Raw genomic sequence first — 144179 nt, forward strand, 5'->3', positions numbered from 1 at the left:
TTTGCCCCACAGCCATAGCAGGCTGAAGGCTGGGCCAGGGCTCCGTTGAAGATAGGGAAGCCTTCCTCCCCGCCTTAGGTGAGTGCCTTCATGGCAGTAACTAGGCAGTTGTATGGCTGCATCACTTACAAGGAACTTAGGCTGGGAATCACTGGTGCACAGACAACGGGATGAAGGCTACACAATAGTTTCTGAACCATTTGGAGCATTTTCTGGGACTAGAGCATGGTTGGCCAAATTTTCAAAATGAGAGGGCAGTCTTCCATTTCTACAGGGTTGCTGTTCAAAATTAGAGGTGTGCAACTGTGTGTCTGCTGTTGTCACTGCTGAATGTGCTAAGTGGGTAATTCCATGAACATATGCAAAAGTGCTTAATTGGCTATTTGGATACTGTACTGATTTTTGCATGCACAGTCACAGTAACTGTGGGAGTAAATTGTATGTGCAATTGTGCGTGCCTAATTTTCAAAAGGACTTCTTCCAGAGTAAGGACATTATCTAACTGTAGGTCTAAAATCATTGGTTCAGTTCAATTCCATTGACACCAATAGATAGAAAAGCCCAATGTGGTATGGGGCCAATTTTCAGAGATGAGCATTGGCTACTCGTGAAGTAAATAGAGCTGTGAACATCTGACAGTTGTGAAGAGTGGAGGGAAATTAATATTTTCCAACCACAGAATGTAAAAGCCAGCCAGTAGGTAACTATATTCTTATATTTTGAAACACGTGTGACATTTAGCATTGCTACATAGTAAACAGGAACCTAACAGAGAACCTTCACACTTCATAAGATATTTTCAGTAAATGAAACGTGCTAGATAGGGTCTAAATTGCTAAATATTTAATGCTTCATTCTTGGTGTATGTAATGCATCAAGCAAGAAAGAGCAGTAAATCTTTACTTATGTCTCACTGAAACTTTTATTCATCTTGCTGAGGACAGCACAAAAAAGAGCAGGTTAGAGGGAAACTGGAGTCTCTTGTTTCACAGGCTAGCACTGGTGAATGAATTCCCTCATAAGTTATCTTCAAAGACAAATACAGGTTGAACCTCTCTAATCCGGAACTCTTTTTTCCACCAAACTCCGTAATCCAGCATGATTTTAGCCGGACGGCCAAGATTCCAGTGGTCCCATAAAGTTTGTTTACAGCCACCAGTCCTGGCTCTTAGTGCTCTGTGATGTTATTTAGCTGTAATTTACCCCTAAATGTCTTCTAAGAGCCCAGGAAGCAGTGGAAGTGTTAGCAATGTGCTAGAAAATACTGACTTTCCATAGTCTGGCAAATTCTCTCATCAACACTGATTAGGTCCCAAGGGTGCCAGACAAGAGGTGTTCAACTTGTAATATTATGTAACAGAATTATTATTCAAAAGGTACATTGCTGGATCCATCTAGGGCAAATTCAAGGTGGCAACTGCTCATAGGTATTTCTGGTGCTTTTTTTTCTGTGGGTACTTGCCAGTACTGAGTACCAGGACCACAGCAGTCCCACCCCATGGGATTGGCTGAGGGGGAGGGTTGCGGAGCTGACTAAGTACCCATGCCTCTTTTTTATTTTTAAAGGTATTTCTCAAGAAAAGCAAAAGGGGGCACAGGACAGAATTTTCCATCTTGAGTCTCACTCCCTTTCAAATAGATGAAAGCAGCCAGCAGGAAAGAGAAAGTCAGAGAGAAGGCAGAAGTGCAAGGTGGGGCAGAGGGATGGAAACCCTGGGATTCTGCCCTGGATTAGGGAGTCTGGTAAAAGGCCAAGGGGAGTGAAGTATCTACAGGGAGCAAAGGAAACTCTGGTAATAAACCCAGAGGTGTAGGAGAGAGGGCAGGGAATGTGCTGAGATGGAACAGGCCTGGATTGCTAATTATTGTAACCCTGAACTGGAACAGGGAGTTGTGGGCAAGCCTGAATTTCCATACTAACTACTGGGAAATGGTACATCACCTTGAGGTGGTTTATTTATGGCAGCCTCTAGACAGCTTGTCCAGTGTGACTTTGATACCCCAGATGCAGGCACTGAATAGTGACCTGGCCAGAGGGCCTAATCACAAACCACAGCGGAGTTTGAGTTATGAAGAGAGAGAGGGAACACACCACAAGCAACCAGTGACAAAGGAGCAAAAGCTAATTCCCTGATCTAGCCACAAGGATGTGCACCTGCAGTGAGTGGAGCCCTTTACATCACCCTAACCACCTGATTGGTGTATTGCATTCCTTCCCCCCCCCACAATTTGTCTGCCATATTTTTAGACTGCAAACATGTTCCTTTATGTCTGTATAGTAGCTAATACAATGGGACCCTGGTCCTAACTGAGATAGGAGTATTATACAGTAAGAACATGACCACTAAGAGTCAGGTTACCTCAGTATACCCAGTACAAAACTGAGTCCGTGTATGATCAAGTTAAAACCTCCCAACTTAACTGAGAGAGTCTTAAACCAGCAATGAACATTTCAGAAGTGAGTTAGCAGACAGAAAATCAACACCTTCTTGCACAATATTTGTATACGAATGTATCTGAGTCATATCTGTCTAGTTTACTGTCAAAGGCCCCTCCACATAATCCCCCAGGTCGCCCTGGCCCCTGCTGGCTAACCTCTATCTGGGGGGATGATCCTGTCCATAGGACAACTGAGGCATCTGCCGTGGGGGCCCTCCAAAGCATGGGTCATGAAGAAGTCACCCCAAACCATCCTATGCATGGGACAGCTCTGGTACTGGGATTTGCACTATTCAGCCTATACAGTAATGAACTAGAAAAGGAGGTGACCTTGAAAGTGGCACAGTTTGCAGGTGGTATAATGATACTCAAGAATGTTAAATCCAAAGGAAAGCAGACAGTGAAGAGCTACAAAGAGATCTCACAGACCTGGTGGTTGGGCAACAAAATGACAGATGAAATTCAACCTTGGTATAAGTGCAAAGTAATGCTCGTTGGAAAAGATAATCCCAGCTCTACATAGACCATTTATTTTATTATTTATTCATTTAAGCCCTTGTACTGCAGGTGAAGCATACATCTTCTATAAGTCTCCTCCCCTTCATTCCATCTTGGGACAAAACTTATAGCTGACCCCAGGAGTACCCCAGTTGTTGTCCTTCATTCTTAGTAGATCTTCTCTATGAAATTAGCTGTTACCACAACAGAAAAAGATCTTGGAGTCACCCTCTGAATGCTTCTAATTCTTGTGCCGCAACAATAACAAAGCAAGGGATTACTAGGAAAGGGATAGAAAATAAAACTGAAAATCCCATCATGCCACTGTATAAATTCACATAACACCTTCATCCAGAATACTCTGTCCAGTTTTGGGTGACACATCTAAAAAGAAGACAGTAGAACTGGAAAGAATTCAGAGAAGGCAGGTACATGGTACTACAGGTCTAAAGAAGCTCTCAAGAATGTTTAAATAATTGTTCTCAATGAACTGAAAAATGTGAAGTCACTGCTGATAACATGTGAGTGGCGAAATACAAGCAGAATGGTAAATAAGGCTGACTAGGAATGTGATACACAGCGATCTAGATCCCTTCAGAAGCTGCACCCATGTGAACAAAACATGTTTGCACAGAATCAAATTCGATGTGCTACCCTATCCTCAAAGCATGCAGGCCACAGCCCTGAAATGGTGAGCCACATCTGAGCAAGCAGTGACTCTGTGAAAGATTTGGGGGTCACCCTGGCCAAGCCACTCAGTAGAGGCTCCCAGGGCAATGCTGTGGTGAATCCAGGGCTGTTTATAGTGGCAGAACAAGATCAGTGGCTGGAAGGCGAAAGATAACTCCATATTAGAAATAAAAATAAATATTTCACAGTGGGGATTATTCACCACTGGAACAAACTACCAAAGCAATTGGTGGATTTTCCATTTCTTGATGTCTTCTAATGGAAACTAGATGACCTTCTGGCACGTGCTTGGATCAAAATTTAGCTACTATGATATACAGGAGGTCTGGGATATGCAGGGGTCAGAGCCAATGCTCTGATTGTCCCTTCTGGCTTTAAACTCTACTATTTAATGAAAAATTGAGTGTGGCACAGGGAGCAGCCTGTGGGACTTTACTGTGCAACCAGCTTGATCCCCAGACTCGGCTGTCATTATGTGGAATGATCCAGGAAACCACTCAAACATCCAAAGATGCTGGCCAGGGTCTGGACACCAGCCTTACAAAGGAAGGTGGGTGCAGCAGTAACATCACAAAGGCCTTTTGCAGGACCTTAGCTTATTGGGAGACAGTGGGGGGGTGATGTCATAGAGAGACTCTGACATCAGCCAGGCAAGACAGAGGGGCAAGGCAGAGGTAATCTCAAAGACTCCCGTGGCTTTGCAGCAGCAAGGCTCCTTCCAAGGTCTCTCACTGGGGACAGAGGGTGATTTAGGATTAGTGTCCATGAGCAAGAAGAACCTTATTGAAATTTTCTCCTTCCCTACTACTGATTTTGTAGTCCCTGTTTAAAAGGTAAGAGCCTCAGGCCATGTCTATACTAGCCAAAAACTTCGAAATGGCCATGCAAATGGCCATTTCGAAGTTTACTAATGAAGCGCTAAAATACATATTCAGTGCCTCATTAGCATGCGGGCGGCCACGACACTTCAAAATTGATGCGGCTTGCCGCCGCGCGGCTTGTCCAGACGGGGCTCCTTTTCGGAAGGACCCCAGCTACTTCGAAGTCCCCTTATTCCTATGAGCAGATGGGAATAAGGGGACTTCAAAGTAGCCAGTGTCCCTTCAAAAAGGAGTCCCGTCTGGAGAAGCCACGTGGCAGCGAGCCGCGTGAATTTCGAAGTGCCGCAGCCGCCCGCATGCTAATGAGGCGCTGAATATGTATTTTAGCGCTTCATTAGTAAACTTCGAAATGGCCATTTGCATGGCCATTTTGAAGTTTTTGGCTAGTGTAGACATAGCCTTAGAGAGGCTTTCTGCACTGCTAATGCTGATGGGGCTATCTTCTGAACTGGGTGTCCAGAGATCAATGGTCTCCACTGATGTGGCCAGCTCAGATGGCAGCACTCTTGCTAGCAGCAGCATAGAAGGAAGGGTGATGCGGCATGACATTGCCACCCTTTCTTTTGAGCCGCTGCTGGTGGCACCTCTATCTTCCAATCTGGGTGGCCAGAGAGAGTGTGAGCCTAGCTTTGAAATCAGTGCCACCACCAAGCAGTACAGAAGGAAGTGAAGCAAGCTATGACATTGTCACCTCCCTTTGAGCTGCTGCTGGTAGTGGCAATGGTTTCCAGACTGGGTGGCTGAGAACAGCTGCCACTCCAGCCACCCAGCTCTAAAAGCAAGAAAAAACCATGAATTTTTTTTTATATTTCCCGAGTTTGTCTGGATGGAGATTAGAGGACTAAAGAAGAGGTCATAGCTGGAAAACCTAAATGTATGGTGAACCTATGAGCAACCATCCTGCACGCGCCTTGCTACCCACTTTTGAGGTAGGACTCCCCGTGTGAGAAACAAGGGGATTCCTCTACAACCTCAAGGTCCAACACAGCCAGTAGCTCTTGGCAGACCCTTTCCCACAATTTCTCAGGGAAGTTTCTCAGAAATGTTTTTCATACTTCAGATATCTGTCTGGATGGAGACTGGAGAACCAAAAAGGAAGTCATGTCCAGGAAAACCCAGAGGGATGGCATGCCTGTCAAACATCAGCATCTATTGCATTAAGCGGTATATACTTCCTTGGGCAAAGAAACCTATTACTTACCCAGAAACAAAAATATGGTATCTACATGCCACTTGTATCAGCCAGAATTTATACAACCGTCTGCTAACTCTGTAGCTCCTTGTTGCCTGCTGTCTCTTCCTTAGTCTTCTGGAATAGCAAAGATGAAACTTAGCTTTCGAGAGATGATATGTCAATGCAATATTTTTTTTCCTGTAAGCATGGCCAACCTCACATGGTACAACATCAAGAGTCAAATAAAAGAAATCATGAGACCGTCTTAAAATAATTAGATTAATAATATTCAAAATGTACAACATAACATGCTGCAATACAAAAGATAACAAGTGTTACAACCATGTGTGACTTGAGAGGCAGAGCTATGTACTTGTGGTACAGTAGACTAGGTCCAGAGGCCCCTTCATCAGATAGCAGGTGTCAAAGCTATGTGTGAATTCAGAGAAAATGCTATTTGGCTGTGTGAGAGGGGTGGCCTAAATATACACAGAAACAACTTGCTAGGTGCCTTGTGGTCCTGCTATACCTTTTCCAGGAAAAGAGAGCAGTAGAGGCGTTCTCAAAGCAATCTAGAGAGGCTGCAGGCAGCAGCTAGTCAGGGCTGAGGATAGCCATATAAAAGCAGCTGAAAAGCCAGAGATAGCTAGTTCCTTGCTGAAGCCAGAGGAGTTCAGATGGTGCTCCTGGCTGGTCAAAGGGAACTGCAGAATCTTAGACAGCTCAGTGCTAGCAGGGACTGAGATGGTGTGACAGAGATTCTGGTTGGCTGCTTGACTTGAACCTAAGGATAAAACTTTGGCAAAGGCTGGGGCCACAGGGAACTGAACTACTTAGTGGCCTAGATGTAAACAAAAGGGACCAAGAAAACAATGTGAAAACATTGCCACTGGGGAGAGAGCCCTCAAGGCACAACCTGAAACCAGGAGTGGGAGTATTTAAAGATTGCAGCCACACCCGATCCGAAGAGGTGTGCATGAGAGGTGAGTGCCATGCTGTTACTACCATATAATTACAAAAATTAAAATGGAAGAAACCTTTTAGGTCATTGAGTCCTTCGGCTGTCTCCAACCCAGAAACACCCAAAGTCCTTTACAATAAGTCTTTTCTAAAACCCAAGCAATGGGGCTTCCATTATTTCCCTTGAGAGACTATCCAATGGTAAACAATATCTAATAGGACTGGCTCATCTGCTCCACTGGAAAATGCTCCCTAAGGGAAATCTGAAGGAGGAAAACTCTACAACAGGATTCTCCAGGAGTTATTCCTCTGTCACTTCACTGGGGGCTGATTTTTCACAACCCATGCAATAGGCTTTGAAGTTCAGGGATGTGAGAAAAAGCTAGGGACATCTTCATGTGTGTCTTGTGCCTCCAATTCGCTCTGATCTCCGACAGCTCCAGCCCTTGCTCTGTTTCTTGACCATTTCTGGAGCAGAGTGTGGATGGACAAATGTGCAGCTCATTGTATTTGATGCTGTTCTTAAAATCCCATCACTTATATTACTTTAATAAGAATCTTAGATTTTTATCTTGGTTGTGCAGATGACCTTTAAAATGTGAGCCAAGTACTCCCTAAAGGCTCAGAAACCAGAAGACAAATAAAATGAGCCCATCATCTATTATTTAAATAAACTTCATGAGCTACGTCTACACCAGAAGCATACGTCTACAGAAGTTACCGTCGGAAGAGATGTTCCAACAAAACTTCTGTTGACAGATCGCGTCTACACAGAAAAGTGGATCACTCTTTTGATCTGCTCTGTTGACAAAAGGGACTTTTGGAGCGCTACACAGCTTTTTTGGCAACAGTTTCTTTTGACAAAATGCATTTTGTATGTAGATGCTCCATGAGTTTTGACAACAAAATCCCAGTTTTGTCTACAAAACTCTCCAGTGTAGATGTAGCCAAGTTTTTTTGTTTTGTTGTGCTTAATATTTAGGGTTGGCAGCCCTCCTACCACACAGTGATTTCTGGGCAGAGTGGGAAAGACAATACCATCCATTCTTAGGAAATTTTCCCCAAGAGTCAGCTTAATCTAAACATTTATTTTTTTACTCCCTCCAGAACCTCCTTGTCCCTATTCATCACATATATGTGAGAGTTTTTATTGGCTTATATAGTCAATGAATGTGAGAATACTCAATGTTGGAGTTATTAATTATTATTAAGGGAGACCAGACACCAATTTAATCATAAATGTCCTTTATTAAGTTCAAAGGTCAATGCTACTTTATACAATTGCTCTAAATCTAACAGCATAAACATAAGCAATCAGTGGTTTGAGCACTGGCCTGCTAAACCCAGGTTTGTGAGTTCAATCCTTGAGGAGGCCATTTAGGGATTGGGCAAATAGATGTCAGGGATGGTGCTTGGTCCTGCCAAGAGGGCAGGGGACTGGACTAGATGACCTCCCAAGGTCCCTTCCAGTTCGAGGAGATGTGTGTATCTCCAGTCATTAGTCCCAATGCAGTAACAAAGAATTCATAACCATGTATATGATCAGTATAATTACAAATATGCCAGACCTAAGGAAAACTGCCTCATTCCCACATTCTCTAGCCTGTCGGATCTGACAAATTACTCTCAAAATTCCCAACTCTCTTTTTAGACCCTTCAATTAATACATGACGTCACAGCTAATTACCTCTTTAGCTAACAAATCATTTGACAGCTCACCCTAATTTTGAACTTTAAACCAGGTAAGATTTACAACTTCCTTTCTTCCAAGGTCTTTTCTCCCTAGCTCTTCCTCATCTTGCTGCTGACCAACAGCTTTTTCATTGCACCGGAGTTTGCATAGGCTTTATTTTTAAGATCACACTGATATGTGGCAGTGAGAATAGTCCATATTTGCATGTTTTAAGACAGATTATTTTTGTCCTAGTTAAACTATCCACAATCACCCCAATCAGTCAGGGGCCTTCTTTATAGAAATTTTCCTTATCATACTATTTGTTAAACCAGACCTCCTCCCTATTCCGTTCCTGTTGGCCTTATACCTTATTTTCAAAGCTTTCTATCTACTTGCTAGACAAGGCTTTTCTTTACAACATAGATATTTTCTTAACCAAATATAAGTTAACTCTAATTTTCTTAAATTCACATTTATTCTACATGAGGCATCGGCAATGCCTCGCACCGGTGCCAAGAGTGGCACATGATCCGATTTTTACCAGCACACAGGGTGGGAGCTCAGCCCGACCCCTACTCCCCCATGCATCCAGAAGCTTGCTCAAAGCCATGCCACCTGTGGATTAACAAAAGACCAGCTAATGCTGCCAACCACCACCTAAACAGTAAAACTCTGCATCTTAATTTATTTATTTATGAAGCTGTTGTAAGTGGGACTGTTAAGCTATAGCCACATGACAGCCTAAACTCAAAATGAGCTATGTAATTTGCACTACACCAATTGCGTAGCTTATTTCAGGTGTAATTTAAAATGGGCATGTGGCGCTACCTAAACAGCATCAAATGGTGAAATAATGTGCTATTTTAAGGCATCCCTCACTCCTCCTGCAGTGAGGAGGAGTCCAGGGATGCCAAATTAGCACACGCATTATTTCAAAACCTTTCAAAATAACAGATGCATGTCAAAGACATAGAGTAGCCATTTTGGGATACCTCCTGTGTCCCAAAACAGGTCTGCTCTGTAGAGTAGTCTTTGTGACTTAAAAAAGTATCACTGGCACTTGAACCGTACGCAGATGTCAAAAGGTCAAATTTGGGCTCTCAGCCACAGAAAGGTTGCTGACCCCTATTCTACACTAAGGTATTGCATATGGCATAATACCTATTAAAATGCACATTACAAGAACATTAATGATGGAAATGGTAAGGAAGATGTCCATCTCTGAGCCCTTTCTTTTGACCTAAATCTGAGAATTCTTAAATTGTTGACAGGTTATAACTCCTAAGTGAGCACATCAAATTTTATTGAGACTATAGCAAACCATATAGAAGGAAATTGGCAATAATTCAGGAAAGTATCTCTATTCCAGAAAGATGCTTTACAGGATGCTTAAGTACTTTCCTAAATTGGTTCTCTCTAGATTTTGCAATTGTATGAGGATGGACAACTGCTTTACGTGTTACAGAAAAAAATTGTCTGTATATTTTAAAAGCCCAGAGTCCAGAAAAGTTATATTCCAGTTTGAGACTGTGCTCCTTGGTGTTAGCTGATGAAATGCTACTGAATTACACCATTTATGCTGACAGAGAATTTGGCTCCAAAACTATAAACATACATGCAAGTTTACTTTTTGCTAATAAGATTCAAAGTGGAGCAATTATTACTAAGCAGGGTCCTGGTACACATGCAACAGATGCATCAAGGACTGTCACTCTCGTGTGGGCCTTCACAATCACAGTCGACGCTGCAAATGATGATCCCAAATGGAACTATGAAGGGCGCGATCCATAGTCTACATAGACTGAAGGATGCCTACTACTACCCGGTACAGTGCAGGAGCATACAGTACTAACATTAGCAACGTCCAGTCATATTGAAAAAAAAGTTTCAGATGAATAAAAACAAAACTAACACTGTAAGATGCATCATTATTGCACAAAAGTTATTTAATTTAACATTGAAAGAATTAATCTCTGTCACATTTTTTGGATTGATGTTAATCGCTTGAGACACGTTTCTCTAACCGCATCTTATTTCTTTTACTTTCATTTGCAACAAGGATTTCATTATATGGTTTCTCCTGAGTCTTCAGGTCCACACAAGATCCACATAAGATCACACATTACTGTCTTGATATTCATGTGGCTGGATTGTACCCCTGCCCTGATCAGTGCATGGTAGAGACATGCACAAATATCCCACCATGCACAAATAACCCTCTTTCCTCCTGGAAACAGGATTTGGCCATTTCCACACCACCGCTGCCCAGGCAGAACCCACATGTACTTTTCCACACACCTAAAGCCTGCACAATGGTGCAGGAGGAGGTTGTGTGAACTGGGAGGAACACACAACATCCTTGTTCTGTCCCCAAGGAAAATCTTTAGAACAGGTAATATAGCCAAAGGTCACGAGAACTACCACAGACAGTAAGCAATGAGCAGTGATAGGGCAGCTCCATTACAACCACATCAATGAGAACTCATGGGAAGACAGTCTTAATCATGAAGAAATTGCTTTGTTCTCCTGAGTAGCCATGGTGGGGTGATTGCTCCTACACTGTTAAAGCAGGTTTTAAAACAGCCCTGGGAGAAGACAGGAGATGACAGCCAATCAGGGCCTGGTTGGCCAGTAAAATCAGGGGAGCTCTGGCCTGAGTAACTTCCAGGCTAAGGCCCAGCAACAGCAGACCAGGGAGATACTAAGGCTGCAGAAGGGCAGCCAAGTTAGAAATGGAATCCGGTCCAACCACTCTTTCCCATGATGAGTGGCCACTTCAGATTGCAGTTTACCCCGAAGGATGGAAATATATGATGAGTGGCAGCACGTCATGGAGTCAAGTGGTGGCTTAGGGATAACGGGGTTCCCTGGGAGGATGAGCCCCAAGAGTGGGTGATGCCATGCAGCAGTACACAGGAGAAGAAGCACTACAGTGTGGAATAGACGAGGGGCCTGACGTGACATAGTCGTGAACAGGGGAAAAGACAAACAGCTGGTGAGACACTAACTGGAAGAAGGTGCTCTGCAGCTGGAAGAGCTAATTCCTGGATTGACCAGCTGGAGATGTTATGGCAGTGATTGGAACATTACAGTAACTAATTCAAGTACATGGTGCAATGAGACGTTCACCCCCAGACTTGCCCTGAAGGGTTTAATGTAAAGATAAGAAAGGACGCAATTAACCATATCAACACTGTGTGAAATCAAGTGTTTTAAATAATCCCCAGACTGAATAGACTTAATGAAGGAGCCCATCTGAGGAAGAGATAGGCTGGATTTATAAAGACAGGAATTCAGGGAACAGCAGGGAACTAGTCTGCAATCAGTCCCTGGAAAAAGAGGGAGGAGGCTCTGATGCAGATTAAAGAGCCAACGTGGCCTACAGTTCCTCTTTGGGAGACAGGAGTTTTGGGGCTGGCAAACTCAGACTAGTGGGGGCCAGAAGATTAGCAAAGGCTCAGGGAGGATGATTAAGGTCCACAATGAAACAGCTTTTCTCTGCCAGACACACAGAACTGGAACCCAGACTAGAAGGTGGACCTCAGTTCCCCTACCAGCCACTGGGGAAGTGGTACTACCTGGGCAGCGAATGAGAAGATTGCATGAGCCTGTTTGTAAAAAGGGACTTTGTTGCCCCAGAAGGGGAAGCTGCATGTACCTTGGCTGTCAGGCTGAGCCACGAACACAGAGCATCTTGTCTTACTAAGAGCCAGAAAGTGAAGGCAGGGAGTGCAGCAGAGAGACAGAAAAAAGGTGTCAACCGTGCAATCACCTAATTAGCACAGCAACCAGGAGGTGCATACTTAAAGTGAGCAAACCCAGTGACACATGGAAATAATGTACTGTAGAGTCCTTGAACAAGAGTTGTACTTCACAGCAAATTGCCAGGGGAGTCAGAAAACATCCATGCAACATGTGAGTGCAGTTTAATGTCACGTTAGGCTGGAGGAGGGGAAATTTTGTTCCACCTAACTGTGGAAACACATCTGAAATTGCTTCACAGATTCCAAACCCACAAGGGACTATTATGATCACCTACTCTGCCCTCCTGTTTGACACAAGCCAGTTTCCCCAAAATAATTTCTAAAGAATGAATGTTTTTTCTGAAAAAAGACTGATTTAAAAATTGCATAAGATGAAGAATCCACAGCCGCAGGTAGCATCTGTCAGGTTACTGAAGGAAAGTCAGTACAAAAGGCTTTCTGTTGGCTGTAAGTAGAAAGAGAGTTGAGTATCTGCTATTTAGGATATCTTCAGTAGTACCTCCCTATAGTTCTTAGTTACAGGGATGCAGGAGACACGCTAAAGTGGGAAAGAAAAAATGTTCATTGTTTTTGTTATCCTGCTGAGAACATAGCTGCTGAGGTTGAATTACTTTTATGCTACTGTAAGAGACACACAAGTACAGTTCCTATAGTGAGCCCAAGAAATGTAAGATGCTATTGCACAGAAGGACGAGGGGAAGGAGAGGTGGAAGGGAAACTGTTTAGAGTAAGGGGATGTGATGGGTGCACTCCCAGAAGACCCCTTGGGATGTTGCCCGGTGTGCTGATCATGTCACTGACACCCACCATCTTGCTTTCTGGGGATCGCCAGCACCCTCTCCTGCTGAGCCAGATCCTCTGGTCTCTCCCAGCCAAGGCACAGAGTTGGAGTTACCACCCCCACCCCTTGCTGAGCAATGCAGACACTGATTAACCAGAGCTCTGGGTGGATGAAGTTCTAGGGCACAAAACCCAGGAAATCAACCCCCAGAAGGGATCAAAACCCCAAATAAACCCATCTCCATGTAAAAGATTTGCATAGGGAAGGCTCACTAGGTAATCCCCCTTTTTCAATGAAAGGGAGTTACGCATAGAGGTAGCCCTCCCCAGGTAATAACAATTTACACTGGTCTTGATTATAAATGTAAGAGATTTTCTTAGGCAAAACAATAGGATTTAAGTGGTTCTAAGTAAAACAGGCAAATCAAAATGAGTTACCAAATCAAGTAGAAGAGAAAATGCATAGCTAATACCATTCTTTTGAGTCCTTACCCTAAAAGCTGCCTTTGTATCGGGCAAAATTTTCAGGTTATAGATGTTCTTATCTTGACCTGGTTCTCCAGTGAAGTTCTCTATCTTTCTTAGGGTCTGTCAGTCAATCTCCAAGGAAAACTGACCCCCAGGACCCATTTTATACTTTTCCCATGTGGAGGGACGTCCGTCATTCTCCTTTGTGTAAAACTATTCTCCAAGATGGAGACTGTCACATGAGTGACATCACATGTCCCTGTCCTTCTTAGGCAATCAGCCATTGCCTACTCACTGGTTTGAATGTAGACAGCAAAGTTCTTCAGATGTGGATTGGCTAAGTACAGCGATTCCCTCACAAGCCATACTCTCACAAAAGGGTAATAGTTGTGGGTGAGGACAAAGTCACAAAGCTCCACCACCATTTGTGCCTTGGTCTCATCAGGGATGTCGCCATGGATGTAGAGGCCCTTTACACCAACATCCCACAGGAAGATGGACTTTAAGCTGTTAGGAAGGGTATCATTATTGGCCTAGACACTAATGGGTTTAACCTGGCAACCTTTACTAATATGAAGCATAGACTTCAGTGATTTATTGATAGAATGATTTAAACGGGAATGCATATTTGAATAAGAATTTGAGTATTTTGCGCAGCTGTAGAATATATTGATGTAAGTGTGAAGAGGACTATAATCCTACTGTAACATTTTGGGAAAACATTTAACTGCTCTTGGTGGCAGAAAATAGTTCCATCTATATGCTGTTGCTGTTGAAAGATGCTCTGGCTTACTGAGACGAACTAATGTACACACTCCTAAAAAATGCTTTTTGGTTGTGCACCCAGCTGAATTCTCCTGAGTACCAGTAAACTAAGTGATGGAACTTTACATGTAGGTCCATTTCCAAGAATATTATAATAATAGGGAGCAAAAGAAATTTAGATATCAATCTCAAGCATTCAAAAAGTATTAATGGGGTTTCAAGTTAGGAGATTTAAAAAACAAGACCATGAGGGGGCAATTTATTTGCCATTAGCCTTCACAATATCAACTTTATTCTGCAACCAAGCAGGCTGCAAGCTTTTTAGAAAAAATGGATTCTGCGATTTTAATGTAATCGCATGACTCTTGGAACTGGGGCATTGTGAAAAACATCAAATACCTTGAGAGAAGGTATTAATATTTATGTACCAAAGTTATAATGCACTAGAGAGAATGGTCTCAGTGGTAAGTGAGGAAAGCCTGGTCTACAGAATTAGGTCCACATAAGGAAGTTTAGGTGATTAGCCTGTGCTAGCTAGCTTCCTTGACCTTCTGACCTGTACCACAGAACCTGTTTATTATTAGTTGCCCTTGGTATTCACCCAGTCTAGCAATCCCTCCTGCAGTGCTGCGGGGGTCGGTGGGGGGGAGCTTTAGAAGTGGGCAGTCTCACACTCACTCACCTCCCATACTTTCCAATAAGGCCTCACTACACTCACTTTTTAACATTCATTCTCACAACACTACATGAGGTTGGAAAGTACTGGTTTCCTCATTTTACAGATTGGAAACTGAGGCTGAGAAATGGAGGCTCACATTTTGAAGAATCTTGATGCTTAAAAATTCAGCATGGTATGTAGTGAGACTTTCCTAAGTTCCTTTTTCAGGAATCTAGTTATCTTTACTAAAATTCCACCATTACTGTCTTGCCCAGTGTCACACAGGAAGCCTGTTGCAGACAACATCTAGTTCCATGTAGTTCCAGTGTGTCTGGGCCCTGGGATTTGGATCAGATCCATCTCTGTTCCCAACAGCTGTATCCTCATCCATCCACAAGATCACCTTTCACTCTTTTATTAGAGCGGAACCTATGCCAGCTCCAGTCCCAGCAAGTGATTGCATTGTAGACCCTCTTGAGGCAGGACACCCCTGGTTCCAGAAGAATGTCCCACAGACCCTCACACCCCCATGGGGTTGAAGGTGGTTTAGCAAAGTATGAAACCCCCTCCCTAGCTACAGGAGGGGTTAGCACAGCCCAATAGCCGCCCCCCACCCCACCACACACACCCCTCACGCAGAGGTCTCTCTGGCAGGCTCCAAATCATCCAACCCCCATCCCCCTTAGGACCGCGACAAACGCCTCTGAGCCTGCAATGGCTACGAGGCCTGTTGAATGGTCTGGCCCGCACTGAGGAGGAAAAGAACCATTCCATATGATTCCCCGAGGTCAGAACGTTCTAATCCCCGCCACCTCCCCCAGGCGCAAGAGGGAATCGATCCTTCCGCTGCCCCTTCCCGCCGGGGGGCAAACCCTACTACCCCCACCCCGACAGACCATTCCAACCACCGGCAGACGCGGGGGGGAGCGCCCTAATCCCCCCCCCCCCGCCCCCAGCCATCGCCGGGCCCCGCGCAAGCCTAGTATTCTGCCATCCAGGAAAAGCTCCTTACGGGAAGCACCGCCTCCTTCTAGCGTCATCCGTGGGCCGGGCTAATGGGTGTCCGAGTTGGGTCCGGGAGGAGGACGGTGACCCTGGTCGTGCTCTCTCTGTGAGACGCGTGCGGGATGGTCCAGATCGGGGCTGAGGCCGCTACGTAGCGGGGCCGCCATGGGTGAGTGGGATGCGGGATGTGGCCTGGCCGTGGGGCGGCGGTGGAGCGGGGACTCCCCGGCAGCTTCAGGGAACCGGGCGGCCGGGTGGTCAGGGCCGAACTTGGGCAGCATCCCGGGGCCCTTCTCGTACCTTGTCCCCTCGCCGGGCTCGGGCTGCAGGCCCGGGTGTTGGTGGGGGCGGCGGACCCGCTCGGGCAGGGCGAGCGTGCTGATGCGGGACCGCGGGATCGCCCGTTAACTGCCCCCCGGGCGCTGCCGGAGACGGCCCCGGGGCGGAGTGTGTGGCCAGAGCCAGCTCGGCGGCCGCAGGGGCCCCCAGCGGACAGTGCCCCGGAGCTCGCTGCCGGGCGCGGGGAGGTCTGGCGGACTGAGCTAACGGTGTTTATCTTGGCGCTTCCGCCTGCTCTGCCCATCTCCTGATTTCCCGATCGTCCGCGCAGGGATCTGCCTGGAGACTCCAGCCCTGCGGCCTGGCTTCGGCAGCAACATGGCTGCACGCTTGGAGGCGGTGTTTTGCCAGCCCTTAGCCCTGTCAGCTACTTGTTGATTCTAGTCCATCCATCCCATTCAAAAGCCAACCGCGTGAAGCTGGAAAGACGGGACTGTAGCCTTTTCTGCTCCCGTTTATAATTCATTCCCTAGGGGACGTGACACGGACCCCTAGCTGGCACCAAAGTAGTCTTCTGAGGCACATCTATGAAAACCAAAAATAAAGTGCCGCAGACCACACAGACACATCGTATGCAATGTGCAGTGACATTAGAGGATTTGTATGGGTGATCCAATAGACTGGCAAGCTGGACTGGGGAATGCAATACATGAGTTTTGCTCCCCCTTCAGCTGCTTGCATTCTGTGTGGTCTTGGACAAACCAGTTTGCTTGTGACTTCCTGTATGGGAAATGTGATGAGTTGTGCTTTGACTTCCTTTATAAAGTTCTCTAACCTCTTCAAAGGAAAAGTGCAAGGATGAGAACAAGTATGATACTTGTTAGTATACATAACTTCTGACTTGAAATACACAATGATGAGGTTGGGGAAAAGAATGAAAATTTAAATATTTTTTTAAATCTATAACCAAATCAAAAAAGTACAGGATCAAAAATGGAGACAGATGCCTAGAAATAATGTATTTAAAAAATTCAGTGTTTAGCTACAAGTCTGAAAATAAGTCACGTGTTCAATGTATTTTATATAGTTTTTCCTTCTATTTAGGCTATATCTACTTAAAATAACAGATTTGTACAATTATACTCTGAGTAAAATTGGTGTGTTTGTAATTACCACTCTTCTGCCTACATCTGTTAAGTCAGATGCATACTTTACGTATAGGCTGTGTCTACACTAGCCCCTTTCTTTGAAGGGGGCAAACTTTGAAGTTCCGGCATGCCCTGTACCCATGAGCACTTGGAAGTACCCACACAACTTCAAAGTGCCCTTACTCCCCAAAATTTGTGCAGGGATTTTGAAGTGCCCTCAGCTACACAGCATGCCAGCGCTTCAAAGTTTGAAACTTCAAAGTTGCTGCGGGGAGAATTAGCCTAAGGAGGTATTCATCGCAGCACTTCATTAGTATTCTCTGCTCAGGCTGATTACCATGCCCCCTTCGAAGAAGGGGGCTAGTGTAGACACAGCCTTATTATCTCATAGAAGTGCTGACATCTGCAGTATAGGAGTATAACAGTAGTTTGAATTATGTTCCTTAATGTATTGCAAACTAAGATTTAGTAATATTAATTTGACCAATTTTGGAAGTATTGGTAGTAACTGACTTTTTGCATTCTGTTACTCGGGATACTGAAAACATTACAACTACTATCGGAAAACATTTGATGAATGCAACTAGTGCCATTTAAAGGAACTGGAGGAGACAAAAATAGTCTCACGTGGTAGAAAGTTTAAAAAACATACAGCTGGATACAATGTAGATTTGATACTGGAAAGTAAAATGAATTTAAGATTCTACCATGAGCTGTAAGGCAAGTGTATGGGTGCCAGAATTTGTCAGTGAGTATGAGCTATTTGAATATTGTATTCTTTATAATACCAAGAAAATTTATGGAAATTAATTTCTCAATAGTATGCAGGAAATTGCCCAGAAAACTTAAAATGACAGTTACATTTTTATTTGTTAAGTTGTTGTAAATGCTTTAACAATTTTTCATTCTTATTTAGACAAACAAGTTAAAGAGACCTCTTCATTAATAATGGTGACATAAAAGTCTTGATCCCTTGTATGTTAGTATTGAAAGCAATTTGAGAGGCCCTTGGAATCATCACTTTTTGATATCTTTTCCCTTTTTCTTCATTGCCATTTTGTGTTTGATTGAAATAGGTTAGTCAAACTCTTTGGATGTGTCTACACGGGCACAAATCTTCGAAATAGCCATGCTGATGGCCATTTTGAAGATTACTAATGAGGCGCTCAATTGGATATTCAGCAACTCATTAGCATTAGGACACTTCCGGCCGCGGCGCTTCGAAAGCGCACGGCTCAGCTCGGCGTGGCTACACGGGGGTCCTTTTCGAAAGGACCCCGCATCTTTCGAAATCCCCTTATCCCGATCACTGATATAATTAATTGTTCAGTGCAGAACAGTTGAAACCTGATGCTCCACTGCCTTTTGCCCTCAGTAGTTACATCAGTGGAGCTGTATAACCAAATTAAAATTCCCACTCAGTCACAATAGAAGTAGCACTTTATATTCCCTCTGCTGATATGTAAATTATTACCCAAGGTGTAATAAAATAGAGAATTGGGACCTTAGTGTCTATAGGATACATAAGAACCATGGTGGAAAGAACTCATTTTTATATTTTAAATAAAGAAAATGGAAGGTTACTTTACCCTTTTAAAATAACTTGCAGTTTAACTTCTTTAGCTCTGATATAAAATTACCTTGTTTCCTTTGGCAAAAGAAATATTGATTTTAAAAGCTTTTAATAGCTTATGGCACATCTGGGATTTATTTTAATCATAAAATGTTTAATTGCCAAAATGCAAGTCATATATCATCCAACAATTACAATCAATATTCAGAATTTTGGTTATACCTACTAGATAAAACAATCATATTATAGTGATGGTCATTTGTGCATGTGCGTGTGTGTGCCAAAGAAAGACAGAGAAGAGAGCACGCAATAAAACTCACGTTTTGGAGATTACAGACATCTAGCATTTGTATTTTTACCTGCTTTACATATAAATTATTTGCATATAAACTGGGCTATTATATTCAAAAATCTTTATATGCAGTAGGTGAAACTGACACTAAAGTATGTGCTTTATTATGGAAAAGCCTAATCTGCAAAATATGACTTCATGTAACTTCCAGCTTCAATTATAAAATCCTGTTTATAACTTCTAAATCAATATCTAACCCAAAGTAAAGCAGTTTTGTCCAAGACTGTTATCAGAGTAAATATTGCAAAGGTAAATATCTCAGAGAACACTGGCAAAACTGTTTTTGAATTTCAGTTCCATGCTCCTCAAAAATAGTTTGCCACTATTTTTCTGGCTTTACTTAAGTTTACATGTACCTGAAAATACATGTGCCAGATATACTTTGAAAAAATCAGGTTGTGGTTGAAGCATGTTCCGTGACAATCTTTGTTGTAGGTAGCTGTGGGCCTCATCCTACCCCTTTTGAAATCCATGAGGAATTTATTGCTCATTTTAGCAGGAGCAGCACTGATCATGATAGACCTGGTTCTTTGTTGCCTTTTACTATATATGATAATTTATATTTACACTTACGCAAAACAAGTGTGGGAAGGAGAGAGGCAAGGCTGTTCTGTTTTGGTAAAGCTGTGTAGCTGCTTAACACTTTGCATGGATGTGTGCTGCCTTTTGTGTAAATGTGGGCCCAGTTCTCCACTATATGCTTGTTGGATAGCTATTTGTTCTTTACAGTGTGTCTGTTGCATATGTTCTCATCTGTAAGACAAGAGTTCTAGTCCCAGACAACCTGTTGTCTGTTCTGGTGAAGTAATAGGCTCATGATACTTAAAGGCTGTTTTTGAACCCCTTTGTATTTGAAAAAAGAAGAGAGAAATTCACATGCTTTCAAATCTTTAGAATTAGGTCTCACTTTCAATTAGAATACCTTCTAAAACTTGAGAATATTTTTTTGAAATTAAGACTTTAAAAGCAGCTTTATAAAATCATGTTTTCAGTCTAATATTTGTGTCCCTCTCTCTGTTCAGCAAAATCAAGTGATTTCTTTTAAGGCTCTGTACCTCTCACCATGGTAGCAAGTGCCACTTCTCAAATGTAGAAATATGCATATTTCATAACACCACAAAACTAAAGTTGCTCCAGAATAAATATAGTTCTTTCATTATTAATTTCAAACTATAAACATGGCCCAAAATCCCTCTACAAATAAATACAGAAACTGTGGGAATCCCTAAATCTGTGCAGATCAAATTGCAGGATTGGGACTTACTCAAGTTAACATGCTAGTCAATGTCAAGGATAACATTCTGTATTTTCCCACCAACTTACATATATGCAGTAAACTCTTTCATATCAGACAACCTTGGGACTGGGAGATTCCTGGATATTCAAATATTCTGGATAAAAAGAGGTCTACCTAGCAATGTGTAACCCTAAAGAAAAACAAGATTAGATATTAAGAAACAAACAAAAATGTATGCAGAGTACTTTATTTACCAATGACAGTAATATTGTACGCTATAAACATATACTGTATTTGCTGGGTTTATTTGTATTTACTTTAAATATAATGTAGCTATGGAAAACGTAACTAAAATTTACTTACAGTTAAAATGCTGGTTATTTGAGAGGTCCAGATGATATAGAATGTCAGATATGAAAGAGTTTACTTTACAACACTAATCTCAAGAAACAGCAATTAGAAGTATTTTCTTTGACCATGAGTACCTTTATACAAAAACACAAATAATACGAAGAAGTGAAAACCACCTATTTTTAACTAAAATATCAACAACAACAAAAAATAAGTTTTGCCTTTGAACGCAAGCTCCAACCCATCTATGTGAAGGGGAAAGTGCTTCTATGTTTCCAAATCAAGAACTGGAGTTGCAGATTGGAAGCACAGAAGAGCATGAGAAGTTAGTACTTCCAGACTTGGAGGAATGTAAAACTACACAAAGGTTAAGAACATGTAAGAACATAAGAACGGCCATACAGGGTCAGACCAAAGGTCCATCCAGCCCAGTAGCCTGTCTGCCGACAGTGGCCAGTGCCAGGTGCCCCAGAGTGAGTGAACCGAAGACAATGATCAAGCAATTTGTCTCCTGCCATCCATCTCCAGCCTCTGACAATCAGAGGCCAGGGACTCTATTCTTACCCTTGTCTAGTAGCCTTTTATGGACCTAACCTCCATGAATTTATCTATCCCTTTCTTAAATTCTGTTATAGTCCTAGCCTTCACAGTCTCCTCTGGCAAAGAGTTCCACAGGTTAACTGTGCGCTGAGTGAAGAAGAACTTTCTTTTATTAGTTTTAAACCTGCTACCCATTAGTTTCATTTGGTGTCCTCTAGTTCTTGTATTATGGGCACAAGTAAATAACTTCTCCTTATTCACCCGCTCCACACCTGTCATAATTTTATATACCTCTATCATGTCCCCCTTCAGTCTCCTCTTTTCTAAACTGAAAAGTCCCAATCTTTTTAGTCTCTCCTCATACGGGACCTGTTCCAAGCCCCGAATCATTTTAGTTGCCCTTTTCTGAACCTTTTCCAGTGCCAATATATCTTCTTTTAGGTGAGGAGACCACATTTATACACAGTATTCAAGATGTGGGCATACCATAGATTTATATAGGGGCAGGAAGTTGCTCCTTGTCTTATTTTCTCTCGCTTTTTTAATAATACCTAACATCCTATTTGCCTTTTTGTCTGCCTCTGCACATTGCATGGATGTTTTCAAGGAACTATCCACGATAACTGCAAGATCTCTCTCCTGATTAGTTATAGCTAAATTAGCCAAATATTGTATGTCTTGTTGGGGTTGTTTTTTCCAATGTGCGTTACCTTACACTTATCCATGTTAAATTTCATGTGCCATTTTGTTGCCCAATCACTCAGTTGATGAGATCTTTTTGAAGTGCTTCACAGTCTGCCTTTGTCTTGACTATCCCAAACAGTTAAGAGTCATCTGCAAACTTTGCCACCTCACTGCTCACCCCTTCTCCAAATCATTTATGAATAAATTGAACAGGATTGGTCCTAGGACTGAACCTTGGGGGACACCACTAGTTACCCCTCTCCATTCGGAAAATTTACCAGTTGTGCCTACCCTTTGTTTCCTGTCTCCTAACCAGTTCTCAATCCATGAAAAGACCTTCCCTCTAATCCTATGACAACTTAATTTACATAAGAGCCTTTGATGAGATACTTTGTCACAGGCTTTCTGAAAATCTAAGTATACTGTATCCACTGGCTCACCCCTGTCTGCATGTTTGTTAACCCCTTCAAAGAACTCTAACAGATTAGTAAAACATGATTTCTCTCTGCAAGAAACCATGTTGACTTTTGCCCATCAAATTATGTTCATCTGTGTGTGTGACAGTTTTATTCTTTACTATTGTTTTGACTAATTTGCCTGGAACTGACATTAGACTTACCGGTCTGTAATTGCCAGGGTCACCTCTAGAGCCCTTTTTAAATATTGGTTCACATTAGCTATCTTCCAGTCATTAGGTACGGAAGCTGATCCAAAGGACAGGTTACAAACTAGTGTTAATAGTTCTGCAATTTCCCATTTCAGTTCTTTCAGAACCCTTGGATGGATGCCGTCCAGTCCTGGTGACTAGTTAACATTAAGTTTATCTTTTTGTTCCAAAACCTCCTCTAATGACACTTCAGTCTGGGACAGTTTCCTCAGTTTCATTTCCCACAAAAAATGGTACAGGTTTGGGAATCTCCCCAACATCCTCAGCTGTGAAGACTGAAGCAAAGAAATCATTTAGTCTCTCCACAATGTCTGTATTTGCCTTGATTGCTCCTTTTGTATTTGTATCGTCTAGGGGACCCACTGGTTTTTTAGCAGGCTTCCTGCTTCTAATGTATTTAAAAAACATTTTTTTACTACTTTTTGAGCTTTTGGCTAGCTGTTCCTCAGAATCTTTTTTGGCTTTCCTTATTACAGCTTTACACTTAATTTGGTAGTGTTTATGGTCCTTCCCATTTACCTCACTAGGATTTGCCCTCCACTTTTTGAAAAATGCCTTTTTATCTGTCACTGCTTGTCCTACATGGGTGTTAACCCATGGTGGCTCTTTTTGCAGTCTCTTAGTATGTTTTTTTTAATTTGGGGTATACATTTAAGTTGGGCCTGTATTATAGTGTCTTTGAGAAGCTTCCATGCAGCTTGCAGGGTTTTTGTTCTAGTCACTCTGGCTTTTAATTTCTGTTTAACTAACCTCCTTATTTTTGCATAATTCCCCTTTTTGAAATTAAATGCTGGAGTGTTGGACTGCTGAGGTGTTCTTCCCAACACAGGAATATTAAATGTTATTACATTACGATCAGTATTCCCAAGGAGTCCTGTAATAGTGACCTTGTGGACCAGATCCTGTAAAATGGTTGTTAGATGATAGTATTATTAAGCAATTTGTAGCAACGTGGAGTGATTTCAAGGCAATTGAGTAAATCAAGGCAATTTAAAGAGGATGAGGTTCCTCTGCAAAAGCTGAGTTATGCTGAAGTAAAATAGGGAATAGACTTACGGCATCACTGTTACAGTCTGTGGCTATGATGTTGCAAAATAGGAGGTGTATATTATGTAATAAGAAAATTACAGTGGCAACTGGCAACTCTTGGTTTCTCTTACTGCAGCTTTCTGTGCTGTACCCTTAGGTGATAGATTCTAATCCTAGATAACCAATTAAACAAGTCATTAGGTCAGAGTTGTCCAAACTTTTTAATTGTGGGCCACATGGGAATTTTTTACATGTGTGAACCAAACACAAAATAGCCCTAAACCACCATGACCCCCGTCCTCAGGTTTAAGCCCCTCTGCAGCCCCAAATTGCCCCCTGTCCCACCCAAGCTTAACTCCCCTTGCAGCCCCAAACCACCCCCAAACCCAGGATTAACTTACCCAGGAGCTCCACATGCTGCCCGCCCACACTGCTCCTTTGCCAGACCATCTCTTTATCATGGCTGCGTGGTTCCCCCCACCCCTCCTACTCCCCCCATGAACAAGACTCAATTTAATTGGTTTAACAGCTGGATCCCTCCTGCCAGCCGTTAAACCAAATACATTGAGTCCCTCTTCCAGTGTGGTTTCTCAACCTTTTTTGTAAAGTACCCTTTTTTCTCGGGAAAAAAAAAGTACCCCCAGCACTCACAATTTTCAGACACGCAAAATCCCAAATCCCCCCTCCCCCCATCCACAGCCAGGAAGCCCCAGCCCTCTGCTTTAACCCAATCCCCTGCTCCTCTGCCCGAGAACCAGCCACCCCCAGTTCCCCACTTTAACCCATTCCCCCCTCTTCTCCTTCAGAGCCAGGCACTCCCAGCTTCCTCCACGCATTTTAACCCAATCCCCCTCCTCCTCCAGAGCCTGGGACCCCAGGTCCCCACTTTAATTCAATTCCCTCTCTCCCAGACCCAGACTCCCTGCTATAACCCAATGACAGCAACTCACTGGAGCTGTGACTGCTACCACCATCATCACTGTCATGAGCTTCTTCTTCCAAGTGCTGCGGGGGGGATGTGTGTGCAGAGTGTCACACAGCGTTCCCACGGCTGTGAGCATTTTGTTGCTCAAGGAGACATATGCAGCCCCAGCACACGTACCCCCGCTACTTCTCTCTGCCCCTGCCATGCTGTACACAAGCCAGAGGATGAGTCAAGCAGCAGAGGTGGGAGCTGCAAATGGCTCTGGAGCTACATGCGGCTCGGAGCTGCCCAGCCACCTTTTAAAAATGGCACCATTGCCGCCTCTGTGGGCTGGATAAAAAGGCTCGCGGGCCAGATTCTGGCCTGCAGGCCACATGCTAGATGCTCCTAGCCTAAGTCCATCACCACATAAGGACACGTCAAAAACAGTCCTGTCCAGCTTGTGTCTGTCATTGCTAGTTAGTCTGCTGAGAAACAGAGACTGAAATCCCAAAACTTTAAAGAAGCAAGAACTGGTTATTAAGATGGACAGATTAGAGTCAATTCATTTTTATGAGACTAAGGCTGTGTCTACATGACAAAAATAACTTCAAGATTGCTTACTTCAAAGTTGAGCATCTACACACACCCATCTTCGAAGTAGGGCACTACTCATTCCCAGGAATGGAGTCAGGACTTTGAAGTTGGGCTCCCTACTTCAAAGTTAACTTCAAAGTAAGGGAAAATGTGTGTAGACTCTCTGCTGGCTACTTCGATGTAATGCCTAACTTCGAAGTTAACTTTGAAGTTAGTTCCTTGTGTAGATGTACCCTAAGTGTCTGCGTAGCGTGTTTGTGCTGAAATTTAATTGGAATGGTTATTTTTAAATTAGAAGTTTAGTATTTCAATTATTTTAAAATAAAAGCAATTTAAAAAATGTATCCACCCTAACTTATGGTGTATTTCTCTTTTGTGACTGTAAAGCCACGTCTACATGTGCACGCTACTTCAAAGTAGCGGCACTAACTTCGAAATAGCGCCCGTCACGGCTACACGTGTTGGGCGTTATTTCGATGTTAACATCAACGTTAGGCGGCGAGACGTCGAAGCCGCTAACCCCATGAGGGGATGGGAATAGCGCCCTACTTCGAAGTTGGACGTCGAAGTAGGGCACATGTAGACGATCCGCGTCCCGCAACATCGAAATAGCGGGGTCCGCCATGGTGGCCATCAGCTGAGGGGTTGAGAGACGCTCTCTCTCCAGCTCCTGCGGGGCTCTATGGTCACCGTGTGCAGCAGCCCTTAGCCCAGGGCTTCTGGCTGCTGCTGCGGCAGCTGGGAATCCATGCTGCATGCACAGGGTCTGCAACCAGTTGTCGGCTCTGTGGATGTTGTGTTGTTTAGTGCAGCTGTGTCTGGGAGGGGCCCTTTAAGGGAGCGGCTTGCTGTTGAGTCCGCCCTGTGACCCTGTCTGCAGCTGTGCCTGGCGCCCTTATTTCGATGTGTGCTACTTTGGCGTGTAGACGTTCCCTCGCAGCGCCTATTTCAATGTGGTGCTGCGCAACGTCGATGTTGAACGTCGACGTTGCCAGCCCTGGAGGACGTGTAGATGTTATTCATCGAAATAAGCTACTTCGATGTTGCTACATCGAAATAAGCTACTTCGATGTAGGCTTCACGTGTAAACGTAGCTTAAGAGTCATTAAATATTAGTTTTTCCCCTGCACATACAAAGTTAAATTTTAATTTTTTCCCATGAATGGGAGATGTTTCGTTTGTGATAGAGTCTTCACTGCTGAAAAATAGGTTTTAAATGTCAATTACTTTAAAAATGAAGTACTGTGGTAACCTTAGTCTAATCCTCAGGGTTTTGACTTAACGATCCCAAAATTCCAAGATCACAAAAGAAATATCTGGAGATGGCTAGAAGTCTGAAAACCAGACATCCTTTTTAAAGAAGGAAATATTTTTCTTGTATACTTTGACACATATGGAATAGAAATTTGAGTGTGCACACTTGAATTCCATACATAGACACAAAGTTTTAATTCTGTGCTTGTCTAGTTATATCATATAGGCTTGCTGGTTTTTCTGCACTGATAGGGAAAAAAAGGTGTGTTTTTCTTCTCCCATCCTGACTTTCTGCGGGATATCAAGGCTAATCCTGCTTGAGAGTTGCAGCAATGAAAGGAAGTTTGTGATAACACAACTGCAGAAATGGAAACTACATAAAATCTTTGTTTTCTTATAGAAACTGTATACAAAATGTCTGCTGGATGGAGCTGGGTGCTGAATGCTTTATATATTCCCCTGAGCATTTGCTCTATTGGAGGTAAGGTTAACTGAAAATTTTGGATGGGTCATGGATTTATGAGAAGATCTAGCTGTTCCTGATGATGTTTGTGTTGCGGTAGTGCTTAATGATCACAATAAGGAATTAGGGCACCTCTGTGTTAGCTATTTTGAGAAACAAATACTCCAAAAACACAGAGTTCTCCTTTAGGTATGGCAGTGATACTGTTTAGCCAGCTGATCTCAAAAAAAAAACAATTAGTTCCAGGTACTGCGCCTGAATCTCCATCACCACATTTTCCTGTGGTCTGTCCTTTGCTGCTGTAGGAAGAGGAAAACAAAAGGAAGAAATTGATTATACAGGGCACACTGAAACAGACTACACACAATGTTGTTGAATCCATTGAGTTAATAAACCAAAGACATATATTTTTCAAAATTTCTGGAGCAATCTTTTTCAATGTATAAACTCTTTCATATCTGGCACTCTGTCATCCAGAACTCTCAAATAACCAGCATTTTAATCATAAGTATATATGTTTTCTGTAAGTACAATATAGTGAAAGTAACTACAAATAAAAACAGCAAATTCAGTATAAGTTGACAGTGTACAATACGACTGTTGGTAAAAAAAAAGTACTCTATACATTTTTGTTTGTTTTTTAATGTCTAATCTTGTTTTTCTTTAGTGTTATGCATTTCTAGGTACACCTCTCTATTATCTAGAATATTTGAATATCCAGCAACTTCCTGGTCCTGGGACTGCTGGATATGAAAGAGTTTACTGTAATATTCTAAGTAAAATATTCACACATATAGAATTCCTTATTGTAAATTGCACATGTAAGAATGAAAAAGAAGAGACCAAAAATTACTTTTTGCAGGCATTTCCTTCTCTGAAATATACCTCTCAAAAGGTGCTGTCTGAAATACTTCAGTGCCAAAAGATATAGCATTCCCCCATTTATCTTTTTTGCATTTTTATCAGGCATCTTTTATCTGATGGAAAAGAGAGGCTCTTATTGATTAATTTTTTTTTATATTTGGTGTTGTGCTATAACTTTTTGTTTCTACGCCTGCTTGGTTTATCACCTGTTCATTTTTCTTCCTACTGCTTCACTCTGTCCCTGTTCTCCTGCCTCCCTACCTTGCGGACACAAATTTGGTGTTTTCTTAATTTCCCTAGTAAACAGGCTGTAATGCAGGAATGCTGTTCTGTTAGTTAGAGGTGCTGCAGTAGTGTATCCAAGGGCTTTGCTCTTCACTTTGCCCATGTTCTTCAGGGAATAAAAAAAGGTAAAGCTGCAGACAGAGTCACTAGATATAACATAATGGTTCTCATTCAGACTGGCTCACTTATAACCACTGCTAACTCTTCAGGAAAAGTAACAGAGAGAAAGCCATGGTAGTGTATATACTATCAAAACAAAAAAGCAGTCAAGTAGCACTTTAAAGACTAACAAAATAATTTATTAGGTGAGCTTGCGTGGGACAGATCTACTTCTTCAGGCCATGGCTATGGCTATGGTCTGAAGAAGTGGGTCTGTCCCACGAAAGCTCACCTAATAAATTATTTTGTTAGTCTTTAAAGTGCTACTTGACTGTTTTTTTTCTCTTCAGGAGAAGCATGTGATACATACCCCGGTACATCTCTTAACTAGTATAGTTTATCTGGTGTCATTCATGGACACTGAGGGCTAAGTAGCAACTTTAGACCTGTAATTTGTAAACTAATTATCTATGTGTAATTTGAATACTGAATAACTGGAACAGTTTAAAAAGTGGATTTGCCTCTAGTACCTGAGGTCTACAATGGTATATGTAATCAATAATTCCTGTACTTTTTGTGGTAATTATTACATTGTTTCTGCATTTCGCTACCTAGATGATTTGTACTTTTCTATCTTTACAGTAGAGATTTTAATTATTTTAAACTCCCATTTATGAGCATTGTGGAGAGTTCCCTTCAAAAGAAGCGAATTATGTGAGTCAGCAGAAAATGCCCCATTGAGGGATTGTACATGTCAATTCCATGGTTGGTGTGTGCATTCCAGTGCACGGTTGTTAGTTTTTCCCCTTAGCAGTATCCAGTGGGGCAGCGTTACCTTCCATGCTGTGTGTAGGCACTAAGGTCCATTAACACCTCCTGAATTCCTTCCTCTGTCCCATCACAGTTATTGGAGCTCCCTTTTCTTGACTCTGCAAGGCTTCAGTTGAACTTGTGAATAGTACACATTTGTAGTTTTAGTAGTTAATTGGTTATTGTATTTTTAATTCTTGTTTTGGCTACCAGCCCTGTTACCAGAGAGATGTTGCAATGTGTTGTCAAACTCTTGTCAGTCTTGTGGTGAGGCAATGCCTAATAGTGACCTTCACCCCAGCTGCTTTAAGTGAGTGACCAATGTGATTTTGGAAGAGTTTTGAGGCCTGCTACAAAAAAGACAAGGACCTGGATTGAAGTTTGCTGCTAGAATTGTTATAATTGCTACAATCTACCTAGGTCTGAATACCAAGCACCTTGGTCCGTCTGCAGCATTCCTCTGGTGCTTCTGGTATTGTGAGGCAGATTATTATTGTTGGTACCAAAGAAGACGCATAAACTGACTATGTACTGAGATCGTTGAAAGAGGTAAACAGATCAGATGGCTTTAAGGAATCATGAGGGCATTCCAAACAGATACTCTCCAGAGCACACTTTTAAGAACAGGAGTTTGATTCTAGATCCCAGTATGGTTCTGTTGAGGATGGGTCTTGAAACAATCTCATCAAGACCAGACTGTATTCCCTGTGTCATCTATTCCTGAAGCATCTGAGACTGCAAGAGAGTTGTTAAAACTCTTGGTGCTGCTGTCACCAGCAATTCAAAAGACTTGCCTGGCGCCCAAGGTACTGATGTCAGTGGCTTCAAATTTGCACTGCACAGTTCCAGCTAATTCAGCCACCAGGATATTGATTAAGGTGACATCATCTCAAAAAGCCACAGATGGTCTCCCTAGTTCCCCTTCAGAGTCTGAACTTCCTTTATTAGCATTGAATGGTATAGTACCACATGGTTGCAGGAAGTTATCTTCCTCAGATTCTAAGGAAGTCTGTGTCCCAACCTAGCTGACCCATCTTTCAGGGTACACCACCTGCCCTGATTTCAGCCTTCGTATTTTTGAAAGGATCCTGAGACCGTGCACATTTGCAGACCAACGTCATACCAATGGCCCTTTTGGAAGTGGTGAGAGTTACCCTTCAATTAAGAGAATCCATGCCTCTGGTTCTGGCTACTGGCTGTCAAGCATTGATGCTCCAAGCACCCTAGTGTCAGTGCAGAGCCTGGCACTGAACAAATTTGGGATCCTTCTCATGAGAAGTCACAAGATGAGCAGGAACCGGAGCAACCCTTGGTATCATAGGCATCATTTTCATTATCCTCTGGTGAGGCAATTGTGGTGGAACCTATTTCTTTGCCCCCTGATTTATTTTGAGACTCATCAGGAGTTGTAGAAGAGGATGGTTATGGCCTCAGATATCCACCCAAAGGAGGTCGGGGGAAAATTCCACAGGCTGGTGGCCTTGTTTGCCTCTGCAGTCCCAGCTAAAGTAGTACGCCCTGTAAATGATACTGTTTTACAACCTATGAAGGTCCTTTAGCAGACCTCAGCTTCCCTGCCCCAATTTCAGAAAGAGTGGAGAGAAGGTTTTGTGTCCCCTCATGGAAGTTTGATCATCTATATAATCATTCTCTTTGGGGCTCCAGTGTGTTGGCAGAAGCCAGTGACAAAAGAGGACAGAGGCATCAGCCACTGAAAAACAGGGCAAGCTAGGACTTCCTCATGAGAGGCAGTCTTGTTTCATAGGCAGATTACAGTTTTGGATTGCAAAACAGCAAGCTTTGATGGGACACTACATCTTCATGCTGTGGGTTATGCTTTAGCATTTCAAAGGCAAGCTACCCAATAAGGTGAAATAGGTGTTCCTGTCTATACTAGAGAAGGGAAAGTTTCTTTACCAAATGGCTCTACAAGTGGGTCATTATGCAGCAAATTCTGCAATGCACAGAATAAGCTTTGCTATTTTTGTTATACTCTTTTTCTGAACTTTCTCGTGAGGTATAACAGACAGTTCAGCATGTGCCTTTTGAAGGAATGTCACTCTTCTCAGAAAAGATGGACAAGATGTTGAATGGTTTCAAAAGTCTCCAAAGAAGTCCTGAAATCTATATATTTACTCTCTGGCACTGTATGTAAGAGAGCAGTATGATTGCTCAGAGCTCCAGTATGAAATGAGAACATGTTGAGTCTTTGGGTTAAGGTTAGAGGCAGGAAACATTGTATAAAACCTCCATTCAGTCCAGTTAAATGCAGACACTAGTTCTGTAACTTTCTCTAGGCTGTGTTTTGTAGCAACCGCTAGGTCTATATTAAAGTATTACGAGTTAGTGAGAAATTGTGTATAGATACCATAAATCTGTAAGAATTCCTTGTAAAAGAAATTGCTTTTTCTGAAGTGAGCTTTCCTTTGTGTGAGTGAGAAAAGCGTGAATGTGGGTGTGTGTGCAATTGAATCAGTCCCTGAAACCAGCCTATCTGACAACCAGTTGCCAGCAGCAGCTGGATGGCCAGAAAATAATAGGAGCTGCGCCCTGCAAAAGAATCCACCCGAGAAAGAGGCTGCATCACAAGAAGATCAAAATCCCATCTTCTGGTAGCTGAGGACTCATGGTCATACATATCTTGGGGCAGTGAGACAAGATTTAATGGACTAAAACATATAAAAAGATGGGTGCAAAGCTATAAGCAGGTTCTTCTTGCCACCACTCTGCAGAAGTTAGTCTTGAATGGCTGGGAAGGCCCTGGCCGCCTCCTCCTCTCCCTCAAATGGATGGTACTAACTGCTCCTGAGTACTACACTGACAGGAAAGCAAGCTGACAAGGGGTCATACAATCAGCTCGCCTCCTCAGATTCATGACTGCAGCCAGATACACTGGGCCCACTATGCCTTGGCTTCCTCCACTGTCTGTCTCCAACTCTTCACAAGCATGAGTTTGCCTGCATAAGAATACTAGTTCAGGAGGGTGTCAGTGTATGTTTGAAAGCTAGTTCTTCCTTTCCTTTAATCCAATGGTGGCATTTAATAAAATACACGAGTGTAACCCTGGGGTGGCCTCCAGTGAAAATAAGGTAAGGACTCGCTCCTCACCAGTCAATCATCCAGGCAGAAAAACACATTGTATTCTTGTTCCCTTGAGATATGCAGCTATTGCTGCCATGCATCTGGTAAATGCCCTGTGAGCAGATGAGAAGCCAAAGGGGAGTATTATATACTAATAATACTGCCTTGCAACCACAAAACCACATTAACTTCCTGTGGCTCAGGAAAATCACCACATGGAAACAGGCATTATGAACACTGAAGGAAGCAAGCCAGCTTTGATTCAAAGTGGGAGGACAGTACCTAGTAACCATGTAGAAGTTCATATTACAAATGTGACTGTTGAGACCCCTAAGCCTGAAGATAGGTTTCACTCCTACCTTGTATATGGCAATCAAGAAATGCTGTGAGTAGAATACTTTTCCCGAATGACACAGAGGTGTTCTTTTATAGCTCCCATAGGAGGCCAAATCTGCTGATGGAACAGTGATTCGTGAGGAGGGGTCCCTCAAAAGGAATGGGGTAGGGTGATCACAGCTGCATGGGCAACTCTTACTACAGTCCAGAGTGACCATACAGCCTGTTCTGGCCAGGACAATCCACCTTTTAAGCCATGCCCCAGGTAGCCTGACCTTTTTCCAGCAAAACTGGGCCTTGTGTCCCATTTACTTGCTCAGGCCAGCTCTGTGTGTGGCGCACAATGGGGACTCAGGCCAGCAACTTGGCCAGCTCCACACAGGGGAGGAATGTGCTCACCAGACTCCACATTCCAGACTAGACAGGGCCTCAGGGAGAAAAGGACTAGAAAAGAGAAGTGGTGGTGAGGAGGAGTGGGGAGATGGGTAGGACCACAGGTGGCATTTATGGAGGCTGAGCGCAAGTGACACAAGCTCCCTAGACGTGGGGAGGGGAATGGTGCCAGCAGCACCCAGGCCATTGTCTGCCCCTCCCCTCAGCCTCTTCCCCCCAACCCAAGGCTATGCTATATCCTCACCGCACTACGGGCCCTGCTCCCACTTGGCCTTCCCCACCTGCTGCTAGAGCCTCTCCACTCCTTTCTCCAATGCCCCCACAACCACTACTTGAGACGTGAGTGGCAGTTGGGGGGTGTTAATGGTAGAGGGGCATAAATGGCAGGCAGGGGAGTATTGTAAGGGAGAAGGAGGCATACGTATTGGGTTGCAGGCCTCGGTAGAGAAGAGGGCAGGGAGTAATGGTAGGAACAGATTTCTGGTGCTTTTGCAGGGGTCCCTGGACACAGTTCCTGTGGGCTTGCATGGTAATCCACCACTGTTCTGTGGTGACGTGGACTCAAGCATTGTAGAGGTGGGACAGTGATATACAAAATTGTGGGGGGAAAAAATCAGTCTTAGAACTGGTAGTCTGCTCTTCACCTGTCCATCAAAATGAGCTCTTGAAGGATGCTGCTTTCCTTGATGAATCAGCAGCTGCCACAGAAGAAAGTGCTAGTGGTCATCTTTTATAAACTCTTTTCCTACTCCATGGCAGATTCTGAGCCCGAGGGACAGACCTCTGAAATGCTGCTAAGATCTACAGCCCTACCAGAACAGACTCAACATATAAAGCACAGCAGTCCAAAAACTGTTACCAAGGTTGACAAATCAGAAGAATTGTCATCATTGTTGGCAAAGACCTGAGAGTTTGTGTTCTAGAGAAAAGAGACTTTAACAACCGCCTACAGAGAGAATGTTCAGAAATAAGATATTCAAATTCAACACATTAACACATGGTTTGAACAGGGACGGCAATTACCTGACCCATTGCAAGGACTCTTTTACATATTTTGATTTTTGATCTAACACTTACTTCCCCACCCCTCAACCCCCTCTCTTGTTCTTCTATCTGATTTGCCAACAATGATGACAATTTTTCTGATTTGTCAACCTTGATGATAATTTTTGGACCTCTGTGCTTTATATACTGAGTCTGTTCTGGTAGGGCTGTAGATCTGCACAAGTGGGTCTGTCTCATGAAATCTCATCACCTAATAAATTATATTGTTAGTCTTTAAAGTGCTACATGACTGCTTTTTTGTTTTGATAGAATACAGACTAACACGGCTATCTGTCTGGCTGCTGCTACACTACCATTCTCCCGTCGGAGGTGCCATGGTAATGAGGCAATTCGAAGCAGGCTAATGAAGCACTAATATGTATATTCAGCACCTCATTAGTATAATGGCGGCTGCACAAATAGACTTTGAATGGCAGATTGACAGTGAAGGTGAAGGCAGCTTCAAAATAAGTGCCCCATTTTGACATTCTCTTACTCCGACAGAACTATATCGGAGTAAGGGAATGTCGAAGCATGGCACTTATTTCGAAGCTGCCCCCATCTTCACTGTCATTCTGCAATTTGAAGTCAGTTCGCATGGGTGCCATTATGCTAATGAGCCGCTATGCACATTAGCACCTCATTAGCCTGCTTCAAAGTGTGTCATTACCATGGCATCTCCGAAGGGAGAATGGTAGTGAGCAGCAGCCTACCTTACTATACAACTTGCTCTGTCGGCAGAGAACTGCCAGGCTGCACTGCCCTCTGGTGACAGAAAGCGGGATGGCAGCTCTGCAAACAGGGATGTCCGGCAACCGGAAGCCCTCTCTGTCAACAGAAGCATCTAGTGGAACAAGAAATCCTGTGGCACCTTATAGACTAACAGGTATATTAGAGCATAAGCTTCCGTGGGCAAAGACCTGCTTCATCAGATGCCTGCAGGCCCATCTGATGAAGCAGGTCTTTGCCCGTGAAAGCCTATGCTCCAAAATATCTGTTAGTCTATAAGGTGCCGCAGGACTTCTTGTTGTTCTCAAAGATACAGACTAACACAGCTACCTCTCTGATAGAAGTGTCTAGTGTTAGTCGTCAAATTTTTGAGGGATAACACTGTCGAGGCAAATGCAGAGTTCTGTCGAGACTCTGTCAGCAAAACACTTTGTGTGTAGAGGCCCCTTCTGTCAACAAAAGTCTCTAGAATAGACACAGCCTGAATGTATTATTCACCAGTATTCAGACACAGCCTGAATGTATTATTCACCATTTCAGTACTGCACATTTGCAAGGCTTATAAATGGTCTTCAATACCAAACTTTGTACTGTTACCGCACCATATCTGTCATCTGAAATCTCAGCAAGGCGGTTAGACTCTGAGGCCCACATTGTACAAATATCAGAGAGGTAGCCATGGTAGTCTGCATCTTCAAAAGCAACAAGAAGTCCTGCGGCCCCTTATAGACTAACAGATCTTTTGGAGCATAAGCTTCGTGGGCAAAGACCTGCTTCATCAGATGAGCCTGCAGGCAACTGATGAAGCGGGTCTTTGCCCACGGAAGCTTATGCTCTAAAATACCTGTTAGTCTATAAGGTGCCACAGGATTTCTTGTTCCACTAGATGCTTCTGTTGACAGAGAGGGCTTCCGGTTGACGAAGCAGGCCTTTGCCCAGGAAGCTTATGCTCCAAAAGATCTGTTAGTCTATAAGGTGCCACAGAACTTCTTGTTGTTATTGTACAAATACTGCTTGTGACTCACTTCAGTGGATTACACATCTGCAGCCACTCAGTGAACAACAGTTACAGAACTATCTTTCCTTTAAGATGTGGATACAGACCTCATCCAACCTATCCTTTCTCCCTTCCACCGCTCTGCGGCCTGAGTCTTTGCCCTTGATGTTTGGTGCAAGGAACTGAATTTTCGTGAAAAGAAAACAAGGGAACTACTGCCTGGGTAGGAGCTGCTTTCACAGAGCTTGAGTGCTGGCCCTATGGATATGGCTAGACCAAGTTCTCTAGTTTCGGTGTAGTAGGCATACACGCTCCAGAGTGGAATATGTGTCTGTGTCTGCATCTGAAAGAACAGGAGTTACAGAATGGGGAAGTAACTTTTTTTTGTTTGTTTCGTGGTTAGTAGCGTGAAGACCACTGCCTTCCTAGTGAGAAATATGGATGACCAGCATATGGTCCATGCTTGGGTTTTTCTAATTGGTTACCAGCTGAGTGACTTGAGAACAACAAAAGTTGTTTTGTCTGATGTACATCCAGGAGAATTTAACAGGGAAAACAGTAGCTTAGTGGGAATCTAAATAGATATAGATTTTTGTGAGGATTCATTATTTTGATAAATACATTTTGTATTCATATCAATACACTAGATAGACCCTCTTTAAAGAAGAAAAATAACTACTAAATTTCCTAAAAATATTATTTTTGTGATAATTGCTGTTCAACAAACTTTGGGAGGGGCAACTCAATAATTTCAAGAGTCGTATTTGTGATGGAGCACCTTTTCAAATAGTATGTATAGAATTTTTATAATGGGTATTTTTGGTTGTTTACAAAGGTGTGTCCAGCAATGGGAAGAGCATAAGTGTAGGAAATAAACCAAAGATACTTAAGCTTCTCATCTTTAACCTAATTTTCTCTGTCTCTGACCTTTCAGTTCCAGTTCTTCTATTGCTACTCGTAAAATTCTCTTACAATACCTGAGGAAAAGTATACACTTGAACTTCCCCTTAATCAGTGCATGAGTGATTGTCTCGTGCTAGTACATTAGGCAAGAAATACACTGTATTGTGCAAGTCAAATGTAACTGTCTATACAGATGTACTGCCAGATGTACAAAATAGTCGTCAAAATAATTTTTGCAATTTTTCAATAGCACAAGTGTTAGATTTTGTAGCAATAGTAATGTAGAGATGTCATATAAAAATGTAATATTTAAATTGAGATTATCTCTTTTAGTTTCAGGAGGACTTGTACAGCCATGTGGCCACATCATCCCAGAGTCACCAGTGTTGACCCTTGGCTCCAATTTTACAGCACTGTGCATTCTCAATGAGAGTTGCCTTGACTTAGGCAATATGCATGCCAATCAGATTATTTGGAAAATCAAAAATTCTGTAGTGCCTAAAGAACAATACCGTGTAATAAACAGAACTGTTTCCAGCGTCACATTTAATGACACCTCTACTTTAGCTACTCCTCTAATGTGCAACATTTTAGCAGATGGACAGATTGAGCAGAATATCTATGGAATTCCAGTTTTACTGGGCTGTAAGTAGTTTTTTATTCCTCTGCTTTCCTTCTTTGGATATTATAAATTTCCTATTAAGTGTTTATGTCCACAGAAATACTGTGTAATGTTGGCAAGTTTCCATTTTATTCTTTGCCTTGTAGAAAATAGTTTTCAGGGACATTTTGGCATATCTTCTTAACCCTTTTTATCCTGGAACAATTGTAGAAGAAATCCCCAAAACTAAACACACAAAACAAATGAAAGTACTTTGAAAAAGATTATCCAGAAAGCACAAATAAGTTTTAAAAGTGTTTCACATACATAAAACTGTGAAAATGGTATTTCTTAGAAATCATTGTTCTGATGAAGATTTTTGATGAAATATGGTTCTTGAGGAGTCTGATTTTTTCTAAATCATATTTTTAATGATTGTGCCTCATTCTCATAGTATCTGTTGTCCTGTCTTTAGTCTATTTTTCCTTTTTAATACTTTGAATAACCTCATCAGATACTGAACATAAAATTTCTTCTGATGACCTGCTGTTCGTCATGTTCATGGCTGTCAAAATTGCATATTACCATTGGTAGTCAATACTTGTAGAAAGGAAATTATATTGCAATTAAATAACAACTCTTTGGAAGTTAGTAGTAGGAGATCAGAATATTTTGAACACATAGAAATGAGAAATCGAATTCCAAGTTGTATTACCTCAGCTATGCCTTGAATGTACCATATTGTCTGTCTTAGTAGTTGCAAAGCGATGAACAAAATATAGTGCAGAAAACCCATGCTAAGGCACCAAACAATAAAAGTATCTGGGGATTAAGTGTGGGCTTTCTCTAACTGGGATGAATTTTACCTATTCTACACATATGGTATCTTGCGTATGTGAGAGAACCTATTTATAGTTAATAAGCCACTATGATCTGTTAACATCTTCATAGGTTAAGCTTCTGAAATATTATTAGTGCTACCACAAAATCTGTGTCTCTTTATTTATTCCTTTTCCTTCACAAACAGATCTTTATGACATCATTGCTCCCATTGCTACCTTCCATTCCAGTTTTCTGTGCAAGACTTCTAGGTCTTAACCCGTTCCATCTCCATATGATTTCTGTTCAGGGGACAGTCTGACCACGATAGACATTTTTCCCCTTGGTACATTAAATTTCACTAAATGTTGCCTATTGCTTATATTTAGCATTTACTAAAGGCAGCAGTAAATCAATTGTTTCCTTTTCTGACTAAATTTACTTCTACAGATTCATTTTTGCTTTCTTTGAGTTCTTTGAGTTCAAATGCATTGTACACTTGAATTACATATAGTAACTTTTTTCCCAACAGTGCCCCCACAGAAGCCTGAAAATTTGAGTTGCATAGTGCATCAAATGTCAAAAAATAAGTTCGTTATGACTTGTACCTGGAATCCTGGAAGAGAGACATTCTTAGACACTTATTTCTATTTAAAATCTCAGTGGTAAGTATCTTGTTTAATCTTCATCAAAGGCAGATGTATTGCATATTAATTTTTAGGGTTTTGCAGGTAGGTTAAATAAAATTGTTCCAATGTTTTAGGGTTGTTAAGATTAGAGAGAGCGAGAGAGAGACTATAAATCTAGACTTCTCAAGTTGCTGTAGCTTATTTGTCAGGAGAAAACATTTGACAACTCAAATTTGTGCCAGAGTTTAAGATTTTAAGATTTTAAACTTAAGCAAATAAAACAATTTTTTTCCCAAGACGGAGAATTACCTCACCCATCTTACCACTTTACAAATATACATAAATTCCATAACTAAGGATAGTTGGGTTTCTTGTTAAGGCATGGATTTGAGTTCTGGTCCTAGTTTGATGCATATCTGCTGTATGACTAGGACTAGATTCATTTCTTCTTTAAGCATTTTTTGAGATCTTTGGATAGATTTTGTTTATAAATGCAAATTATGGCTTTCTTTTAACCTTGTGTTTTTAATTCTCCATTTAGGCCACGGGAAACCTTAGATGACTGCATACCACCACCTGGTGTAAATAACTCTTGTATCATTTTCAATGTTCAGTTTTTTGTCAATCTGGAGGTCTGGGTGGAAGCTAAGAATGCCCTTGGGAAGGCTGAATCTGAGCATATAATCTTTGATCCTGTGGACATTGGTAAATATTTGCTTCAGTTCAGCCTCAGATACTGAACGATTGCAGTAGAACAAATTGTTATCTCTCTCTGAATGTTGCTGAAGTAAGGTGTAGATGTTGTTCTGATATTGTAAAATACTTGAAGCTGTTGGCAACAATAGAGGTCTGTGCTCAGAAAAGTTATGTACTATGAGCTAGATCCTGAGCACCATTGGTCACAGGTGTTGATGTGAAAGGTGATTTCTGTTTTTTTCTCTCTCCACCTCACTCCAGATCTGCTACCCAGTCAATTCTTAACATAAACTGCCAAAACCTACTGGATCTACACCCCTCCCCCGAACTAAGTCTTTCTAGCAGCCAGTTATCCTCAAGTCTGTTCTAAAACTGGATGGGTGCCATAGAAACCATTACCATAAACCTTCGATGTAACAGACCCTGACATAACGGACTTTGGAAATAACGGACAGTGTCTGCCAGCCCCCCTGCTCCTTCCCCATAAATAAATGCCAGAGACTTACAGAGCTGCCACCGAGGCTGAAGGAGCTGCCAGAGTGGCTGGGAATGCCAGGGCTGAAGGGGCCAATGCAGCTGCTGTGGCCACGGGGGCCAGAGGAGCTGTTGGGGAGGGGGCTGCAGGGGGTGCAGGAGCTCTCGTCCCCCAGCCCCGTATGTGTGGAGCATGTCAGTGCCTGGCCACTGTTGCCTGCAATGGGGCTGAGCAGCGGCCATGGTGTCAGAGGCTGCTGCCTGCTGGCAGGCTGGGGGTGGCCACGCTCTACCTTCATGTGGGCAGCTCAGAGCCGGGGACTGGAGGAGCTGCAGCCCTGAGAGCTGTGGGAGGTGGAAGGAGCCAGGCCAACATTCAGGTCCTCTCCTGGTAATTGGCAGAGGGAGATGGAGGTATGAGGGAAAGAATGGGGCAAGAGCAGGGAAGGGAAGAGGAGGGCAGAGAACAGTGAGTGATGGGCTGGGAAGATCAGTTCATCATCATACAGTGTAACCATTCGCATATAACAGACTTGCAGCATTAATAGACACCCCTTTGCCCCATTAGTCCATTAAATCCAGGGTTTACTGTATAGAAAAGTCCCATAGGAAGGGACAGTACTACTACAGCCAGGTTTATGCAGTTGTAAGAAGGATTAGAATCTGACTGTCCATTTCTGAAAGGTGGAAAATCACAGACCTCATTGTTCATCTTTTCTGCAATACAGAAAGTATGCTCTCCAGGCATCTGGTACTGTCAATGAATATTTTAAAGACTAGAAAGGCGAAAACCAATAAATATGCCAGGTGCATTACATGCCATACATCATGCTTGTATTTATGAATTAAACAGTATAATATTTGGATAATTCAATACCTTCTCATTCTCTGCTAGTGAAACCTCTACCTCCACACAATATCATGGTCAGTTCAGGAGAACTGCCCACTGGCTTGAAACTATCATGGGAGAACCAAGTTACAGCCGTTGAAATGGAGTTGAAATTTAATATTCGATACAGGATCAGTGACAGCCCAGAGTGGATGGAGGTAACCTTATTTTTAATGCTCTTTCAGGATGCAGGTCACATACTTCACCCCAGACTGAACATTCTGCACCCACATGCATGATTCCTTTGTGGGTTTTGGGTCTAAAGGGTTTCCTGTTCATTGGAGGTACAATAATCTTTTGTATAACCAGCACCATGTTTTTCGTATCCAGATTTCTCTTTCTACAACTTTAGGCTGTGTATACACGTGCTGCTTCTTCCTAATAGCTTGCTAATGAGCTATCCAGAATATGCTAATGAGGCACAGATGCAAATTTTCATGCCTTATTAGCATATTGGCACGTGGTTCGGAGTCCAGAAGAAGTTCTTCCAGATGCCAAAGTACATGTGCAGACACACAGCCCGCAGGGGTCTTCAGGAAGGAAACCCTCCTTCTGGAAGCCCCTTCTTCCCCAAAATTTTACTGTGTTCTCTAAGGAGAGGGTATCAGTGTAATCCCATCCAAAGATTTTACTTCGAAGTGCCTGCGGCTACACAGCATGCCAGCACTTTGAAGTTTGACACTTCAAAGTTGCCGTGGGGAAGAATTAGCCTAATGAAGTGCTGCATTTGCATTGCAGCACTTCATTACTAATGTCCCATCAGCCTGATTACCATGCCTTCTGGCAAGTGTAGACATAGCCATAGTGTAGCAAATTGTCTGGGTCGACACTGGTCAGGTCCTAAGGGTGCCTCACTAGAGAAGTTTGACCTGCATACACATTTTGATGTTCATAATGTAGAGGTTGAAAGCAAAATTAAACAAATTTGTATTTCATGCTGAAAATATAATCTTCAGGATGAGATAACAGGCCCAAAACCTCAAGATAGATAAAAGTCAAATCCACCCTATGCTTACAATCTCGTATTGTAACTAAGTCACATTTGTAGCACATCTCTCACATGGCAACAAAAGTGGTAGACAGTTTATCAAGTACATACTCTAAACATTCAGAGAATTAATTCTACAGACATCAGAGCACCTGACAAAATACTTTGCAAAATCCTCATCAGTGACTTAGTCTTCTGGCTGAAAATACCCAGAAGAAAGTAACCTCTCCATCGGAGGACAATGAAATAAATGCTCCTGTGTCCCTGTGAATTCTTAAGGACGTGTGTCCCTATGGGTTCTTCACTTTAGAAGTACATGAGCCCTTGCACCTTTGCTTGGACATATTTGGTGGCAGTGCCCATTCAACCTCTGCATTTATGCCAGCTGGAGCTAGATAGGACTGTGGAGATGAACAGCTCTTCATTCTCTCTAATGCAAAGCCCCGCAGAGGCAGCTCTGAAGAAAAATAGGTCATGGAGCACCTACATGGACATACATCCCGCAGTATTCCAATTGAACCTCTCCTCTTTCAAGTAAAGTGTCCCTGTTGATGCTTCAATATAGATAACTCCTAAAAGCATTTTCTTAAGGAAGGGCAAGTTTTGGATTAAAGTCCATCAGTGAAGAAAGAACTGTGCTGCCTACTGCAGCATCTGATCTTGCTGTGTGAACTAAGGCATAATGGCTGGAAAACGTGCACTGACGGCTATGTTGCTGCCCAGTAGATTTCAGCAACTGAAACAGGGCAATTCCTAGATGTTCCACTAGATAAATGGGGGGTAGCGTAGATGGCTTGCAGTATATTGGACATGGTGTGACGGGGCCAGAGCAAATATTCCAGCCTTTGAATCTGGCACCAAAATAATCCTGACCGGTGGGAGCGGGAATACCATGTATGAGAATTACTGTATTTGGTGTTTTTTAGAATATTATAATGGAAAATGAATTATTTCAAAACTTCTCTGAAATTTGGAATAATATAAATAATCCTGCATGATATGAATATTAATACAAGTGAGGTGCAAATACAGACTGCTTTTCTTGTGGATATCATTGTCCTGTATGTGTATATTCTGTATGGAAAAATTATATTAATTCCACCATGAGAAATGAAGCTTCTGAAAGTCGAAAACTGGAGAATTATGGACGATGAATCATGCCCTGAAATAGTACTGCACTAATCAGTAATCCAAAGTACAGTGCTCCTATTGTTAGAAAGTCTACTCACGAGGCGATTGTAGTGGTATGAGGGTTTAAGTGATCTTGCTTAGTAGCTGGTAATATTTCCAAAGACTTTTTTTTTTTTTTTACCTTTTGCAGATTCCCCATGAAGATACAGCAACACACAGAAATTCATTCACTGTTCAGTCCCTTAGGCCTTATACAGAGTATGTGTTTTCACTTCGGTGCATGAAGAAAGATGGAATGGGTTACTGGAGTGACTGGAGTGAAGAGAAGAGTGGGGTCACAGCTGAAGCTAGTAAGCACTATTTTATATTAATGTTCACTTTTCTACATAGTTGGCTGGTGTGATACCTCAAAACAGGTGCAGATGTATGCCAGTCTGGCTGGAGTTTCCTGAAATGATCTTGCTAGGAACGATTTAAGAGGGTTTTGCTGAACTGGTCACAAGATTGATTAACCCTTGTGGCCAGTTACTCTCAGCTATGGTGGGAATAGCTTTCTGGAAGGGATCTAGGGTGCGTGCTGAGTGGTATGTCTAAGGTGGTAATCTTAGAGCCAAGCTTGAGGAAAAGGCTTGAGCTGATCTCCGTGTCCATTTCTTGTTAAAAAAGCCAAATCCTAACAATGTCAGGTGGAGGTTTTTTTAACAGTACAGTGTAAATACTTGGTTTCAGGTGAAGTTAAAGCAGCACTTCATGTTTTTTTTATATTATTAGTCTGAAAATACATTCATTTTGATAGATGTTGTGGCTTGACTTGCTTTGGAATTTTTAGCAGAAGGTAATCATCCATGACTAATCTCTTTGAGAAGGGATTTAGTGGATGCAAGTTTATGATGCTTAAAGAGCATTCCACCTTCAAGCCCGTTACACTTACCTTATTTGGGCTATGTCTACACGTGCACACTACATCGAAATAGCTTATTTCGATGTAGCGACATCAAAATAGTCTATTTCGATGAATAACCTCTACACGTCCTCCAGGGCTGGCAACGTCGACGTTCAACATTGACGTTGGGCAGCACCACATCGAAATAGGCGCTGCGAGGGAACGTCTACACGCCAAAGTAGCACACATCGAAATAAGGGTGCCAGGAACAGCTGCAGACAGGGTCACAGGGCGGACTCAACAGCAAGCCGCTCCCTTAAAGGGCCCCTCCCAGACACAGTTGCACTAAACAACACAAGATCCACAGAGCCGACAACTGGTTGCAGACCCTGTGCATGCAGCATGGATCCCCAGCTGCCGCAGCAGCAGCCAGAAGCCCTGGGCTACGGGCTGCTGCACATGATGACCATAGAGCCCCGCACGGGCTGGAGAGAGAGCGTCTCTCAACCCCTCAGCTGATGGCCACCATGGCAGACCCCGCTCTTTCGATGTTGCGGGACGCAGATCGTCTACACGTGCCCTACTTCGATGTTCAACTTCGAAGTAGGGTGCTATTCCCATCCCCTCATGGGGTTAGCGACTTTAACGTCTCGCCACCTAACGTCGATTTCAACTTAGAAATAGCGCCCAACACGTGTAGCCGTGACAGGCGCTATTTCGAAGTTGGCGCCGCTACTTCGAAGTAGCGTGCACGTGTAGACGCGGCCTTGAACGGTTAAAAAGAAACGAACAACAAACAATGTATTGTTTGTCTGTTAGTTTGTTTGTGGTATCTGCATGGAAGGGTTCTTAAGAAAATGCTGAAACAAAGAGTAATTTAGACTGGATGCACTTTTTTAAAGAGATGCTGGAGACTAATAATATGTTAAGTATAATAAGTTAAAACCAATGAAGAAAATCTCTGCATCTCTCTTAGATTTTTCTTTTTTTATCAGAACCATCTAAAGGTCCACCTTTATGGAGGAAGTTTGGCACATCTTACTCTCCAAACTCCTGGACTGTGCATCTTATGTGGAAGGTAAGTACTAGTGTTAACAAACAATTACCTGACTGCGCAGTAGAAAAAGTTTATAAGCACTCATTTTACAATCAGTGTTTGTTTGTTTGTTCATTTGTTTGTTTGTTGAAATGAAACAATTTCTTTATCTCCAACAAATTTTGAAAATCTAATTAGAATAATCATAGTTTTATTATGATCTATCACATTCTTGAAGCTTATTTTGTAACAAAAGAAGTTTTTTTCATTAACATTTACATGTGCTTTGGACTGTGAATAATAATAAATAGCTATCTCCTGTCTTACCGTATTGGAACTAAATTAGATAATAACCAGTATTCAGAGAATCCTATTCAGGGATATTCTGACTCCCAGCCCACAGACCATAATTTGCCTGCTTGATGCAGTCATTCATTAAAAAGAAAAATACAACCTTTCCCAGTAGATCCAATCATATTCTGAAACAACTGTGAGAGGCGTGATTTGACTTTCTGAATGTAACCAGTACATAAACTGAAGACTGTTACCTACAATAATTGCATCATGTAAAGATTATCTTCCTTGTTTGGATTAATTAATCCACATTTGAGAAACACAGGCCTGGTCTACACTAGGAGATAGTTGAATTTAAGGCACTATGGTCAATTTTAAAAACTCTCCGTTTATACCTCAGTGCTCAATAAGTCAATTCTAATTGGCTGTAACGCTGACTTCCGTACTGGTGTCTTCCCAACAAAATTACTCAAAAAATTAAATTTGCAATTTCAAGCTAAAACAATGTAGATTAAACAGGATTACAATCAATTGTATTAGCCCCAGAAACTGTCCCACAATGCCCCTTAAGGGCCGTGTCTACACGAGCCCCAAACTTCAAAATGGCCACACAAATGGCCATTTCAAAGTTTACTAATGAAGCGCTGAAATGCATATTCAGCGCTTCATTAGCATGGGGGCAGCCGCGACAATTCGAAATTGACGCACCTCGCCGCCGCACGTCTCGTCCCGACGGGGCTCCTTTTCGAAAGGACCCTGCCTACCCATAAGGGGACTTCGAAGTAGGCAGGGTCCTTTCGAAAAGGAGCCCCGTCAGGACGAGATGCGCAGCGGCGAGGCGTGTCAATTTCGAAGTGTCGCAGCCACCCGTATGCTAATGAAGCGCTGAATATGCATTTCAGCGCTTCATTAGTAAATTCGAAATGGCCATTTGCGTGGCCATTTCGAAGTTTGGGGCTCATATAGACGTAGCCAAGGTGTCTTTTCATGTTATTGCTCCAGATGAGTAGGAAACAGGAAGCCCAGCACTTTGAATTCATTTTTTTGTGATCCACATGGTGAGTGCATCTAGCTACTTTACAGAGCACCAGCATGGAGCCATCAGGAGAGCCAGGGTCTCAGTTCATCTTGCAGGCCAGTCCCCACCCCAGCACAGCATGTGGCAACTTGGCTGTGAGGACCAGACAGCCACTCATGAGACCACAGGTGAAGGCTTCTTCCCTGCACAGGATATAGCAGGAGATGCTGAAATACATTTTTCAGCACTTCACATTTGTATGTGGAGGTCCCACTCCTCCACAGACACCTTACAGTCGGGGCTCCCAGCTCATTATGTGGCTACCCCTCCGTCCCGGCGCCATGCAGCACGTCAACCCCCACCCCACCACACCATGTGGTGTTCAGGCTGTTGGGGTCATGCTTCCATGAGAGACCAAGAAACTTCTTCTCTGAGTGTCACATTTGTACAGGGGCAGCTGCCCCTCCTTCACAGGTGACATACAGTCGGGGTCTATCCCCTACCCAACCACATCCACATGGCTAGCCCCAGACCCAATAAAAACACTTGCCTGCGATGCAGTTCGGACCATGCTTCCAGACAGCAGCATGTCCTGGCTTGCACACGGTGAAGGCTGCAAAGGTGGAAGAGATTTTCGGGGGCTGGCTGTTGCCTAGGGGAAGGCTGGTGCCTGCACCATGCTAACATGAGCCTCTCTGCAGCCCCTGGTTCCAGAGGTTTCGGGAGTCGACCCTGGCCAAAGCTGCATTGTAGGCTGTCCTGCTCTCCCTCTCCCGCTGAGAGGGAGCTGCACAGCCTCTGTGGTGCCATGTTTGCTGCATTCCACAGGGGTAAGACAGAGACCTGGAGGACAACAGACACCATAATATATAGGATTGACAGCTCTCCAGCTTGCTCCCCTTCACTGCGAAAGGTGTTCTTTTCCCAGCTGACCACTGAGTTTCCTAGTAGCATGGCACAGTCAGAACAGGGAAAGGCATCCTTCTGTTCTCAGGCAGAATAATTCTTGAGTGGGGAACACAAGTGCTCAGCCCCACTGAATGCAAGAAAATGTACAGGTTTCAGGAACTACTAATAGATAATTGTAGCCTGAGCACCTTTACCAAACTTTTTGGTTCCTGTACAGATTTCTCAAGGTGTTGTTTCACCAGAGGGGACCACTGAGGTTCCTGTTAGCATGGCACAGACAACTGGAGAACAGACACTCTACTATGTAGGACTGACAGCTCCCTGACCTGCTACCCTGCCCAGTGAAAGGTGTCCTTTCCCCAGGGAACCACTGATTTTCAACAGGAGAAGAGACACTAACCACTAGAAAGCAAAGCACTCTGTCTTTCCTTCTCGTCTTCTTCTGAGTGATGCTAACCACTAGAAACCAATGCCCTCTGGGATTCCCCACTTTCCCTAATTTCCTTCCTGAAATTGGCCATTTGGCTTCAAAAAGAGGGGAATGAGGGCAGTGCAGTTTCGGAAGACGATGGTGGGTGCTATCAGGGCACATTTGGTTAAAAGATTCATGATGCAGACAACTCAAACAATATCTCACTGGGAAAAGAGACTTCTGAAAAACGGCCGTTTTGTTTTGAGGGCAGGGCAGTGTGGGAAGATGACATCACACTTGCAGGGAATTTTTCTCCCATAGTGCAGTAATGAAAAAACCCAGAATGCAACAGGGCTCAGAGAACTGTGGAATAGATTACCACAATGCACTGCTGCAACAGTCAAACTTTGGCAATTAGTGGGGATATACTAAGGTAACTTTGTGGGCAGATGTGGATAATCAACTTCGACTTTATAAAATCCAGTGTTACAAATTCCACTTCGATAAATTCAACATCATTTGTAGCATAGACATACCCTTCGGTAGAAGGTAGACCCAGAGTTTTCCTTTCTAATACTACCTTGTGACTAGCTGTCTGTAAAAGTGTTTAGGGTTCTCAGGTAGCTGAAAAAAGGAAATATAAATAATTTATAAACAGAAGTATCTTTTTCCTTTTTCTGGCTAATATTAATACCTACCTTATATGGCATATGTAATGAAAACTTTTATTTGATGTCATTTTGAATTATGGGTAAAGCCTGAAGCCCAGTTATGCAAGGCTTTTTCACATAACTAAGGATACGACTGGACTCTTGGTTTCTGTTGTCACACTTTTTCATAACTGTGTAGAACTATGACATGTGGAGAGCAGAGTAAATCACACTTTTATATAGTGAAGAAATTAATCTTTATATTTGGAAGGTACTGATGATAGAGCTCATCATCAGTAAGACTTTAAATGAAGCCAAATTGTTTTTTTAACAGGAATTGGATCGTTCTGAAGCCAATGGCATTATCTTGAGATATGAAGTGACTGTCAGAACAAGGCCACCTCTGTCACGTCAGCCTGAAAAATACAGTGTTAATAGCACAAGCCTGACTTTAAATTTAACAAACGGAACGCACGATGTGACATTAACTGCTTATAACAGAATTGGTGGGTCTCCTCCATCATTTCTGCTTATTCCAGCAACTAACTCAAAAGGTTAGTTCTCTTTCTTGATTTTTTTTTTTAAGAAATCAAATGTATTTGTAATTGTAAAAACAGGAAAGTCTGTCAAATAAAAATTCTCAAAAAATTCTTTGCTGTCTGTAGATATTACACTTTGGCTGTGTCTAGGCTAGACACAAACTTTGAAGGCGGCATGCTAACTAGGGTGTCAGGAGATTACTAATGAAGTGCTGCGGTGCATATGCAGCACCTCATTAGGCTAAATCTCCCCCGTGGCAACTTTGAAGTGTTGGCTTGCGTGTACTTCAAAGTGCCCCCGCTCTTTGTAAAGGGACCTCAAAGGATCGGGGGGCACTTCAAAGTACCTGTGGCTACATGCAAGGTGGCACTTTGAAGTTTCACACTTTGCAGTTGCTGTGGGGGAGATTTAACCTAATGAGGTGTTGCATACGCATCGCAGCACTTCATTAGTAATCTCCCAACACCCTAATTGCCATGCCCCCTTCGAAGCTGGGGGCTAGTCTAGACACAGGTGTAATGAATTTACATAAGTCTCATATTTACATTGTAATACTGGAAGGGCCTCATGGTTTTTTCTTTTTATTTAAACCACTACCATATGTATTAACTGAAAGAATGAAAGTGCTTGCTCCTTGTTTATAGGTGTTTTTCACAGTGTGACCACACCTTGATTGTCTATGCATCTCAATCTCCTGTCCCAACAATGATTGTGCAAATTATTTCCTCTCCAGTTTACTGCAACACATACTTTATGCTAACTGCCATAATATTAAATTATGTATGTATTTTAGCCATATTTAATCTGATAATAGTTTTTGTTTTTAGTGACGAGTTTAGTCCTTCCATTTCATTCTCTACTCCTGTTCCTTTTCTTCCTCTTTTTTTCTGTGTGCCTTTCCACATCATTCTGTGCTACCTGGCCACTGTGAGAGAATGGGAATGGGGATGGGAGAAGAAGAGCTTGAGCAGTTAGGCCCCAGATGTTCACAGCCCTTTTGCACAAGCCCCAGCCACTCAGGACTGATGGCCAGAGCTCTTTTTAGAAAATACCACACAAAGAGCTCATGCCTCCCTGGACGTATTCCCCTTTGGAGGCCTGTCCCCTGGTTTGAGACTCTGATCAAGATCATTCCCCACAGCTATTTATCTAAGCTAGTCTTAAAAAACCTCAATGATGGAGCTTCCATAACCTCCATAGGTAATTTTTCCTGGTGATTAGCTACACTTGTTGATAGGAGGTTTTTCTTAATGTTTAATCTAAATTTCTCTTGCTACTGTTTTATCCCATGACCTCTTATTCTGGACTCAGTGGATACAAAGAAGAATTTATCACCTTCCTCTTTTCAGATATGAAAAGGATATTATAGACTGTTATTGTGTCCCCCTCACTCTTCTCTTTCTGACGAACAAACCCATTGTTTAATCTTTTCTCAAAGTTCATGTTTTCTAGCCCTTTAATTGTTTTTATTACTCTCCTGTGGACTTTCTCCAGCTAGCCGACATTTTTCCCAAAGCATGGTGTCCAAAACTGGACACAGTTCATCTTATATAGACAGTTTCTCCGCTTTGTCAAGATCAAACCCAGGGCAAGTGGTTGGGGGGTCGGGGTGGAGCTTGTGGCTGAGGTCTGAGGAATGAGGCAGTGGAGACAGCGTGTTTGGATTGGGGAGAGCTCAAAGCAGGAGCTTGAGCTGTGTGCAACAGAGACTGTGTTCGTAAGTTTTGCCTAGCTCTGCCTCGTGTGCTGACTGGGCAAAGTGTGGGTGGTGCTTTGCTTTAATGTCACATGGTTCCCAAGGAGTTAAACTATAATCCAGTGTGCCTTTGGGGCTAGACTGTGAGAGAGTGCATAAGCATCTCATACACCACCATCACCTTCATTTCTTCTGGGTAGTGATGGCCAGGATCCTTCCAGCCTTCTTCGGTACATAGCTTCTCCACCTTTGGGGGCTATTCCACTGTTACCAGGGCAGTATGCCAGTTTTGAACTCTATGGATGTTAGGCTAGGAACAGAGTGCAGTGTTGCCTGCTGCTAGAAGTTGCTGTTAGCCAGATTCCTCCTTCCCTGTGCTGTGTTTAGATTACAGCAAGTTGTCGACAGAAGGTTTTGTCGGCGGATATCTTGGCCAGCGTGGCCAGACTGCCCAGCTGCTCTCAACAAAACAGCCAACTGAGAGCACAGCAGACAGAGCTGTCCAGTGTCCCGGAAGCCCTGACTGTCGACAAGGGCCCCCAGAATGTCCAGACTGGCTTTCTATCTATGGAGTTCTGTCGTCAAAGGCATTACGCCTCATTAGGGAGTGGGATAAGACTGTCAACAAAAGTGCTGCAATTCTGTCGATTTACTGTTGGCAGAACACTTTGGGAATCTGGATGCTCCCTGGGTTTTGTCAACAAAACCCTCTAATGTAGACATAGCATTGGTGGTGCTAGTTCTGTACAGGAGGATTGATTTATCAGCCTTGGATGTGTCCCTGTGCATGTTTTCAATTAATTCTTCCAGTGCCAAAATGCTCCTCAGCCTAGCCAGCACCTCCTGTAAGTCTCCTATCTGCCCCCTAAGAAAGTCTACCAGTAGGCACAACCCAAGTGGATGGTCTCCTCAGCCTTTGAAGAGAACAGGAAATGTGGCTCAGCCTCTGCAAATCCACACCAGCATCTGAGGAGAGCAGGGGTGGGTAACTTTTTTCGAGTTGGTGGCCACTGCCCCATAGACAAATCAGTCAGGAGCCACAGAAGTCAGAATGAAAAAACACCTCACTGATGTGGTCCCCGACTGTATGAGGGCCAGGACTATGGGGTCTGGGCAGGAGGAAGGGTGCAGGAGCAGGCTGTGGGAGGGAGTACAGGAGCAGACAAGGGGTGTAGGTCTAGGTGAGAGGAAGGGTGCAGGAGGATTTGGGGTGTGAAGTCTGGGAGGGAAGAGTCAGGATGTGGGTGAGTGGTTGGGGGGGCAGAAACAGAGTGTGGGTGGGGAATCTGAGCAGGAGGGGTTCAGGAGAGAGTTGTTGGGTCTAAGTGGCTGTGTCTACACATGCCCCAAACTTCGAAATGGCCATGCAAATGGCCATTTCGAAGTTTACTAATGAAGCGCTGAAATGCATATTCAGCGCTTCATTAGCATGCGGGCGGCAGCGGCGCTTCGAAATTGACGAGCCTTGCCGCCGCGCGGCATGTCCAGACGAGGCTCCTTTTCGAAAGGGCCCCGCCTACTTCGAAGTCCCCTTATTCCCATGAGCTCATGGGAATAAGGGGACTTCGAAGAAGGTGGCGTCCTTTCGAAAAGGAGCCCCGTCTGGACGCGCCGCGCGGTGGCAAGGCTCGTCAATTTCGAAGCGCCGCTGCCGCCCGCATCCTAATGAAACGCTGAATATGCATTTCAGCGCTTCATTAGTAAACTTCGAAATGGCCATTTGCATGGCCATTTCGAAGTTTGGGGCACGTGTAGACACAGCCAGTGGGAGGGGGTAGGGAGCATTTGGGGTATGAGGTCTGGGAGGCAGGGGTCAGAGTGGGAGCAAGGAATCTGGGAAGGAGGGGGCAGGAGCAGGGTGTGGGTAGGGAGTTGGGATGGGAGGGGTGCAGGAGTTGTCTGGGAGGGTGGGGTCTGGGCAACAGGAGTGCACTTAACCCTTGCAGCACCCCTGGACGTACCTGGATCTGCATCCCCTCCCTCTTGCTCCCTGGCACCAGCCCTCCACTGCTCTGATTGCCCAGAATTCCAGCTAATCAGAGCATCAGTGGGAATCCTCCAGGCAGGCTGCCATTGATCTTCCTGGCTGGGAGAATAGCAGCAACTGGCAGCAGAGCCTGGAAGCGCTTCCTGCCCCCTCTTACCTGATGCAGACCGCGAGGATCGGGGTTCCACACCCCTCCACAGGCTGGATTCTGTGGAGGGGAACGCAGAGTCTCAGGATCCAGATGTGGACCACTCGCCAAGTGTTTTCCACCCTGAAGTAGAGGAATCCATGGTTGGATTCTCCATCTGGCCACGGGTGCAAGTGGAGGAGCCAGGTGCAGGGTTGATACTATCAATCTGGGCCTTTTGGAACCTTCGTACTTTTATTTTTTCTTCCTTTTCTTTTTTGTGCCTCCCCATTCACTAGCTCTCCTTTGGCTCTAGAGAGCTGGCTTTTAAGCACTTCTCTCCTAAGCCAACCCTACCATTCTCATTAACACACAAGAGAAGGGTGATCATGGAGATTCAAGTATCAAAGGACAGGAAGCTAGAGCCTTGCTAGTGAACAGTCAGCTTGAAGCTTAGCAGGTCTCTGGCTCAGACATCACAGCATCCCCAAGTACGCAGTCCCCAACAGATTATACTGCAGGCTTTATCAAGCCAAAATCAAAAACAGACAAACAAGCTTACTCACCCCTCAATAATTAGTGCTCACTCCTCCTTCAGCAGGATTCCCTTGCTCCCTGTCCTTTGTTTTCTACCCCCACCCCCCATTCACATGTTACAGGATTGTGTCAAAATGGTTTTATATGTCTAGTCAATTTTACTAATGTTAAAATTTTGGTGGCTTCATTTACTTCGAATTAAGAGTAACTATGATTCTGCAGAATAGCAAATGCAGATATCTTACTGCTAAGAGAAAGCTATCTAACAAACATGTTCCATATTAATGTGATGTCATACCTTGTATCTCATTTTAGCTGCTGTGAAAGATCTTAAAGCATTTCCTAAGGATGGCAAACTTTGGGTAGAGTGGACGGCACCTAAGAATGTTGTTAAATATATTATTGAATGGTGCATGTTGTCTGATGCCTCAAACTGCACAAAAGAATGGCAGCAGGAACCTGATACTTCTCAAGGCACATTTTTAAAAGGTATGTTTAGAAGACAATATAATTTAAAAATATTGTACCTATTATCAGACTTCAGAATAGTCAAAACTTTCATCCCAATGAGTTTTCTCAGAAACCTTCTTCATTTTGGATTTATTCATTGGTTGTTGTACAACAGACTTACTTTGGCTACATCTACACTGCTGTTCCCTTTCAAACAGGGAATGCAAATGAGGCAAATTGGAAATGCAAATGAAGCGCCTGTAAACATATCTTGTGCTTCATTTGCATAATTGCGTTTTCGAAAGAGAGTCTTTCGAAATTAAAACAGAAGTATAGATGGGGTCTTTTGAAATAAAACCCAGTTTTCGAAAGCACCCTTCTTCCTCATTTTTTTTTTCAGGAAGAAGGGTGCCTTCAAAAATAGAGCTTTATTTTGAAAGGACCCCATCTACGCTGCTGTTTTTCATTCAAAAGACTCTTTCAAAAAGGTAATTATGCAAATGAAGTGTGAGATATGTAAATTGGCATTTCATTTGCATTTACAATTTGCCTCATTTGTATTCCGCTTTTGAAAGGGGACTGTAGTGTAGCCTTTATGAATAAAGTGAATCTGGAAGAAAAGCTGTTATAAAACGTAAAGGTAAAAATCAGAAACAGGAAGTGTGCTGAATTGTGAACAGCATGCTGTGGCTGATGTTTGATGCTTAGTGGGGTCTCTGCTGCTGAGCAGAAGTGCTAGGTGGACCTTTTGTAGGCAGTTAAAATTGCTGGAATTTTTTTTTTTTAAACAAGATGCTGGCAACTCAGAATAAACTGTGTATAGATGCTAGGTTTTGAAACAAAATGTAAACTGTAGCTTTGAAAGGCAGGCTGTCAGATTGACTTTACACAAAAAAACTGTTATTAAATCAAGAAAGAACTTTAAAATGTAATTTAACTGTATACTGTCTATTCTTGATTTACTATGGGAATTCATTTGGTATCGACAATTAAATGACTTGTTTTCCAGTTTCTACTCTAGATTCTCAGCAGCAGCACACTGCTGTACTGTTCGGGTTCCCAACAGTTTCAAGGAAGTAGCTTGTGCTTCATTTTAAAAATTCATTGAAATACTTTTGTTAATAGGCTTTGCAGAACTTTTTATTTCATTAACTTTAAAATTTTGAGCTAGAGCTGTTCCTCTAACTAGTCTCTTTTTGAATGATTTATTAGCAGTAATTTAGAAAAAGAAATTGAGGTGAGTTTCTAGGTATAAGATTGATAAACTGTTGAAAAACCTCAAGTTAAATAACTAAATCTGTCATTTTAACTAAAATCTTCCTTTACTAAAATACTTCTTTTCTCAAAATTCTTGTATTAGGAGATATAAAGCCATTAAAGTGTTACATGGTAACTGTTCATCCTTTGTACACTAATGGTCAGGGAAATGGACAATCTACAAAGGCATATCTTCAGCAAAGCGGTAAGTACAAAGTGCACATTTTACAAGTATTTGACCTTTTGGGCTAACATCACAGAAGTGGGAGAGAGACCAACTGGGTCATGTCACTCAGGTCCTCCAGCAGGAGGGGGCAATTGCCCTGGGCCCCACTGATTTAAAGAGACCCAGGGTTCATGGTGGCACCCATGGCACTCCTTCCAAGAGTGTGGAGCCAGATCCTTTTGATACTTCACTAAAAACACACATCCAGGCAACAAATGAACTTAGATTTGTCTGAAGTGTGATTAAGCAGAAGACACTGTATTTTACATATGCTAATTTGAATTGAGTCAAAGACTTCATTAAACCTTGTCAACAAATATATTATTGCTGAAATAGAAATATCAACCCTTTGCTTTCACCCATTCCATAATAAAAAAAGGCACTATGTTTCTTTGGCAAGATCTACTTGTGTTTCAGTTGTCTCAAGAGTTGTGACCAATTTCTCTGCTCCCTACTCACCCTATATTTTTAGTGTTGTTTTGCAAAGGCTAAACATCAAAACTACAGCTACACAAGAGGCTTTTCACAGCAAAACTGAGATTTTTTCAGGATAAACTGTGGAGCATCTACACGCAAAATGCGCGTTGTCGACAGTTTGTTGACAAAACCCAGCACATCCATTGGCAGCATTATACTTCTCCCCACTGAGGTATAACGCCTCTCTCAACAGTGTTCTGTTGACAAAACAGCCATGTAGACACGCCAGGGCCCTTTTGTCAACAGACAGGGCATCCGGTTCCCTGGGTAGCCCTGTTTGCAGAGCTTCCAGTCAGCCGTTCTGTCGAGAGAGGGCCAGGCAGTCTGGCTGCTCTCTGTCGACAGAGCAGATTGCTCTTTCAATCTGCTTTCATTTGTAGACGCAATCTGTCGACAGAAGTTTTGCCAGGAAATCCTTCCCAACAGTGACTTCTGTCGACAGCGGCTTCTCATGTAGATGTAGTCTAAATGTATTATACTATTAATGCCAAGATTTTTCCTCTTTAATTGTCCTTTAAGATTAGTACTCTACTTGCTTCTTTAAAGCATCTACTACTTGCCCCACCTTCTGGAGTTCTTCTGGAGTTTCTGTACAATTAACTTCAGATCCATTGCTTTTTTGTTTGTGTTTTAAATTTTCTAACTAATCCCTTAATTTTAATATGAATTATGCTAATGTATTACTCATATGCTAATTGTCCACAATTTATTGCTTTATTTTTTATGAAGAAATCAGATTTTTAGAGGAATTTGCTGTTCAAATATGTTTGTCTGTGCAAGTAGTAAAATAACTGACTTTGCAGATAATGTCTTCAAGATATTATTCCAGGCATGGGGGGATTTTTGTAACATTACAATATGTTGTCTGTTAACATACTGCTTTTCCTAACAGGACTGTACTGTTCTCTTCATCTTATTTTATAGTGCCTGCAAAAGGACCCACTGTTCAGACACAAAAAGTAGGAAAAACTGAAGCTGTTTTAGTATGGAAGCCTCTTACAGTGGATGAGCAAAATGGATTTATCAGATATTACACTATATTGTACAGAACTATCAGTGGAAATGAAACGGGTAATAAAGGTTGGATAATACTATTTTAATAATAAAATATATGTCTGACTATTAACTTTATGAAGTATTGGGTTACGTATTACTGAAAAAAATAGCACGAAGAATTATGTGTACACCTAGGAGCTGTCTCACCAGATCCAGCCATAAGTGCTTATTTGGTAACAGATTTTTTTTGGGAAAAATTTTGAAAGGTTTGTTTTTTTGTTTTGTTTTTTTTTTTGTTTTTTTTGAGAGTGAGAGAAGTATACTTGGTAACCCCTGTAGCTTAGTAATATTAGAGATCAGAAATGTCCCTTATAAGAATAGTAAATGTCTGATTTAGAACATGCCATACAATGAGACGCAAGGAGCAAAATTTGTCTAGCTTACCAGTGAGAAGATTGAGAGATGGCTTGGTTCTAGCCTTTGTCTACATCTGGCAAAAAATCTGGTACTAGGGAGGTATGTTATCCACTAGACAAAGATATCATAAGAGGAAATTAGACAAATTCAAAGTAAAAATAAGGTGCACACTTATCAATAAGGATAATTAACCTTGGAACAATAGTGCTTTCTCCATTGCCTTGAAGTATTTACATTGTACCTGTATGTATTTCTTTTAAAAGAAACACTCTTATTCAATCACAAATCATTGGGCTTCATTAAGGAATTGCTAAGTAAAATTCTGAGACCTGTTTTAAGGAGGAGGTCCAATTCAGGTAGCTTTAAAATCTATTTAATGGGAACGGTCAGTCACTATAGAACCACACTTGCCTGAATTTTTTATTGACCCTTATGGAAGATAGGTAGTTACAGAATTCTTATCCACAGCTTCAGTACTGACATCTAAAGCTCTGTCTCATGATGTTTTAATCACTACTTATTAAAGCTACAGTTTAGTCGTAGAGGTCATGGCAGTCACGGGTTCCATGACTGTACCAAACCTCTGTATCATCTTCTGCTGTCTGTTGCGGAAGGTGGGACTGGAGGCAGGATTGTATGCCCCAGCCGTGCAACTGAAGCTGGATGGCTGGAACCAGGATCCTGCAGCTTGATGGGGGGGCCAGAGGGACTGCAGCTGTGCTCTTCACCCTTGTCCAGCTGCTGCAGCCAGCTCCAGAGCCAAACCTGTGCATTCCCTATGGCTGTGCACCCTGCTGCATCCCAGCCCTGCAATTTGTGCCAGGGGACTGCAGTGGAGACCATGCAGCACGTGAGGCCATGTGCCCCAGCCCCATGGCATCCCAGGGCTGCATGTCCCCGTGTCTCTGGCCAAGGCTTCGCAAGGGCTACATCCAGAGCCATTTACCGGTGAGCTCTGGAGTAAGGGCTTCAGGACTCCAATCAGGAGTGGCAGGTTTGTGTAATTTTTGGTGGTCCCCAGAACAATTCTAAATCCTGCCCCCCCACCTACCTTGTAATTTGATATATATTTAAAATAACATAAACATGGACTGGAAATAGTCTCCCTCCCCTTTCCCCTAATAAACAACACCAGGGCTCCCTACACTCCAGTCACTTCCCCACGTGGGCTGTGCTGCAGCATCAGCAGCTGTGTTCTCCTCCCTTTCCTTACACTGCTTGAGGTGAAGCCGCAGTCCAGCGTAGGAGTGAGCTGCTATGCCAGTTGCTTTGTACATCCAGGAAGGGCAGTTTTCCCCACATGGTCGCAGGAGGGGGTGCAGGAGTGAGATGTGCAGGAGGTGCAAGGAGTGTGAGGACAAAGTTCAAGGGTTAGGGGTACAGGAGGGAGGTGCAGGCATTAGGGGCAAAGGAATCATAGTGCAGGGAGGAAGGGGAGTGTAGGGAGCCTATGGGGAACCAGGGACTAAGTTGGCACCACAGTCATGGGGGCCAGGGACACCAAAAATGCCCATTTGCCTAGGGTGATATTTTCCCTAAGTCCAGCCCTGTGCAAGCCACCCAAGAAGCCCCAGCTGGCAGATGGTCAGGAGAAAGGTCTGTCGTCTCCTCTTGCTGTCTTCACTGAGTGGGGGTGGGGAAGAGGGGCTGCCAATCATACCACATCCTCATACCCTCCTCTGTGCTGCAGCTCAGGTAGAGAAACCAGGGATCACCTGCTGTGAGTCTGCTGCCTCAGGAACTGGTCGTTTACAGGTCCTTTGCAGCTTTCAAACTCTGAGAGACCTGGGTCTCCGAACACAGCTGGTGCTGAGCAGTGAGCTGTGAATATCCATGGGGCTGGGGCATCAGCAGCCCATATAACTAACAGTCTGTCTTCCTTGTCAGGCAGCTTCTGCCAGGTAGCCACAGAACGGGCCATGTGTCCACACAGCTTCCCAGGGCTACTTACAAAAATCTAGTCTTTGAGTTTATTTTCAGTATTACAACTATGGAAATTGTAATTTTTCATTAAGTTGTGTCTTGGATGCTTTGATCCCATGTATATTTTATCAACCTTTCTCTTCTAGTTGTGCGTGTGGACCCTTCCAAAACAGAATACACCCTCTCCTCCTTATCCAGTGACACTTTATACTCAGTGAAGATGGAGGCATACACAGATGAAGGAGGCACAAGTGGTCCTGTATTCACATTTACTACACAAAAGTTTGGTGAGAAATACTAGCATAAAATGTGTAAAGACTGTTTGTTTTTAAAAGGGATTAGTCATGCAGTTGCTCTCTTAATTTGTGCCCACAGTATATTTTTTTTATTCTGTTAAAGCCTAAGGCCCCGAACCATTGCGGCTCCTTTGTGCAATGAGTTCTACAGACATCTAGCAGAATGCCTTTTTCCCCAAATGGTCTGTGTTCTTAACTTAAAATAATACATAACATGGGTTGCTGAGAAAGGGAAAAGATCACATAAGAGTAATACAAGTATTTTTTCTATAGACTAGCTGTGTGCAGAATTTTGTAGGTGTGCATGCTTTTATATGGCAGATAGAAGGTTGGATATATGATTTAAAAGTTAAGTATTGCTTTTTAGGTAGTGTATTCTTCCAAATTCAATTGAAGATTCTCCCCAAACATCACAGACTCCCTTTACTGCAATATTGTTCTATATCCCTGTAATGAGAAGGTTCTAAAAGTTGGATTTCTTTGTTGCCCCATGCATATAAGTTTAGTTTTTATAATGTCTGCAATGATGATACAGTAAGTAAAATTAGCTAAGAATGTTTGCTGTAAAAAGACTGATTGAGACAAAGATCATGTTTCAGTTCAGTTCTAGTAAGGCAGAAGCTGTGTCTACACGTGCACGCTACTTCGAAGTAGCGGCACTAACTTCGACATAGTGCCCGTCACGGCTACACGCGTCGGGCGCTATTTCGAAGTTAACTTCGACGTTAGGCGGCGAGACGTCGAAGTCGCTAACCTCATGAGGGGATCGGAATAGCGCCCTACTTCGACGTTCAACGTCGAAGTAGGGACCGTGTAGACGATCCGCGTCCCGCAACGTCGAAATTGCCGGGTCCTCCATGGCGGCCATCAGCTGGGGGGTTGAGAGATGCTCTCTCTCCAGCCCCTGTGGGGCTCTATGGTCACCGTGGGCAGCAGCCCTTAGCCCAGGGTTTCTGGCTGCTGCTGTGGCAGCTGGGGATCCATGCTGCATGCACAGGGTCTGCAACCAGTTGTCGGCTCTGTATATCTTGTGTTGTTTAGTGCAACTGTGTCTGGGAGGGGCCCTTTAAGGGAGTGGCTTGCTGTTGAGTCCGCCCTGTGACCCTGTCTGCAGCTTTGCCTGGCACCCTTATTTCGATGTGTGCTACTTTGGCGTGTAGACGTACCCTCGCAGCGCCTATTTCGATGTGGTGCCGCGCAACGTCGAAGTTGAACATCGACGTTGCCAGCCCTGGAGGATGTGTAGACGTTATTCATCGAAATAGCCTATTTCGATGTTGCTACATCGAAATAAGTTATTTCGATGTTGGCTTCACGTGTAGACATAGCCAGGGAGTCCCAATTTTTTTTATTGCATACCGCCTTCCAAATCTGCCAGCTGCCTGTATATCTGTCCATCTCATCGCTGATACATTGCATGTTCTTAACACTACAGTATCTCAACATCTGCGAACGTAAGGTTCACGAATTCAGGTATTCGTGTGCGGCTGCGAGGAGCCACTCCCCAGGGCCCCCAGCAGGGAGCCCCAGCAGCTGCAGCTTCCCCAGGCTGGGAGTGCCAGCAGACACAGCTTCCCCAGGCGGAGAGCACCGGCAGCCACTGCTTCCCCCAGGGCCCTGGGCAGGAGCCCCAGCAGCTACAGCTTCCCTGGGGCTCTGAGCCCCCCGTATTTGCAAAATTCAGCATTCGCAAGTGTTCTCAGCATGGAAACCTCGCGAATCTTGAGACCCTACTGTACTTATCTTTAGCCAGCTGTTCACTGTTGCATGCAGATGTAGTGTGACATGCAACCAAAAACAGCCCCCTCCCCCAAGTTCTGAGCTCAGTTAGACTGCAGAGTTGCTGAGCAACTGAATCTGCACTGTGTAGTGATTGGAGGAGAAGGCTCTGCTCATCAGCATCTCTGTCTATTTGTGTTCTTACCGGTACATCTGGAAGTAAATTAGCTGCCATACTTTACATAATCAAGTCCCAGAGTTTTAAAGTTTTGTCTGATAGGATATGATGAAAATGTAATAAATAAAAAAAATGGGGCTATCAATTAATCTTACTTTGTGCAATTAATGCACTGCCCAATTTGCGTGTTGAAATAATTATTGCATATTAATTACAGACCCTCTGGGCAAGAGGGCAGACATGCTTTGTGAAAATTGGCTTATGAATATAGATATGCATAACTTGGAGATGCTCTGAAAAAAGTGCCACATGTAACCTGTCAATTTTAATGTTCCAGTAGGCTGGATCTATATGTTCATTTTGGTGTTTGTATTATTATACTACATGAAATTAATAAATATAAAATGTAAGTCTGTTTATAGTTTTAGTGTGCTAATTTAAGCCATTACTTCTGACCCAGTCCTAATGACTGTGTGATCAGTTTGACTACTTGTAAATAGCCCTGTTTGTCCCGTAAGTCTAGGGGCTTGTCTACATTGGGGTTCGGGGGTTTTTTTTGTTTGTTTGTTTGTTTGTTTGTTTTGATCACTGCCTTCTCTTTGGGGCTCTTAACAAGGCAAGATGCTCTGTTTTCATGGCTTAGCCCTACAGCCAAGGTATATGCAGCCTCCCCTTGGGCGGCACCATATTTCCTTCTTACAAACAGGCTCATGAAATCTTTCCATTCACTGCCCAGATGGTGTAACTTCCCCTGTGACTGGTAGGGGAACTGAGGTCCATCTTCTACTTTGGGTTCCAGTTCAGGGCCCCTGTGATTAGCAGAGAAATGCTGTTCCATTGTGGACTTTAATTATCCTCCCTGAGCCTTTGCAAATCTTCTGCGCCCCTCACTACTCTGTGTTCAACAGCCCAAAAACTCCTTCCTTCCAAAGAGGAACTGTAGGTCCCCTTGGCTCTTTAACCCATGAACAGACTCCCCTGCCCTTTCTCCGAGGGGCTGATCGCAGACTACTTCCCTGCTGCGCCCTGACTTCCTGCCTATAAATCCAGCCCATCTCCTCAGCTGGGCTCCCTCATTCAGTTGATTCATTAACTTCTTCAGGGCAAGTCTTGGGATGAACATCCCAACATCATGTACTTGAATTAGTTACTGGAATGTTTGGCTCACTGCCATAGAATCTCCTGCTGGTTTTAACCCCCGCTTTAACAGTGCAGGGTGATGACCCTATCACATTTATTCAAAGGAACAATGCAATTTCTTCATGTTTAAGACTGTCTTCATGTGACTTCTCATTAATGAAGTAGTAATGGAGCTGCCCTGTGAAGGTGCACTGCCTTCTGTCTGTGGTTGCTTTACAGAATAAAGCCTGTTCCTGATAGTTTGTCTGAGGTGGGTCTCAAGTCTCGTCTCCCAAAGTTGTTTGAAAAGTCAAAAGACTTCCCTACTGGAGGAGCTACATATTATTGTATAAGAGCATGATTAATTGCTTAACAACTCTGCAGCTAGTGAATTAATAAAATCCACCATTACAGACTTTCTCCCATGTGCCTCCACCATTAAAAAGAAAAGGTCTTACGTGTGCCTGAGGGTATGCATTCCACAGGTTGGGATTCCCTGTAATGGGGTGAATCTTGTAAGCTTTATGCCAGCACTCAATCTGCTAATCTGTCTTTTTCCTTTGTGAATAATTGCCAAGGAAAGTTCTGCAGATCATTTTTTTCAGAAAATTAGCATTCTTCCCCCCGCCTTTTATTTTTTTAGGAAAAGGAGAAATTGAAGCCATAGTTGTGCCTGTGTGTCTGGCATTCCTGTTGACCGTCCTTCTGGGGGTATTGTTCTGCTTCAACAAACGGGACTTGTAAGTACCTATAACATGCATTTGTGTCACATTTCATGATATCTGAAAATGACTAACATTTCACTACAGTTTACTTGTCGTAGTCCTGATTCTCAGTTCTCACTGACGTATATGTCTGAGAAACTCCTCTTAAGGCAGTGAACCTATTTAAACAGGTTTGGGTTGGGGAGGAAAATTGGTTCCATAGTCCTCTTAGTAATCAGGAGACTTTTCCTATTACAATGCTGTAACAATTCAGAGACTCTATTTTTTTAAAAGATTTTTCAAGCATATTGACTGAACGCTATAGAAGATTCCTGCTTTTCCTCTCTGGTTCTTGATTTTCATTATAAACTGAAATTTTTGTTAGCTGAGTTTCATATATAACAAGCAGTCATTGGGCACCTTAGAGACTAACAAATGCACTAGGTCGTCAGATAAAACCCACTTATTCAGCTGAAAATGAAGAAGAAAAACAGAATCCAGGGTTGATATAGTTGGGGGGAGAGAAAAAATGGTTATCCCTCATTAGCAGGCCCGGTTGATAAAGCAAATTAAGTAGGAAGTACTCACCAGCAGCCACACACCACACCATAGAAACACTAACCCAGGAACCTATCCCTACAACAAACCCCACTGTCAACTCTGTCCACATATCTGTACAAGCGACAGCAACACAAGACCTACTTCATCAGCCACACTGATGGTTCAGCTGCATATCAACCAATGTTATATATGCCATCAAGTGCCAGCAATGCCTCTCTGCCGTGTATATTGGACAGACCGTACAGTCTGTGTGCCAAAGGATGATTGGACATAAATCGGTCATCAAGAATGGGAACACATATAAACCTGTAGGGAGGGGAACACTTTCACTTCCCTGGACATTAAATTTGTTAGTCTCTAAGGTGTCACACGATTGCTTGTTATTTGCGAAGCCACAGACTGATAATACTAATACAACCCTGAGTTTCATATAATTAATGTACCATTAAGAAATTGTCTACATCCCACCACAAATCCATGTTTTCCTGCCTGTGTAATAAAAATAGGGTTAAGTAATGTAAACCAGATTTTTGAAAGGGGAAAGCAAAGTCTCCACACACTGGAAGATGTGTCCCATCTCTCTTCCATGCAGCTTGTTCTGTCCTGCCTGATATCCCTTTCAAAACCTGTCATCTAGTCAGTAGCTGCTTGCAGAGATGCTGACTTGGAGTTCCTGTGGGGTGCTCAACCTCTACTTTACCCTGCCCTGACCTCATCCCTTTCCCCATCTCTTCCTGCTCTGATCCCCAAATGTACCTCACCTTTGCTCCACCTCTTCCTGCCCTCGCTCCTTCCCTTGGCTTCCCACATTCCCTGTGTGCCCCAAATAGCTGTGGGCAGGAGGCACTGGGAGTGGGAGGAGAAGCTGATTGACAAGGCCCACTGGTGAGTAAGGAGCATCCACTGGTTTTTTTCCATGGGTGTCCAGCCCCATAGCACCCATAGAATCAGCACGTCTAGCTGCTGGCCTTTGGCTGGGGAAAAATAAAAACACCCTATACTTGGTCACTTAACTGAAGAGTACTCATCTGATGTAGTCAACAAATTCCCATTTTCCATGATGGGACCTACCAGTCTACCTTTACTTGTCCCCCTTAGGACTACCTCATTATGGACTTAGCTGAAGGGCTGTCTGGCAATGCTTATAAACTAAAACTTTTTACTCGTCAGGGCATATTCTCTTCCCTTTCTTAGCAAAGATATTTAAACAGCTGGAAATTAGGTGGGTACATCCACCCCATTGTATTATGTAACTGTTTCAGTCTTTGATGATCTTTACAAATTACTGAGTTTTGATAGCTGGTTATGTTTAAGGAGCTTGCTACTATTTCCACAGGAAAAATGTCATGAGTCAGTTTCATTTGGGTCGCTTTAAAAAGTGTGCACTTTTTGTTTCTTTTCTATTTATTTATATTTTAATTGCAAAGCCTGTCTAGAGTTTATGTGTAAGACCCTACCAAATTCATAGTCCGTTTTGGTCAGTTTCACAGTTGGATTTGCAGTATGGTAAGCTTTATTTTTTTAGATACTTAAATCTGAAATGTCACGTTGTTGTAATTGTTGGGTCCTGACCCAAAAAAGAGTTGTGTGGAGGTTGCAAGGTTAGTGTAGTGGCGAGGTTGCAGCACTGCTACTCTTATTTCTGTGCTGCTGTTGGCAGCAGCACTGCCTTTAGAGCTGGACAGCTGGAGAGCTGTGGCTGCTGTCTGAGAGACCTGCTTTGAAGGCTCAGTTACTGCCAGCAGCAGCAGCACAGAAATAAGGGTGGTCTGGTACGGTATTGACATCCTAATTTCTTCACTGGTGAAGAGCTGCCACTCTCTGGGTGTGCAGTGCTGAAAGCAGCAGTACAGAAGTAAGGGTGATGTGGGTCTGCTGTTGCCGTCCTTACTTCTGCATGGCTGCCGTCAGAGCCGCATAGCCAACATTAGAACCACTGCTCTCTAGTTGCACAGTTCTGAAGGAAGTGCAGAAGTAAGGGTGGCAATACCATGAACCTCCTAAGCTAATCTTGTGGTCTCCTGCAACTCCCTTTTGTATCAGGACCCCCAATTTGAGAAATGCTGGTCATCCCCCCATCCATGAGATCTGTGTAGCATAGGGTAAAAACACACAAAAAGCAGCATTTCACGATCCATGATGCATTCTGTATGGCTATGAATTTGGTAAGACCCTATTTATGGAAGTAATGCTTATGAACAGACAGTTTTGCTGGATTGGTCACATTATGAGGTTGGATGATACACGGATGCCACAGATGGTCTTCTTTGGCCAGCTTGCTTGTGGAAAGCGCCTTATCAGCAGTCCATATAAGAACTAGAAAGACACCTTCAAGGTCAATGTGACATCATGTGGCACATCTCCCAATGATCTGGAAAATCTAGTTCAGGACAGATTGTCCTGGTGGCAGATTACTGTACAGGTTCTTAATTGCTTTGAGAGTCAGCGTATCCAGGCACTACAGGAAAAGCGTAGGATCTGAAAAAAAGGTACAACATTTGCAGTTGGCAGCTTTTTATGAGACATCAGTAATCAGTTCTGCCGATCAAGGATTGCTTTAGTTGCTCACCAGCGGTGTCATAGAAGATGAGATCTGTCGATCCACAGCTCAGTCCAAGATTTATGTAGGACTGCTTTCCATGGCACCTGATGAGCTCTGTTAGCATGGGCTATACCCCAAAAAAGAGCCGAAAACGGATACTTTTCCAGCATTTGGGGTAATGCTCATCCAATAAGGCTTAACTGTCACTTTGTGCCTTCAGAAGTGCTATAGGTTTCTTTGATGGCCTCTTCCAATCCCTTGATTGTTCTGTTTTCCTTTCATTAATCTTATTTTATGTGAGTGAGGGAACCCCAAATAAAAATGTCACATTACTAGGCTATGGTGTCTGTCTTACCAAGCTGTAGTGAAATGAAGTGGCAGTGAGCATGAAATGTTCTAGATATGACTTTGCAAACAACAACACCAGACTTGAAATGTGACAGGACAAAACCAGCTTCTGTAACACTTCTGTCAAATATTACAAATACTAGCATTTGCATATTAATAATGTAAAGCACAGCTGTAACCATGTTTGCAAGTTTTGGAGGTTCAAAAAGTGTATTTTCTTTTTTTTTTATCCTGTAGAATTAAAAAGCATATTTGGCCTAATGTACCTGATCCTTCCAAAAGTAACATTGCCCAGTGGTCCCCTCAGACTCCAGCAAAGGTAAGATTGAATTTTATACATAAAATATCAAGAATTTAATGACCAGTAGGAGCCCTCTAAATTGATAGTCTAAGTGAACTTGTTGTGGGGAGCCAGAAGTGGTGAGGAGCCAGAGTGGTGGGGAGCCAGGAACCAGGGGGAAGCCTGGTTCCTTTCTCCCCACTGCTTGCGGGACCCAGGAAACTGACCAGCTCATGGCTGGTTGGATTCCCCCCCCACCCACACCCCCGCCTCCCAGGCATGGAGGAGCTGGGAATCAAGCAGCAGCCTGGCTCCCCTGCACTTGCAGAGCTGGGAAACTGACCAGGGCAGCAGCCAGTGAAGTGGAGGGAGCTGGGAAACAGGGGCAATAGCCCTGGTCAGTTTTCCAGCTCTGCAAGCAGTGGGGAGCTGGGAGCCAGGCTACTGCTTGGTTCCCAGCTTCCCGCAGCTTGCAGGACCTGGCTGCTTCTCCCCTCCTTCCCCTAACCACGCAGCTGTCAGGCTGACAGCCACGTGACGGGGGGATGGCAGGGAGAAGGGACTCTTAGGCAGGCAGGCTAACAGCCACAGAGCAGCTTCAAGTTATGCTTAACTTGCATTAAAGCGAGTTATAGGCAGCTTGAAGCCGCATATTTGGAGGGTTTACTGTAAGTATTAGGATGGATCCTCTATGAAACACTAGCTCCAGATATTTGTAAATTTAAATCACATTTTCCATCTGACTGCAAATGCTCAAGAGGAACTGCCAGATTCTGCAGTTAGCAGAGCCTCTGGGAATATCAATGTGTGTAAAGAAAAGAAAGTGAGACACCAGAACTCTCTTTCCCTCCTGAGCAAAGCCTAACTTTCTTTTTTTTCCTCTCAGCATAATTTTAGTTCCAAAGATCAGATGTATCCAGAAGGCAACTTCACAGATGTAAGCGTGGTTGAAATTGAAGCAGATGACAAGAAGTCTTTTTCAGAGCAGGACTTGAAACACTTCAATTTCCCTAAAAAGGAAAAAAATATTTCAGAGGGGCACAGCAGTGGTATTGGAGGATCCTCAGGCATGTCTTCTCTTAGGCAAAGTGTTTCTGACAGTGATGAGAATGAAACAACACAAAACACTTCAAGTACTGTACAGTATTCAACAGTCATTCTTAATGGCTACAGAGACCAGCTTCCTTCTGTTCAAGTCTTTTCAAGGTCTGAATCCACCCAGCCATTGCTAGATTCAGAAGAAAAATCAGAAGATAACGCAGAAGGGTGTGACAGTGGAACTCCAAGGCAGCAGTATTTCAAACAAAATTGTAGCCAGGATGAGACCAATACAGATGGATCACGTTTTGAAAGAGCAAAGCAAGTTACTCCCCCAGTAAACGAAGAGGATTTTGTTGGGCTGGCACAAGTACAGATGTCAGCTCAGAGTTCACAGCAGCATGGCTGTGGGCCAGAGAAAAATAAACATGAATCTGCTTTGGTGAATGTGCTAAGCCCCAGTACTGAAGGGCAGATTCTGAGACTGGAAACAGCGGGAGTAAACACAGCAACAGTTGATGATATTCCAAAAAGTTATATGCCTCAAACTGTCAGGCCAGGGGGCTATATGCCTCAGTGAGAGGAGAAAGACTGGCTCTATTAGGCCTTCACTAGTGCCTGATCTGTTTCTTTTCTCCTTGTTTCTTATGAGTTAAGCTAAGTAGTTTTATCTGATTTCAGATAAAAACAGTCAGACTGATTTAGTGAAGAGAAGTTGATGGAGGTTGTACAAGTACTATGTTTTGCTGGGATATTTCCATTCCAGAATTAGCGGAGATCCTACTATATAAGCACTACATGGACTCTTTTATTTGTCTGAATAATTGAACAGGCCTTTTTGCGGGTTTTTTTTTTGTCTTTATAATGTTGCATTTGCTACTTTCTATTAAGTTTGTTTTACTTTGTTACATAGGCCAAAGGGCATCTTAGAGAAAAATACTAGAAGCATTCTGTCAGTGCATGATATTAAGACGCATACTTTGAATAAGCTTGATTAGAACTTCCAAAAGTTTAAAAAAAAATGACAAGACAAGAAACAGTATTATTGTCAGGAATGACTTTTTAAAGGTTATCCACTGATTAAAAATGTTAGCCCATACTCATTCCTGGCTTACTTTATGGATGTCAGTGGAGTTAGAGAAGGATGAATTTGGCCCCATGTTTCTAATGTGAGAGCATCAGACTAATATCTCAAAGTGTTTTATGTGTCGTAACAAATTATAAAACAAAAGACTGAAGAACTTACAAGCCATTGTCACAAATTGAAATTCCGAGTGCTTACCACTGCTTAACTTCCTTATGAATGTTAGTGTAGGCTGTATTCTGACAGTATTCTGCTTCTACAGATATCTATATACACACACACACACTCGCACGCGCGCTCTTATATACTCTCATCTATGTATGGAAACTAGGCATAAAACCTACCTACCTTGTAATCTGAGCCAAATGCATGGCAATTAAAATTTCATATTTAGCATTACAAAACTTGGAAGGCAAATGTAGATAAGAGAAACTCCCCTGTAGGCAAAATTAAGTATTAGTTATTCATCTTTAAACAGTTTCTGTCCAGTCACTGACTAAACATGTATCTCTGATTTAGAAATTGCCCTTTTATACACAAGGTTTGAGGCAAGAAGTAATACCATGTAATATGCTAAAATGAATTATGTTTAGGTTTAGCTTTTACAAATTTTCAGGGGAAAAATCACTTCACCCTGTTTACTACCAAGAGTGGGTGTCTGTTATTTCCTTGAAAAAACAACGAGAAGTCCTGTGGCACCTTATAGACTAACAGACTTCTTGGAGCATATTCTTTCTTAGGCAAAGACCCACTTCGTCAGATGCATTGGAGTGGAGATTCCAGAGGCAGGTCTAAATATACAGGCTCATGAAAGGAAGGCCGAGTATGAATCAAGAGGAAAGCCAGAAATGACAAGGTCAATTCAGTCAGGGAGGATGTGGCCCACTTCCAGCAGCTGATGTGGAGGTGTGAACACCAAGACAGGAGAAACTGCTTTTATAGTTGGCCAGCCATTCGTTCAATCCTTTACTGATGGTGTTAAATTCACAAATGAATTGTAGCTTTGTAGTTTCTCTTTGGAGTCAGTTTTTGGAGTTCTTTTGTTGCAGGATGGCTACTTTTAAAGCTGCTACTGAGTGTCTAGGAAGATTGTAATGTTCTCCTGCAGGTTTTTGTATGTTACCGTTTCAATAGCTGATTTGTGTCCATTTATTCTTTTACTCTCTTGTAGTAGGTGCCTTCTTGGTACACCTCTGGCTCTGTCAATCTATTTCCTCACTTCCTCAGGTGGGTATTGTTGTTTTAGGAAAGCTTGGTAAAAGTCTTGTAAGTGTCTGTCTCTGTCTGAGGGATTAGAGCAAATGCAGTTGTACCTTAGTGCTTAGCTGTAAACAATGGATCGTGTGGTGTGCCCTGCATGGAAGCTGGATGCATGTAGGTAAGAATAGCGGTCCATGGCTTCCCATATAGGGTGGTTAGGTGGCTATCACTTGTTTGTACTGTTGTGTCTGGGAAGTGGATCTCTTGTGTGGACTGGTTGATAGTGGGGTGGAAGCTGTTGAAATCATGATGGAACTCTTCAAGAGCCTCCTTCCCATGGGTCCAGATGATGAAGATGTCATCAGTGTATTGCAAATAGAGGAGGGGTGCTAGGGGATGAGAGCTGAGGAAGCGTTGTTCCAGGTCAGCCATAAAAACGTTGGCATACTGTGGGGCCATGTGAGTGCCCATAGTGCTGCCACTGATTTGCGATTTGAAAGTATAAATTGTCTTCAAATCTGAAATAGTTGTGGGTGAGGACAAAGTCACAAAGTTCTGCCACCATTTGTGCCATGGCATCATCAAGGATACTGTTAGCAGCTTGAAGTCCATCTTCATATGGAATATTGGTGTAAAGGGCCTCTGCATGCATGATGGCCAGGGTGGTGTTTTCAGGAAGGTCACCAATGTATTACTGTTTCCTCATGGAGTTGCTGGTGTCTCAAAGATAGCTGAGAGTGCAGGGTTTGAGTGGAGTCCACATGTCCAGACTATCCTGTAGTGAGAGTGCTGATGGGGTGTCCAGGATTTCCAGGTTTATGGATCTTGGGTAGTAGATAGAATCAACCTGGCTGGGGCTCTAGGGGTGTGTCTGAAGATTTGTTCCTGTGCTTTTGTAGGGAGTGTCTTGAGGAGATGGTGCAGTTTCTTTGTGTACTCCTCAGTGTAATCAGAGTACAGTGGCTTGTAGAATGTGGAATTGGAGAGTTGCCTGATGGCCTCCTTTTGGCAATCTATTCTATTCATGATGACAACAGCACCTCCTTTGCCAGCCTCTTTGATGACAATGTCAGAGTTGTCTCTTAGGCTGTTGATGGAGTTGCATTCTGCACAGCAGAAGTTATAGGGAAATTAATGCTGCTTTTCCACAATTTCTGCCTGTGCACATCAGCAGCAGCACTCTGTGTATAGATCCAGTCTGTCATTTCAACTGTCAGGGGGAGTCCATGCAGAATTCTTCTTCTTGTACTGCAGGTGAGAGGGTATCTGTGGATCAGTGCGCTGTTCAGTGTCACATTGAAAGTACTCCTTGAGTCAGAGGTGGTGAAAATAGGCTTCCAGATCCCCGCAGGACTGTATCATGTTTGTGGGGGTGGTGGGGCAAAAAGAGAGTCCCCTGGATAGGGCAGATTATTTCCTTGCTATGCTATGAGATCCCTGAAACTGAAAGTGGCACACAAGAAAAACAGTTCCTTGCTGTAGTAAGGCACTGATAGTGCTGATACTTTGAGAAAAATCTAAAACCCAGAACTTGAAAGGTGACAGGTGGAACATCCTGCCCTTTTTTATCATGAGCCTGTAAGCAAAATACCTAGGTCCTGCTGCTACAATTCTTGTCATCTACCTCTTCTCCATTCTTCTCCTTTCTGTTCCTACCAATTTTTTCACTCTAAAGAGGATGCAATTTCTGAAGGAAATAGTCCTTGAGAGGTTTTCTAATAGATCTTGTTACTCTGAAAACATTTTCTTCAGTGTTTCCTAGACGCCGCCTGATTAGCTTTACAATGTCAGCATCTTGTAGAGGTAGCTGAACCTAGTCCGTTTAGTTTTTCAGTCTGGTAACAAGTGCCTCTAAATCTCTGATTCTCGGGTAATTCAGAAACACTACAAGCTGTATCAGGAAAAATAAAACCTCATTTGATACTTAACAAAATAATTTTTTTTCACTTATTTTAAGATCTCTATATGTAAAGATTCTTCCTCCTGAAGTTCCTCAAATGTGGTGATTCCCAGCTGTGGCCCACAGGTCTGCAGAGTTCGTGCTGGTGGGATGTAGAGAGCTGCTCACGTAGTTCTAATTTTGCTCCTCTTCATCTTCTAACTCACGTTAGAGGGCAAATATATATGTACCTAATTCGCTGTGTAAGCAGTTGCTGGTTTTGCCACTGGGGAGGTCACAATCCACGAGGTAACAGATGCATTTCACACTTTGGAAACTTTAAGAACACCTGGACTAGGGTGTTTGGCAAAGATTTATTTTACACATTTATTTCTACAGTTTTCCTTATCCTACTGATGTGTTTCATTAATCATGTATCATACCTTTTGGTATCCAGAAATTTAGGGGTGTGATTTTGCTTTTTGGAAACTCCTGTGTAATATTTCAGATAGTTGGTCTGCCTATCTTGAATCTTTCTTTTTCCATGGGAAAGAACCCAATGGCATCCAATAAGCCTTTAGAGCTCTCCAGATGATGTCAATCTGCAGTATGAATCATAGGACTCACTCCAAAGGCCAAATTGTACCCCTTTCCTAGAACATACCTTAGTAGCACATAAATTAGAATTTAGGAAATAATTTCTTCTTTTTCTGGTATGTATGGAGGAATTGCCCATTTCCAAAGGGCCTGTGATGCTTGCAACTGAAATTGTATATCGTGTTTTGTGGGTTTCCCTAAGTAAAGTACACTTAAGCCTGAAGATCAGGTGAACTGTGAAAGTATGCGTAAAAAGAGCCCCAGTATCCCCATTCTTATTGCTGCAGCTTTTGTGGTCTTGTCCCATTAACTTCTTCTGAAAATTAACAGATTATGTTGCTTGTTTCTGACTTCCACAAACACTAGTGCTTAGAGATTGGAGAGTCTTCAGATACAGTGTTAGGAGCGTTTTCCCCAAGCCAGCGATATAGGCTCTTTATTTCATAGCATATAAGATATTTTTGGTGGAGAATGGATGACCACTTACTCTTAGCATTGGAATACTGCTCTAGTTTATGTAATCTGCCACTCAAATTAAATGTCAGCAGAGAATCCCGTTTTTGCCCAGCCATGATAGTTCTGACCTGCTTCTTGCAATATCTTATATTCAGCATTGCTACAGATTAATAGTAACTGGCTTGTTAGTGTCTGAAAGACAAATCCCTGTGAACAAAGATCTGCATTTCTCATTTCTATTTATATTTCAGTATTTGGACTGATGCAGAAAAAAGAAAAATGTAGTAAATCCACATTCATGCAAATAAACTCATAAAATTCACGACCAGTGAAATCAATGAGCAGTTACAGCCTGTTCATGAAAGCTTTGTCTGTGCCAAAATGGCAAATTGTGCAGTGTTCAGCTTTTGAACTGAAAGAGTTAATTTTGTAATTTTAAGTCTAGAAAGTATCCTGGCCCTTAATATTGTATTGGACACTGCAACTTGCAGCCAGTATTTTAAAATGTGGATGTGCATTACAGTCTACCTAGTTTTCTGACAATTATTATACATACAAAGGCACATTTTTTTATTACGATGGTGCACTTTTAGAAGAAATAAAGGATTGTTAAAATAAAACTACAATTAACACTGACATTGTTGTGTGCCCTTTTGATTAGATGCCAAGACTGGCATGACTCAGAGGGGAAAGAAGAAAACTGTTACTTGTTCAAAAGCAGGGAAGGCTGGAGAGTTAAGAATAAGCATCTTTGCTCACCAGCACACATTGAATGTCTGCTTGGAGCCAGCTAGTTTCTCGTTTTTTCCTACAGCAACTATAAATGTTTTTTTTTTTTAGTACCATACCATAAATTAACCATGACACGGTGGTAATCTGTCTGGCTGCAGCTGGGATCCCAAAGGTTCTTATCTCAGTAGTCAACCCAGGCAAACCTCTGTCTGGGACGCCAAAGGGTGTGACTGGGGATTCCTTATTTTGGCCTCTCGGCATAGTGGTGGTTATGAGAGTTATATTCAGCAGTAAAGGACCCCACTGCAGTCTATGTGGAAATGAGTCTTCTGTGGCTGAGTATAGAGTCCTTCAGCAGCAGCAGTGCAGCCAAGCGTTGAAACCTGAGTCAGCCTTTGGTGTGGGTATATCATGAGCCTGATGATTGCCTGTCTGTTGACTTCTGCAATCGCAATCATGCAGCTTTCTTGTAGGCATGGAGACCAAATTGTTTTTTGTGTTCTTATGTCATTCATATCCCTGTATTGATTTAATCAAAAATAATTTCCCAAATTGTTTATGGACCGTGGAGACCTGAGTGAACATGTGATGCTTTTCCTTTTTACTAGTTATTTAATTGCATTTAAAAAGTTCATGTAAATTTCCTGATACTATTTTTCTATCCAATTAGTGGCTTGCTATTACTGCCATTGGTACAGTCTGCTATGTGAACGCTGTTTTTTTTCAGTCTCTTTGCTAAGGTGTTCTCCAGCCTAATAGGCAAAAGCTTTTACAACTTTTTCTTAACCATTTATGTTTAACTTCACTACTACCCTAAAAATTAAATTTGACACAAAGAATGCTGCTATTTCTGTTTTCAACGGCTGTAATAAACTTGCAATTCATTTAAAATATAGCAAAATGCATTGCAGAAGTCCTTGTTTTAGTCATCTTTTCATTTCAGTTAAGAATCAAGCAGAAATTGTAGTTATGCCAATTGTATAGCTAAAATCGACTTATCTGTGGTCAACTTCCATGTCTGTCTGCATGGGGGAAGGTCAACGGGAGCATTGCTCCTTTCCACCTTCCTTATTCCTCACCTCTTATGAGTACAGGAGTCGATTTTGACCCCTGCTAGCATCATTTTGCGCATTTGCAAAATCAGCCCCCAGAAGATCGACCCTAAGTGGGTCAATCTTCCATGGGAAAGTAGTTTTGAACATATCTGTTCTTGAGACATTGACACTGTGAAGGCCCAGTTGCAAAAAGGTGCTGAGCCTCATTTCTGATTGACTTTAGCTTCAGCTGTTCCCAACGTATCAGAGGACACCTCAGAATGGAACCCTCAGTAATTCCACATTTGCTTTAAAGATATCTGTGCAAGTAAGAAATGCAACAAAAGCGCCAATGCTTCAGAAAAAAATTGCGTCTTCCGTGGATTGAATATTAACAAATAATTATCGTTATCACAGCTCTAGTGTTGTTAGAGTTGTTTGACTTCTATCTTGTTTAATGGATATCTTGCAGGCCGCGCATGATCTATAGCCATTATATTTCTTCGTTGACAATTACAGATTTTACTGGTTTTTAAAAAGTAAATGAGCCACCTTTGCTCTGTTTCAGATCACACCTTTTTGACGTTTCCTTATCAAAACAGGTTGCTTAAGGGACACTGTCACAGTGCAGGCTCCTTGGGGTTTTTTTGTTTTGGTTTAAGCTGAAAATAGTAAGAGGCACTACACCAACTCCTTAGAACTCTACAATCAGGTTTTCCTAATAGAAAAATATTTTTCAGAATGTGAAAAGTGCAATAAAAGGGGAAACTGTGAACCTAGGCATGCAAAGTATGTTTTTCAGTTTTAGTGCTCTTCATTGTTTAAACTCAAATGATTTTTGTAACGGTTGTTCCTTTTAAGTCTGCTGTCTGTCAGGTAGATGGGAAGGGACTGCATTTCAAATGTAGGTATCAAAGCATGTGCACAATAATTGTACATTTCTGTACTCCATGCAGTAAAAAGTTAGCCTAAAATATTGATATGGCAATGAGTTACTTAGTAACAAGTTGGTTATGATATTTTAATTAAATACAGTTGGGTGAAAAAAACAGCATCTAAACAACTTCCTCTATAGGCCATAGATGCTGTTTTGTTAATGATGATGATAATAATCATACTAGTACAAATAATAATCCAATCCAAGTTCAAGGCCTCTAGTATTTTGACAGGGAATATAAATACCAAATGGAGTTTAATACTGTCTATATATGCAGAGTAGTGAGGGCTAGCAAAACCAATAATGATTTTGTATGCCAGCTCTAAACAATTCACATATAACTGTATATTAAACTTGTAAGTGCTGCTTAAGCCTCCCCTATATAGAAACAAGTTGAAACTTTATTCCAGTATTAATCGCTTTGTAAGCTCCTGCATGTTTATTGTCCTTTAAGTATTGTAAGCTGTTAACAATTTTTGTTAGTCTTTAAAGAGCTACATGACTGCTTTTTTGTTTTGAAACAATTTTTATTGTAATTGTGAATGTCTGCCTTGTCTTTATTGTAGCTGAATGTTGCTTTTCTATCAACTAAATTTTATAAAGTAAACTTTAAAAATATCCCAAATCTGCCTTTACTCTGTGTTTGCATGTTGTCCTAAGGCTAATGTTCAGCAGTTTGAAATTTTTGGCTTTAGATAGTTGCCATGCAGCTTTGCATCTTGACCCCTGTGCCAGTATGCTAAAAATCAGAAAACTTTTCAGCTATTTAAGTAGCCATGGAACAGTCAGAGGAGAGCAGAGATGTGGCTGTCTTTTTAACATAAGACTCAGCAAAACCATGTGAGAGTGTATGAGAGAACTGGCTACACTGATAGATATTGAACGCTTTCTAGTTGCTTATATCATGCCCATTATGACAACAGCATCTGGTCTCTGGGGCAGCGTAACTGAATAGAAAGCGTCGTATGCTGGACGTCAAAAGTCTGTGTTGTATTCGTGGTTTTGCTATTGACTAGAGGTGAAACTTGAGGGCTGGGAGGAGAGGGTGTGCAAGTTAATAATGAGCTAGTCATGGTCAGGAAAGTACATGCTCTCGTCTGGTAATTAGTGGAGAATGTGTTGAAAGTTTGAAGGTAGAGTTCCTGGCAGCCTTGTTTGTGGCAAATTTAATGGGGGGAAGGATGTCAAAATCAAGCCAGTGCTGGAATGCTGCAACCCTAATCTGCTATACATTTGAGAGAGTTTGTGTCTGTCTGTGTCTGTTTAAGAACCCCCTCCTAAGTGGTAAAAGCTAGGAGCTCTAGATTTGGTATACAGCTTCCTCTTATTAGAGCTTAAGTAAAGGTTTTGTTGTGCCAGGAAAATAGGATTGCTTCTTGTGACCAGGCAGGTGAACGGGACTGGCTGGGGATGCCTTCCTCCCCCACTCCCCCCTCAGGACGGCCCCAGCCCTGAGCTGCCTCCCCCACTGACTCATAAAGAACATTTCTGTCTGTTCTCCTTGGTCAGGGAGCAAGAGGAAACGGCACAATTTGCTGCATTCCTCATGCTGGCTGGGGAGTGCAGGGGGCAGACAAACCTGGACCTGCCTCAGCAGGGGGCATGCACCCCATCTCCATCTGTGCCCATTGGCACTATAGAGGCCATGGAGAGGCACTTCTCACCTGGCCCCAAGCTGCTGTGGTGAGAGAGGGATAAGATAGTCCTCTCTCCCTGGAGCAGGCTGCGTGCTGAACCCCTCATCCCCAGCCCCACCCCAGAGCAATGATTGAAATGAAATACGAACATTTTCATTCAGTTTCCAAAAAAAATAAAATTGATTTAAGGTCTCAAACAATGCCAGGTAAATCTTGTAGTTGAGTACTATATTATAGACAGATATGCTCATTTTCCAGGAAGCTGGACTTCTCCCATAGAAGAATTATAATAGTCCACGTACAGTCTAACTGCTGAGCTACATATGCTGCATGCTCAGCAAAATTGTGTGCTGGCCCCTGACTTCATGTATAATTGGTGATTAGGTGAGGGTGCAACCGGTCATCATCTAGGACAGAATGTGGCCCACTGTGAGAGTGCACTAAATTGGAGCATGAAAAAAACTGAGAAGCTGGAATTGTATTTTTAACAACATTGGGGACACAGGTAGAATACCTGGCATGGGTATAAAGTGCTAAAGAGTGTAGCTCTTTATAGAGATCTAGGGAAGAATATATTGACCACACTAACAGTGAGGAAATAATTTAATCATAAAATTCAGTTAAAAAAAGCAAGGCCTATTCTTAAAAAGCGCAACTTCGTGGCCATGTGCTAAACATTCACCCACTTGTTCTACAGGCACTGTTCTCTCCATGCACATGACCGGATGGAGAGACAGCAAGCTAGCTAGCAGCCTAAATATCCGCTTTGTGCAATCGCAGTTACAGCACTTGCAGTTGTAGTATTTATATCAACTAGGGGCCTGGTTGCATCTCTGCTTGCAAGCAGAAGTTGGGCTGGAAGAAAGTTCTAGACAGAAACTTCTTGTAATACACACCAAAGGGGCATGGGCTGGGCCCCACGCTGGCTGAGGGATGAGCTCCGTTTTGGGCTGGGCTGGACCCCACAGTGGGTGGGGAAAGTGCTAGCATGGTGCAGGGTGGGTGTACATGAAGGGGCTGGGCCAGGCCCCACATTGGCCAGGAGAGGGGCTGGCATGATGCTAGAGGCCTCCATCGGGGGTGGCCTGTTTATGATTCAGGAGTAAATATATAATTCTTTGTGGGTGCAATTCCGTTGACTTTTCAAGCGTGCTAGACTTTCAGCAAGCCACGGCTTGCCTGCATTAGCCATCTTTTTCTACTTCCCGAGGCGGGGGACCTGCTTATGTTAAGTTAAAAACCTTAAATAATCCACTACCATGGCAGGTACACACTTTGCTTTGTAGATTAGAAGTTACAAATGGCAATCAGGAGCAGAACAAAAAGCAATAGATCACGTTAGAGGCAAATTAAACCTATTTTAAGCCTCCATTAACATGGGGAACGTAATCTAAAGAGTCTCTGGAAAGAGGTTGTCGCTAACATACATGACTGGAACCCGGGTGTCGTCTAGGTGCCCCTTGCTATGCCACTAGCTTGATGTGTGGCATTGTATAAGTCACAAACTTTCTGTGCCTCAGTTCACAGACTCATAGAACACTAGAACTGGAAGGAACTGCGAGCGGTAAAGTCTAGTTCCCCGCACTCACTGCAGGACCAAGCACTGTCTAGACCATCCCCAACAGATGATAGTTCCTTCATTTGTAAAATGGGATGCCCCTTACTTTATATATTTAGATTACAAGCATTGTAATGTATTTTGCCTAAGTCTACACTAGAGAGTTTTGCCAACAAAACTCATGGAGCATCCACACACAAAATAAATTTTGTCGACCATATGGCGACAAAACTTGGCACTTTCCCCCATGAGGCAGAGCGTCGTTCTCTCTATACTATCAACAAAACAACTGTGTGGACCCTTGGGGTGGTGGGTGGGGGGTGTCCTCTGTCGACTGACAGGGCTTACAGATCACTGGGCAGCCATAGCTGCTCTGCTTCCAATCAGCCAGTCTGTCGCGAGATGGCCCAGTAGTCCAGCCGCACTGTCGACAGAGCAAATTGGTTTTTTTTTTTGCTCCATGTTTTTGCGTGGCCTCACTCTGGCAACAGACGTTGACAGTGCCCTCTGTTGACAGATCGCTGTAGTGTAGACGTAGCCCTTGTGATCCTCAGACCAAAGGTGCTGTCAGTGGGTTCATTTTCAGCCGGGGCAATTGAGGAAAAGTGTGGGGTGGGAGAAACTGGCAGTTTTTCAATCCAGCAGGCAGCTTCTGACTTCAGTGGGGTTGGGTACCAGTTTTACCAAGAGCTGAATTAAGCAGAGTTACATGTAGTCCAGTTGGGAAGAACATCTCTCCTCACCATTTGTATTATTTCTACCAGGGTGAAACTCATAAACATTTCTGAAATGTTTTACACCAAGTAAAATAAACTGGCCCAGTAAACAAAGCACACTGGTTAATTCCTCTGTGTTAATTAGCACACATGTAAACGCGCGTCTTTTTTTTTTTTAACCTTTTATAGCTAACTCCTGAGAAAGGCTTTGAGCTTAGCATGTTGCAGTATTTTTAGTACGTAGGCTTGTAACCACTTTGTGGCATCTGGAGCTCCTTAAACAGCTGCATTGGCTTTTTTTTTTTTTTTTTTTTTAATTTTTGTATATCAGCAGCATCCATGCTCAAGAAACACCACAGCTCCAGGCAAACATGGAACACCAGCCTTCGGGGTTGGCGGGGGGGGGGGGGGGGTGCTGGACTGCTGTCCCATGTCAGAGGTCCTTGGTGGAGGTGCTGCTGCCCCACAGTGAGGCACAAGGGATTGGGGGGGGGGCACTCCACAGCCTCCTGATGAGGGGGGAGTGGAGGAAGCAGAGGATGAGGGCTCTGCAACTTCCTGCTGGGGCGTGTCGAGAATAGGGGCTCCTCAGACTTGGCTGGGGAGGGGCAGGGCGTGAACATGGCAGCTCCTTGAGGCAGGGGTTCCTGGCAGCAAGGGCTGCCATGCCAGGGAATGGGGCAGCCACCCCACAGAGGCGCTTCCCCACAGCAGGAGCTGCCTCCCTTAGGCATGGCGTGCCAGGGACCAAGGCAGCCACCCCATTGCAGAGCTTGCCAGCAGAAGGGCCTGCCGCCTTGGGGATGCCAGGGCAACTGCCCAGCACAGAAGCTCCCTAGAAGGAGGAGCTGGTGACCTGAGATACTGGGGAACAGGAGCCGTAGGAAATACAGGACAATTTGCCCATTTTCTTAAAAAAGTCAAGACACCTGTGAGCCAATTTTACTAAGGGCCTGTCCTTGGCACACTGGCCAGATGGTCACCTACTCTGACAAGCATGTGAAACCAATTAGTCTCCACTTGGCCTTATAACAAACACAGCTGCACTGTGGCTGTGTAGGCACAACTATATAAACAAGCACAGTAGTAACTACTGAGTGCTGGAAACCCAAAACTAGTTATTTAAATGGTTCCTGGCAGCCACAGAACAGAACATGCTGGGGAGTGATGGGAAGGCATTGTGGTCCACAGGAAATACATGCCAATGTAGACTGGGCATCAAGACAGCTTACCAGTGCCAGATTCCAGGGCGTACCAATTTGTCTCTGTTCACATAAGTGTGAAAACTAGTGCCCAGAGTATGAGCAGGCATTGCTTAGCTCCTCCAAGGTACAGCTTTGGTATAGCAGGCCAGGACGGCAGCAGCTCACAAGCAAGGGTTTCCCTTGAACCCATCAGCAACGTTGCTACTTAGTGTTGCTACGTAGCTGCATTGTTTATAAATTTTTTTTAAAGGTAGGACCAAGGCGTGAAATGAGGCCCTGACCCTGCCTGGTCACAAAACAAGAACTAGTCTGGGCCAGCATGTCCAATGGTTATGTCTACACTAGAGCATTTTGTTGACAAAAGCTGGCTTTTTTTTTTTTCTGACAAACCCCACAGAGCATCCACTTCCCAAGGCACTCTGGCACCAGTAAGTAGCCCAAACACAACACTTTTGTGTACAGTAGTCTGCCTTGGCCCCTTGAGGCAAAATGTCTTTGTCGACAGAAAACCAGTCTGGAAGTTTCAGGGGCCCTGTTGTTGCTAGACAGGGCTTTCAGGCCACCAGGCAGCCTTGTCTGCTGTGCTTCCCATGGTCCATTTTGTCAAGAGAGCAGCCAGGCAATCAAGTTGCTCTCTGTCACCAGAGCAGATGGCTCGTTTGAGCCACAGTCTGGCCCCAATTTATTGACTGAAGTTTTGACAGAAGTTACCGTCCGACAGTAACTTCTGTCAACAGATTGCTCTCATGTTGACATAGCCATTGTGTGTAGGAAATTAACTCAAATGTTGTGATCTTTTTTCCCCCAACGGAGATGATGGTATTACAGGCCTAGTGCTGTTTGCAGATCAATGGGAGCCGTGTTCCTCCATGTGGCAAGCACCTTTTGCAAATCCATGGCCACACTGGCTTTTGGTTGTATACCAGGACAGAAAGCTGCCACTGCTGGCCCAGCTGGGAAGGGAGCAGTTGCCTTGGAATACCTACACGGGTCTGAACCATATGTTATCAAAGGTCTGAGCCTCCTCGTGATGGTGAGATTATTCAGCACGCTACATCCTCAAGTTATCAGTGTGCCCTGGTAACACCGGTCAATGAGCTGGTGTGCCTATTTACTCCACGGCCAGTAGGTGGCAGTGTTATACTCACCATAGCAGCTACCCACCCCAGCAGCAACCCTTAACGGTTATTTACTTCACCTCAGTATTTCGTCTCTGCTGGTTTAATTAACTGTGTTTCTTGTCAGTGGATGAACAAGTGCATTCACACTCTCTCTCTGAGCTGTCCTGCCCTGATTGCAGAAGTGCAGCCAGCCACAGACAGGAAAAATAGCTCCTGAAAGTAGCCAAGTGTGGCTGGCAGCTTCCAGAAGCAGAGACTGCAGGTCTTTGCCTGATCCCCTCCTGAAGTGTTTGGCCTGGCTCAAGGGGGCTGGACCAGGCCTTGCCTGGCCCTGGAAGTTGACTGGAAGCTGCAAGGGGGGAGATCGGGTGCTGACGGAGATAAAATCCCAGCCCCGCTAATGACTCAGCTTGAGCTGTCAGCGGCAGTTAGCTGTAAATATTCTCATAAGCATAAGAAGCAAGGTCCCTGCTGGCCAGGCTACATTTTGGCTCCAGCTGCTGGAAGCAGCAGGCCTCTTCCTGCAAGAACGGATGCAGCGTCTTTCCCGTACTCATAAACCTCCCACTAAGCATGACCTGAGGATACACTGTAAGGCAGGCAGGAAAGGAAAAAAACAAACAAACAAACAAAAACCTCCCTTTGCTGACCAGGGCCCTGCCCACCACTCTTGGGTAGGGCAGGGGCCAGGAGCAGGGCGCTGCATGAAGACAGGTTGGGAAGAAAAGCAGGGGGCGTATGCAGCTAGCCACAGGACTGTTTTTGTCCACAGCTCAGCCAGTGGATGGGGTGGGGCTTGGGCTATGATACTCTGCATCCCACCCATGTCCCCCACAGCCCCAAATAGGAGGCATTTGCAGAGGCATGAGGTTTGCAGAAATTTTGGTGGTGCTCAGCATACCCAGAGCCTGCACCTGCCCTCCCACTCAACCCCCACCCCTGCCTAAAATGCTGGGTGGGAGTTCGGGTGGTGGGTGAGGCTCTGGGCTGGGGCAGGAGGGCTGTAGGCTCCGTGGGGGCCTTTGGGTACAAGAAGGGTGATGGGTGGGGCCCTGCATTGGGGAATTCCAGTGCAGGAGCCATTTGGGATTGGGTGCAGGCTCTGAGAGAGCCTTTGGGTGAGGCTGGGTAAAGGGTGGGGCCCTAGGGGTGATTATGGTGCAAAGGGAGGCAGGAGCAGGTTCTGGGTGGAAATTTGGGGACAGAAGGGTGGAGGCACTGGAGGCTGTGGTGTGAACAAGAGAGTGGAGAGGCAGGTGAGGAAGGTGTCACACTTACCTGGGGCACCCTGCAGCAGTGGCTCCTGGAGGTAGTCAGTGGGTGAGTCACTATGCACTGTTCCCTTTCTGCTGCCCTGCATCCTCTCCTCCCCTCACAACTCCACACACACACACACACACACTCTCTCTCTCTCTCTCTCTCTCTCGCTTACTCCCCAGGGAATTTAAGCCAGCCTGAGGCACCCCACTGCCACCCCCAGTAGCGCAGCAGAGCTAGAGAGGCATCCTGCCACTCATGCTACTGGCACGTGCGGCTTCGTGGCCCAAGGGGAATGCCTGTGTGCTGCTCCAGGGGGATGCCCTAGAGGTGTTAGCACTCATGTTGCATAAACCTGCCACACTCACACGCAAGCTAAAGCACTTTGGACTGCATGCAAGAGCTGTAGCATGAAAACTGCGGTAAACTGGAGCAGGAGACCTAAATGGCAAAACCTGGCTGTCAGCAGCACCAAGAGCGAAGGACTTCACTTGGGAAGGAAGAACACACAGCTACAAGCTGGGGCCCTGCGCAGTTGGGGAAGGCAAGCCCCCATCCCCCGTTCTGCCCCTTCTGCAGCTGCCAGCCTTCAGGGTGCCACATCCAGCTCTCACACAGGGGCCTGCCCGCTGGCCTCTGAACTTCCCCAGGAGTAAAGCAACTCCCCAGCCTCATTTGGATCACAGCTGGACCTGGGCCACATTGCCATTAGCCTACAGACTAGCAAAACCTGGCTAATTGCATCATGCGATCCCTGGAAAGACACCAGCCTTAGCCAGGAAGGGCCCGTTCCTAGCGCCAAGTCTGAACAAAACAACTTTAGTATGCGCCCTTGAGCCATCAGGTGACGCGTAAACAAATCTTGTGTACTCCCCTGAATGCCTGCTGCCCTACAAAACCCTACCCACGCTCGCCTCATCTTCCCCTGATGGGCGGTGTGGGTGGTGTGTGTCTGCGCACATGCTGCCTGTCACCAGCACTCCGGGCCCTCAGCTACCATCACCACCGGGGAACCCCCAGTGATCCAAGCATCATGGCTTGGTGAGAACACACACACACACACACACACACACACACACGAGTCTTCTGCCCATAATCGGTGAGTGCAATTATAGTTTACTGAATCTGACGTGTAATAAAATTTAAGCTAGAGTTAAAATATGACCCTCATAGGTTTGTTACCTGGCAATAAATAACGTTTGCGGTTAAGCTGGTTGCTTCCCCTGCTCTCTCCCTGCTGTATGTTTTTGGCTACGCCATTTGCTTTGCAGCACCACTCAGCCTTAAAAACGAAGTATCCCTGTCCCGCCCAAACATCCTCTGGGTTTTGCTCCTGAAGCGAATTACAACAGCACCAACTGGAACACGGAAGCGTCGACAGGGACATGCATATGAGGCTGCCAGCTGGGAAGTGCTGGTCAACCCAGTCAGTGCCAGCCCACTCCATGCCTGTGGCACAGCAGACTGGTCCCTGTGCAGTGCTGGTCAACTCAGCCTGCTGAGTCCTCAGGCGTAGTAAGGTGACAGCTGATTAACCAGGCCTCTTACATGGACAGTTAATATATGCATGTGTTCACCTGCTTCTAGGACAGGAGGACCCAGTCCTGGGGAACCTAGGTCCCGTAGGACGGAACCTACAGAAGGGAGAAGGAAAGGTTCATATGAGAACACAAGTTAGACATTGACAGAACTCTCTCTCTCTCTCTCTCTCTCACACACACACACACACACACACACACACACACCACCTTCCCCCCCCACACACACACCTTTCCCAAGGAGTCACCCTAATAAGTGAGCATACCCCCAAGTAACAGGCAACGCCAGTAACGAGCCTCGATCTCCCTGTCTATGGAAACAACCTGCCAGACCCCAAAAAACAGTTAATTGTACCAGTCCTAAGGGGTGATGGCAGCATCGCCTGGCCACCTGCTCCAGAGAGAGTAAGAAGTCTCCTTTGAAGCAGATCAGCTGCTACAATGTGTTGCTTTATGTGAAGTCAGTGACCAGTCAAAATTCCTTCTGTTTGTAGTGCGATCGTCTAGAACATCAGCTCTATGCTTGGCCTTCCCCAGACCCACCTCAGATAGCCCTGACAGCTGAGTTTTATTTTATCCAGTCTCACTGCTGTGATGACGTGCTTTGATGGGCATGTCTACCCTAGAATGTTTTTCCAGCAAAGCAAATTGGCGAGGGCGGGGGGAGGTTAATTGAGATGCACCTAAAAGATAAGCGCACTCGTCAGAGGTAGGTAGGTAGTGGCTGGAACACATGCAACTGCAAACATTCGAGGCATCTCAAGTCGGAGGTGGGGGGGTGCAGACACTGAGAGCGGAGTTCAAAACTTCAGTGAGAGAGGTCACAGATGAAGGGACAGTTGCATTGTGGGATTGTTGTTGGAGGAATGTTAAGGCAAATGGAGGGAGGCAGGGAGGGTTGACGGAGAAGTGGTGGATGGAATGGGATGGTGTAAACATAAAGGCTGGTGCTTCTTACCCTCGATTCTATTTTTTTAACTAGGGGGGGCCAAATGAGAAGTCGCACTCATCAGAATCCCCTTTCTCCTGGGATGGGGCAGTTGTCAGCCAGCAGCAGGCAGGGAGGAGTCAAGGTTTACTTGGTAAGCCTGTCTCTGTTCTTTTCCCTTTTCCCAGCTGTGCCGCTTGGGTCTCGCATATTCCAAGTCTTTTGTTGTTTTTAAAAGGCCAACATCCATCCAATATGCCAGCAGAAGTGCCAGAGCTGTTGATGCATACAACCCTTCTCCACACAAAGAAAATCCAGACCCTTTTTCCCATTACACACAGGAACACAAGGGTGAGTGGGAGCCACTTGTGAAAAAGGTAGGTAGTAGCTGGAACACATGCAACTGCAAACATTCAAGGCATCTCAAGTCAGAGGTGGGGGGTTGCAGACACTGAGAGCAGAGTTCAAAACTTCAGTGAGAGAGGTCACAGCTGAAGGGACAGTTGCATTGTGGGATTGTTGTTGGAAGAATGTTTATAGCAGCAGGACACAACATAAAGCATGGGCACATGCCAGGCTGCACTAACACCAGTGCTTCTTTTGTGAAAAAGAGATGCCAGTACTCATATGGGGTTGCCGTGGCTGGTGGCAGGGCTCAGCACCCCAGCCAGCTCCCCGCCACAGCACTCCCAGGGTTCCCACGACTGGGGCTGCTACCAGGGCTTGGCACCCCAGAAAACTCCCCACCGCACAGCTGCTGGGGACCCCCGTCACCCAGCCAGGCTTCCTGTGGCTGGGGCTGCCAACAAGGCTCCAGCTCCCTGTTGTAGGGCTGCCAGGGTGTTCTGAAAAAAAGGTGTCAGTACATCATACCACCACATACCGTCACAAAAAAAGCACCAACACAAGACATGTTTTGCCATTCAAACTTTCTAGCAAACTCTCTCTCCACTTTAGTGGCAGGCCAGGACTCCAACTACCTCTTTCTGAACATACTTCTGTTTTTGGTTCACTTGTGGTGCAGATATTGGCTAAGTCAGAGAACACTAGAACTGGAAGGGACCTCGAGACATCATCAAGTCCAGTCCTCCGTCTTCATGCAGGACCAACCGCAATCCCCAGTAGAAGTCTATCTAACCTGCTCTTTACCATCTCCAGTGATGGAGATTCCAGACAATTTATTCCAATGTTTAACCACCCTTACATCCTAGATGGTGAACCATGATTTAAGTCTCATAGCCAATGCCCCATACACTCTCACGTTTTCAGTCTTTTTCCTATGGGACTAGCCATACGCTTTCACAGAGTCGTGCTTCCCTTATTGGTATGTCTCCAGTAAATGCCACCTTCCTAGACTACTCACTGTAGGCACCTACAGCACCAATAATGTGTTCCACAAATAGGAACTCAGGCTAAAGTGTTCCAGCTGGGTGCTTAAAGCCAGGCACCCAATGGCACATCAGCCCCCAAATAGAGTTTGCCCTGGTGTTCGGAGATGTTGAGCAGTTGCAATGCTCCTTGATTTCAGTGTGTCAGGTAAACTACCTTAATGCGGGGGCCTGTCTTAAGCATGGAAATATGTTTTTAGCCGGCAGACTTCAAGCATCCAAGTTTGAAATTGTTGACCTCTTTGTGCCGTTTGATTGGTTAATGTTTGAACACCACTATGAAAATAAGGTTCTGGCTTTTGTAAGGAAACACAGTGCTCACTCAGGTAAGAGGCTCTATGCCAATTTTAAACTCAGTTGACCCTAGTAATCACATTCATAAACTCTCACTTTTCTTTGGGAGTATTTTCCACAAAGACACTTCTCATAAAGAATTACTGAAAAAAAGGAGAGGCAAGAGAAGGACCAAGGGATTTTTAGACATATGGCTCACCAGGAAATAGTTGTACTGTAGTCAGCATGTATTCTTTATACACTTGGTGAGTAAGGCTTTGGGAACACAACACCACCATGTGTTTTACATATCTCTTTTAGCCAACATGTTGAGATAAAACAGTTTCCCAAGCAGACTCTTTACAGAAGAGGCTCAGCCAAGGGGCCAATCCCTCATTCCCACTCCTACTGGAGAGCCTTCAAAGTCCATTTCCAGGCTTGGTGGTGCCAGAGCTCACTTTTTTGTTTGAGTCAAGGGAGACTGACATAGCACAGTGGTTTTAATTAAATAGCAAAATGTCAATGCACTGGCTTTTCAACCCCGGGAATAAACAGCAAACACAATCATCATCAACCAAGCATGGGAAAAGTTCACATAAGACTTAACATTTTAAACACAACCCTGTAAGACACTGGAGTTTCATAGCCTTTGGCTACATGATAGAAATTCTGTAAAGATATTACATCAGGGAATAAAACAGGTAGTATTTAGTTTAATGTCTTGGTTCAGTTTATAAAGTAATCAGCTGGAAGCACAAGGAATTTCTGAGAAAGGTACAGAAATAGAATCCTGATAACAACTTGAGGTTCTGCTGAAGAATAGTCTGCATTAACAGTTTTCTTTCAAGCTGCCTCACCAGTCTGTTTTTCACCAGCACAGTCTGGCTTTTGGCTTCTGTGTCCTGGTGCCAACGAGCGTAGCTGGGGGTGCCCAGGTTTTGGGAATCTGGAAATCCTAAATAGGACCTGAACCAAAAGCCTGGTTACCAGAGGGTGGGGAAAGGTACCAGCCCTAGCTCCATGGGGTCCACTTCCTACCTGCAGGCAGATTTCTTGAGACAATCCAGCCAGCAGTAAGGGGAGGGCAGGAGAGGGGAGTTAAAAACAACAGGGGCAGGGCCTGGGGGAGAAGAAACAGAGAAGACAGTCAGACTCAGCCTGAGGGCAAGGTAAGCAAGGCAGTTCTCTTGGGCCTCATGCCATCAGGGCCCCACAGGCCAATTGACTCAGCAAACACCACCCACTGGCTGGGACCCAGTCTCAGTGTGCTGCCTTGGGCCCCACAAACTCTTTGGCCAGATCTGAAGATGGTGGGCTTGGGGGAAAATGTGGAAAAGAGGATAGCGCCTCTGGGTCTGGTTACCAGAAATGAGAAAGATGGCACTGGCAACCCTAGTGTTTTTGAGAAATGGAAGACTGTACAGGAGTGTTAGAACCTGCAAAGCCCATTGACAGCAGGGAGACTGTACAGGAAGACTGTACAGGAGTGTTATGAAATGGAAGACTGTACAGGAGTGTTAGAACCTGCAAAGCCCATTGACAGCAGGGAGTCTTTACCTGGAAATGTTAACTAAGAGGTGAAGAGAAGGAGAGTCCAAACAACAAACAGAAGCAGCTAAGGAAACCCAGCATCGAAGTTCCATATCATGGCTCTATATTCACTATCTAAAGTCCATGGTGCCACCACAATTTATATACTGTGCTCAGCTCTGATCACTCCCTCTCCAAAGAGGATATAATGGAACTGGAAGAGATTTGGAGAAGGAAAACAAGTGAGATCCCAGGTATGTACAGGCTTCCATCTGAGGAAAGGCTGAAGTAATGATACGACAGAGGTCTGTGCAATAGTGACTGGTAAGGAAAAAGTGACATGGAAATGTTATTTATCCTTTCACACAATACAAAAAAATACAGATGTCACCTAATTAAATGAATAGGCAGCAGGTTTCGCACAAAATACCTTTTCCACATGAGGCACATCTAACATGTGGAATTCATTGCTATAGGATCTTGTGATGGCCAAACATTGGGCTTTTTTAGTGTCACTACAGGCCGGTACTGAGTACTGGCACCTCCGCATCAATGTTCCCCGGAACCAGAGCTCCATGCCCCAGCCAGCTGCCAGCCATGGGGCAGCCAGAGCCCCTGCTGACCCTGCAGCAGTGCCGAGCCAGGAGCCAGCACCCCCCTTTACCCCACAGTGGTGGGGGGCCGAGACGCAGCCATTGGCTGGGAGCCAGAGCTCTCACTTGCCCCACAGCAGCACAGCTCGAACCAGAGTCCCCACTTCCCTGCTGGCTGCGCCAGGAGCAGAAACCCCCGCTCGGAGGGGGGGAGATGGCTGAGTATCATCTCTTTTTTTTAAAAAAAATACAAAAAAAGCACTGACCAAAAGCATAGCTGCACTAAAAAGAATTGGAGACAATTATGGGCAATAGGTTCCCCAATGGCTATTAGCCAAGATGGCCTGGGAATCAACCCCATGTTAAATGTGACCATAAACCTCTGTCTGCCAGAGTTCTACCACTCTACACTTGCTCCCTGAAACTCTGGTACTGGTCACTATCAGGGACAAGATACTGAGCTAGATGGATCATGCTCTGACCTCTCATGGAAGCCCTTATGTTCCTTGCAAGTTTCTTTTAGTACACCACACCAAAGGATTAACGCTCTACCAAGTCCAGAAGAACTGAGCAGAGCCTCAGTTGGTGTAAACTGGTGTCACTCCACTGATAACAGCCTAGTTACAATAACCTACACCAGCTTTGAATCAGCCATTATTTTTATCTAGGCTGCTTGAAATCAGGGTAAGATCCACCAGTGCAAACAGCAACTTTCCCTGTCTACAGAAGAATTTATAAAGGTGCAGTTACAAAATGGTTGTACAGGTTGGACCTCCCAGGTACAGCACCCTCAGGACTGGTTGAAGTTTGATGGACTAGGAGACATCAATTCCAGTCCCCCTGCCATCAGCCCCCTGTCTGTCTCCATCACTGACACTCCTCAGCCAAGAGTCTGGTTCCCCTTCCAGGCTCACAGCTCAACCACCAGCCCTGGCCAGGCTCCCGGCCACTGACCTCCAAATTCACCAGCCCACCTGCTGCTGACCCAGCTATGTTCCTGGCCCCAGGAGGGCTCCCAGCAGTCGTCCCTGCTTCCACCTCATTCTTGGCGGCCAGGGTTCTAGGGCCCAGCCACTGGGTGCTTGGCTACAAGGGCTCTCTGGTCTAGCAACATCCTACATGGATGTTGCTGAACCAGAAAGTCCTGGTTTAGAGAAGTTTAACTTGTAATTGAGGTGAATACCCAATGTAAGTCTCCATTGGGAAGAATTAAGGTTGATTGTGTGGGTTATTTGGACCCAGCATCATTCATTTGCATCTTGCAGGCATCATAAAAATATAACGTCTCAGCTACTTTAAAATATATACTGTGGCAAAATGATAAAAGCTAATTTATTAATCAGCACCAGTGTATACATTTTATTTGGACAATTTTGGGGACAGGAGGACATTGGGAATATTCTATAGGTTTGCAGTTGTGCCTGTCTGTAACAAGTTCATTATACTGAAGAGAGCTGTTTGTGGAATTCCATCTTAAATATTCAGCATGCTGGAGCCCAGATGAGGATTGAGATCTTGACAGTATAATCTAGCTAAATATCTCATCGGTGGGGAGCAGAAGACTCTATTAATATGTGAAGAGCATAAACCACACACAGAGGGAGAGGAATTATACCAAAAATAGGAAGGAACAATTCTCAGGATGATATGAACAGATGTTATGTGAATAATTAAATGAAATTACAAAATAAAAAACTGAGAAACAATTATCAGGAAAAGGTCCTAATAGTTCGAGCCAGGAGAGAGTTCCAAAGGCTAGTCACATGAAACATTTAAATAAGATTGCATCAAAGACACTAGAAATGTTACTGTGGGGAACCATGTAGGTTAGAGAAACATCTGGACTGACTGACTTAGTTTTCCCATTTCTAGCATCTGTGATACTCAAACTGAAAACTCTGATATCCAGGAATAAAGGCATCAAGGGTATTTCTAGAGTACTGTGTGTGAAGTAAGCAAGAATGGGAGCAAAGTATAGTATGTAAACATGCTAGCGCACTGCTGGAAAGTACGACCTGCCATCATTTTATCCTGTGATTGAACTGGAATAATTATACAATTATACATCGACAAGACTTATTTTGATGGACGAAGAAATCTGACTTCCTATGAAAGGCAAACTCCAAAGGTAACTAGTAATTCTAAGAAGTGCCTGATACAGAAAATTTGCTAAACAGTTTTCCTCAGAATTAGAAGGCAAGTGTCTTGTACTTTAGACTCAATTTTCTTTCCTAATTTCATCCACACTAATTTACGATGCAGACAACAGCTGTTTTTCATTTGACTTTATTTCCATTTAATTATTCCAGTTCGTGACATTTATTAGAAAGGCATAACTTTAACATCATTTAAAAAAATACAGAATGGATACTCTGCTGGCAGTAGGTGACCCAAACTTTCCTCAACTCAGTAAAAGAAACCCACTGCCAGAAAAAAGAGCTTGTCATTCCAAAATGTACATGAAAGAAAAAGGGCAGGATGTACTGAGTCATCTCATGGCAGTGGTCCTGGCTCTAGTATATTGTGAGCTTTCAGGGGGTGAGGACCATTTCTCAGTGCACAAAAGGAAAAGATCTGAGAGAGAGATCATCTGGAAAAAGAGAAAACCAAGCCAGGACTACCCTACAGACATCTATTAATATTAATAAGTCAGACTATGAACAGGAGGCAGCCAGACACCTCTCTCCACTGATCCCACTTTGGAATTCCAAAGGAAATTACAACAACTACTGAAGGAACTCCCTGCTGCTACTCGGGACCCCATTCACTCAGACACACCATCCGAGCTGCAGCCTGGATTATTCTATTTACTTCCCAAAATCCACAAACCTGGAAACCCTGGATGCCCTATCATTTTAGGTGTTGGCACCCTTACCACCAGACTATCCAGTTACGTGGACTCCCTCCTCAAACCCTATGCCACCAACCCTCCCAGCTATGTCCGAGATACCACCGACTTCCTGAGGAAATTACAAAACATCGGAAAAGTTCCTGATAACGCCATCCTTGCCACAATGGATGTAGAGGCTCTGTACACTAATATTCCACATAAAGACGGATTACAAGCAATCAGGAATACAATTCCTGATGCCACCACAGCCAATCTGGTGTCTGACCTCTGTAACTTTGTTCTCACACACAATCATTTCCGATTTGGGGACAATTTATGCCTCCAGATTAGTGGAACTGCTATGGGCACCCGCATGGCCCCACAATATGCTAATATATTTATGGCTGACCTGGAACAATAATTCCTCAGCTCTCATCCCCTATTACCCCTCCTCTATTTAAGATACATTGATGGCATCTTTATGATTTGGACCCATGGTACAGAGACTCTAGAAGAATTCCACAGAGACTTTAACAATCTGCACCTCACCATCAACTTATGCCTCAATTACAACATGCAAGAGATACATTTCCTGGACACTACAGTACTAATCAAGGATGGCCTGATCAGTACCACACCATACCAAAAACCTACTGATCGCTATACTTACCTACACCCTTCTAGCTTCCATCCTGCACACATGACTAGAGCCATTGTTTACAGTCAAACTCTTAGATACAATCACATTTGCTCTGATCCAACTGACAGAGACCAAAAACTATAAGATCTTTACCAAATATTCATAAACCTGAATTACCCTCCAGGAGAAGTAAACAAAACAAATCGACACGGCCAGACAAATACCCAGAAACCAGCTACTCCAAGATCAGCCTGAAAAAGCCGAGAACAGAACACCACTGGTCATCACCTACAGCCCCCAAGTCAGACCACTGCAACGAATTATTAAAGACCTACAACCTATCCTTAATCAGGATGCCACACTCCAGAAGGCCCTGGGTGACATGCCTGTTCTCTCCTACAGACAACCTCCCAACCTCATGAGGATCCTCACTAACAGCCACAGTCTATACCCCAGGAATACCAGTCCTGGAACCTTTCCTTGCAACAAAGCCTGCTGCCAGCTTTGTCCACATATCTTCTCTGGAAATACCATCACTGGACCTAACCAGGTTACTCACAGAATCACAGGCACTTTCTCATGCTCCTCCACTAACATCATATATGCCATCATGTGCCAACAATGCCCAGATGCTTTGTATATTGGACAGACTTCTAACTCCCTTAGACAAAGGGTTAATGGGCACAAAACAGACATCAAAACACTCCAGATCCACAAACCAGTTAGTCAACATTTTAATGGAATGGGGCATTCTATTAATGACCTAAAGGTGTGTGTGTTACTGAAAAAGAACTTTCGCACCGTTCTTCAAAGAGAAACAGCCGAGCTGGCTTTTATTTTCAAATTCGGCACATTAACACGTGGTTTAAACCAGGATGGGAACTTTCTGAGTCACTATAAGGGCTCGTCTGCATACTTGGCTTAATCTAATTCTTGACCTCCCCCTCATCCCTGCACTCTCTGATTTGCTCACCTTGATTATCTTTTTCTGATTTGTCCTCCTTGCTTACTGTTTTTGGTTCTCTGTGCCTTAAATATTGAGTCTGTTCTGATCTAGCTATGGTCTGAAGCAGTGGGTCTGTCCCACAAAAGCTCACCTAATAAACTATTTTGCTAGTCTTTAAAGTGCTACTTGACTGCTTTTTGTTTTGATAGTACAACTATTGTGACAGACCCAGAGAAGCAGACATACCAGGCATACCAAGAGCTGAGTGAATTGCTTTCTGTTTCCTGAATAAACTGCCAGAGACTGATGCCATGTAACCAGTGCACACAGGCACCTGATGCTAATTCTTAGAATCATAGAATCATAGAACAATAGAGCTGGAAGAGACCTAAAAAAGCCATTAAGTCCAGCCTCGTGCTCTAAGCAGGACCAAACCCATCAGATCAGATCAGCCAGGGCTTTGTCGAGGTGAGACTTAAACACCTCCAGGGATGGAGACTCCACTACTTCCCTGGGTAGACCATTCCAATGCTTCACCACCCTCCTAGTGAAAAAGTTTTTCCTAATGTTCAACCTGGACCTTCCCAACCGTAACTTGAGACCATTGTTCCGTGTTCTGCCATCCGTGACCACTGTGAACAGCCTCTCTCCAGCCTCTTTGCAACCTCCCTTTAGTAAGTTGAAGGCTATTATCAAGTCCCCCCTCAGTCTTTTCTTCTGCAGACTAAACAGTCCAAATTCCCTCAACCTTTCTTCATAGGTCATATGCTCCAGCCCCCTAATTATGTTGATCACCCTTCGCTGGACCGTCTCCAGTATATCCACATCCTTCCTATAATTGGGGACCCAGAACTGGACACAGTACTCCGGATGCGGCCTCACCAAAGCCAAATAAAGAGGAACAATCACTTCTTTGGATCTACTGGCAACGCTCCTCTTAATGCAACGTAATATGCCATTAGCTTTCTTGGCTACAACGACACGCTGTTGACTCATGTCCAGCTTCTCGTCCATTACAACTCCCAGGTCCTTTTCTGCAGAACTACTACTCAGCCAGTCGGAGCCCAGCCTGCAACTGTGCTTGGGACTCTTCCGGCCCAAGTGCAGGACTCTGCACTTGTCCTTATTGAACCTCATCAGATTTCTTGCAGCCCAGTCTTCCAATTTGTCTAAGTCACTCTGGACTGTGTCCCTACCCTCCAGTGTATCCACCTCTCCCCCTAGCTTAGCGTCATCCACAAATCTTGCTGAGGGTGCAGTCCAACCACTCATCCAGGTCACTGATAAATATGATGAACAGAACAGGACCCAGAACTAACTGAGAGTTTTCCTGAAGCAGCAGGCTAATCAAACACTGGCAGACAATTGTGGTCTGCTGGACTGCTTTAAAAGGTTTCCCCTCAGGAAAGGGTGGGTGAAGGAGAAGTGTGAAGGACCGAGAGGAGGAAGCGTGCTGTTGGAAAGCTGAGGAAGCATGCTTGTGCTAAAACAGAAAATATTCACTGGAGTACCAGGGAGAAGGTGATAGGGGTGCACTTGGGGAAGCGGCCCAGGGAAAAGTCTACTGTACTGGGGCTGGGGAGAAACCCCATCAGTTGCCACTACCTTGGGTCCGTGGGCCAAAAACCTGAAGTAGGTGGGTAGGTCAGGGTTCCACCCCACCCCAACCCTCCTCACACCAACAAAATTCTGCTCCTGGAAAGGAGGGGCCTAGATCATGGAGGGTTTCATCCTAGTCCTTTGATTGTACCAGTGATGAGGATCGCTTAGTAAGCTGTGGCCCTGGCCTGGCCTCTAGCAAAAGGTCAGAGGCTGTATGAAGGGTTAAAGCAAGCCTCTGAAGCATACAATAACTGCCTAGGCCGTAGGACCCCCAGGGCATAACCTGTTGTTTGCCGCACTGTGTTGCTCAAGAGTGTGATAAATCTACACCGCTGTGTGACCTAGCCAAACTAACTTAATCCCCTGCCCAGACAGTGCTATGTCCATGAGAGAGTTTCTCCTGCCAACACAGCTATCGTCTCTCAAGGAGGTGAACTAACTACACCAATAAGAGACACTGACACATCAGCATAGGAGCATCTTCACTAAATCCTTACTGTGGCTCAGCTGTGCTGCACGTGAAGGCAACTCCTCAGAACGTGATCTGGAAACAAATCAGTGTAAAGAACTATAAAGATCTTTCTCAAAAAGGATTTATCCAGGATCACTTCCTTTGGATTCACACCTGCACAAGAGAGAGTGGGCTAGTGGGAACAAGGACGTACATCATCAGACCATGATACTTTACACATTTAAAATCTGCTGAAGGGCCTTAGTAGAGCTATAGAAAAAGAATGGTGTGTAATATTGCCATTCAAATATCTTGAGTCAGGCTTCAAAAATCATCAGATTGGCTTACATTTTTTAAAAATAGTGTTAAATTCTTTTTCTTTGACTTTTGGTTTCTGAACTTTTAGGATTCATTTGGATGATGTTTTCAAGCTTTTCACCACAGCCCTGGAGGCTATGATCGTATTATTTTTAAATGAAAAGAAAATGTTCATATAATCATTTGACTCCAGGAGCCTGGGCTTTAAGGAAAAGCTCAATATTGTGAGAGTTGGCAGCAGAGGTAGAACCTATTCATACTAAATTCCAAAGATAATTAAAAAAGTTAGATATAGATACAAAGAATGGGGTGGATGAATTTGATTTTGTCAAACAAAAACCATTAACTATATACAAACAGATGTATTGGAAAAACCTTTCTGGGAAAAAATACAAATAGACCATCTGTGGAGGATGAACTCACCATTCAGAGCTTGCAGCTACAGTACAACTTCTCAACCATCACTGAAAGAAACTTGCAACTGAGACGAATTAGTGGTGATCAGTCTCTGCAGCAAATGCAGATTTATCAACTCATGCAATTATATTAAAAGTCTTAGGATATTTGGTGGTGGGTGTTGCCATGCTCCTGTACCAGGTATGGAGTTGCTACAGAACTTGCTTATACACACCAGGATGTATTCATCATAAGATCCGACAATGTTGTGCCACAATGTGGCAAAGATTAACTTAAATATTTATACTTTTACACTCTTTGAAGTGCAGAATATATGAGTCTGCCAAGTATCTCAATCAGGCTAAACTTCTAATTACATGACCCAAACAAGTAACAGCTTGGTCATCTGGTTGTCCGTTAGCTGCAGGGACTAGCTGTGATCAGTTTGGAATCCCTGAACCATCATCATCTAAATCTGCCAGTTGCAGAATTTGCTCTGCTGATTGTTCTCTCCTGTTGGTTCCTGCTTAACTATCCACCATCGGTCTGGAACTCTTTTCCTTCATAGCAGTTGGAGTGGTCTATCACTTTTCTCCATGAACACAGTTGTGGTACTGGACCGACCAGTTCCCTAGCTGATGACGTCTATTATAAAAGCTCTTTCAGCCTTTTTATCCAATTTGGCTAATCTCATTATGCCTGACAATTTTGGAAAAGAGCCTGAGTTGTCTTTCCTCCAGGAAATCTGCTGCTCTTATCCCAGAGCTGCTATTGGTGTTGATCTCTAACTGAAAAGAGCAAACAATAGACCCTTTTGCTTTAGGATTTTCTTGGTTATCTGTATGGCTCTCTGAGCCTCTCCTGTTTGCTAGTGGATAATGGGGGCTGCTGATAATATGATCATAACCATATTTCAGTCAGAATGACAAATTTTGCTGCAGCAAATTGTGGTCTATTGTCCATCACTGGTTGTTCTGGAGTAACAAATGAGCAGGAGCATATTTCAGTCTCTTGATAACATGCTAGCTACATCGCTTCTATATATCTGGAACAATAATCCACAATCACCCAATAATGATGCCCTCTGAATGCGCATACAACTGAATTAGTGGCTCCCAAGATTTCTCCCACGTGTCTTTTTATTTTCCAACATTTTCTTCTAAATTGATTTGTGCTGGATCTCCGTTCAAAAGTTCAGTATCATCAAATCTTTTGTTAAATTCTTCCACCTCTTTCATCAGCCATTTCATGACTTCCAAGCTATGCCTGAGAGGGCTGTTGGTCTTTGATCTTTCGATCACACACGCTCTGAATGCCTAGCTTTTGTAAGTCATTTCTTCGGTGAACTGGCACATGCAGTTCAGAAGACCTCTATAGCTAGTCTGAGCTATGTCAAGGAACTTCAGCCCTGGGCAGGGGTGGATGGTGATTGTAAGTCTCTCCAGAGCTTGCTTATCCACACCTGACGTCTTCCTCATAAGATCCTCTAATACTCTCCCGGGTATGGTTGAGGTTTATTTAAATAAGATATTTAGACACCATGTCACCTAGTGGTCAAACAGTATAATACAGTTTAACATTCTATTACAACACGGGAGGAGTGTTTTAAATTTTTCAAGACCTCATAATTGCTGAAGTCAGGCTCAGAACATTTCTTTTAGTTAAGAATGGCCACCTCCCATTGCTTTCAGTGGGACTGAAACTAAGCCAACCACCCACTCCCTGGTCTTTGCACAAGGCAATTTAGTGGTTCTCAACCAGGGATGGCAGAAGTTTTCTAAGGCAGGTGCAGCGCTTTTTTGCTGGAGGAACAGACCAGAACCGAGTTCCAGCACCTTCCCCCAACCCCACACACACAAGCTGGGGATCCCACGGCTGTGGCTGCTGGCAGGACAGAACAGAGTTCGGGCACCATTTTTCCAGCTGGGGATACCGCAATTGGAGCTGCTGGCAGGACCTGAGTGCCAACATAATTTTTCCTAGGAAAGAAAAAAAGCACTGTGCATGAGCAGTAATTTTTGATAGGGGAAGTGGTGGCATTCCACGAATCTGGTAAGCACGGTCAAGGGTGTGCTTTTCTGAGATCTTAATGGAGTGGGTGTGGTTTCTGGGACAGAGGTAGGGTGCACAAAGGAGCTTCAGGTAGCAGATGAACGTGCTGGACATGGTGTAGAGTCTGGAGGGGGGTTGAGTGCACCAATGGATTCTAACCTGGGAGGGGGTATAGGAAGGGGTGCAGTGTTTGTTTGGGTTGTCACTTGGGGCACAGAATTGAGGTGCAGGAGGGAGTGGGGTGCCAGGTGCAGGCTTTGGCCAGAAAGTGTTCATCTTTGGTGGCTCCCAGCTAGCAGCCCACCACGCACCATGGCGGGGAGTGGGACTCCACAAGCTGCCTGTGCCTGCCAGCATGGCCCAGGCAGCTCCCATTGGCTGGCTTGTGCTGGAGATGGAATCAGGATAAGGAGATCTCCCATTTCCCAAGGGATGCACCAGGCAAAGATGCACACACAGGCCCCAGCAGCTGGCTACTTCGAGCAGTGTGTGGGGCAGGAAGCCTGACCGAGTGTACCACGAGGCCACGGGTGTCCAACCATTTTTCATTGAGGGCCACACGGCAATTTTTGATATGTTCCAGGGGCTGAACACAAAATAGCCCCAAACCACCCCGACTGCGGCCTTAGATCCCCCTCCGCAGCCCCAAACTGCGCCCCAAACATAGCAGCAATGGCAGCTCCCTGCAACACTGAAAGAATAGGACTCAATTTAATTGGCTGAATGGCTGGATCCGTTATACCAATTAAACTGAATTCTAGTCCAATGTTTCTCATCTTTTTTTTATTTATTTAAATGAAGTACTCCCTTTTAAATAAATAAATAAAAATTTTAAGTAGCCCCCAGTTTTCAGACATGCAAAACCCCAATCCCCTCTCTGGAGCCAGGCAGCCCCAGCCCCCCTCTTTAAACCAATCCCCCCAAGCAAGGCACCCCCAGCTCCCCACTTTAACCCAATCTCCCCTCCCCCAGAACCAGGCACCTCCAGTTCCCTGCTTTAACCCAATCTGCCCCCCACCCCCACTATAATCCAGTGCCGGCAACTCACGAGAGCCACCGCCACTGCCACCTGTTTCTCCCTCCAAGGGCTAGGGAGGGATGCGTGCGCAGAGCAGTGCACAGCACTCCTGTGGCTGTAAGCATTTTATTGCTCAAAGAGCCACCTGGCAGGAATAGCTCTCAGCACCCCTGCCACACTGAAACAACAGCGTTAATTGGCTCAAAGGACATTAAACTGATTACATCCAGTTCTAGGCTTTCAGTGAGGCAGGCAGCAGCAGTGTGTTCCACAAACAGCATCTTAAAAAGCCAAATGCAGCTTGGAGCCACTCAGCCGCCTTTTAAAAATGGCACCACTGCCGGCATCGTGGGATGGATAAAAAGGCTCCGTGGGCCAGATTCTGTCCTGCAGGCCACAGGTTGGACACCCCTGCACTAGGCCATGTCATATTGGCAGCCCAGAGTACATACCTTGGCTGGATCCCAATGTTTGGAGTGCCAGATCCAGCCCATGGGCTGTATTTTACTTGCCCTGTTCTAATGGTTACATCAGCTCATCTAGATACTTGCCTAGTTTTGCAGCAGGCTACATAAGCCCCAGACAGCGACTATGCACTGAAGCGTAAGTACAATCTTCATATTCTAATTGATTTATTTTAGCATTATATGGTAAAAATGAGAAACTACATTTTCTCAGTAAGGGTGTGCTGTGACACTTTTGTATTTTTATGTCTCATTTTGTAAGCAAGTAGTTTTTAAGTGAGGAGAAACTCAGTGTATGCAGGACTCATCGGATTCCTCAAAGGGGTACTGTAGTCTGGAAAAGCTGAGATTCACTGCTCTAGTCAAAATAAGTGCTGCTCTTACCACTGAACAAGAGTCTGGACCTCAACCTCTGACCCAACAATAAGTTTTTACCACTTATTCATACGAATATTCTCCAGAATACAACATGTTGATATAATGGTTGGCATGTTTGTTTTTTTCCAGTGCTTCCAACCTATTACAGAAATGGCAGCACCTCCCTGTCACACAACCACACGCATACTTCACTACCATCCTACAACTACAAAGTTGGTCATTTAAAAGTTTCTTCTGTTCGAGTGGCCTGTTACTGTGAACCAGGAGAGCAGGGACTAAGTCAGGTCTCCCAGAATAACTGAAGGAACTGAAAATATAGTACTTAATTCAAATATGTATGTCCCACTACTAAAACCTGGATCCTTATAAATCACCAGTACAGCAAAATTATTGGATGGTAATGCTACTTTGTACTTATACGTAACTTGTTATCCAAATATGAAAATGTGCTTTAAAATATACTCTCACTATACTTTAGACAGGTAGGGATTTTACACAGAAAGAAGGACAGAGCCAAGAAAAGAAGAGCATTGGTCTCCTAATTCCCAGTCATAATTCCCAGTCATAATGCCTTTCTCACTGAAATCCATCCTTCCTCACTTCTATCTGCTTATGAGATGTAATGGTGTATATTCACTTGTGCTCACACTAAAAACCAACCGAACACAAAAAAACCCACTACTACCATACAATTCTCACTGATTTATTTTTAAATAACTGATACAGAGAAGATGCATTCAAAACTAAATTAAAATAGTCCGATTAAAACAGTACATTAGATACAATAGTTGTGTTAATGGAATCACTTGGCCTTTTTATAGAGAAGTGCTTAACTGTATGGAAATGATTGCAGATTATTGAGCTTGTTTATGTGGTATATCTATTTGTGCATGCAGTCCAGTAAAAGTTTATAGTGTAGACTGTCCTGTGTTTTAGCCAGTGTCTCTAACTGGTCAATGGAACGATGTTGAGCTGTGAAGCACTTACTGGTAGTTTGCAGAGAGCTGGTCACATGTTTCTGTCTCCTTATTTCCAGCAGCTAAATTGCATTAATACTTCCCTAATAACAATTCCCCGTGTAAATAACTGATAGAGATGCCACAATGCTTTTATTTGATGGTCAATGGGAAGGAGGATGGCCCAGGAGACCATCTCCACATTCACATTCTGAATGAGTTAACGCAATGTTCTGGGATTTACGAGAAGATGTTTTCAAAGTTTCTTTCAATAGTCAATGTCAGCATTCGTTAATGATGTTCAGTAGGCAATACATGCCTTTCCACAGCTTCAATAATGAGGGGGATGAGGGGTGGGAGGTTGTTAACTGTCCTGCCTGAGATAATTATGAGCGTCAAAGGAAGGGGAACAGTCCTTGTAATGCATGAGGTAACTGATGTCTCTGTTCATACCACGTGTCAGTGTGTCAAATTTGAATATGAATTCCAACTCACATATTTCTCACTCTAAAGGAGGAGCACTCTTAGCTGTAATGTAAACATAGAAATTGTCTCTGTGGTGATACTGGAATAAAAATTCTAGAGAATAAAAATTGTTAAAATTATCTTGAAAATAACCAATGGACAAGCCAAGTATGTCATTAAGTCCTGACTGCCCAAACAGCGAATGGAGACTTGATCACTTTTAGTTTAAGTTTTAATATTCTTTACCGAGCTCTGCCTGTGTGCTTGAGTCCTCTACAGAGGGTAATTTGGCCTTTATTGTAACTTGCTTTTTTATTACAATTTTCAAATCTACGAAGAACCAGTCTCCTCAGGAACATTTTTCTTCCTTTTTCGATTATTGTAACTCTACAGTAATTGCAGGTCTCCCTGTCTTTCATGGAAGAATGGGAAACGAGTAATTTTATTTCTTGTAACTTTAAGAAAGAAGGGAGCAAGGGATTTGAAGATCCTGGCTGTGTCTGAGAAAACATGTCCTGACTCAGCAAAAGCCAGCTTCAGGAAAGATTGTCAAGAAGGAAATCAGCATCCTGCTTGCACTTATGGCTGCGTCATGGTAAAGATCTATTTGTTTTAATAAACTGGAAGAAGAGGGATAAGAAGAATTAAGTGAGATTCCTTTGCCTTACCACTAGGGCATATTTCTCTGTGTCTGTCTGCTAAAGAAAACAATAACAGGACATCAAAATTCACACACAATGAAATTCCTTCCAAGTAGTTTAAATGATTTGGGAGTTGTCGATCAAGTGCTGCCAACAGTGCTTGAACGTATGTATGTATGGAAGCCGACAATCCCTCTAAGAGAAAACAGCAAGTGCAGCTGGGGAGCACGATACCTCAACATGACTTTGCATGTATGTACTGATCAACTGTATGTCCAAACATATTCAGTGTCACATATGGTTGCCCTCTTGTGTTTTGCTGCAAAGGGGCTATTTGGTTTTTGGCTTCCTTATTGTATGGTTGCAAATTCTCAGAAATTAGAAATTCCCTCATATTAACCGAATTTTTTAGATATGGATTGACTTTTGTTTCTTCATTAAAATCTGTGTGTTCCAGAACATCCCCCTTTTCATTTTCTTTGGAATTCTCAATTGAAGACTGCAGGGACTCACATAAGCCTTCTTTTGATATTTCTAGATGCTGATTTTGGATTCTCCTGGTAGGCATCAAAGCTGAAAGCAACATTTGACTCTTGAAGTCTGGCTCTTTAACTGTATATGGAATTGACAGTGACAGCGGTTTTACAACATCATGTTCTTCACCATTCAAAATCCTTTTATGTCCTCTGCCCATGTTCTGTACACAAATGTGTGTATGGTTAGAATCATAGCTCTCCTGATTTTTCACTAATAACACAGTCTGGTCTATATCAGAAGGGCCTGGTTCCAAAACGCTGATGTCTTCAAGATCTACAGTCCCATCCTGAGGCAGTACTTTCTTCAGAAATGAATCATTCTGTCAGCACAAAAAAGGAGACCCTTGAGACTTACATCCGTACAAAGGAAGAGACATTACAAAGATCTTTTTAAAAAGAACACCCTGCCACTCCAGCTCCACTCAGGTCTTTAATGTTTATGAAACTACTCAATGAAACCTTGATACGCATTTCTCTCGAAATACAGCTCTCCTCTAAAAAGTCACTATGAGGATGGCAATGTGAAATACCACATTTATTATCTTGATAATGCCATATCCAATTTTCTTAGTTCACTGGTAAAATGACTGTTTTCTTACTGACAAGCCCCACAAACACAAACTGTGCTGGGAACGAGGCTAGCATATTTTCATTTTGCATGTGATGATCAGGAATTAGTAATGAGCTGTGCCCGCAACCCCACTGACTTTAAATTAGGCTTTTAGTGCTATCTGTCCAACTGTATTAGACTTCAATAAAGATTATGCCACCAAATGATAATGGATTCAGTGGCAAAGCTGAAGATACTAGGACAGGCACCAAAATGGAACAGGTCACTTGGAATCACTCTGCTCTTTATGCCATGGTGTGGGGAAGATGGGGCTGAGATAAGCAGGGCACAGACTCAACTTAGCAGACACTCCTGAGTCAAAGATTCTGGTCTCAAGCACATTTGCACCAAAAGTAGAATCCACAGAGACAGGCACTTGGAGGAAAGCCTTTATTTTAGTCCTCCATGGGAAAACTGAGAGGGGCTGGGAAATTAAAAACAGAGAACTAAGGGACACACAGAAGCAGGGCCCTCCCTGCCAGTTCTGGTGCCCTACACAGCCTGAGCACCATGGCGGGGAGGGGGAGCTACATTCAAGGGAAGCTGTGGTGGGCCAGGCCCAGAGCTTCAGGATGCAGCAGCAAGGCAGTGAGAGTGGCTGATCTCACAGCTGAGGAGAGCAGGCAGGAGTTACAGGCAGTGGTGAAGGGCACAAGCTGTTTCCCCTTCCACTAGAAATGGAAACAGCTGGTGAGCAGCAGCTGAGCTGCACACAGCCTGTGGCAAGTCAGGCTGCCAGGGCATGGGCTTGACCACTAGAGCTAGAACTGGTGGTGTCCCAAATTTCATGGTGACCTACACAACTGCCTATGTTACATATCAGTAGGTGCAGCCCTGCACAGAAGCACTCTCAGACACAGGCATTCAGACTTCTGCATACCTGCTCTCTAATGTGACCAGTCAGACTAGGACATATTTCACAGGCGTTTTGTCACTTTTTGTTAAGTTTATCTTTTTTTTTTTTTCCTTTGTCTGTAACAAAACTTCCGGAAAGTATAAACATCTGACAGTTTTAGTCACCTGGTTTGTTTACACCTATTCTGTTCGAATTTTTGTCTTTTAAAAATGCTGCAATTTTAACTTGCTCCTCTGACTCATCTCTTAGGATGTAAACTTTAAGATATGATGTAGTCCGATAAGAATGAGTATGTTACTTTACAGATGACTGGCCTACTTAACTGGGCAAACAGCTGAGGATCTGGAACACAGATATCATCACAGGAAGAAACTCACTGCCTTCAAGACAAGCTGGAGGAAAAAGAACTATATGTGTGCAATATATCATGCTATATTAGCAAACAGTAAATAGAGGGGCAGCAGCCTAGAGAGGTATCTATGAAAGAAGGTTACATTTGGTCAAATTCACCCCAGCAGACGATCATTAAAATCATTATGGATTTAATGATCCCAGTCTATTGTGTTTAAATTGTTTACAAAAAATTTTACTCAAATTTAGCCACATCACAAATCTGTTTATCTTAACAGCAATCTTATGTTACCCTATGCATGTCAGTAGGCCAGTCCACAGCAATGCTTTCTGCGGGGTCTGGTATCTCAGGCCAGCAAACTTTTTTCATCCTATAATTCAGAAAGGAGATTTGGCCATTAGAGGTAGGAATTACATCATGACTGACAGGATGAATACCGTAGGAATGCCGTACCAGTACAAGTACATATTAAATACAGACAATGTTTAACCAGGAACAGAATGGTGAACAATTATCAAACAAAATCCTTTCCTATTGTCATTATCTAATTATTATAATAAGGGGACCTGCTTACCCTCAAGTCAGCTCTTTGGGCTAGAGAAAAATTGTTTAAAAAGCAGTAGCAATGTAATGCCTGGAACCCGAGTTTTTTATTTAAACTGCTGTTTAGCATTAAATACTGAAAATGAAGCTGAAATTGTAACTATTCAAGCTAGAAAACCTCAAATCTTTACTATGACGTGCCTAAGCTAGGCTTGGAATAAGGAGTGTCTGGGTTATTTTTCAGGGTATGTCCCCGTTGTCAAGGGAACTCCTCTTGATTTAACCTAGATCAAGAGAGAACAGCCACAGTGCAAACAACATGGGAACTCTGCCATGTGATTTTAGTGTGGGTGATGAGTAGTACTAATTTGAGCAGGAGCCTATAAATAAAGCTACAATTCTGTCACAGATTCTGTGCTCTTTAAGACATGCCCACAAGTTCTTGATATTTCCAAGCTTTAGATTTGAGAAAAAACAATGAGACATCTCTTATTTCCTTTACAATCTGCAGCAAAAGTATGGAAAATACCATCTTAGGCAAAGCTGTTGCTCAAGCCACTGTCAGGGCACCCTGCAAGGAGTAGTTAAAGGCATCACAGCTCAGTCTTTGGCTTCAACCCTGGGTGCCAGTGCCACCGGCAATTCAGCTTCAAAAGATCCCCAGTGCTGAGGATCTCCAGACAACCGTACTGATGTAGCGAAAAATGAATTGCTGTGTGACTGTTTCTGTGATTTATTGCCCATCTCCTGTTCATGACTTTTAATAAAAATACCCAATGATACCCACGCAAGGCAAGCCAACTTTAGTGAAGGGCTCGTGTGTGCATGACAGTTGAGTTCATTCTGCTGCAAAAATATGCCTTCAGGTTTTTTCTAACTGCAACATAATTATCAGACTATTTCGCATAAAAGACTGACTTCATTCAAGATGCTAACTCCAAATCAATACCCAACAGTCTGTAAAATAAAGTTAGAATTTACATGGGAATATAATTTGAACAGTGGAGTTCCTAGCCAAAATAGGGCAGAGCAATTCTTGTGTGTGTATATGTATACATATACACATACACACATACACACACACACAAAAGTGCATAAAACCACTTAAGTAGCAATTAGTAACTAAAAACAGCTTTGTGAGTGCTTTACAGATAAACAGAATTGCTGTCAGAACCAATTATATCTTTGAACCCATAAATATTTACATGAACCCTTTGAAGCCTATGAATTAATCGAGTGAGTAAAGTAAAGCAAGTATTTAGGTTTTGCAGGCTCAGGGCCTAGTTTCTAAAACACACTACAACACAGTGACAAATATAGAGGGCTAGAGAATACAGTGGCGTTGAGGCTATATATAAATTATTATATTACGGTGGGTAAGTACTATTGCTGCAGCTGGCACTGCCACCTATTAACATTCCTCGACACTTCCTATTATAAAGACCTTGTTTTCAATAACAAACAACTTTTACAAATCTCAATATTTGGGGCTGAAAATTTCCATTGCAGGTATCAGCTTTTTCTGATCAAAATGTTGGGGGAAAAATGATGTTTTGCTGTGTTCAAAAATCTTTGGACCATTTCTCTATGATGTTCTAGGAATCCAGTGATTTGGAGAAGGGACTTGAAATTTGGCAAGGGGTGACTTATATCAAAGGTGGGTTTTTTTGTTTGGTTGGTTGGTTGGGTTTTTTTGCTCTTCATATGACAATGTGCCCAAATTTGGCTAAATTATAAGCCTCTGAAGAAGCAAAATCAGAGTTTGCACATGTTCAGTAGAGATTTTTGAAAGTTCAGTAGCTAGGGTCTCACACCTCACAGTATCTGCATGTGATCACACTGCACAGGCAAAATCCTGACAAAGCAAGTGAGCATGTTCCAGCCCATGGCTTCAGATACAAAGCTACACTTTCCTTGTAATTCTGTAGATTGTACTAAGGTATTCTGATGAGGTAAACCAAAAAAAATAAATATTTGTTTTATCTATTTCACAGTGCAAATATTTGTAAATCAAAAACAAAGTCAGCTACCGTACACTTTGTATTCTGTGTTGTAATTGAAATCAACATATTTAAAAATGTAGAAAGCATTTAAAATATTTAAATGAATTGTATATTATTAATCATGTGATTGAAATTGAGATTAATCATGATTGTGATTTTTTTTAAATGCTGACAACCCCAACCTTAATGCTTGTACATAAGCAGACGAAAGTAAGATTGCACAAGCAATTTCAGTTTTGACTTTACTAGCTTTTAAATGTCTGATTTTGCAACCTACATGGTCTTTAAACATAGGGGAGAAGTGTGTACGTGAGAGAGAGAAACAACAGAAAGCCCTTCAATTTCTCTTAGCTCTTTTATTTTGATCTTTCACATTTTATATAAATAGTATAATTACAAAAACAAATGAGGAAGAGACATCTACTGGCTCCAGGCACAAAAAATTTAACCATATGTCTATTTAATTTTAGCAAATCAAGACATTTTTGTAACTTTATGTAGATTTGAGTCTTTAACAAGCAAGCACTGTTTTAAAATAAAAATACTAGTCTTATATGTTAAAAATGCATTATTTTTCTTTTCACAAGTACACAGAAATGTACTTACGTGTGTTTTGTTAGAGTACAGGTTGTCCCAAGGATTAATAAGAGGAGCATACAGAAACCAAACGGTATGCTTATAAAAATAAGGTCTTCTTTACCTTCAGACAAAGAACAAGCACTGAAACATTTCTTAGCATACTACACTACAGAGCAAAATTTTACTTTTAAACTGTATTATTAGAGCTGTCATATTAGCACAATTTATAAAAGCTTTGCTTGCCACATCCTTGGCCAAGTGACTATACAATACATGCTAAGTGATCTGTATTTTATTGATCAAACTGATCACAACTAGAGTTGGGCAAGAACAACAATTTTTTGTTGATTTGTCAAGTGTAACGAACAAACCAAACCCAGAAAATATTTGATTCATTTCCAACAAATGTTCAAAATTTGTCCTCAAAGTTGAAAAGTCTAGTTAGCTTTAGCAAACTGTCTCTGGGCCCGTTCACCTCTTATGACCTTTAGTCTGGCAGTTAGGGCTGTTTGGGATGTTGGCAATCCAGGGTTGATTCTTCATGCTGGCCCAACAACAACCTTAGCAGTCCCCACTCCTACAGGAGCATCCTAACCAACAGGTTTAATGATGATGTGAAGCAGGCTACTCTCAGTATCTGTATTGAAACTGCTCCACTTTGTATAAATACGTGGACATTCACTGGACCAAAGAAAGAGAGTGAGACTGATTCTCCACCCTGGTGATTAAGGCACTCATCTGGGAGGTAGGAGATGTGGATTTAAAACTCCTCTGAATCAGGCAGAGTGCTCACCCCAGAATAGCCATTAGCTTGTGGTGACACTGCTCACTCGGCTTGGAAAGATCTAAGTTCCAATCCCTCTTCCATAGTGGGGATTCAAACCTGACCTCTCCCATACCCCAGGCAAGCACCCTAGCCACTCAGTCAAAAGTTACAAGAAGATGAAAGTGCTTACCATGAGAGTTTTCTGAAGCTTGTCATATAAAATTTTTCCCCAGCTGAAAATAACTGCGCAAATTTGAGAAGGTCTTGGGTCAACCAAACCAACATATTTTGGCGACTAACCTATTAGTTCAAAGTTTTTTTTTTCTTTTGGCCTAGCTCTAGTCACAACTGCAGGATTACAATCGATGTATAGGATGAGCCTTTCCCAGAATCTCAAAACAGTTGCTTCCATTTTTAGTTACTGTTTTATTACAGCAGCTGACAAAGTGCCATTTTCTTGCACACTGTAAAATGAACAGTAAGTCAAACATGGGGGACATATCTCAGAGTGCTCTGCCAGCAGGAATGAAGCAAAATTGAAGAAATATTGGTCTTCATTGCTTCTTCCATGTAATATCTTGATAGAACAATTTTAACTTCTGATTCCTAGCTATTCTGCAATCTCCCTCGAAGAAAGATACAAACAAACTCAATAAGGAGTCCTGTAGCACCTTAAAGTGGCTTCTACCTATGAAGGCTTATGCCCAAAGAAATCTTTAAGGTGCTACAGGACTCATTATTTTTGCAGATACAGATCAACATGGCTATCTCTGTGAGACCTGTTACAAATATAAGCAGTAAGAAAACACAGAAAACATTATTTTTTAAGGCACTAGCATGTATTGACTACTCTCTTGGCCAAGTTCAATTCAGAGGAAAATGTGGTTTGCTAGCAGGGAGCTGCTCCACCGGAGGAAGGCGGGAAAAAAGACAAGAAATCACGATGCATAAATATTCTAAGCCCAAATTCTAAGGTAGACATTTTCATCCTCTGGTGACACCATTAGGTCCCAGTCTTGTAATTAACAGCCTGGAGGCAGACTACTGCATGTACACAGAGCCACAATCTTCAAGTGGGGGGGTTGTGTGAGCACAGCATTCTGCCTATGCGTTATTGATTGTAGGATGGGGTCCTTTGTTTGTAAAACCTCTAATCTTCTGTAGTTTTGGCTTACAGTGTCTTCCACTGAGCTGAATTAAATTTAAAGTCAGTTTTTGATTATTTTTTCCTTGGTATTTTCGAACAGTCAGAAGCTGAGTAATTGGAATTGGCCCAAAAATGCCTAAATAAAAGAAAACTATATCTCTTATTCACAAATACAGTAAAATCCAATTGCAGTGAGCAGTGAGAATTACTTACGGAATTTCAAAGTGCTGAAGGTTATCCTGTTCCCGTGGGTCCCACCAGCTTTGGTGGCCGCCATAACATGAGCAGTATACTGCGTGTTTGCTTGCAGAGACTTCAGTCTGTATTGCATAATATCAGGTGTCACAGTTTCATCTTCTCAGGCAAATAGATAAATAAAAAAGATATACAGAGTAAAGAAAAGCATTTACTCTTACAGTTTTACATTTGTATAGCACCATTCACATGGAAGGATCCCAAAATGCTTTAGAGACAAACTGATATACAATGTAATCAAGGACTTCGTCAGAGCGGAACACTGAAATTGGTTCACAGAGCACAACAATGCAACATAACAGTTCAGGACACAAGGTCTTTCAGAAAATCAGGCCCTTTTTCGAAAGAAAACGTGGAGCGTTCACACACAAAATGTTCTCTTTTGATCTGAAGTCGAAAGAATGCGGTTCTTCTTCCAGAAGCCCTCTTCTGCTCCCAGATGAGGAAAAGCACCTCCTTTTGTAAGCTTATTTAGAAAAAAAGCATGTGTAGACACTCCATGGGCCCTTTTTTGAAAGAGCAGTCCTCATGGTGCCAGACTTTTCAACCCCTGGCCCTTACTTTTAAAAGAGCGGGGGCTGTATGGACGCTCTCTATCAAAAGAGGGCATCAAGCTTTCGATCTGCTTTTTAGCACGTGGGCACGCTCTTTTGAAAGATTATCATCCAGACGACCATCTTTTGAAAGATTGCTGAACTGTAGACATGGCCAAAATGAATAATTCCATATCCAACTGAATATTCACTTGAGAGTTTAGATTGGTTATTATATTTTCTCTTATGACATCTCTGTTACTGAAAGCTATAAAACCTTGGTTTTGTGTTTGAACTAAAAGACAGTATTATCATCACACAGTCTAGTCCAGATCAGACTCAGAAGGAAGATTACCACTCTACATACATGACAATATCTAGATGTCTCTTTGATGTCTTCCAGCCAAAAACTGACATAGGCACAGTAGTTTACTTTATGAGATCTCAGGGAACTACAGAAAAGGGTAGTGATGAAAACATTTAGGCTGTGTCTACACTTGCATTCCTCTTTTGAAAGAGGCACACAAAGGAGGTAAATTGAAAATGCAAATAAGTTATATATTTACATATCTGACACCTCATTTCCATATTCTGATTTCAAAATAGCTTCTTCGAAGGAAGAAAATCAGTGTAGACAATGTTCTTTCAAAAGTAAACTCCATCTTCGAAAGAATCCTTCTTCCCTTTATTTAATGGGAAGAAGGATTCTTTTGAAGATGGGGTTTACTTTCGAAAGAGCAGCATCTACGCTGGTTTTCTTCTTTCAAAAGAAGCTCTTTTGAAATAATATGCAAATAGATGCCAAATATGCAAATTTATACCTCATTTGCATTTTCAATTTCCCTCATTTGCATGCCTCTTTCAAAAGAGGAATGCAAGTGTAGACACAATCTTAGACCATTAATGCAAGGAAGGTTAGGCTGAACATTGGAGAAGTACTTAAAGAACCATACAAATAACGCTTGTTCACGTTTGTATAATTTCTTTTGTTAGACCACCCACTGTCTAAGCATTGACTAGGAAATGTGGAATGACACTGCTGTTAGGGACAAGTGAATTGGTTAAGAAGCTAAGCTATTTAAACATTTGGTAAGATTTTTGTTGTGTGATTTCCATAATCCTACAAGTTAATTGCTTCTGTAAGTGTTACTGCAGTCTGCCACTGACCCACCCACAAAATGAGAACCTCAGGCTTGAGTAAGGAAGAATCAGATTCAGCTTCAAACTGAGTGGTCTTCAGGGATAGTACTGCAGAGAGCATACTGTATACAAAGTCAGATGGGAGATAAGATAGTAGGAATAAGTGTGAAGGTGTCTACATCTGAAGGAAACAGATGAAACTTCCTTTTGCCATTTACATATTGGCAAGTACAAATGAACATCCAGTGGCAACTGAAGTTCCAAGAGAACCCATTAGTTAGAGGGTGTTTTTTTAAGGCTAGAATGCCTTAAATGCCTGGCAATGGGCCTCGGTATAGCAAGCATTTCTGAAACAGGGAATGACACAAAGCAGTGGGATACAGCAATACCTCGCAACAAGATAAGCAAGAAAGGCAAGGCAGGTCACAGAAGTCTGGGAATAGCTCTGTACCCAAAAGAAGTTTATAATGTGAAAGGTCTGACTGGACAAGATCATAGAGAAGACACGGCAAGGATACAAATCAGAAGGATATGAATATCCTAAAACTGCTGTACTACCAGTCTTCAGAACAGGAAAATATGATCTGTTTAGCAAAAGGGAAAAGGAAAGAAGTCTAATGAAAGAATCACGGTCAGGAGACTACATTGAGAAAAGAAATGTCTTGATATCTTAAATGATTGCTTCTTGTATTGGTTAGTTACAGAGCACACAAGAGGACTTGCTGTTGTTGAATTAGTCTTACACATTGTCAGGAGTTGGTCCAAAAAACACTACAGCTGACCACTACAAATAGTGATCACAATATAGATAATTGCCATATGCTACAGGGAGGTTTGTACCAAAAATGTACACTGTGACAACAAACGCTAGAAAGAGGAATCTTTTAATTTAAATTTGTAATTTTTTTAATTAAAAAAGAATTCCATATTGAAATTTCAACAAATATCTTTTTCATTAAAGGGTCACTATCAATTTTTAATTTGCGTTTCTCACTCTGGTATACATAATACCATTTTAGAAGCTTGAAATTGTTTGTTCCCCATTTAGAAAACACCTTTTTCTATTGTACATTTCTGCAGGAGCCACTAATCCATTTGTCTAGTTCTGTGTTGGACAGATATGTAGAATTCCGAGTGCAGCATTGCTACTTATATGCTATTACAAAACTGTAAGACTTGAGCAATCTGCCCATAAATGACTTGCTTTAACATGTCATGTTACTGATTGATAGCTATCTTGGCAAGAGTCATGTTTGTTTATACAAAAAATGTTTTGTTTATAGAAACGTCTGTTGTAATAAATAGACCATAAATTTACCCTAATTGCGAATTCAGCTGCAAAAATGAGTGCAAGTTCATAAGACATCATGGAAACTAACAACAACAAATGCTGATGGGAAAAGTTACAAAAGGAACGCAGAGAGACTGAATATGGTCCAACAAAAAAGCCTCCTGATATAAATCAAGGACTATGTTAGGATCATGCTTAGTGAAAAAGAAAAGTGCGGAACCAGAAACCAGTGGACCCAAACGGGCATATCAGAAACATGGTTTAATTGTCAGATAAAGAAAAGGGGTGTGTGGGGGGGGGTCTTTTACCCACTATTCCCTGCTATATGGGGCCTTAGCAAATGAGACTTTGGAGAGAAAAATTGGCTACCGGAGCAAGCTTCGCCATCACATCTACCAACCCCAACATCTCCTGCAACCTGGGACCACCATCATCCTGACCCCATGTAGCCCATAAGGTTAAGTTGCTTGCTTAACCAGGTAACACAGTTTTCTTGGATTGATTCACACTAATTTGTTATTATAGTCCGTATATTACACACAGTGCTTTTTTGTGCTGGTATTGAGTACCGACACCTTGGCAGCCCCAGCCATGGGACTGGCTGAGTGGGTGGGGCAGGGAGCTGGCTGAGTAGTGGCACTTTTTTTTTTTTAAGGCATTATTTTATATATTACACGCACACACACAAAGCAGGTATTTATCACAGGCATTCATGGTTATCAATAGGATTAAGCAGTAATGCAAGAAACCTAAAAACCTGTATCCTGTATGAAAAGCTAAAGCAATTAGTAGAGTAAGTTAATATAAGGGACCTTTGTCCTAGATAAAATGCTTATTTGGCTGCCCCTCATTTTTGGGGAACTAAATTGAGGAACCAAACCTAAAGCTGAGCCAGCACCAATTGGTAACCTCAGAACAGACAGCAGGGCAAAAAAGGTACGAGAAAGGCCAAAGGTAATGGTTTCAGGAATGAGATAATCCTCACTAATATGTAGTGATAGCCTACTAAGATATAGAGTGAGTGCACCCTAAGATTTCTTAGAGTGAGGAAATAAAACATGGGTGTGGTAGGTTGGGTCAGACTCAAGCAGTACCAAGATCCTATAAAATATCCATGCTTTTGAGCAAAATGGCATTCGCTGTTTGCTTGCTATTCTTGTATGCACGCTGCGAGAGTCTACCTTTTATCAGCTATTAGCTTAGCTTCATGTTATAGCTTAGCCACTCAACACGCAACCTGCTTGGACCTTCAGCTTCATTTGGCATGCCAGGGGTGAGGCTAGTCCTGCACCTCTTAGCATCAGGTCTTCAGAAAGGGATATGTATGCCAGGCTAAGTAATTCTTTGTCTCAGAAGTCTTACCAGAGGGAGTCCTACAATTGTAGCTTGTTCTGATAACTGTATGCTCTCTAACGTCTCTAATTCTTTCATTTGTTTTAATAAAGGTTTTAAAAAATTGGTATTGTTCTCACTTTGACTGTCCTTCTCACATGTCCTGAAATTCCCTTTCTGAGATAGAACTCTCCAGGGTCTCTCTCACTCTGTAACCTGAATTGGGACAAGAATCTAACTACCTTCTGTTCAGCTGCGGACGGTGGCAAGCCATAACCACTAGGTCAGGGTCCTGCAACATGCAGCTCTTTAAGGACTTCTTTGTAGCTTGCAAAGCTATAATTGCGAAGTAAAAAAAAAAAAAACCCTCCTGATTATTTTCAATAAACGGCGAATGTCTAAAAGCCCCAAAATGAACAACTCATATCTAAACAGCAAATGATACATGATCTCAAAATACTGGATAACTCCCTTTAGAGTCCTCTAGAGAGAGAGAGAGGGAAGGTTCAAGAGAGAAAATCAGGAAGACAATGGTACAAACATACAGGTGATGTGTGAGGAAACAGAATATGTAGAAAGTTTGTATGGCTACGTCTACACGTGAAGCCTACATCGAAATAGACTATTTCGATGAATAACGTCTACACGTCCTCCAGGGCTGGCAACGTCGATGTTCAACATCGACGTTGTGCAGCACCACATCGAAATAGGCGCTGCGAGGGAACGTCTACACGCCACAGTAGCACACATCGAAATAAGGGTGCCAGGCACAGCTGCAGACAAGGTCACAGGGCGGACTCAACAGCAAGCCGCTCCCTTAAAGGGCCCCTCCCAGACACACTTGCACTAAACAGCACAAGATACACAGAGCCGACAACGAGTTGCAGACCCTGTGCATGCAGCATGGATCCCCAGCTGCAGCAGCAGCAGCCAGAAGCCCTGAGCTAAGGGCTGCTGCACACGGTGACCATAGAGCCCCGCACAGGCTGGAGAGACAGCGTCTCTCAACCCCCCAGCTGATAGCTGCCATGGAGGACCCCACAATTTCGACGTTGCGGGACACGGATCGTCTACACGGTCCCTACTTCGACGTTCAACGTTGAACGTCGAAGTAGGGCGCTATTCCGATCCCCTCATGAGGTTAGCAACTTCGACGTCTCACCGCCTAACGTCGAAGTTAACTTCGAAATAGCGCCTGACGCGTGTAGTCGCGACGGGCGCTATTTCGATGTTAGTGCCGCTACTTCGAAGTAGCGTGCACGTGTAGACACAGCTTATATGTCCTGCAGTAAACATTACAAATCTTTGTGTGCGCTCTTCTTAAAACAGGGGTTACAAAAAGCATGGTTTGACATTATTTATTAAGGACCATCTCATATTCACACGCATTGCAGCTCTTGAATTTTTTTTTTTAAACTGAATTGGAAAAAATGGCTCTTCTTGCCATTTTGGTTGCCGACCCTTGCACCAGCCCATAAAGTCAGATCTACACTGACTTATGTCAGGAAAAGGAACAAGGAATATTTAATACTTTAGATTTTAAATACTTAACCTGTGTTTCTTTACCGTATCTTTAATAAAATGTTCAATGGATTTTTAATGGTGTTTGAGCCATCGAAACAAGCATGCTGAGGTCTCCATACACCAAATCCTGATCTTCATTTAAAAACTTTTTAATATTGGAAAGTGACTAGGTTATGGGCAATGTATTCCACCTAAATTAATGCAACAAGTAATAATTCTTCAACAAAGAAAATTCAAATTGTGCTATATAAGTTGAGTAAGTACCTTTAATAAATATGTAGTTTCATTTAGAATAAGCAGCTAAATCACACTGGACTTGATCAGACACTTTACAGGAAAAACACACCACGTAGACAGCCAGTACCACAATTTCTGCTTCTCAAACTGTCCACCCAATTGATCCAGAAGCTGAGAGCAAGGTTAATCGTTCTTCCAAGAACAGGCAAGAAATTTCTAAACCCACTTTTCCCAAGAGTCACATTTGATTCCTCAAAACAAAGAGGATCTACGCCTCTGCAATGCATTCTGGCCCTAACCTTTACCCATTTTACTGCTCTGATGAGCATCTCCACTAACTGGGAGCTGAGTGAAGTAGGTGATAATGTTCCCACACATCACAGAAAATCTGCAAGTAGCTGTGTGATAATGACTGAATTAAAAAAAATATTAAATAATTGATGCTTTAGAGCTGCATGTGTGAAGCTGCTACCAAAACCTCCCTAAACATGAGTTTCCATAGGAGCAAGAAGGGAGGCAAACTGCTTTAGAGCCATCAGACCACAATGCAAACCCATCAGATTTGGGTCCTCTCTCCTTGTGGAAGCAAAAAGTACAGCCAATGCAATTATTGCACTACATGAACTACTGTGACAGAGATTAAGGTTTCATCAGGAGCAAGTGCTGCTATGGAAAATAAGACCAAGTAAGAAAAATTAATGTACAAAATGTAATGCACAGAATGTAATGCACAGAATGTAATGTACAGAAGCCTGTGGATGAACACTTCAATCTCCCTGGACACTCAGTGGCAGATTTAAGGGTGACAGTTCTGAAACAAAGAAATTTCAAAAATCAAATGAAGAGCGAAATCTCTGAGCTGCAATTTATTTGCAAATTTGACTCCTTTAACCAAGGATTAAACAAAGACTGGGAGTGGCTTGCAGCTTACAAAGGCAGCTTCTCTGCCCTGGGTGCTAATATCTCCCCATCAGACTCTGACAAAGGCTCACATCCCCCTGTCTGATCTAACTTGTCTTTTCCTCTTTTGATAAGTACTATTGATACTGGGCCACTTCCACCTTGCTGAATAGACCTCGTCAGCTCTGGCCCTCCCTTTTACTGGGACCGCACTCTATAAATACCCCCTGAAACACCCCCTCCCCGACTCATGCATCTGATGAAGCGGGTCTTTGCTTATGAAAGCTTATGCTCCAAAATATCTGTTAGTCTATAAGGTGCCACAAGACTTCTTGTTGTTCAAGAAAATTTAAGACAGTCCTATAAATATGTACAGCACTGACATAACACAGAGATCTTAAAATATATGCAGATGCTCTGAATCATTTTGCTGGAATACAACCTAGCGAAGTCTAATTCTAAAGGATATCATCTGCCAGAAACAGGTATTTTAGCAACAGAAACTTTCAGATATACAGTTGTCACATTCATCAGCAGAGAGAAAATCAAGATTGTCCTATTCGCTATTAAGGAGGTTAATCCTTATGAAATATTCTTCAGTAAAAATTAAGGATATATTCTATTCAGGTTCTGAATCCATATCCCTTATCCTCCAAGATGAGTGCCTTAATCACCAGGCTAGAAAATCATTTCACTCAGCTCTCTCTTTGGCCCAAGGATTTTTCACTCTCTCTCTCCCTCTCCACACCCCACTCATGCTGAAGCCTGCCCTGAAAAACTTCTCTGCTGAAACTAATTGAGTCAAAGTCACTAATAATTCCCAGTGAACAAATAAACTACATTAGTCCAGTAAATTTGCCCCTGCTTTTGTCATTACGGTAGTAACTTACTTAATGCTTTCCAGTACATTAAGCAAAAGGACTACAGCCACCATATGGTGGGTTTTGTTTTGTGTTTTTTTAGCTCTATAGACACACACAGCTATTCTGGGCCTAGTTTCTACATAATTGAGCACTTAACATTCAGTAATTGGGTTGAGAAGGGTAGGCATGGGGCCAAGAGTGTGGTGGGGCCCAGCTCTGCACCCCTGGAAGGAATAAGGATGAGGGCTACTGTGGCTGCAGCAGCAGCCAGAGCCCCACACCCCTTTGAATTGCTGAGCCCGGGGGCAATTTCCTGCTTTGTATCCCCCTGTCAGTAGGCCTGATGACAGAGAAGAGCACCGCACATTCAGTGACCATGGCAGAGCACACAAGTCAAAAGAAAAACTCTGCTGCTCCACAACCAATAACTATAACAGTACCTGGAAAGGGATCAGTCACAAGTTAAGCCTACAAAGATGTGAAATTTTCAATTGCAAACTTTCTGGTGTTATAAGCAGCAACAAGTATTGGATGCTGAGACATCTTGGGTCAGAATGAAGGTGTAAAACTGATGTATCAGTTCATTTTAACAAACATATACTTACTGATTTCTTTTCCACCTTCAGGTTTATAAAATATTGTATAGCTAACAATAAAGCCATTTCTTTTATATTTTGGAATCTCCTTCCATTTTATCATTGCCTCATTTTTACCCAGATTTTCTGTTTTAGCCACCGGACCAACTGAAGGACCTATAAAAAGTACCAAAAGGTAATAAATGTACAGAAAGTATTTTAAATGGCACTTTCAAGCTGTGCAAAGCAGTGATATAAAGCAGAGCTCCACAACTGGCGTGCTGCAAAGTGGCGCTTTAGTGTGCCTCAGAGCCACGCACCGGGAATGCCGTCCACCACTCTGCACCACCACTTGGTGGGAGAAGTGTGGGGAGGTGGCTGAGCTGGGGCGATGGGGGCAGCAGCTCTGATGAGTCGCTGGCATCAAGTTAGGTGGGGAGGGCCTACGTGTGCGTGGCTCTGGGGGAGGAGTGGGGATTGGGGCACAGCAGGAGAGGAGGTGGATTGGGTTGGAGCAGGCAGCTGGGGGTGCCTGGCTCTGCGGGAGTGGAAGGAGAGTGGGTTATATATATTGGGTGTGCCGCGAAATTATAACAAGTGCTCAAGTGCACCACAAGGTGGTGAAGGTTGCTGAGCACTGACACAAGGGTCAGATTTAAGCAAATTTTAGCATTTAAAGGATGTGAAGGCATCTGCACCATAACAACAAAGCAAAACACAAACTTTTCAAACTAACTTTTTAGTCTGCACCCAGAAATCACCCTTCTGGAGAAAAAAGTAAAACTGAGCAGAAAACAGTCAAACAGTTATAGCCTTGAATTATAGCATAAACTTTGTCTAAATGAGGCTGTACTGTTTAAAACTTGGCCCATACTTACAATAATAAAGAGAATTTTAATATATTTTTCACATTTTTCTTCTGGTTCCCAACATACTTTACAACATTAGTCCAGCCCATGCAAATTAAGCAAGCTCTGTGCCCATGTTATAAAACAAGGAAACTCAAATACAAGATTAAGAATAGTACAGAGGGTTTGACAATGTAGATATTTCCATATACATACGTCCTTCTTGTACATAAGCTTGTATGCAATTTGGAGTTCCTATTTCATTTCCATCAAGAGGATACACCGAGATATTATAGCATATGAAGGGTTTAAAGGAATCTGTAAGAAAAAAAATGTTCCTCAGGTACATGTCCTTCATTTAAGATTTACATTTAATGTGGTATTTTCTTGCTAGTGTTAGGCAAAATTTAGGACTGCTCCATACTCACATATTTTCACTCAGTTTTGATGAGTGCAATCTATCTTTGTTCTCTTGCAAACCAATCGCTGTACTTGAGCATGGAGATAAAACATGGAATGGGCTTTATCTGTCCACTTTTTCTAAAAGCACAGGACTTTAGATTCATTTTTCACTAAAATATTTTAACAAAGCAATTATAATTACACCTTGTTCTTATGTAGCCATTTACAAGTTCACAGTAGCTTACCATCACTTGGATTTGACAAGAATACTGTAAGTTTATTAGCTAGGAGTGAAGGAATCAAGTATCTGATGATCCACCAGTTCTTTTTCTGCAACTATTTCCATCATTTTATGCTTATGTCTAGTCAAAAAGGAATATTCTTAAATGTGTCATATAATTATTCAAAAGTAACAAGGATGTTGCTATTGGCTCCAGCTGTGCAGCCTGACATCAGGACCCCTCGAACTGAAATCTCTGCAGTGGCATCTTACTTCCAGGTATAATTCTTGCTAATTATTGTTCAACCTCTGATGGTCTAGTAAGCAGTTAGATAAGAGGGCACTGCTTTCCCCAATCCCTATTCAACCAGCTGAAATTCAATAGGAGATAATTACCACTGGGTTTAGTGTTTGAACACTCTGGGGCAGATTCTCTAACGGAGCCCCACTGCCAGCCTAATTTGATCTAAATCTACAACCAGTTTATTCAGGATAGGGATGATCACCCCCTGATTTACCATCCAGTTGTGTAAAGCCAGTACAAAGGCGCTTGCTCTTATGCCCCTCCCTGCCCCGTGTTGGAATAGTGGAGAAAAGTGGACTCAGCCTAACACCCTTGAATTATGTCAATTCTCCATTGCTTTTTCAGCTCCTTGTCTTCAGTGGTGTCTCCCATCAATTACAGCAGTCTCATGTTACTGAAATGAGTAGCACCAGACTCAGAGCAGTGCCAAGATGACCTGTAAGCCACCATCACACACACAGTCTGATTTGTGCTCTGTGTATTTCAGCCATATACACAACTCTGCCCCATCACGCCTAGGGCAGGCCTTTTTTAATCGAATGCTCCCCTCCGTGACGTTTACTCTTCACAGCAGCCTGTCTGTCCTAGTGTCGCAATACTCAAAGTGAAAATCAAAACTCCCGAGCGTGTTTAATATTTGATTGGAAATTCTTGTTTTGTGTTAATTTTCTGTAATGGAAGCATCTAAGAGACAGTATAAGTTAGTCAAGTACATCAATCTTGTGGTTAAACTGCCTCTCTAAACAAGTCCATAGTGTCATTTGGAAGTGTTCTCTCACACTTTTGAAATCTGGAGTGCTAGTTTTCTGAATACAAAATGCTATTTTAATTGTGCAATTTTATGTAATGCATATCAGAAAAGGACACACCAATCGATTAGCAGATTTCCAATTTCAGTTAAACACCAATGAAGAAATGTTTTAAAAACTAGAAGTCTAAATACTAAGATGGGTGAACAAGAGCACCTTGTATTGAATGAGGATATTGATACAATAGGCATCACAGAAACTTGATGATATGAGGATAATCAATGGGACACTGTAATAACAGGGTACAAAATTCACTGGAAGGACAGAATAGGTTGTGCTGGTCGCGGGGTGAGAATATATGGGAGAAAAATCATAGAATCAAATGAAGTAGAAATCTTTAATGAATCAAACTGTTCCATAAAATCTTTATGGATAGTAATTCCATGCTCCAATTATGAATGTAGGTGTAAGGATATATTACTGAACACCTCACCTGGATGGTGATCATAACTGTGAAATGCTAAGGGAGATAAGAGAGCTTATAGATATGAAAAAATGAGTAATTACAGGGGATTTCAGTTACCCCGGATTGACTGGGTACATGTAACCTCAGGATGGGATGCAGAAATAAAATTTCTTTACACCATAAATGACTGCTTTGGAACAGCTGGTTCTGGGACCCACAAAAGAGGAAAGTTAGTCCTACATGGAGTGCAGGATCTGGACCAAGAGATGAATAAAGCTGGACTATTTGGAAACAGTGACCATAATACAATTAAATTTAGCATCCCTGTGGTGGGAAAAACGTGACAGCAGCTCAAGAATATGTCATTTAATTTCAGAAAAGGGAATGATAACAACCAAGGAAAAGATGCAGTAAGAAACACAAAGGCATGATAAGTTGAATCCTAGTGAAGAAAATTAAAAGGAGCATAAACTGTGTCAAATGAAGTGTAAAAATATAATTAGAAAAGCCAAAAAGGAATTTGAAGAACAGCTAACCAAAAACTAAAAAAGTAATAGCAATTTATTAATTACAACAACCAACAGGGCCACTGCATGATCAAGATGTTAAGGGAGCACTCAAGTATGATACAGTCATTGCAGCGAAACTAAATGAATTCTTTGCATCAGTCTTCACAGCTAAGGATAAGAGGGAGATTCCCAAACCTGAGCCATTCTTTTTCAGTGACAAATCTGAGGAACTGTCCCAGATTGAGGTGTCATTAGAGGTAGTTTTGGAACAAATTCATAGACAATAATAAGTCACCAGGACCAAATGACATTCAATTGAGTTCTGAAATAACTGAAACATGAAATTGCAGAACTCCTAACTATGGTTTGTGAGCTATCCTTTAAATCATCTTCTGTACCAATTGACTGGCATTGAATGGGAAGAATGTTAACACAGCACATGTGAAAGTAGTCTAAAACAAATGTATCTATTCAACTCAATACAGTATTTTAACATTTCTCATTATCAACAGATATTTTTTTCCAAAAAATGGCTTATGTTCCACTGTTATATTTTTACCTCATTAAAGCACAACATAATGTCAGAGCATAGCAAAGGAAAGCTGCAGATAGGTCTTATGGTCATAAAAACTATCCTGTTCTTCCTCTGACATTCCCAAGTGTTACAGCAATGCCTTAGGAAGGGCAGGAAAAGTATTGTAGGGAAACCCCAGAGTAGAATTCTTAATTTCCTTACTACCCAGCATGATGAGGTGGGAAAGACAAATAGGGTAGACCAACTGGAACTGCCTCAAGACACTTTGACTATGTCTATACTAGAAGCATCTGTCTACAGAAGTCACCCTCGGAAGAGATGTTCCAACAAAACTTCTGTCAACAGATCACATCTACACACAAAAGTAGATTGATCTTTTGATCTGCTCTGGTGGCAAAACCCCCAGAGCATCTACATGGCTTTTTTGTCAACAGTTTCTGTCGACAATGCATTTTACGTGCAGACGCTCCACAAGTATTGTCAACAAAACAACCCCAGTTTTGTTTACAAAGCTCTCTAGTGTAGACCTAGTCTTATAGTAGTATCTCTAACACAGGGACCATCTGTTCTGCTACTTTCCCATTCTCCTCCCAAGTCCAAATCTATTTCTGTGGGGAGGAAGGGCAGGCAGAATGTTTGATGGTAACACATTGGCTGACAGTTGGACACATGGATAGAGGCATGGTGAGTGAGACTTAGAGGAAGTAAAAAATTAAGAGAGAAAATATTTGATATTTTGCCTGCTTTTTGTCTGCCTATTACTGCTTATCTTGTATTATTTTCAGATTTAAGGTATATGAGGCAAGGATCCTATATTCCTACCTAGTCTCAAAGGGGTAGCCGTATTAGCCAGTAACTTCACAAATAATAAGCAGTCTTGTGGCACCTTAGGGATTAACAAATTTATTAGATCACAAACTTTTTGGCCATGAACCCCATGATCTAATAAATTTGTTAGTCTCTAAGGTGCCACAAGACTCTTATTACATTCCTGCAAATTTATACTAAGTCTAGCACATGATGCTTTTAGATCTGCTTTTATATATATATATATATATATATATATAAAAATGTTTCTTCCATATATATTTTTTAATTCAATATATAAAAAATATTTTTAATTCAAACATCCTGAATAATCCTGAATATTTAGCAAAAAAGACAGATTAGTAAGTGCCATACCTTAGTTCTTGACTTGTAAAATTGTTTTTTTTAAACATTAAACAATTTCCTACTGCAACATATTGCCAAAGAGTGACAGAGAGAGAGCCATGTTACTCTGTACTCTACCATGCATTCTATATGACTCCTTTTTTGTTTTGGTAGCACATTGCCAAAGAGCTTCAAAGAAATATGTTCATTTCTCATTAACTAGAATATAAATGTCCACTTAAAACTGTGTCTTCTTCTCCCAAGAATTGGAAGATGCCCACTTTCATATTTTCTTCATCTGATCACACTTAAAAACCTGAATATGCAGTAATTGACCCTAATAGTACAGATGTTATTTTAACTAAATATTTTAATAGTAATATTAAACAGCTTAATATTAATATTAAAATTTAATTTTGTTACCAATTTAAACAACTTGCTAGTAATTTCAATGTTTTATTTATTTTTTAAAAGATTGTTTAAAATTAAACTTATTTTAAGTCTTTTTTGTATTAGTCAATTTAAATGCAACACTGGTGCTACTACAAATATTGAACAGAAAGTTTCAAAGGTTATTATTCATTTCCACATCATGATTAAAATTTTGAACATTGTTTTTTGCCATGCACGGGTGACTCTCACACTTGTTATCTTACTAGGCATTGAAAAATAACTGTCTGTGTTTTACCATACTTCTGCTAGAAAGAAGAGTATGCTGTGCACATAGCAGGGAAAGCTACCGCAGTATAATATACAGTCTATGTTAAACAGAGAAACAAAATATTTTTTCTTGATCAGAAAAAAATCTGTGATATATTTCTACATCTCTGAGGTCATACAGGTATAGTAAACTTACCCTTCTGAGCAGTCCAACTTGTAGTATTTGATACATATTGCCAGGATCTATGCCAGAGCTCAGTCTCCAACTCCTCTGACCATTCAATGACAAAGCTGCTTACTTTTGAGAGTGATGCTTCCCATTCCACAACCATTTGGTCATTTAGAGTAAATGTTCTCATGGTATCAATCAGTTTGAAAGCTACAAAACAATGGCAACACTTGTTAAAAATTAAGAGCAATAGTTTTTAACTTTAACAGAGCAAAAAAACCCACAGAAATTCAATAATGACAAATTCAGATTTCAATCTCTGGAACAGTACTTGACTTAGCAAAAGTCAAACAAGAAGTTCAGCTTAATTGTGTAAAGTACTGTTGTATTTAGTTGCACATGTATACACACACAGACAGACACACAGCATCTGGTAACACACCAAACAGTAATGGAACCATTAGATAAGATGTGAAAGTAGATGAGGGGTGTATGCAAACAGAGACATGAAAAAGTGGAATACAAATCCATACAAAGACCTACTTTTCATTTTGTTGGTTGTAGTAGCCCAGAGGAGTAGGTTTTGAATTGTGCTTTGACAGTAAATAAGACTGACAGGGAAGCAATAGAGAATAATCAACCAGAGAAGAACAGAGAAAAAAACAGAGCTGGCAAATTAGAGGGCACTAGATGGAGTAAAGGGACAAAAGATCAGCACACAACATGGGATCTGATAGGAGCACAACCATAAGAGTAATATAGTGGATATAGCAGAGGACACGGAGACATTCGAGATCAGAGGAGATGTGATCACATCTGCAGGCACAAGTTAGGAAGCACTTTGACCACTTTGAAAACTGAATATGAGCAACACTGAGAGATCAAAGAGGAGGGAGTTATCTTGGTATGTCTCAATCATTTCAAGTATCAGAGGGGTAGCCGTGTTAGTCTGGATCTGTAGAGCAACGAAGGGTCCTGTGGCACCTTATAGACTAACAGAAAAGTTTAGAGCATGCGCTTTCGTGAGTCCAGCATCTGAAGAAGTGAGTTAACTCACGAAAGCTCATGCTCTAAACTTTTCTGTTAGTCTATAAGGTGCCACAGGACCCTTCAATCATTTCAGTGACATGGCAGGGTCCTGGGGCTTTGGGGCACCTCAGACTCGCCAGTCTCCTGTTGGCTGTTAAACTTTGGTCTCATTTTGGCTCATGGGTTTTGTGAGTGGGTGCTGGTGGCCTGTGACCTATAGGCTACGTCTACACGTGCACCCAACTTCGAAATCGCTTATTTCGATGTTGCGACATCGAAATAGGCTATTTCGATGAATAACGTCTACACGTCCTCCAGGGCTGGCAACGTCGATGTTCAACTTCGACGTTGCTCAGCCCAACATCGAAATAGGCGCAGCGAGGGAACGTCTACACGGCAAAGTAGCACACATCGAAATAAGGGAGCCAGGCACAGCTGCAGACAGGGTCACGGGGCGGACTCAACAGCAAGTCGCTCCCTTAAAGGGCCCCTCCCAGACACACTTTCATTAAACAGTGCAAGATACACAGAGCCAACAACTAGTTGCAGACCCTGTATATGCAGCACGGACCCCCAGCTGCAGCAGCAGCAGCCAGAAGCCCTGGGCTAAGGGCTGCTGCCCACGGTGACCACAGAGCCCCGCAAGGGCTGGAGAGAGAGTATCTCTCAACCCCCCAGCTGATGGCCGCCATGGAGGACCTCGCTATTTCGATGTTGCGGGACGCGGATCGTCTACACGTCCCTACTTCGATGTTGAACGTCGAAGTAGGGCGCTATTCCCATCCGCTCATGGGGTTAGCGACTTCGACGTCTCGCCGCCTAACGTCGATTTCAACTTCGAAATAGCGCCCAACACGTGTAGACGTGACGGGCGCTATTTCGAAGTTACTGCCGCTACTTCGAAGTAGCGTGCACGTGTAGACGCAGCCATAATGTGTCAGAATACATAATCTGGTGTTCTTTAGGACTTAAATTCTATGACATTAAGAAAATGATAGAAGAGACTGATGGTTTGTGGGTGTTAACAGGTAGAGAAACTGTAACAACACAAAGCTAAATGAAAATCAAAGAATACTCCAAAATAACAGACCTGGGAGATAGAGGAGAACTCTTCAACTACCACTGAAAACAAAGTGCAGTGAAAAACAGAACTGTCTGTTTCAACATTAAAAACACACACACACACACACACACAGAGTGACTCCTACTAATTCCCTTATAAACAGGAAGCACTAATCCTAACAGAAAAATATATAACAAGCTGAAGGACCCGTGCTTAAATACTTTCTCTTCCACACTAGAGTATGCTGTTCACTTTGTCTACTGCACTTGTGTCATATAAAATAGTCATATTAGACAATCCTGTACTCACATAGTGATGACCCTCTCCACCTGTAGAATTAAAGACTAATCTCCCCATCGCCCTCAAAACATCAAAAGAAAACAGAAAACCCTCTACCATAGTTTCTGTTTCACTGTAACAGTTCTTAAGATTGGCAAAATGAGTTATCATGGAAAAGACTATTTCAGTGACCCAAGGGCATTTTATAAAAACATACTTTTTTCAGCAATGGATGGAATTCTCAGCGTAGCCTCAGGAGACTCCCCAGCTGAGTTATATGCAACAACAGATATCACATAGGCTTCCCCAGTTAAAAGGAGTGTGATTGTCTTGTCAGTAGTGGTGTATTTCATTTTAAAAGAAGCATTTTTTTCTGGACAGTACTGTATTTTATAGCCAAGTGGATACTCAGAAGATGGATATTCTTTTAACACCTGTTTTAAAAAATTAACACAAACTATTGTGTGTTTTGAAACATTTCTTCTATAATCAAAAACACCTTTAATAAATACATAAAGGAAATACTGGACACATTGTCAGAACTTCTGAATTTTTCCCTTCTGTACCTCTGGACTGTTTTGATGAAAACATATTTCAATTTCTCAATAATCTGTTCTGCAGTTGCCTTTTTTGGTTACTTTGAGAAGGTTCCGGATTAATATTTGGTGAGCCCCTCTAAGAGTCAATATCCAGAATGTTCCTCTCTCAATTCCTTCATAACAGGAATTCTGGAAACAATTTGAAATGTTGGAGCTTGACAATGGGTGTATTGAATTATTTTCTGGCTAATTAACAATGTTGCATCCTAAAAGCATATAATGAAAGTTGTATCTTGAAAAGTCTGTTCAAATTTCAGTTAGTCAAATAATAGCATCTGAAAACATATATACAGTGCATATTGCAGTTTTTCTGCCAAATATCTTCAAATAATTCACTTTGTGAAATAAGTTATTCAACAGATAACTGCAATTCACAATTTATTTTCCTTGCATTTTAACAGCTCAAATTAAAGTGTATGTTACGAGTGCTTCAATCAAGATTCTAAAAGCACAACATTACCTTTCAGTTCTTACCGCCAGCTTAGTCAAGTAGCTATAATTTAATGAAGGAGATTTCAAAGGATTATTATAGTGAGCTTTGCCAGTAGACACTACAAATTAGAATACAACTATGAGAAGCTATATTCACATACATTGTTGATCATGGTTTATTAGTCAGTTTTTGCAGATCATGGGCTACGGTTACACTACAGCACTCTGTCAACAGAAATCGCTGTTGTAAGAGATTTCTCAAAAAATCATCTGTTCACAGAGTGGCTGTGTCCGCACAGGGCCATGCTGCTGGCAGCGTGATGCAAAGGAGCAGTCTTGAAAATGCAAATAGTGCTTATTTGCATATCCACATGGCCAATTTGCATAGTCACATGAGATGCTGCTGCTGGCAGAAAACAAGTGGTGCAGACGTGGTTCTGCCAGTGAAAACCCCCTTTGTTGGCAGCTCTTTATGCTTGATTTTTTCCAGACGCATCCAGTGCAGCCACAAACAAAAATCCAAAGAGCACTCCGCTCTGTCGACAAAACAGGCATCCGGAAGCACAGCGGACAGAGCTGCCTATTGTTGTGGATGCCTTGTTTGTCAAGAGAAGGCCCCCCCAGAGTGGCCACACAGCTTTTTTGTCAACAGAATCTGCTGACAGCAGCGTTATGCCTCAAAGCCGCCAGCAAAAGTGCAGTGTTTTATCCAGATGCTGTTGACAAATCCCATTGTGTGTGTGCACGCTCCATGAGTTTTGGCAACAAAACGTGTTTTGACGGCAAAATTCACTAATGTAATCATAGCCATATTGAATGTGACGTCAGCTGGTTGTCAGATAAACCCTATTGCTCTACACACTGACTGGAAAATTGCAGTCAACATCATGCTAGTTAACAGAAAACTTCTGTAGGTTCTGTTTTAGTTTTGTATAGGGTTCAAAGGGCTCAGGTGAGCCAAACTTAGCAGACCTTCATGTCCTACGCCATACAGGTGATAAGATACAGTTTCTACTAGAAGAGCCAGTTGTAATGTTAAAATCATGGGTGTACATACTTTCCACATAAGATGCACACTTCTATTCATGGCTGATGGTGAAGATTCAATTACCCTCCACACATCTACTTTTCTTGAAGGAGCTATAGAAACAAACAAAAAGTAGGACATTTGCTGTTACTTTTTAAAGATTAGTGGCAGTGTTGAAAATTGTTTTGAAAAGTTTTGAATTGTAATCATAAAACAACGAATCTGCAGTGAAAGCAGCGGTTTTCATTAGAAAATAGCCTCTTTCTCCATATTCCCTGCTTCTCTCTCATTTGCAACTTTATGCCTTTTTGCACATTGCCCTTCCAACTGGAACAGCCTTCCCGCTCCCTATGCGCCCAGGAATTGCCCTGTCCTCCTTCAAACTCCTCTCCAAAATTCACTGCCTTTGTTTAGCTTTCCAGCATGAGTTTGCACTCGGGGAGTATCTGGTCCTTCTCTAAAGCCTTTTTCTTGAAGGCTGTGTATTACAGTACCAGTTCCATTTAGATTATGAGATCCTCAAGGCAGGGCCCAAATCTTCCCACTGCTATGAAACTGCTATGTCCATCTATAGCACTGTAAAGACAATAAATCAGCTTTATCTGATTTATGCTAGACTTGCGTTGCTTTAGAAACAGAACTGGGAAAACAGTTCCAGAACCTCAATCCATTATTCAGACTTATAAACTTATACGGTCAGAAGGGACCATCATCATCTTCTAGTCTGAACTCCTGCACCTTGCAGGCCATGGATCCTTACCCACCTGCTCCAGCAATGGACACATAACCCCTGCCTCAGTTAACAAAGTCCTCAAATAACGATTTTAAAACTTCAAGTTAGGCCTGGTCTACACTACGAGATTAAGTTGAATTTAAAAGTCTAAGTTCAATTTTATAAACCATCAGTCTACACCACAGCACGCAATAGGTTGATTTTAAGGGGCTCTAAGGTCAACTTTTGTAATGCCAAATTCCCTGGGAGTAACTCAAGAAAGTCAATTTTACAGTGTTGACCTAAGCAAGTGCAAAACTATCCCACAATGCCCCTCGATGTACAGTCACCCCTTCATCTCCACCGCCCTCCAGGTGAGCAGGCAGTAGGTGACAGGAAGCAGTGGTCATCGGTCCAGGAATTTTGATTCAATTTCCTTTCCTCTCTGGCCAGCATGGTGAGCAGATGTGCGGATCACATCTCTGCAGCACACCTAGCAGCCATGAGTTCTCAGGATCACAAAAGAGCCCCAGCATGGAGTCATCAGAAGATCTTGGACTTCATTGCAGCGTGCAGGGAAGAAACGACCTTCCTCCAGCTCAAAGCCAGCAAAAGAAATGCTGATATTTACACAACAATATCGCAAGGTATGATTCTGAAAGGCTATACCAGGCACACTCAGAAGTGCCGCATAAAAATCAAGGAGCTGAGACAAAACTACCAGAAGTGAAAAGAAGCTAATGGTCGGTCTGGAGCATCTCCCCAGAATTGCTGATACTATGATTAACTTCATGCTATGCTTTCACAGTTGGACTTAGTCAACCTTATGGGGACACAGCAAATAGACTTTGTAAGCAATTTAGGACACTCTTATTCAACTTAATAAAATCTAGTGTTAAAAAGTTGACTTCAATAAATTCATCTTTATTCCCTAGTGTAGATTCACCCTCAGAGACAATTTACCATTACAACTAAGTTACATCCAAAAGTGACCATGCCTATGTTGCAGAAGAAGGTGAAAAAAACCATAAGGCTTATGTCAATCTGACTCAGGAGATAATTCCTTCACAAACCCAAATATGGAGAACAGTTAGACTCTGAGCATGTAGGTAACACCCACCAGACACACACCTGGGAAAGAACTCTCTATAGTAACTCAGAGCCCTCCCCATCATTGGCCTTTGGAGATACTGCTACTAGCATTCCCAGATCAGCTATGTGCCATTCTGCGTGATCTCATCACACCACCCCCTCAAACTTACCAGTTACATTATTGGCTCCCATGGCTCCCCTTGGAAGGCTGTTCCAGAACTTCACGCTAATGATACGAAACCCTCATCTAATTTAGAGCTATATTTGTAGATGGCAACTAAATATTCATGGTTCTTGTGTCTACATTGGCCCTTAAATGACAGAACACTTATTTATCCCTCTGGTGTATTTATAGAAAGCAGTATCTTCCCTCAGTCTTCTTTTGGCTAAGATAAACATGCCAAGTTCTTTGAGTCTCCTCTCATAGGTTTTCTATTACTCTGATTCTCCCAGTAGCTCTTCTCTGCACCTCTTGCAGTTTAACTGAATCTTGCTTAAAAATGGCAAACCAAAAGTGCACACAGTATTCAAGATGAGGTCTCAGCAGTGCACTGCATAACTTTACTACAACTGCTGTCTCTATTGGCAATACCTCATCTGAGGCATCCTAGGACTGTAATAACCTTTGCTCCTGGCCTCATCACATTAGCAGCTCATAGTCATCCTGGGGTCAACCAATACACTTAATTCTTTCTCCTCCCCTCTCAGCTCCAAATAATCCATCCCAAGCTTATAGAAAATTTCTTGTTGTTAGTCCCCAAATGCTTTACACTAGTAAATTCACTTTCCACTATTAAATTCAATCTCACATCTATTACTCCCGTTTACAAGGCTATCCAGATCTTCTGGTCACCCTCCATATTTTTCTCCAGGTGGCCATCAATCTTTTCCCCCCCTCTCCATTTTTTATGGTCATCTCTCCTTTCCTGGCTCTAAATTTCTTTTAAACAATCCTTTTTTCCCCTCTTCCATTCTACATTCCTCACTGGTCAGATCTTTCTTTCCCTTTCAGTTTATTTCCTGTTCTACTCTTCCCCCTTTTAGTCATCTTTAACTGAATGTACATATTCAATGTATATGTTCCATGATATCAAAGCCAAATTATAACATCTATCAACTAACAATATGCTGAAAATAGTCTGCTAATATTAAATCTTAACACCTTTGACAAAAGATTCAAAATTAATCCTGGGGGAAAAAATATGTTGCAAAGCATTAGCCTGCCTTGTTGTTCTGTTCTGCCGATTTTCTCTTCACTCCATTCACTCCAGAATTCTGATTCAACACCAACACACTGAATGGCAATAGCATACTCTGGAAAATCCCGAAGATCTGGAAGATGAAACGATGATGTTCTTCTATTTTCATTCATAGTGAAAATAACTTTTTCCTATAAGTTAAAACATGAACACAGAATACTTTATTTTAATAAAATAAACCTCACAGATACTTTATCATAGACAACCTCCCAACCTCATGAGGATCCTCACTAACAGCCACAGTCTATACCCCAGGAATACCAGTCCTGGAACCTTTCCTTGCAACAAAGCCCGCTGCCAGCTTTGTCCACATATCTTCTCTGGAAATACCATCACTGGACCTATCCAGGTTACTCACAGAATCATGGGCACTTTCTCATGCTCCTCTACTAACATCATATACCATCATGTGCCAACAATGCCCATATGTTTTGTATATTGGACAGACTTCTAACTCCCTTAGACAAAGGGTTAATGGGCACAAAACAGACATCAAAACACTCCAGATCCACACACCAGTTAGTCAACATTTTAATGGAATGGGGCATTCTATTAATGACCTAAAGGTATGTGTGTTACTGAAAAAGAATTTTCGCACCCTTCTTCAAAGAGAAACGGCGGAGCTGGCTTTCATATTCAAATTCGGCACATTAACATGTGGTTTAAACTGGGATGGGAACTTTCTGAGTCACTATAGGGGCTCGTCTGCATACTTGGCTTAATCTAATTCTTGATCTTCCCCCCGCCACCCCTCCACTCTCTGATTTGCTCACCTTGATCATCTTTTTCTGATTTGTCCTCCTTGCTTACTGTTTTTGGTTCTCTGTGCCGTAAATATTGAGTCTGTTCTGGTCTGGCTATGGTCTGAAGAAGTGGGTCTGTCCCACAAAAGCTCACCTAATAAACTATTTTGCTAGTCTTTAAAGTGCTACTTGACTGCTTTTTGTTTTTATCACTTGAAAACCTCAAAGACCACATCTATCATGCCTCCCAGATCATCCCTCCACTGTAAATAAAAGAAAAGCCACTTATCTTGTAAATTCTACACCTGTGTGTTGTATTTTCATTTCTGAGTATTCACAATTAATCCACAAGGTTAGTACTACCTTTTAAGGTCACATTTTCTCTTTAACGGCAGTAATAATGGAGAAGAGAGCATGAGCTATGCTCTATCCTGGCCATTACTCCATGCCCTCTCTGAAGCATCAATGTTTCAGTTATCTCCAACTGCATGGGAACCAAAGGTCCCATCAATAAGACAATCTAAAGATGATCAACATACGATTAAAATACCTATCAATGAAAAGACAGAAAAAAAACATATGCCAAGAGAAACCCCACCCAAAAGTTACCCTTCAAACTGTGAGGGGAAACGGATGAGTTGCAGTACAAACACTTCAAAGGAGAATTATACAGATTTTAATTTTCTCCTGCTCCAAACAGGTCATCAGCACAAGAATCCCAGTCCAGAAAAGAAGTTCCAATGATTGCCCCAAAACAAAAATAAGAGCAAAGCTAAAATATGCAGCAAACACAAGGCCATCACCAACAGTTGGAACAGGATAGTTTTTTTTTAAATGTATACTGAAAAGAGGGTAAGATAATCACTTAGATCAATATTGAAAAAGATACTGAAGTGTGACAATAACGATGGGGGAACATTCAAATCTCAGCCAACTGAAAAGAGAAATACCATTTAAAAAAGCTTTTGGGGGTGGAGTTTGGCCACTCCTATGTTGAAGACAAGTTCTAGAGTGTAGGGAGTCTGAAATCAAATTCCTACCTGAAGGTCGAATCCAAGAAAGAATTATTTGTAAACCGGTGGAGAGAGGACCAGAAAACTACAAATGGCCCCTCGGTGGCTGCCTTGTATCTTATTAAGCAAGTCTTCAAAAGTTTTGTCTGAGCTGAAACTATAGCGATGCAAAATACAGACATCCCTGCACTGGTCTCCAGAACAAAAAGTACTGAAGATCTTCTAAAAATTTAATTCACTCTAGTTAGAACCCCAGAATCTTAATACTGAGCATATGAAAAGGTGCTTCCTTTGGGAAGGACATGTGATGGCAGGCTCAGTAACAAGTGGGACTTCAACACTATCTTGGACAAAAATATTTGTTAAATCTGCAGTTCCACCTTATTCTCATAAAATCTATTTAAGGTAGATCCATCATTAGGGCATAATGCATACCCATGGCTGAAGCCATTGCAGCCAGGAACTGACCAATTCAAAAGGCTTCCTTTCACCAGCTCTGCCAGTATCACATTCATATTTCTGTGACAAAAGGGTTGTTCGTTTTAATGGAAGGCTTTAAATGTGAAACTGCTGAGAAGAGATTGCAGTGACTTTCTGCTAGTTTATGATAACCTCAAATAGACGCTAAATGCACTAGTTATTGCCATAAGTTGGACTCAGGCAGGTGAACAAAGTAAACATGCAATTTGTTAAAGGGCAAGCAGAGGGCCCCATGGGAATCCATTTCCACTTAGAATTGTAGTCATTCTGGTAGAAGGATTAAGAGATGCCTGGAAGACATAAATCACCTTCTAACCTAGAACACACTTACACATTTTTCTTACAGCCAGGAGCCAGGCTGTAATAGAAACATCTCCTATTCCTGTTCTAATCTAAAGTGTTCACACCTATTTTATTTGCCAAAAAAATAATTGGAAACAAAAACCATGTCTGATTGTTGGCTTGACTGGTTACCCTGAGACCTTCACTGAAATTTATATTAGGACAAATAAGGAGTAGGATGGGCACTGAAACAAAGAGAAGGGCAAGAACAATTTACCCTTGACAATGAAACAGAGGGTCTTACTCATCTCTATTTCCAAATATTCCAACACCACACATGCTTAAATTACATTTGAGTAACTCTTAGTTTATATTACTGATCTGACATCCTTGCCTTTTGTCATCAGTACTTAAAAGGATCAATATTCATGACAGTGACAAATGGTCAAATATCCTGAAAATAATTATGTCACTTACCGAATTGTTTGAATTTGTATTTCTGTGGCGAAGCCGACATTTTAAATCTAATGATGTTGGCTCAGGTTTTTCCCAGGTTATATTAAGCAACTGCTTTACACCAGCAATTTTTTCTACTGAAACTATCTTAGGAGGCTCAGTTTTCACTAGAATTAAAGGAGGAAAAAAAGTCTTATACTTTTAACAAAAACATTCTATAACTTGACTTCAAATAAAAGTTTAGACTAGGTTGAGTATGTAAATTCTAGGAAGAGTTACTTTATTATTCTAACAATGTACGTTATCCATGTAATGTACTATCCGTGCATATTTTATATATATCAATTGTAATTATGAAAACCTATATCTACAACAGAGATTACATACACAGCTATATATACTGTTTGTAGACTAACTTGCACATAGATGTACAATTTAACATGACCACCACATTCTGTTCCCAAAATTGGGATCCAAGAAAAGAATAGCGATGCAGCTGAGTCCTACCAGAAGAAATTAGAGAGAACTCAGACAGAAGATGGTTCAGGGTCTCAAGATTTTGAGGGAAGAGCTGGCGGAATTATTAGGCAATGGCAAGCACTGAGAGAGGAAATGAGATGGTACTGCTGATGTAGTCATGGGTGTCAGAGTTTCGTATCCACTGAAGGGGATGTATTTGTTTTCCCTAGTAGGTCATTATGCAGGCAGAGTTTTCAGCTGAATAAAACTGAACAGTAATTGCCAAGAGTCTTGATGTATTTATAAAAATGTGGACTCCATCCTAGTCAGATTCTAATCTAGCTAAGGAATGGTGAAGCATAATAGAAGAAATGGAATCAAGTAAAACGGAGGTGGGGGAAAGGTACTCAGCATAAGGTAATGGTTGTGTGGTTTTGCATGATATGCATAATGGACTTATTTTAAATAATTAACTAAAAGAATGGGACCGTGAAATGAGCAATGTAGGGATTCTGGAAAAATATAAAGCCATCTGTTTACTTAGAGACAAATCCTAAAATTCTTTTAGATGCTGCATAGCACTTCAAATCATCCAAATTAAGTCAAAGTGCTACTCAATATGCCTGGTGGTTGAAGAATCTGACCTTTATTTACCAAGCCATAAAAATTCAATAATTCTCACTAGTTCTCCCAGTCATTAGTTTAAATATTGCAGTATATTAATGTACTACATTATGTGTACAACACTGGAAGAGCTTTTAATCACACATTGGTAATGCAATAACAAGGGTAAAGCTTTTTCAACACTACTCTCTTGCAATATGCTGAAAGAACTGATATGAAAAGGCAAGGGAACATAATAATCAAAAACCTCTTTCTTTTAAAGACATACAAGCGGTGCAACAGCTAAGGAGCTCCCACTGGATGGATATGAACATCAGAGAGCCACAGTGCTATTTGATACCACTGACAGTGTCTGTTCAAGAGATATTTAGACTACAGAAATGTTGAGGTGATTGGATAGGCAACATAGTAAGAGCCAGACTGACAGAGCTTGCATGGTTATAAAATGAATTTTTGCCAATATGCTGATCATTTCAAATATATACATTTTTGCATGAAAATGTTACTTGCAGCATATATTACACTCTACAAGGGAACAGCAAGTTTTTGTACTTGGATTAACAAAATTATGTAAATGTTCAAACGGTTAACATAGATTCAGTTCTAGATTTTGGCTGGAGGGTACATGGGAAAGGTTTGTTCCTTCATTAAAGAAAATATTTTTTGCTGTTAATTCAAGAACACAGATGTTTTGATTCTGCTTCCACACTGAATAATCCACAGAGCCCTGGGCAGATACAAAATTTGTATGTGCATCCAACACATAAAAATGACCTATAAAGCTATGTTAGTTCAGCTGAACTCCTCAGCGCATATAAAATCCTTACAATTCACTGGAACTTGTATTAACCTAGGCTGCCTTAAAATTAAATGGAAAAGATATATATTATTTAATACTTAAACTGAAAGGTCTCTGTTGCAAGGACTCTGTTATTTGCTATTTGCAAGCATCTAGAACCAAGAGTTGCTGAGTCTATGAATGGAATGCAAAAGTACTGTCTTTTTACAATGAAGAACATACAAAGTGTAATCAGGGCTAGAGAGAACTTCTACCAAAAATAAATTAATATAGAAAGATTTTGGATGTACAAGGAAAAAAAATCAATAGGTTATCCCAATTGCAATCTGAAGAAGGAAGGTAGAATGCCTTACAGCCAGTGTATACCAAAAAAACTCCCTGCCTGCCTTCTTCATAAGGAAATTTGCAAACCTTCTGCCCTTTTTAAGGATTCAGTTAATCTTCTTCCACAGCAAATTTTTGTGCTTGCACCGAATGAAAAGCTATAAAAATATGGATCACCTAATTTATTTCATATTCTTAACAGTCTGCTGTATCCTTAAATAGGTATGTTTTTTTATTTGTTTGTTTTAATGTTTTTCAATTGATTTTTATGTGAAAGTTATTTCGTATAATTAAATGTCTGCATTGTTTTATTTGACCTCTTTGTCATGTAGTATATTATCTTTAAGTATTTTACAAAAGAGTTACCTATTTTATTCAGATCTATAGGAATGCAATCAGATATGCCTACACCCAAGACATTTTCAGCTTTCACCTGACAACAATAGTCTTCAGCAAATACAGCGTATGAGGCGAAAAAAGAACATGATCCATTGTCACTTTGACAGGTATCTTCTTGAAATGCATCCATCAAGTTTTGATCCCTGTCATTACAAATACAGAAAACTTAGTTTGCAATGCTTTCTTTAACCAAAGACAACTAAAAGAGATAATGGGATTTGTTTTAATTAGAGAGACCAGGTGGATGAAGTAATATTTTTAATTGGACCTACTTCTGTTGGTGAGAGAGTTAAGCTTTCAAGACCTGAGTAATTATTCTGTCTCTCTCACCAATGGAACTTGTCCCAACCAGAACCCATCTATCTTGTCTCTCATATCCTGTGAACACCACCATCACCACAATAACAATACTTGCTAAAATATTAGATTCAATTAGCAATGGTACTTTAACACAAATATTCACCCAAATCAATTCAACAAGCTGTGTTCTTCCAGTGACCTCCTAAAGGAAGCTTACCTACCAATAAATGCCATTCCCCCAAGGTATTGCCCCTGCAAATCCAGACTGTAGGATTTTGCTCTTCAAGTTTTAGATCCTTAAAAGTCGGTAACTAGTAAATAGGAACCTGTGCAGTCAGCACAAATCCAAACAGATGTAACTGCAATCAAAATGGCAACTTTCAAGGAGCAGCAGTGAACAGAATTATCAATTCAATGGGGAATCCAAAAGCTTAGTTAATTTCAGGTTAAAAATTCCAAGCAGGAGTATTACAGATTTATACAAGCAGCACCCCTATAGAGAAGTATTTCATAGCAGAATGCATGAATATAGATTAAAAAGTACTGCCATGTACATTTCAACTGTGGAAAAAGACAAGTCAGATTGCACCAGTGACAAGATACAGCACAGAAGCAGGAAACACAGATGGTTTTTGAAAGCATTTGTTCCATTTCCACCCCCACGTTCATGTTACACAGCATGTGATGTGAGATGAACATGTGTTTCATTTCATCTGACCATAAACAAAACTTTTAAACAACAATGCCACACTGTACCTCAGACTACTCAATTTCTGTCTCCCGGTCCCTGCTGTCTCACCCAGCCAGTACCAGTCCTCCCCTCCACTAGTTCCTTCTAGCCAGATTAGACTCCTTGCCCTATCCACTCCTTTCCCTCTAACCAGGCCTAGGTTTTCTTCCCTCTGCACTCAACTGAGGTAGTTTCCTCTTTTATGCTGCCAGAGTACTGGGGGGCGGGGGTGTCACTGACAGCACAGAAGAGAAAGGCTCACTGCCCTTGGTTCTGGTGTCCAGTCCCACACTGGCCCAGAATAGACAGAAGCAGCAACTTCATGACCAGCTTTGCTCTCTTGGGCTGAAGAAGGTTGCATCGCTGCATGAGAGTAGCACAAGCACAGCCCAGTTACGGTTGCCAGATGGAAGCACAGTGGTACAGGCTGGCTCTCCACCTGGTTCCACATGGTTTCAGGGAATTGGCTGATTTGTCCCTCCAGTTTCTAAGCAGAGATAGCCATGGGGTTGCCATGCACTGCTCCTGCCCCAAGCACCAGCTCCATAACACCCATTGGCTGCAAACTGTGGCCAAAGAGAGCTTCAGGGAAAGCATCTGTGGGCAGGGAAGCATGCAGAGCCCCAAGCTGCCCCTCCTCCTAGGATCCAGAGGGATGGCGCCACTTCCTGGGAGCCACCAGAGGTAAACACCGCCCACGCCATGTACCTCTCAATGCCATGCCACAGTGCTGAGCTCCCTTCCACCCACAAAGTCCCTCCCAAAAGCCCACACCCTTCCTACATCCTTGCCCCAACCTAGAGCACCCTCCTGCATCCAAAGCCCACATGTTCAGCCAGAGCCTCCCCTCATCCCTCTCCCTAGTTCAGAGTCCAGACTCAGAAACTTTACCTGAGAACCTGCAACATGTCTACAGAGGTTGTGTAAGCAGATTTTTTCCAAACCCTTATAATTTGGCTGCATTTGGCAGATTTTCACAAGAACAGCCAAAAAAAAAAATCACACAACTAATACCATGGATCATCCTTGCTGCCAAATTTTGTGTCCATGCACAAAACATGGAGACAATAGAACATTTCAAAGAAAAGGTCACTACAATTTCTTTCACGTCGCCAAATAATTTATTTTTTTCCTAATCTAGTTTTCAAAAATGGCTGAAGTGTTTTAGCTGAAACTTTACATTAAATAATAATAGCCTGTGGCAGACAGCTAGCCCAGAAAATTTTAGCCCAAATGGGTAAAGTATGTCAAAGTTTGCAGCAATTGAAAATAGGTCATAACTGTATATGAAGTGATGGGCAGCCTTAATACTCGGTGATGCGACAAACCCCGCTTATTATACTTTTTAATTACACTACAATTTTCAGGAAGAAACATCCCAATTCTCAACACAAAAGCTGGTCGACATCAAAGCTGCAAATACAAAGAAATGGTAAAATGTCAGAACTGCTTAGAGAAAGCAGGTTATTAGGTGGAAATACTGCTTGGTGTCTGCTATACAAACACTGACTTTAACAAGCTCAACAGTAATACCCAATTCCAGGAAAAACTGCTACTGAAAAAGAAAGCCGGAAAGGATTGGCTGGTCAAGTTCCTGTACATGGTAACTGCCACTGTTACCCAAGTTTCAGAACCCACAGCAAGGGCAACTTCACTATTTCACTTCAAGCAGTGTCTGGAATAAATCAGGGGGAACACAGCAACTCCATCTGCTAAAAGATTAAAACAAGTAAATGTGCACTAATAAAACTGCATTTTATTATATTCTAACACAGTATTTCTTAAACTTTTTGTTACCCTGAAACACTAAACAAAGACAGGTTACTCACCGTAGTAACGGTGGTTCTTCGAGATGTGTCCCCGTGGGTGCTACACAATAGGTGTCGGGCTTGCCCGGCGCCACAGATCGGATCTTCCAAGCAGTTTCTGCCGGACCGCGCATGTGCCGGCGCGCCGCTCCCTTGCGCGCTCCTGGCCATGTGCGCGATCCGGTCCCCGCCAGTTCCTCAACCAACCGCCTCGGGTGCCCCTGCAAAACACTAACAGAGATCCGAAGCGGGGAGGATGGGCGGGTAGTGGAGCACCCACGGGGACACATCTTGAAGAACCACCGTTACTACGGTGAGTAACCTGTCTTTCTTCTTAGAGTGTCCCCGTGGGTGCTCCACAATAGGTGACTACCCAGCAGTAACCCAAGATAGGAGGTGGGTAATCGGATTATGTGCAGCTTGTCCCCGAGAGGACCGCTGTAGAGAGACGGGTATCCTCTTGGAATACACTGTGAAGGGCGTAATGTTTGGCGAAGGTGTCGTAGGATGACCAGGTCGCCGCTCTGCAAATGTCTTTTAATGCAACGCCCTTGAAAAAGGCTGTTGATGCCGCCACCACCCTAGTGGAATGAGACCTGGGCGTGGCCAGTAAAGGAGTCTTTTTGAGTTCGTAGCACATTTTTATGCAGGATACAATGTGCTTTGAGATTCTCTGCGAGGAGAGACCTTCTCCTTTTGATTTGGGAGCGAGGGAGACTTGGAGTCTATCCGTTTTCCGGAAGGACTTGGTCCTGTCTACGTAGAAGGCTAGCGCCCTCCTCACGTCCAGGAGGTGTAGGCGCGCCTCTTCGTTGGAGTTATGAGGCTTTGGATAAAACGAGGGTAGAACAATAGGTTCGTTAATGTGAAACTCGGAAGAAACTTTGGGAACAAAGGCTGGATGCAGCCGTATGGTTACCGCCTCCTTGGAAAAAACAGTGCAGGGTGGCGTTGCCATGACTGCCGCAAGCTCACTCACCCTACAAGCTGACGTAATTGCAAGAAGAAAGGTTGTCTTTATTGTAAGGAGGCGGAGGGGGACCGTGGCCAAGGGCTTGAACGGTGGTCCCATTAGCACGGTAAGCACCAGGTCCAAGTTCCACGAAGGTGGAATCGGTTTCCGAGGGGGGTATAGGTTTACCAACCCTTTGAGGAACCTGGTAACCATAGGGTGGGCGAACACCGTGTGCCCTTCCTCCTCGTGTCTGAACACCAAGATGGCGGCAAGGTGGACCTTCAACGAGGATAGCGAGAGTCCTCCTCTCTTGAGGTCCAGTAAACACTCTAGTATTGTAGGTATAGGCACCGAAAGGGGGGCCAGCTGTTTGGTAGAACACCGAGCCGTGAAGCGAGTCCATTTCTGCTTGTAGGTCTTCCTGGTGGAAGTCCTCCTGCTACTTTCTAGGACTTGCTGCACTTCCTCTGTGCATGTGCTCTCTAGGGAGCTGAGCCATGGATTAACCACGCTTGCAGTCGCAGGCTTTGGGGGTGCGGGTGCACTATGGACCCCTGGGCTTGCGTGAGCAGATCCGGCGCCACCGGAAGAGGCATCGGTGGACGGTCCGACATGCGCAGGAGTAGGGGGAACCATTGTTGTCGATCCCACGTTGGGACTATCAGGATCATCCAGGCCCCTTCCCTCCTGGCTTTCTGCAAGACTTTGTGGATCAGCACTGTGGGAGGAAAAGCATAAAGCAGGGGGCCCCTCCACGGGATCGCGAACGCGTCCCCCAGGGACCCCCATCCCAGTCCTGCCCTGGAGCAGAATCGTGGGCACTTCTTGTTGTGCTGAGTGGCAAACAGGTCTATCTGGGGAAAACCCCATGCGCGGAAAATCGGCCGTAGCAGATCGGGACGGATCTACCACTCGTGTGTGAGTGCAAAATGCCTGCTTAGCTGGTCTGCCTTCACATTGTGTGCACCTGGCAAGTATGAGGCTTTCAAGATTATATTGTTGGCGATGCACCAGTTCCATAAGCGGACTGCTTCCGCGCATAAGGCACGGGATCGATCTCCTCCTTGCCTGTTTATATAAAACATGGTGGAGGTATTGTCTGTACTGATCCCGACGACTTTGCCTTGTATATGGTCTCGAAAGTGTCTGGAGGCGTTGAAAACTGCTCTGAGCTCCAGTATATTTATGTGTAGTGACTGCTCCGTGGATGACCACAGTCCTTGAGTCACCTCTTCGCCCATGTGCGCTCCCCACCCTATGAGGGAGGCATCTGTAGTGAGAAAAACCGATATTTGTGGCTGGTGGAAGGGTACCCCTGTTAGCAAGTTCCTGGGGTTTACCCACCATTGGAGGGATTTGCGCACCTCCGGTGTGGGCAACACCACCCTGTGAACGGTGTGTACTGCCGGTTTGTATACGCTCGCCAGCCAGTGCTGCATGCTGCGCATGTGTAACCTGGCGTTCTGTACTACGAACGTCGCCGCTGCCATGTGGCCCAGCAGCTGTAAGCACGTCAAGACTGGCACCGAAGGGCTGAAGGTGATGACTTGCACGAGGGAGCCGATGGCCCGAAAGCGAGCCTCTGGTAGATATACTCTCGCTGTAACAGAGTTTATGCGAGCCCCTATGAACTCTATGTCCTGTGTGGGGTCTATTTTTGATTTTGCCAGATTGATAACCAGGCCGAGTGAAGAGAACGTGTTTGCTGTGACGCGTATCATGCGTAGTACCTCCCCCTTCGAGGGCCCTTTGAGCAGGCAGTCGTCCAGATACGGGAATATAAATACCCCCGTCTGTGCAGGTAGGCTGACACCACTGCCAAGGTCTTGGTGAAGACTCTGGGGGCCGAGGAGAGGCCAAACGGTAGGACCTTGTATTGGAAGTGTTCGTTGCCTACCATGAACCGGAGGAATCGCCAGTGAGCCGGATGGATGGTTATGTGGAAGTACGCGTCTTGTAAATCGAGGGCTGCGAACCAGTCTCCATCGTCCAGTGCTGTAAGGATGGAGGCGATTGTGATCATCCGAAAGCGTTGCTTGCGCAGGTACCGGTTGAGGCCGCGAAGATCCAGGATGGGCCTCCAGCCTCCTGTCTTTTTCTCCGTGAGGAAGTACCTCGAGTAGAACCCTTTTCCTTGCATTTGCTCCGGCACTCTTTCCACTGCCCCTATGAGCATGAGATGGTCTACCTCCTGCTTGAGCCTCGCTACTTGGGAGGCCTCCTGGAGGTGGGGCCTGGGTGGAGGTCGTGGCGGTGGGAGCGACTGGAAGGGGATGGCGTACCCCGTGGCTATGATCTCCAGCACCCATTTGTGTGTGGTGATCCTTTGCCACTGGTCGTAGAATGGTCGGAGGCGATGGTGGAATAGCCGCTTCGGATGACCTTGTGCGATGGTAGTGATGGCGCAGCCCTGGATCTGTGTGTCAAACTTGTGGCCTTTGGCCCTGCCCCGAGGACGCATGGCTCTGTTGTGAACGTTGCCTGGGAGTTCTGTACTGCTGGTGCTGTTGATGTCGCCCTTGCTCGTAACCCCTGTGGTACTGGGGACGCTGTTGCTGGTACTGGTACCGTCTTTGTTGAGGGTAGTACTTTTTCTTTTTGTATGGAGGGGTGTAAATCCCCAGGGTCCTAAGTGTGGCTCTTGAATCTTTACTGGAATGAAGGACCGAGTCAGTTGATTCAGCAAACAGCTTCTGCGAGTCGAAGGGAAAGTCAACTATCTTCGCCTGCAGATCCCTCGGTATACCCGAAGTCTGGAGCCAGGACTTCCTTCACATCACCACTGCCGTAGCTGTGGAATGTGCTGCTGTGTCCGCAACGTCCAGGGCGATCTGAACTCCTGTCCTCGAGGCCGCGTAGCCTTCTTGCACGATGGCCTTGAGCACCAGCTTTTTGTCCTCTGGAAGCGAGTCCATGAGGGAGGTTAACCTAGAATAGTTGTCGAAATTATGGTTTGCTAAGTGCGCTGCATAATTTGCCATTCGCAACATTAGAGTGGAGGAGGAGTAGACCTTTCTGCTGAACAGCTCTAGCTTCTTGGCATCTTTGTCTGTTCCCCCTGTCCTGAATTGAGATGTCTTTGATCTTTGTTGCGACGACTCCACCACCAAGGAATTTGGCTGTGGGTGGCTGAACAGGAACTCCATGCCCTTCGCCGGCACGAAGTATTTCTTATCCGCTCTCTTGTGGACAGGCGGAATAGTCGCAGGGGTCTGC

The 144179-nt window shown here is 42.9% G+C and overlaps 2 protein-coding genes across 4 annotated transcripts in view; one reads left to right on the plus strand and one right to left on the minus strand.

Moving 5' to 3' along the window:
- The first annotated feature begins 15781 nt into the window (after nt 1–15781).
- On the plus strand, nt 15782–75767 carry IL6ST (interleukin 6 cytokine family signal transducer). Of its 3 annotated transcripts, none has more exons than XM_074995560.1 (16): nt 15782–15926; nt 26773–26853; nt 36710–37021; nt 38329–38461; nt 38967–39130; nt 40491–40642; nt 42794–42953; nt 44482–44564; nt 48140–48359; nt 53008–53181; nt 54503–54604; nt 56027–56182; nt 58585–58725; nt 62394–62490; nt 66143–66224; nt 67072–75767. In XM_074995560.1, exons 1-16 carry the CDS (start codon nt 15923–15925, stop codon nt 67801–67803), a joined length of 2793 nt encoding a protein of 930 aa, XP_074851661.1. In that variant the 5' UTR covers nt 15782–15922; the 3' UTR covers nt 67804–75767. The 3 variants fall into 3 exon arrangements, with proteins under 3 accessions (XP_074851661.1, XP_074851662.1, XP_074851663.1); XM_074995561.1 differs by having other exon boundaries at nt 56027–56173; XM_074995562.1 differs by lacking the exon at nt 36710–37021.
- Nucleotides 75768–100681: 24914 nt separating this feature from the next.
- Nucleotides 100682–144179, minus strand: part of IL31RA (interleukin 31 receptor A) — a 71214-nt gene continuing 27716 nt past the window's right edge. The window contains exons 7-18 of the mRNA XM_074994283.1: nt 137138–137313; nt 134587–134732; nt 131557–131722; nt 128559–128641; nt 126688–126904; nt 124127–124309; nt 119150–119251; nt 118116–118262; nt 109649–109789; nt 107550–107643; nt 104689–104767; nt 100682–102899 (exon numbers count right to left, since the gene is read on the minus strand). Coding sequence (XP_074850384.1) covers nt 102279–102899; nt 104689–104767; nt 107550–107643; nt 109649–109789; nt 118116–118262; nt 119150–119251; nt 124127–124309; nt 126688–126904; nt 128559–128641; nt 131557–131722; nt 134587–134732; nt 137138–137313 — 2155 coding nt within the window. The 3' untranslated portion in view covers nt 100682–102278. The remainder of the gene's footprint in view (nt 102900–104688; nt 104768–107549; nt 107644–109648; nt 109790–118115; nt 118263–119149; nt 119252–124126; nt 124310–126687; nt 126905–128558; nt 128642–131556; nt 131723–134586; nt 134733–137137; nt 137314–144179) is intronic.

The sequence above is a fragment of the Carettochelys insculpta genome, chromosome 5 (genome assembly GCF_033958435.1).
Source record: "Carettochelys insculpta isolate YL-2023 chromosome 5, ASM3395843v1, whole genome shotgun sequence".
Taxonomy (NCBI): domain Eukaryota; kingdom Metazoa; phylum Chordata; order Testudines; family Carettochelyidae; genus Carettochelys; species Carettochelys insculpta.

Coding starts and splice junctions, on each gene's coding strand:
- IL6ST (XM_074995560.1), top strand. Junction 37,022..38,328: donor AATTCCAGTTTTACTGGGCT/GTAAGTAGTTTT, acceptor TTTTCCCAACAG/TGCCCCCACAGAAGCCTGAA. Junction 53,182..54,502: donor TCAAGGCACATTTTTAAAAG/GTATGTTTAGAA, acceptor TTCTTGTATTAG/GAGATATAAAGCCATTAAAG.